Consider the following 144179-nt stretch of genomic DNA (forward strand, 5'->3'; position numbering starts at 1 on the left):
TCAGTGTCTTAGCCATTGAGTCTTTGAGTAGTCGAATACAGTATGAAGACTAATTTGCCTTTTGTTTTCAAAAGGGTTTTTTGTATTTTGTCCAAGATGGAATTGTGAAGCCCAAGCAAGAGGGTTGTCTTTGTTTTTTTTGACATCCTCCTCTTTCAGATCTACTTTCCTACTCCTGCTGCCTCCCCGGCCTCCCAGCCAGCAGAGTGTTACAGTTTTATAGTTCAGTTCAACTCAGTTGCTCAGTCGTGTCTGACTCTTTTCGACCCCATGAACTGCAGCACACCAGGCTTCCCTGTCCATCACCATCTCACAGAGCTTGCTCAAACTCATGCCCATTGAGGCAGTGATGCCATCCAACCATCTCACCCTCTGTTGTCCCTTACTACCTTGAATCTTTCCCAGCATCAGGGTCTTTTTCAGTGAATCAGTTCACATCAGGGGGCCAAAGGATTCAAGCTTCAGCTTCAGCATCAGTCCTTCCAATGAATATTCAGGGTTGATTCGCTTTTGGATTGAATGGTTTGATCTCCTTGCAGTGCAAGAGACTCTCAAGAGTCTTCAACACCACAGTTACCCTGCTAAAGTGTTAGCTCTTAACCAGAGATTCATGCCCTTCCTGTGTGTTCTCCCTGCCTGCAGACTGAGAGTCCTACTAATCCTTGTTAGCTGAGAACAGGTAGCTGGAGATGGTTCATAAGGGCTTAATTATGACCCTGGCCTGGAATATTTGCCCTTTAATGGAAAACATTTTTTGCTACGCCTTCATTCCAGAGGAGTGAATAAAGATTTAACATACCCATTCTACAATGTTGAACTAACCCAAATTGCTAAGCATTTTTGTGGGACTAGTTTTCTTTGTACTACTTTGAATTGCTCGTGAAATATTTAAGTTTCCCCATCTTGTTTTGAAAAATTGAGTGTGTTGAGTATTGAATTCAGAGGAGGGAGTGCCTTCTGACCACCGCTTGCCTTAGTTTATTCTGTGTGTGGTTCCATTGCCCCGCCAGGAGTGTCTCATTCATTCTACAAACATTCTTGGGTACACTTACTGTCAGGACCTTTGATGGGTGGGACAGAATTACTAGGTACTGTTCATCTGCTGGTGGTCCACACCGTTCCTACTTAAACTTTACATTTTTGTAGTCCTTTACAGTTTACAATTTATAAAAAATTTTCTCACTTATTTGATCTTATATATGCTCATTATAGCAATGCACAAGTATAAAGAAAATCTTCCCTATATGCCAGTGGTTAAGATAATATTAGTCCCAGTTTTCATAGGAAGCAAATAAAGCCAAGGGAAGTTAAGAGATTTGCCCTTACTAAAAAACCAGGCTCTCTGGGTGCAGTATCCTTTCCTCTAAACCACAGCTACCTATAAAGTTAGGACTTTTTCAATTCACGTGCCTACTTTTCTCTGGTATGAATGTTCTGTCACTAAGTTTATATATTCCATTTGCCCCAATTGAATTTCATATCCTTTTTTTTTTCTTGATAGAATATTATTCCCCTAACTTTTCCATAATCACTCCTAACTTAGAATCATCTACATTCAAATTTGATGACATATTCTAAGTTTCTGTATTTAGGTCCTTTGTCCATTTATGATCTTTGGGGATTTAATCTGACCTTTCAAAGTAACAGTTGTGATTCTATCCTGATGTTTTAAAAGATGGTAGCCCTGATGATTGGACTAAATCCAGTTTTCACATACAGTCTGTACCCATTCTAGTTCCAACCTCTGTTCTTCCAGTTGAAGTAGAACTTGCTCCAGCCAACTGTTGACATCACAGTAAAGAAAATACAAACAGTTTTATCTGCCTCTCAAGGGTAAAAAAAGTAAATTTGGTTGGTTTGTCTCTTTAGCATAGTGTATCTGCTGCTGCTGCTGCTAAGTCACTTCAGTCGTGTCCGACTCTGTGCGACCCTAGAGACGGCAGCCCACCAAGCTCCCCTGTCCCTGGGATTCTCCAGGCAAGAACACTGGAGTGGGTTGCCATTTCCTTCTCCAATGCATGAAAGTGAAAAGTGAAAGTGAAGTCACTCAGTCGTGTCTGACTCTTTTCGACCCCATGGATGGCAGCCAACCAGGCTCCTCCATCTAACTAAAGCACTTTAAAATATTTATTTAGCAAGTTGCACAGTCTTTAGCAGACTGATCTTATCTCTATTCCTAATGCTATTTATCTGTACTCACTTTTAGTATTTTGACTTAATTCTCTTTTTGTCTCTGGCTTTCTCATTTATTTTTAATATCCATAGTTTTTGGTATTTTGCTTTACTATCACTATCTTTGTAACTGGCAAAATCTTAAGCATGTAGGGCTAGTTTTTGACCACCCATAGTATTTCCTCTTTTAACTGGAGATTTTGTCATTTGATTCTCTTTCATTTAACACTTTATTAGTAAATCAGGTGTCAGATCAGATCAGTCGCTCAGTCGTGTCCAACTCTTTGCGACCCCATGAATCGCAGCACACCAGGCCTCCCTGTCCATCACCAACTCCCGGAGTTCACTGAGACTCACGTCCATCAAGTCAGTGATGCCATCCAGCCATCTCATCCTCTGTCACCCCCTTTTCCTCCTGCCCCCAATCCCTCCCAGCATCAGAGTCTTTTCCAATGAGTCAACTCTTCGCATGAGGTGGCCAAAGTACTGGAGTTTCAGCTTCAGCATCATTCCTTCCAAAGAAATCCCAGGGCTGATCTCCTTCAGAATGGACTGGTTGGATCTCCTTGCAGTCCAAGGGACTCTCAAGAGTCTTCTCCAACACCACAGTTCAAAAGCATCAATTTTTCAGCGCTCAACCTTCTTCACAGTCCAACTCTCACATCCATACATGACCACAGGAAAAACCACAGCCTTGACTAGACGGACCTTTGTTGGCAAAGTAATGTCTCTGCTTTTGAATATACTATCTAGGTTGGTCATAACTTTCCTTCCAAGGAGTAAGCGTCTTTTAATTTCATGGCTGCAGTCTGTCACCATCTGTAGTGATTTTGGAGCCCAGAAAAATAAAGTCTGACACTGTTTCCACTGTTTCCCCATCTATTTTCCATGAAGTGGTGGGACCGGATGCCATGATCTTCATTTTCTGAATGTTGAGCTTTAAGCCAACTTTTTCACTCTCCTCTTTCACTTTCATCAAGAGGCTTTTTAGTTCCTCTTCACTTTCTGCCGTAAGGGTGGTGTCATCTGCATATCTGAGGTTATTGATATTTCTCCCGGCAATCTTGATTCCAGCCTGTGTTTCTTCCAGTCCAGCATTTCTCATGATGTACTCTGCATATAAGTTAAATAAACAGCGTGACAATATACAGCCTTGACGAACTCCTTTTCCTATTTGGAACCAGTCTGTTGTTCCATGTCCAGTTCTAACTGTTGCTTCCTGACCTTTCTCAAGAGGCAGGTCAGGTGGTCTGGTGTTCCCATCTCTTTCAGAAGGTTCCACAGTTTATTGTGATCCACACCATCAAAGGCTTTGGTATAGTCAGTAAAGCAGAAATAGATGTTTTTCTGGAACTCTCTTGCTTTTTCCATGATCCAGCGGATGTTGGCCATTTGATCTCTGGTTCCTCTGCCTTTTCTAAAACCAGCTTGAACATCAGGAAGTTCACGGTTCACATACTGCTGAAGCCTGGCTTGGAGAATTTTGAGCATTACTTTACTAGCGTGTGAGATGAGTGCAGTTGTGCGGTAGGTTGAGCATTCTTTGGCATTGCCTTTCTTTGGGATTGGAATGAACACTGATGTATTACTCTATAATTGTTTCCTGTGCGTTAGTCTCTCTCTCTACTCCTTGGTGTGACTTTAATTAGTAGTTCTGGAGGGCGGTGATGAACAACATATCCTTTGTAAGGATCCCTTCAAGAAGAAATCTCCCTCCCCACAAATACACAGAATGTCTTAGAGTGTGTGCACTTACCCAGTTTTTCAGTCAATATTTATTTGAGTGATTGCTGTTTGTCACCCACTGTGCTAGGGATGCACAGTCAAGGGACAGATGCACAGGGCCAGCACACTAGCAGGAGGTTCAGACAAGCTAACCAGGTAATATAGTTCAGTGTAGAGCGGGGCTTGAGAGAAGAAGAGTGAGTCGTGTGTTCTCTCTCAGATATATATATATATATATATATGCTTCCCTTGTGGCTCAACTGGTAAAGAATCCGCCTGCAGTGTGGGAGACGTGCACACACACACACACACACACACACAAGTTGGGCAGATTTAGCAAGGGTCAGGAGGGGACTGAGATGGGATTGGGACAGGATTCTTATTTGAAAGAATAAAGCTCATCCCTAGCTAGAGGGTAAAAAGGTTCATTATGGCTGCAGCATGGAGTTCAGTGTAGAGGCTGTAGAAGTAACAGGGTTATGGGATGGGCTTACTAGGTGTTTGGGCTTTATCTGAGAACAAGGGATTTTTTTTTAAATCAGGGAGCAGCATGATCAAATTTTCAGTTGGAAAGGGTCCTCTGCTGTGCTACGGAGAATGGTTTGGCAGAGAAGAGCTGTAGGAAGACCGCTCAAGAGTTCATTGAAGTAATGACAGGTAGACATGATGGTGATCTGAACCAGGGTAGGTTAAGTGGAAGGATTCAAGAGACATTTAGCAGAGAGAGTCCTTGAGAGTTATTGATTACAAGGGAGGGGTACATTAAGAGAAAAAGATGGTGAAGGATGATGAGAAGTCCTTCAGTTCTGTGTTCCCTCCCATTCCTCCATCATTGACTTTAGGCAGTCATAGATTTTGAGCTGTAATATCCATGGCCATAAAATAAATACATTTAGACCCAATAGGACACTTTAAATTTTAATATTTTCTAAAATCTCTGTGGGATGACTTTTAGATTACAGAGTGTAGTTTTATGTCAGAGATATTCTATGTTCAAAGCTTAAATAGCATACTTAGGTATATAAAATAATTTGCAATAATGGAAAAGTCATCTTATTTAATATTTCAGGGAAATAAAGATGTAACTTTATTTTAAAAAATGTTATGCTGTTAAACATCTGTTCACTGATGATATATTTATTAGGCAAGAAAGGAATGTTAACTTTTCAGTACAGAATTGCCCATCTATGGCCCAGCCTTAACTGAAATAAAAATCTATACTTAAAAATATAAAGTAATGAAAACATTTCTTAGGTATACAGATAGCCCCAGGTAGTTCCAAGGGTTGTCAGGAGCCAAGTTATTTGTGGTTTCCTGGAAGAGTCTGGATCAGTGATCAAGTGAAACAAGTTAGCACTGTGTGATTTTTCTGCTTTGATGGGAAATCACCACTGACCAGTTCACTCCTAAGTACACTGTATTCATTATTTCCCTTCCTCCTTTCATTTATAAAGTTTCTTTATTTCTTTTTTTAAAAGTTAATTTTTTTTTTAACCTACTGCTGCTGCTAAGTTGCTTCAGTCGTATCCGACTCTGTGCGACCCCATAGACGGCAGCCCACCAGGCTCCCCCATCCCTGGGATTCTCCAGGCAAGAACACTGGAGTGGGTTGCCATTTCCTTCTCCAATGCATGAAAGTGAAAAGTGAAAGTGAAGTTGCTCAGTCATGTCCGACTCTTAGCGACCCCATGGACTGCAGCCCAACAGGCTCCTCCATCCATGGGATTTTCCAGGCAAGAGTACTGGAGTGGGATGCCACTGCAGTCGGACACAACTGAAGCGACTTAGCAGCAGCAGCAGCAGCAGTGTTGATAGCATCACCGACTCAATGCATATGAATCTGACAAACTCTGGGAGAGAGTGGAGGACATGGGAACCTGGTGTGCTGCCCATGGGATTGTAAAGAGTTGGACACGACCTAGTGACTGAACAACAACACACTGTTGATCACCAATCACACTTACACTCCCAGGACTTCATTAAGTGTTATTCTTTAAAAATACATTTAAAACAGCTTCAGATGCAAATTAGGAAGATAGCAAGTCATAGTGCATATGTTGTAGTATTCATTATATACAATAGTATCTTCTACTTCTATTTTTTTTTCTTTTTTCTTTTATTTTGTTTTAAAAATACACTAGAAATAGGATGACTTTTCACATATCCGTATATTTAATTAGTTTTCAGGATGAACTATCTGCAGAGTAGTCCAGCAGCTGTAAAGTCATCTTACAGGACGTATATTCATTGCTATTGCCAGGACTTACTGAAGTTGATCCCAGCTTGGAAATTGGCATGTATACTTTTCCAAAGTGGTTCTTCTGAGGCATATGAAAATGTGGTCACTGAAAACTGTTTCAGAAAATCTGTTGCTCTTGCTATATTAAAATGGTAATTTTTAAAGGTTACGTTCACGCTACCTTAGTTTAATTATAAATTGGATATTTTGTAAAAGCTGTCTTGTCACTTGGTGTATTTTTGACCTGAAATGCATCTTTGAACATTTGTATGCTGCTAGACGAGTGGTCATCGGGTTCATTGGTTTGCCACTAAGCCATCTCCACTCTGGTAGGTAGTAAGTCAGGTGACTCGATTGGAGGTAAAGGAGATACTCTGCATTATTTCCCCGCCCCCAGTACTGTCAACTTCTTAGCTATCAGTGCTTTCACTTCTCCAGAAGCAAAAACGATGTATATTATGGCAGTACCTTTTCCTCTTTCTAACACGCAAGATTGGAAGTTGCCTTTGACAGATACCCTTTGGGATGTTCTTTTGAACTTTTGTTTTACTGGTGGATACAACACTGATTTGCCTGCTATTTTAGGATTACTGGATTTCAGTCTTCTAAGCAAGGAAGAACCAAGTCTAATTTATGTTTAGCAAACTACTGGTTTTAGTAGAAATTTATAAGTTTGTGGAATGCAAAATATTAGGATTGAATGACTTTGAGAAATCCTTTAGAGTATGCTTTTGAATCAATTTTTTTTTGCAATGAATGGCCTCTTGTAGTTCTCAAGTCCACTAGAAGGAGAACTGGGTCTTTTTGTTTGGAACCTTGCAAACAAAACTCTTTACCTTTCCAGTTACATCCCCACCCCTAGGGTTCTGCCACTTGCTTACAGTTGTCAGTGATCCTGATCTACACCCACTCCATCCCAAGAACCAAGTTCCTTGCGTGCTAAGTCGCTTCAGCTGTGTCCCACTCTTTGCGACCCATGGACTGTAGCCCACCAGACTCCTCTAAATACTGAAATGGGTCGCCCTGCCCTCCTCCAGGGGATCCCTGACTCAGGGATCGAATCCACATCTCTCCTGTCTCCTGCATTGGCAGGCGGGTTCTTTACCACTAGCGCCACCTGAGAAGTCCACCAAGTTCCTTAGTGGTTCTTAAATAAGGTGCAAATCAATAGGTCTTGGTCCCCACCGTGGCCTGCTTGGGGCTGGTTTGGGAAAGACGCAGCTGAGTAGACAATTTCTCGCAGGGTGACTCATTCTCAACACTGACCATTGCTTGTAAACCCGCCAGGGAAAATATGCCAGACATTGTTATGATGAAAACAACTGGGAGGGGCTGTTGGTGAGGCGAAGAACAGATAGAATTTGCTCAAAGCTACCGGGAACCTGGGCGGGCGGGGCGGCCGTGGCACCTGCAAGGAGCGCGGGCCTGCGGGCGTGGCCTGCGGGGGCGTGGCGGGGGCGGGGCCGGCCGGCGGCGCCGGCGGTTGGAAGGGGGTGGAGTTGCCCTTGGAGGCGGCACCGGCCCTGGGCCCGGAGGCCCGCCGCGCCCTATCGGGCCCGAGCCGAGTGGCCCCGCGGAGCCGGCGCGCTCCCGCCTGCAGGGGGAGGGCGGACGGGGCGCGGGGACCGGCCAGGCCGCGGCGGGCGCTGTTTCTCTTTCACTTTCCCTCCCTCTGAGGCCGGCGCACTGGAGGCAAGGAGCGGCGGCGGCGGCCGCGGGGTAGGTACCCGGTTGGCTGGAGAGCGGTTGAGGGGCCGGAACTCCGGCCGCCCCCGCGCTGCACGCCCAAGTTTGCGCAGAGAGCTGGAGCGGCACCCCCAGGCACCTGCCGTGGCCGACCCCGCCTGGAGCCGGGGGAGCCCCTTGGGGGCGGGGGTGGGGGTGGCCAGCCCGAGTCTGGGAGCCTCCAGGTCGCGCGGTGCGCTCGGGGGGCGGAGAGGGCGGCAAGCGCCAGACCCGGACAGAGGTGGCGCGTCCTCCTCGGCGCAGCCCCGGCCCGGCCCGAGCGGCGCGTCCGCCGAGCCCGGGCCCGCGCACCTGCCAGGCGGGCGGGGCGACTCGTGCTCGGACCGCCCAGGGCAGTGGCTACCGGGTTCTGCCGAGGACGCGGAAAAGTTCCCTCCTGCGCCTGCCGAGTCCCTGCCCGCGCTGGCTTCCTTTAACCGCCGTGGTGACAGGGCTCTATGGCTTACAATCCTAAAAGCCTCCCTCGGTCGGGACTGTGCATGTCCTCTTTCAGAGGACTTTCTCAGACTTTGGAGCTTTGTGGCAAACCTGTGAGAAAGGCAGGGCCGTTAATCCCGATGTGTAGAGGAGGAAGCCGAGACCCAGGCACGGCTATTTAGTGCCTTACTGAAGATCATACACGGCTAAGGACCGGAACCCAGACCCCTTGAGCAGATACGATGATTACTTGCAGAACCTATTCTGTGCACACACTCAGTGGTACAGTGTCTGTCGATGGAAGGATGGAGCGATGCCTTCTACCTCTTCGGTTGCTTTATACTTAACCTGTGAGAAGTAGGAGAAGGTTTTTGTTTACAGAATTAACTTAGGAAATATCCACCTTTTTCTCATGTTATGTTTCATCTTCTCTAAGAGGACACGTTTGTTTTAAGAAACATTTAAAACTTTTTAAAGCAACCATGTGGACGAGCCATGCTGGACATTTCTGGAGGGGAAAAAAGTTTTTAAAAATGTTAATGACGTTCAGTTTTGATAGTATGCTAGCTGTATGTATATTGTCTCGTTTCATCGTCCCTACTGTAGGAGGCTGGCATTCTTTATTTCTTATGTATTTGACTGCACCAGGCCTTAGTTGCGTCATGCATGATCGTCAGTTGCAGGATGTGAACTCTTACTTGTGGTTTGTGGGGTCTTATTCTGGGACCAAGGATGGAAACCTGGGCCCCCCTGCATTGGGAGTGCAGAGTCTTAGCCACTGGACAATTAGGGAAGTCCCATAGGAGGCTGGCATTCTTGTTTTCATTTTACAGTTTAAAAGGCCCTAAGGCTTAGGTAAGTAACATTGCCCAGGTTGTACATTTACTAACTATGACTGGTATCTATTTAAGGTTTTGCAGTCTATAATAGAGGAGATTAAGAATGAAGATAATTGTAAATCACAGAAGAGTCAGACATGACTTAGTAACTAAACAACAGCAGCAACAGAGGAGCAGAAGGACTCATTGGGTAGAGGGCATGAAACTTGCAGAATGGACTATGAAGAGAGTCATCCTTTCAGTTTGCCCGACTGTTGAAGAGTGTGTTAAGATCAGCCTGTGGAGGGTCTTTTATGACAAGCTGAGAAATTTAAACATTTCTCTGTTACAGAGCAAAGAGGAGAGACCCTGACATTCTTTGATAAGGGGCTCCAAACGTAATAGAATAAAACTTGGTAGAATCTAAGTTGGACTGCAGGTGGAGAGATAATATTTGAGTAGCATTGCTGCAGGTGGAATGGAAAAGGGCACCCATTTGATTTGATTATGGCTTGATGTGGAGTACAAAATGGAAATAGGGATCATTTTGATAGGGAGGATAATGACTTCAATTTTGAATCTTCAGCTTGTGTTGGCAGGAACTCCTAATAGAGCAGTCAAGCAGACAGTTAAAATGCATTACTGGAGAGGTAAAGATATCAAAACCCGAGTTAATAGCCTCAGGTGTCATTTGTTTAGAGGTGATAGTTGAAGCCTCAGTATCAGATGAATTTGTCATTATTCTGAATTAATCATAGCAGGTTTACAAATTAATATTACAGTGAGGGAAATGTTCTGTTCACCTCTTCACCCAATTTGGAACATGTAATGCTTGCTGCTAATATACTGGTATTAATCCAATATGAAGAATTTGACACCTCTTTTTCTCATCTTTTTAAAATTATTTTGGAAGAAGATATGGGAAAGCAGAACCACCAAAAGGAGTGATGACCAGCGATCTCATGAGAAGTCTGGATGTTAGTTCTCATGCCTCGGGATACCCAGTTGGGAACTCCACACCAGCTCCTGGGATCAGACTTTCATCCACTTAATCCCCTTTTTTGCCTGAACTACTAGAGCCAGTCCTAGCTAACCACGAATGGCTACCCAAAGGAAACATTTGGTGAAAGATTTCAATCCTTACATCACCTGCTATATCTGTAAAGGGTATCTCATCAAGCCAACTACAGTGACGGAATGCCTTCATACCTGTAAGTATTCTTTTTTTGTTATCTACCTATTGGAAATTTTCGGTTACATTTGCTCTTTTAAAACCACCACATTTTGGGTTTTTTTGTTTTCTCTAGATTTTTTCTTTTAAAACAGTGAATATTCTAAGAATTAACTTTGAATTCATTTTCATAACTTTTCATTGGAATACCAGTGGTATGAATTTTTTCTTGTTTCTTTTTAAAATTGTAATAGTTGACTTTTTCTGACTTTAAAATGTCTTGAAAATCATAAGAAATAACTGGTTACAGTTTTTTTTTAATGAACTATTTTAGGTTTGTTTTTTTTTTTATTTTACTGAATTAATATGTTCTGATTTTTTTTTTTAAGGATATGTGTACTCTAATTCACTGTGGGTTTCTTTTAATCACTTTATTGAGGTATGGTTGACATAAAAAAGTTGTGAAGTGAAAGTCACTCAGTCATGTCCAACTCTGCAGTCACATGAACTGTACATTCCATGGAATTCTCCAGGCCAGAATGCTGGAGTGGGTAGCCTTTCCCTTCTCCAGGGGATCTTCTCAACTCAGGGATCGAACCCGGGTCTCCTGCATTGCAGTTGGATTCTTTACCAGCTGAGCCACAAGGGAAGCCCAAGAATACTGGAGGGGGTAGCCTATCCCTTCTCCAGCAGATTTTCCTGACCCAGTAATTGGACCAGGGTCTCCTGCATTGCAGGTGGGGGTTCTTTATCAACTGAGCTATCAGGGAAGCCCAGGAAGACCACCAGGGAAATCTAAAAAAAAAAGCTGTACATATTTAATGTGTATAACTTTGATGGGATTAGATATAAGTATGCACCCATGAAACCATTACTGCATCACTGCCACAAACCTTATCCATTACCTCCAGAAGTTCGCTCTCACCTTCTTGTTTATTATTATTATTGTGATAAGAATACAACATAAAATCTGCACTCCTAGCACATTTTTAAGTGTACAACATAGTATTGTTAACTGCAGGCATGATCCTGTCCAGTAGATCTCTAGGACTTACTCATCTTATATGATTTAAGCTTCGTACCCTTTGACTAATAATCAACCACCTCAATGCTACCTGGGAACTTGTTAGAAATGCAAATTATCAGGCCTCACCCCAAAATCACCAAAACAAAGTTATCTGTGTTTAACAAACTTCCAGGTAATTTTGAACCATGTGCAAGTTTGAGACCCACTGTTCTAATATGATCATATCTTTGGAACCCCTGCCAAATTTTTCACCAGTCCTTTCAGTAGAAGAAGAGGCATTTTAATAGCCACATAGGTCTGGGTTTCACCTGCTTTTTGTGTTTTTGCCGATCCAAGTTTATTTCCCTATTGCAATGAAAGTAATTCCAGTAAGTTCTGGTTCTGTTAATTCCAGTAAGTTCTTTGGTGCCTGTTATATACACTGAAGTAGATACTGTATGTGCATGATTTCGTTGTTCACCTTACAGTAACCTTGAAGCAGTTTGCAGGGGACATGGGGAGAGTGAGGGTATAGAAATTATCTTCATTTGTGGGCGTGGAAGCTTAAGAGCTAAGTCACCTGCCCAGTCTCACAGCCAGTAAGTAGTAGACCTGTATTCAGCTCTAAGGGCTCTCCTCTTACTGAGATAACCTGGGACATTTCTTTAATCCCCCTCTTCAGCTGTTCTTTCCTCTGCCTACTATTATGCCAGTAGTTTTCAACAGAGTTGCAGAATAGAATCACCTGTTAATCGTTAAAAAGACAAATTTTATGTTATAAACATTTTACCACAGTAAAAAAAAAAAACAAACATAAAATCACCTAGGAAGCTGTTTTAACATAGACTTTTTCAGAATGCCACCTGAAGAGATTTAGTGGGTGCTGTGATAAGGTCTCAGTTCACTTCAGTTCATTCGCTCAGTCTAACTCTTTGCAGCCCCATGGACTGCAGCACACCAGGCTTCCCCGACCATCACCAACTCCCGGAGCCTGCTCAAATTCATGTCCATCGAGTTAGTGATGCCATCCAACCATCTCATCCTCTCTCGTCCCCTTCTCCTCCTACCTTCGATCTTTCCCAGCATCAGAGTCTTTTCCAGTGAGTCAGTTCTTTGCATCAGGTGGCCAAAGTATTGGAGCTTCAGCATCAGTCCTTCCAGTGAATATTCAGAAGTGACTTCCTTTAGGATTGACTGGTTGACCCCTTGCAGTCCACGGGACTCTCAGGAGTCTTCTTCAGCACCACAGTTCAAAAGCATCAATTCTTCAGCACTCAGCTCTCTTTATGGTCCAACTCTCACATCCATACATGACCACTGGAAAAACCATAGCCTTGACTAGACGAACCTTTGTTGGCAAAGAAATGTCTCTGCTTTTTAATATGCTGTCTAGGTTTGTCATAGCTTTTCTTCCAAGGAGCAAGCATCTTTTAATTTCATGGCTGCAGTCACCATCTGCAGTGATTTGGAGCCCAAAAAAATAAAGTCTGTCCCTGTTTCCACTGTTTCCCCATCTATTTGCCATAAAGTGATGGGATCAGATGCCATGATCTTAGTTTTCTGAATGTTGAGTTTTAAGCTAGCTTTTCCCACTCCACTCTTTGACTAGGGTCTGGGCATGTGTATACTTTTGGTTGGTATTACTGGCCCATGCTATTCAATTACCAGTTAACTATAAACTGTCTTAAAATGTTCGCTTACTGTTGCCCTTATCATTATTTCATTTGAACAGTTAGTTATCAGTTAAACAGCTTCTTATTGAATACCTATTGTGTGCTAGGCACCATTCTAAGCACAGAGGATACAGCAGTGAACAAGGTAATCAAAAAATCTCTGCTCTCAAGAAAGGGGAAAACCAGTAATAAATATATGCCATGAACAAGAACAAAGAACTATAGGACTGTAGATAGCAGAGTTGGGGTTGTTTTATTTAGTGTTGTCATGATTTCTGTCTTTGATATGATGACATTTGAACAGAATTCCTGTAGTGATTGAGCTCTGTGGATATAGGGGAAGAACATTCCAGGCAGAGGGAAAAGCAAGTATATAGCCTTGGAGTGGGACTGCCCTTGGCAGTTCAAGGGACAACTGATGAGTAAGGAGGCTATCACTTCAGGTCAACTGAAAGATTATAAGGCCATCAGCTAGGGTAATGAGATGTGCGATGGAGGCAGGGGAGAGTGAGGGACTGTGGATGCATTTTGGAGGAGGAACCCCCTGGGTGTGGCTCCTTTAGAAAGGGGGCTTTGTCTCACAGTTTCCCACTATGCCAAGTATGGTACCTAGACACTGTCCACAGTCTGTTGTTTTGCTTCTTCTGACGCTATTAGACATTATGAGTACATTGTTTTTATATTTGCGTGTCTCCAGCAAAACCCTCCAGCTCTAGGAATAGATTTAGTGGATGTTGGGAGTGCTTAGTGTTTAGAGGAGAAAGCGCAGATTCTCCAGTCTCTACCTAAAGATTTTATATCTGTTCTTCTGAAAGAACATTTTCTTTGAGACATAATGAAATCCAGGTTTAAATATTCCTTTTTTGAAGGGAAAACAAAAGATTGTAGAAATTTAAACAGTAAGTTTATAAGCAAGGGTTATGTTTATGTTTACAGTAGCAATTTAAGGTTTAAAGGGATAGATGACCATTTAGCTGCTTATGTCCTTCTAGCCTGAAGTTGCTTGGCAGTCAGCGAATCCCTTTACTGAGAGAGAATGAACATGGAAGAATTGTGATTAAAGACTCAAGTGTGGCCTTTTTCATCCGCAGAAGCACAGAACAGTAAATGATGGAGGAGTCAGGCACTCAACTCAGTGTCTTAGGAGACCTCAGGATTCTACAGAGTGCTAAACTTTATGCACTTTCTGGTCCTTGGATTTCTGTGTATTTTTTTGTTTGTATTTATACTGGGGCTTTTAGGCAAAACCTTTCTTACTTGCAGAATACCCCCCTATTTGTACTGATAGAATAAGTAGCACCGCAAAGCAGTGTTCCTTACTCATTGGTTGGGTCTTGATGTTACCTGGTTTTCTTAGGTCTGAGGTGGAACAGGTGTAGTGGTATTGTGATTTGGAATCAGTATACAATAGAGAAGTAAGGTGGCCAGTGGGACAGGAGGGAAGTGAGAAGTCCACTGTGACACTGAAGTACCCCAGAACACTTTCCACCTTGACTGTGGTGCTTAAAAAAAACTTATTAAGGTAACTTTGTACATAGTCTACAGTTTTATGATACTGTAAGTTAAGAATGGGTAAACAGTAATTCTTATTATGAAAACTCATAGTAAAATGGAAGGATTTTGTTCTTACTATTCAAGTTTGAAATATGAAAATGAAGCTTTATTATTGGTGAGTGAAGTCACACTTTGGGCCCAGTCCCTTCAGAACTCTCTAGTCAAGTGAAGAAACAGGAATCAAATTAAGGAATGTATCAAATGAATGTGGATGCTGGTAGGTGCAATGACATTGTGAAACAGAATGATGTAATAGCAGATATGTGTCAGGACGTTGCAGCGGAATGGAAAGCCAGAGAGAGATCTAAAGAGTATTTTTTGAAAATCCTTGATACAGATAAATGCAGTTACTTTACTCTTTCAGATTACTCTACACGTGCATCTCCACTTTCTCTCCTGCTCAAATCAGATTATTGTCCCCCCACGCCCCCTCGCCATTCTCCCAGTAAGCAGTTCTAGAGCTAAGAGTGCCTGGCTTCCCTGTGGATGTAGACACAAGGATCAAGATGACAGCCGACTGACTGAGGCACCCCATGGTGTCCTTAGCACTCAGCTCTGTGGAGGACAGAGAAAAGGGGTGAGCCAGTCGGAAGGAAGGGGGAGAGGGAGGGATAGATGGCAGCACAGAATGTCCCGAGCTCCTGACAGGGAGTTGCAGTGGGGGAAAGAAAAAAGAGGCTTATGAAAGCCTCGCCTTTAAGTGGGCTCCTACGTCACCTAACACCCAGCTCCCTTTAGCAGGTCAGGGGCATGTGATAAAAAGGTATAAAATTTTACAACGAGGTAAAAAATTTAAATGCAGATGCATTTTCTCCTTAAATGTGATCACTTAATGCTAGTGAACTAAGTCCACATTAACTGTGGTTACATGTCTATGTCTATAGGGTAATTCTGGGGCTTCCCAGGTGGTTCAGTGGGTAAAGAATCTGCCTGCAGTGCAGGAGATGCACGTTCTGTCCCTGGGTCAGGAAGATCCACTGGAGTAGGGCATGGCAACCCACTCCAGTATTCTTGCCTGGAGAATCCCACGGACAGAGGAGCCTGGCAGGCTACAGTCCATGGGGTCACAATGAGTCGGCCATGACTGAGCAACTGAGCATGCACACATGAGGTGATTTTGACAACCCGAGAAACCTAAGGAAATAAACTTGTTCACACAAATAATTATTGAATTCGTTAAATAATCAGATGTCAGGCACTTGCTAACTGGTAAAGTGATGAATAAAATAAATTTGGAGCTTAAACTCTGTTAAGCAAAGCTCATAAGCTAAGAAGAAATTTCTTCAGGTGTGTTTGGATCTGTCTACTCCTTTTCTGTGGAAACTCACAGAAACTCCTCTGAGACTCAACTACCTATGCTGATGTCTTCCCAATCTTTATTTCGGGCATAGTCCTGAGCTTCAGAATCCCACTGGACGTCTACTTGGACGTCCTGAAGTGGCCTAGAACTTAACATACCTGAAAGTGAATGGATGGAATGCCAGCATTCAGTTGTCCAAGCAAGAAATATGCTCCATGCTTAACTCTCTTTACCCTCACCTAGTTCAGCTGGTGAAGAATCTGCCAGCAATGCAGGAGACCCCAGTTTGATTCCTGGATCAGGAACATCTGCTGGAGAAGGGATAGGCTACCCACTCCAGTATTCTTGGGCTTCCCTGGTGGCTCAGATGGTAAAGAATCTGCCTGCAATACAGGAGTCCTGGGTTCCATCCCTGGGTTGGGAAGATCCTCTGGAGGAGGGTATGGCAACCCAATCCAGTATTCTTGCCTGAAGTATCCCTATGGACCAAGGAGCCTGGTGGGCTGCAGTCCATTGGGTCGCAAAAAGTCGGACGACTGAACGACTAAGCACAGCACAGCAGTACGGGGCAGAGTTCTGTCTGGTCTCGCCCTGTAATCTCTCAAAGATCTGTCCCTTCAGTCTGATCCCCCACGACCTTTTTGCTCAGGCCATCATTCCTTCTCACTGGAGTCCCTGCAGCCTACTCCTAACCTGTGTTAGTGGTGATCATTTATAAGGACTTTGCTGTCTTCATCACTCACACTTCAGCCAACCCAAAATTTCCTTAAGGTACCCTACTGCCTTCAGGATAAATTAGATCTATTTAGCTGTGATTGATTTCTGCCGTCCCCCACCAGAACACACACCCATATGCATACATGTGGTTCAACTGCTTGCTCTGCTTGGAACATCTCCTGTATGCCTGGCTGGTAGTTCCTCATCCTTTAAAGCCCGTCTACTCCAAGATATGCCATCTCTCTCTCCCACAGGTAGGTTTAGATTCAGTGTATCCTTAGTACCTGGTACTTGAGTGCTCAAGAGGAGCTTAAATGAATAGGTAAATGGTCAATCAGTTGATTATTTTATTGTCTGCTTTTCCTTTCAAAGATTCAAATGCAGTGGTAGGTAGCTTGAAAGGCATGTAGAGAGTGGGGGTTAGGAATTACGGATTTTGAAAAGCTGTCTTCTACAATATAGGTGGGAGCTTTACAGGTCGTGGGTAGGGGTAGGGCATGGGAGAGGGAGAGAGGATTGTGGGGAGTCAAGACTGGCGGTTCTAAATTAAGAGACGCTCTGTCTTTTGCTCCAGGGTCCTGAGAAATTTTTTGAGGTTGCTGACAGTGTATTTGCTGCTGGTTGTATAGGTTGTTGACTTAAAATGAAAGACTTTTCTCTTAAACTAAGAACAAAGGAGCTTTGTTCCAGCAGCTAAAATGCACATAACACAATGCATTGGTTCTTAACTCCTTTGTGGTTCGAGGCCTCTTTAAGCATCTGACGATTCTTTTCCTCCGAAAAAAGGGAAGGTTTTAGACATAGAATTCTGTGGTACAGGAAAAGAAAGCTTTCTTCTTTCTGCCCTTTCAGAGATTATGGCAGTAATCCCTTAACTAAGATGAATTCTTTGGGAAAACGTTGTTGTACTTAGTTTTAACTTAAGTAAAGAAGGGTTAATTGATAATTAAATATAGATGTGACAGTTAAGGGACTTGGTAATTTTATATGGTAATGTGTAAGCATGAAATAATTTAATGATAAGATGGTAAACTTGAAGCGCTGCCATCATTTACTGTTTTCTGAACAAGTGTCATAAATACACAAGGATGAAAGTACCGAGAACTCGTGATATGTTAATACTCCATGTTTAAAAATCTTACGCCACGTATACTTGCTGTTCAAAATACAGTCGCCAACCAGCAGCATGATCACTGGGGAATTTGTTAGGAGTGCACGGTCTCGGGCACACCCATAGAGCTGCTGGGCTGAGTCTCTAGGGGAGAGGGCTGTAATAACAAGCCCTTCAGGTGATTCTGGGGTGCACTAAAGTCTGAAAAGCATACCTTGGACCAGACGTTAATAATATAAGCATCTCTAGAAGTAGGCATTTTGTACTTTTAATCATACAGTAATTGGAGTGAATGCTAATAAAATTAAAACAGTAGCTGTTATTTGTTGAATGTCATATTGAGGGTCATGGGGTTTTATATGCATTACCTTATGCAATCTTCCCAAGAACCCTTCTATTTAGGTGGTATTAAATCAGTCAGCAAATGTTTATTAGCACCTACATTGTGCCATTCATTACTCTGGACAGTGGAAAGACAGCAGTAAAGAAGACAGATACAGTCTGTCCTCTTAGAATTTATGTTTCAATAGAAGAGACGGACAAAAAGCAAGCGAATGATACAATTTTAGACTCCATGTATGACACATGCTGCAAAGAAAAGTAAGACAGTAAAGGCTTGCTTGGAAGTTACCGTTTGAGCAGAGATTGTAAATAATAGGAAGGAGTGAGCTATGAAGAGGTTTGAGGGAAGAGTATTTCAGATTCTTATGCCAGTGTTTTTCACAGAGACAAGACTCAGAAAGGTTAAGTAACACAGCTAGTAAGTGCTGGAGCTAGGTTCTGAGACCCAAATATCTGACTGCAGGTACGTCTTTATAATAAATTAGGATATTTGCTAATTTTCTTCTTCTTTCTGGTTGTTTACAGTTTCTATAATTTCTTTAAGCAGCATGTGAATTTTAAAAATGTATACAGGAAATCTCTTCTAACTGTATTTCCATGACTGTATACCTATCATTATGTACCCAATCAGGATCTGAATTTATTAATAATTCTGAATGATAGTCTTTAAAATGTGGAGATATAAATTGAACTTTCCAATACTGTATTCTCTGTAAAATTGGATTTTGAGTCAAGACTTGTTTATAGAGTAATAATCAAAGGCCTGAATAGAAGTTGCACTTAAAGTTTCAGTAAGTGCAAGTACAGTGGCCTAGGGTTGTAGTAGAGATGAAGTCACCAGTAGCATTGATGTTACATGTTTCAAACAGTATTTTGGCAGCAACTAGTCATTCATGAAGGTGATTATAGTGTTCATTTAGATGATTCTTTTTAAATAGGAAACAATAATTATAGGCCTTAAACAATTTAGGTGTCATCTATCATTAGTAATAATGTTAAGAATCATATCAGATGTATGGTTCTTTTTGCTGTTGAAACTATGTGTTAGATAGTAAAGAATGAACAGTAGAGCAGAGATTCATACTACTACTAACTACTACTACTACTAAGTCGCTTCAATCGTGTCCGACTCTGTGCAACCCCACAGACGGCAGCCCACCAGGCTCCCCCATCCCTGGGATTCTCCAGGCAGGAACACTGGAGTGGGGTGCCATTTCCTTCTCCAATGCATGAAAGTGAAGTCGCTCAGTCGTGTCTGACTTCCAGCGACCCCAGGGACTGCAGCCCACCAGGCTCCTCCGTCCATGGGATTTTCCAGGCAAGAGTACTGGAGTGGGCTCACAGTGGTCACTAAAAGACAAAACTAGGGGTTAACAAATAAGTGAAATTGTCTTCTGTATTGGTTTGTAAGAATAAATTATATATAGATTAGGATGAGTTGGAATTGATACCAGTGATGTATTGAGGAAAAAAATACGAAACCTAAAAGCCAGAAGTATTCAGACTTAGAAATTGTGGTCAGCGTGCAGGTGTGTTTAGGCATGTAGCACAAAGGTTGAATGTGAACACTGTGAACAGTAAAGTGCAGCCAGTGGAGAAGAGACCAAAGACCATTTCCATTTGGATACTCTGAAGATGTATCGTAACTACTGGTGTTTTACAGCATATTAGTTTTTACCAGACTAGTGTACTACTGTATATCAGAAATTCAAGAACCAGTGAACAAAGCTATATTCTCTCAGAATGCTCAACCACTGGCATATCTTACTCAGTTAATAGAAAATCATTTTATTTTAGAAAACTACTTAGCTTATATTGAGTTAGCACATTTACTTTAATGTTTTTAACTTATTTATTTTTGGCAGTATTGGGTCTTCGTTGCTGCACAGGCTTTTCTCTCCTTGTGGCGGGCAAGAGCTCCTGTCTAGTTTGCGCAGGCTTTTCTCTCCTTGTGGCGGGCAAGAGCTCCTGTCTAGTTTGCGCAGGCTTTTCTCTCCTTGTGGCGGGCAAGAGCTCCTGTCTAGTTTGCGCAGGCTTTTCTCTCCTTGTGGCGAGCAAGAGCTCCTGTCTAGTTGAGCCTCGTGAGCTTCTCATCGCAGTGGCGCCTCTTATTGTGAGCACGGGCTCTAGGCACTCGGGCTTCAGTAGTTGCGGCCCGTGGGCCCAGCAGCTGCAGCTCGTGGGCTCCAGAGCACAGGCTCGGTAGTTGTAGCACACTGGCTTAGTTGCTCTGCGGTATGTAGAATCTTCCCGGACCAGGGATCAAACCCCTGTCTCCTGCATTGGCAGGTAGATTCTTTGCCACTGAGCCACTAGGGAAGCCTTTAACTCATTTTAATTGTCAAAAAAATTAACTCGTGAACTCAGAATCTCTTCTCTTGCTTTAGTTGAAAATGTAGGCTTATTTCTGACTTGACTCTGTAGTACACTTGTAGGTACTAAGATCATGACTCCTTTTGCTGTTCCTAACTTTTGTGTCCTCAGTTGTTCCACAGATATTTGCTGAGTACCTCCTCCAGCTACTAGCCTGGGCACGTGAGACACATCAGGCAACATGGTAGGCAGTAAGTCAGAGTGCACATGAGCAGCTGATAAGTGACACAGAAATAGGGAAGTTCAAGCTGGGCACAGGTAACTAACTGGGTGGTCACTGGGACAGTGTGACCGCTTAAGTCTGCGAGGGGAGGCCTCATTAAAAAGATGGTAGTTGAACAGATTTAAGGAGGTAAAGGAGTTAGCCCATCAGATACTTGATCCCAGCCCACTGGGAGCTGGATACATGAATCTGGAGAGGATCAGAATTTAGATCCTATTTCATTAGTGAGAGTGCCAAGAGAGTGAGTATAGAGAAGGGAAGATGACCAAAGACTAAGCCCTGGAACCAAAAAAGAGGAGACAGCGAGGTAGGAGGAGAACAGAGTGTGGGGCCCTGAGAGGCAAAGCACATGCAGCGTCCAGAGTAGAGGGCGGCCAGGCTAGCCACCTGGGGCGGAGTGAAACAAGGAGGGGCAGCAGGCACTCGGATAAGCTCTCTGAGCAGTTTCAGTTCTGTCCTCAGGAGCAGAAGTCTGGGTGGGTGTGAGAGGATGGAGATGTTTGCATAATTGTACAACGATTATGTAAGTCTTTCACCTGAATGAAGGTAAAGAAAAGGTGGAGAAAGAATAGGAAAAGAGGAATTAGAGTATCGGTAGCTGTGAAATGGAGTGCTAGTTGACTCAGAAAGTAAGGTCAATAGAAATTTGATTTTTTTTTCAATAGATGGGGAAATAATGTGTATGAATGTTGGTGGGAATCTTCAGTGGATAGCAAAAGACTGCCACAGGTGAGAAGGAGAAGCAGTGGAGCGATCTTCTCAGATCATTGGAATAGGGTCACAGAGCAGAGGTTGGCACATTAAAGTTCTGAAAACAGGCAAAACCACAAAGGTTAGATGTTAGTGAGTGAGTAGGTGTGGTGATATAAATTCTACTGCCTTTTTTTTTTCTTCTTTCCTTTTGTTTTCAGTTGAACAGAAAGTGAGGTCATCAGTGTAGAGCAGTGATGGGGGAGTAAAAGTGGGGGTTCAAGGAGAGAGGAGAAAAGTGAAAGTGAAAGTCACTCAGTCATGTCTGACTCTTTGTGACCCCATGGACTGTATAGTCCATGGAATTCTCCACGCCAGAATACTGGTGTGGGTAGCCTTTCCCTTCTCCAGGGAATCTTCCCAACCCAGGGATCAAACCCAGGTCTCCCGCATTGCAGGCGGATTCTTTACCAGCTGAGCCACCAGGGAAGCCCAAGAATACTGAATTGGGTAGCCTATCCCTTCTCCGGGGGATCTTACCAACCCAGGAATCGAACCAGGGTCTCCTGCATTGCAGGCAGACTCTTTACCAACTGAGCTATAAATGTTGGTGAAGAGCATATGGAATTAGGGTGTTGGGTGTGACCACCTGGCAGATGAAGGACCCACTTTTGAGCATCATGGTTGTGAATTTAAGGTGAGAGACCAGTTGGCACGGTGCATGTTTTTCTCCCACAGTGTTCAGCTGTAATCTTGTACAGCAGAGTGTGTAGAGTTGGATCTAGCCCAGGTTGACAGTTTACCTGATTAAGTATGACAAAAGAAGGGTTGTAGTCAAGCGGAACTATCCAGAGTCTGTGTGTGAAAGTGATTATTCCGGTTGGCCATGGAATTCATACCGATGAGGGGAATGAGGGCATGGTGGTCTTCACCCTGGAGTCCCACTTGACTCCTTAAGTCTGTCTGTAGAAGGCCTTCCTGGACTTTGTGGTCTCCTGGTCTGCTTGGTCTGGGATTCTCCTACTGTGCTGAAGCCCCAAGATACTCCTAACCTTGCTCGGCAGGCTCTGCCTTGCTGTCTGTCCCTCTGTCCTGGCAAAGCAAGAATAAAGCAGTCTCCTCGATAGAAAGTAACGCTGTCCTTCGTGTTCTCTGTGAAATTGTAGCTCATGTAGGCCTTTAAAAGAACTGTGCCGTGTAAGAGAAATAAAGATGCTCATTAGTCCCTTTTATGAGTAAAGCAAAGCTAGGAGATCCTGTCTCATGGAAGCAAATTACAACTGTTCTGGAAATCTTTAAAAATCATGTCAGTTTCACATGTAAATATGTATCAAAAGCAGCAAGCTGATGCCTCTTCTCTTTGCCGATGACCGCAGTTTACTTACAAACTGTTAGCAGATAACAGACAAATTTTTCAAAGGCAAACTGTGTCAAATGAGTGTTATCAAGAAGGGCATATAAAGATAGTGATGTGCTTCAGGAAGTAAGAAAAAATATACTCCTATGTTGAGAGATGAAACCAACACATTCAGATGATTTTAACAAAGTCAGCATTTGATCACTTTTAATAAACAGAGGATTACTAATGAATGACATGACCAAGGACAGGAGAGAAAAGACTGTTACTGTTTTGTTATCCATGATATTAGAATTGGTGCTCAAAAAGAGAAATTGCTGTAGATCACTGCGTCATCAGGGCTTCCCTTGTGGCTCAGCTGGTAAAGAATCTGCCCACAAAGCGAGAGACCTGGGTTCCATCCCTGGGTGGGGAAGATCCCCTGGAGAAGGGAAAGGCTACCCACTCCAGTATCCCGGCCTGGAGAATTCCATGGACTGTATAGTCCGTGGGGTCACAAAGAGTCAGACACGACTGAGCCACTTTCACTTTCACTCTGTCATCAAAGCTAGAAAGATGTGGGTGGACCATACATGTGAGATAGCAACAACTAATGGGCCGTGTACCTGTTGTGACGAACCTGCCCCCCTCAAGAATTTGAAAATTAAAATGTGGAATAGCCTTTTAATAGTTGAACAATTGGAGTCAACTTAGAAATCGTGCTTCTGAGCAAGTATCTGGAAAGCGATCAGGAAGAGACACAACAAGGTTTCTCCTATACCCAGGAGGCTATGCTGGAATTGTATTAAACATATTAAGTTAAGGAAGGAGTGTAGAATGCAGAAGTGTTGATCAGTCTTGTGTCCTCAGCCCCAGAAAAAGAAGTGTCATATGTGCAAAGAGAGGCAGTTCCCATTTAGGTGACGCAGTGTGTCATCAATTTGATACTTGAGTTGCAACACTATCTCTAGGGTAAATATGGCTGCAGAGGGTAAATACCAGAACATGATCGACATTTCAAGTTCCATTAGCAGGATCATCAGTTCCTTAAGATAGATGTGTCAAACTAATCATGGTCTGATGCCGTTCAATATTCGATTGCTGATGTCTTTTCGTTAGGATTTTATGCTCATCTGGCAAGCTGATTTATAGTGATAGCTCACATTTTTATTAAATAGAAGTTACCAGTTCCTCATTTACACATTTTATGTATATTAGCTCATTTAACCCTCATAAGAGCCATGTGAGATAGATATCCTTGTTATCCCCCTGTACAGAGACACACAGAGTAATTTGCCTAATGGCAGACCCGGGATTCAGATTGAGCTGTCTGCCTCAAGATTGTCTTTTACCTGCTAGAACCATGTGCTGTACTATCTGGGCTTCTCATGTAAACCTGCCCTCTAGGGAAACAACACATTAATCCCATATTCCTGTGGTTATGTTTTGTCTTCTGTCAAAATGATTTCCTGATGGTGAATAACCAAGTGCCTTTTGGTTATGACGTGGCAGAGGACCAGCTCCTGGACTGGGCAGCCTCACTGAGGCATTCACAAGTATTTGGTGGCTAGGATTTCCTAGTTGTCTTCTGGCTGCCTCAGTAAGAGAGCTTTGCAGAGTTGGAGTCCTGGTGCCAATCCCACAGAGATTTTGATTTAATTGGCCTGGGATGAGGCCTCTGAATCTGTTCTTTAAAAAAAAAAAAACTCACTGGTGATTGTGGTGCCCATCAAAATTTGAAAATACTGCTTCAGATGACACATGACTCTGTCAATTTGTTTAACAACCACACTGGTGATTGTGGCGCCCATCAAAATTTGAAAATACTGCTTCAGATGACACATGACTCTGTCAATTTGTTTAACAACCTAGTTCAAATCTAAGGCACGGCAAAAGGAACAGTTTCACTTAGTACGCTTTGGCAGAAGTTTAATGATGGTTGTGATGAGCTAAATGTAAAGATCAGTTAAAAATATGAAGTCTTGGTGCCTGGGACCAAATGGTATTGGCTTTAAGATGTGTAGCGGAGTGGTTTGGATTTTAGGCCTTGAGCTGGACGTCCAGGCTGGGGGTAGATGCCCTGTCTGTTGCACAGCTGGGCACATGTGGGCAGCCTGTCAGGCTGTCCGGTACTGCATTCCTCCTTTGCCAGAGGGGGATGGTAGCTCCATACTGTAATCCATACAAAGCCCTGAGCCCAGAACCTTCTATTTGGTTAGTGTTCAGTAAACGCTAGCACTTGTTGCCATTTAGGTGTTTTTCCAACTGGGGATATCTTTGGTGAGCCTAACGCCCTTTCTGACCAGGTGTTTCTGCTTGCTCCAGCATGTCTCGTAGAGTGCTGCTGAGGGTCAAGACTTTATTTGGTCTCCACACACAGTCTTAACAACAGACTGGGACCTTCATAAACATTATTCTTGAACCACCTGAGTTAACCAGTATAGCAGTTGAGCAATTAGCTTAGTATTAAATCTTAAAGATATTTTTAAAATGTTTTTCAGCTAGTATAAATTAGGAATCAAAGATCAGTTTTATAGTGATTTTTTTAAAGCATCTGAGAGAAAGCAAATTCTCGTTTTACTTTTTTCAGTTTCACTGAACTTCTGGCCTGGATTTTCTCAGGTTCTAATTTGTGTAAGGTTGTGCTTTATTAACAGCTTTTAAAAGCATATGGGAGATGTATTTCTAGAGTTTCTTGGGATTTTCTTTTAAGGACTATATAAGATACTGAAGGAGTTCGAATTCTCCTTTTGGACATATTTAAGGCTCCCAAATTAAGGGATCAGGCTTTCTTTTTCTGTATACTTTAGACCTGTAGATATAAGATTAGAAGAAAATGTAGCATATAGGCATGCATTGAGTAAGAAAATGGGCTCTTGATTCAAGTCCTGGCTTTCACCACTTATGGACTCCATGATTTTTGGCAAATTTCTAAAGTTCTCTATTCAATTTCTTCACCTGTAAGAGGCCTGATAATATTACCTAATTAATGGGGTTGTAATGAATATTAAATTATGTCAACTATACGTTGAAGCACTTGAGAGTGTTGCCTGCTATTGCTCAATCCCTGAGGCGTGTCTATCTCTTTGCTACCCCAGGACTGTGTAGCGTGCCAGGCTCCTCTGTCCTCCTCTGTCTCCTGGAGTTTGCTCAAATTCATGTCCATTGAGTCAGTGATGGTATCTGACCATCTCATCCTCTGCCACCCCCTTCTCCTTTCACCTTCCATCTTTCCCAGCATTAGAGCCTTTTCCAGTGACTCAGCTCTTTGCATCAGGTGGCCAAAGTGTTGGAGCTTCAGCAGTCCTTCCAAGGAATATTCAGGGCTGATTTCCTTTAGGATTGACTGGTTTTCTTCTTGCAATCCAGGGGATTCTCAAGAGTCTTCTCTAGCACAATTCAAAAGCATCAGAAGGTGCCTGTTGCATAAATCTTTTAAGCATTGATGATTTTGATGAAAATGATGACATCCACCCAAATCATCTGAACAAAAAAGAAAACTAGAATAAAAATATTTTAGCATCTTAAATTTTTCTCGTAAACTATTTGGTAAAAAATTTTAATTAAAAATAATTATGGGCCTTAGCCTATGAAAAAAAATTTAATTCTTTTAATGTAATACTTTATGTAGTAAGGTTAATTCCTATGTCCTATGGGATGGCTTAATTCCATAACACAAGCTGGAATCAAGATTGCCGGGAGAAATATCAATAACCTCAGATATGCAGATGACACCACCCTTAGGCAGAAAGTGAAGAGGAACTAAAAAGCCTCTTGATGAAAGTGAAAGAGGAAGGAGAGTGAAAAAGTTGGCTTAAACCTCAACATTCAGAAAACGAAGATCATGACATCTGGTCCCATCACTTCATGGCAAATAGATGGGGAAACAGTGGAAACAGTGTCAGACTTTATTTTTTGGGGCTCCAAAATCACTGCAGATGATGATTACAGCCATGAAATTAAAAGACGCTTACTCCTTGGAAGGAAAGTTATGACCAGCCTAGATAGCATATTCAAAAGCAGAGACATTACTTTGCCAACAAAGGTCCGTCTAGTCAAGACTGTGGTTTTTCCAGTGGTCATGTATGGATGTGAGAGTTGGACTGTGAAGAAAGCTGAGCGCCGAAGAATTGATGCTTTTGAACTGTGGTGTTGGAGAAGACTCTTGAGAGTCCCTTGGACTGCAAGGAGATCCAACCAGTCCATCCTAAAGGAGATCAGTTCTGGGTGTTCTTTGGAAGGACTGATGTTAAAGCTGAAACTCCAGTACTTTGGCCACCTCATGTGAAGAGTTGATTCATTGGAAAGGACTCTGATGCTGGGAGGGATTGGGGGCAGGAGAAGGGGGATGACAGAGGATGAAATGGCTGGATGGCATCACCGACTTGATGGACGTGAGTTTGGGTGAACTCCGGGAGCTGGTGATGGACAGGGAGGCCTGGTGTGCTGCAATTCACGGGGTTGCAAAGAGTCGGACACGACTGAACTGCACTAATGGGATGGCTTATCTGTCGTGTTTACTTGGTAGTCGGATTTAGCAGAGAAGCTGAAGATATTTTTTCAGGGCGGGGGGTTGTATTTCTACATTACATTCTTTTCCTTTGTTAAGTTAAAAAAATGTTTTTAATCTGACAAAATTTGTGATCCCCTATCAGAAAACCTGGATTCAAGTCTCTGCGCTGCCATTCATCAGGGAAGGCAGGTTACCTGGCTTATAAGAACCTCTTCTCCTTTATCTGCAAAAGTAGAATAAGATACTGTATCTCACACATTTGTGTGAGAAATAAAGTTGCCTCTAATGGGGCTTTCTATTCCCTCTGTTCTGCACAGTAGAAATAAAATGTGAGCCACCTGTGTCATTTTAAGTTTTCTAGTAGCCACATTAAATAAAAGAAATGAAATTCGTTTTAATATATTTTATTTACTCTAGTATGTCTAAAATATTATCACTCCAACATGTAATTAATATAAAAATTATTAATAAGATTATTCTTTTCATTCTCAGTCTTTGAGATCTGGTGTGTAATTTATACTCACAGCACATCTCAACTTGAACTAGCAACATTTCAAGTGCTCAGGAGCCACATTCTGCTAGTGGCTATCAGTCCAGATCTGGAATACAGATTACTGGTCCCATCCCTGAGTACCTTGAGGCTGCCTTGGCCTCAAGCAGCTTTATTCTTGAAACTGTGTGCACCTCTGGACAAATGAGCCTGACATTTCTTTCTGCATCAACCTGGATTAGTATCTTTGTCCTGGGAAGACAGGCCCCTGCCCTTAGCCTTCTAGCTGACCCACATGAGGACTTGCTCTGGGTATGTCACGTGCCTCTCTGTTTGGCCAAGGGCCAGAGACAACCAGGAATTCCGAGAATGATAAACCTTTTGAACCACAAGGATCAGAGTTCCAGGGCAGGAGCTGAAGTTCAGGACAAGATTGGGCTTCCTAATGCCCTTCATTCTTGCCTCTTATCCATCCTATTTGCCTTCTTTCCCGCATTTTAGAGATTTATCTGGTGTCCTTGGGAAAACAGCAAATACCAGCAGTCTGCTAAGGAATTCAGCTTTTCTCGCCTCTGCCTCAGTATTGATTAGCAAGGTAGCCCTTCCTTCCCAAACATTAACTTTTAAAAAAGACATTCAGAATGTTTTGGAGGCCAGGAAATTTGGAGAACAGAAATATTCACATCTAAGCTTTTTTTTTTATTTTAGGGTTTTGTACTACTGTTTTTCATCCAAATTTGGGGAGAAATATAGTAAAGGAGTGTTACCCTAATAGCTGTATGTTATGGTAAAAAGATGTAGAGAATAGGGCACCCAGGTGTACTCATCCAGCAAAAGAAATCTGCTCAGATGTCACCTTCTTAGGAAGAAGTCCTACCCTGATCTCTCTGACCTAAAATAGCCCCCAGCCTGCAGCACTCTCTCTTGCTACCATTTTTGTCTGTCTTGTAGATATCACTTATTACTAACTAAAATTCTTTGACTTCCCAAATAGAATATAAGCTCCGTAAGAGTATGGACTTTGTTTTGTTTATCCCTGCATCCCCCAACTCCTAGTATAATGCTTGGCTGTTGCAAGTGAAAAGTGAAAGTGTTAGTCCTCTGCAACTCTTTGTGACCCCATGGACTGTAGCCCAACAGGCTCCTCCGTCCATGGCATTTTCTGGTGAGAATACTGCAGTAGGTTGCCATTTCCTTCTTCAGGGGATCTTCCCGACTCAGGGATCAAACCCAGGTCTCCTGCGTTACAGGCAGACTCTACCTTCTCAGCCACCAGGGAAGCTGGCTATTGAATCAATGAATAAATAAGTGAAAGGAAATACTGTATGTACTGATAATTTTAAAATTAGTTTCCTAGGAGAAGTCTACCCTGACCACTGTTTCTCTGACCAGTGTGTGTGATAAGTTTGAATTTTCAGATCTAATCTCAGTGGTAGGAATCCTGGTGTTTATTCTAGGTCAGTCGTATAGATAAACTTTCACTGCTTTTAGATAGTCCAGGGCTTGCAGAGGGGAGAAAAGTAGTTTGTATTGAAGTCGTAAAAGGGAGAGCTGATCTGTACAGGTGAAAATTTCAGATTACACAGGGTAATAAAATGGAAGAGGGGGCATTGGGATAGGGAAGTGGTTTGAAATTTTTTTACAGTTCAGCTGCTATTTATGTCTGAGGTTTTGGGGCAAGAAAGTTGATAAATAAGAAGCTTAGGGAAAAGGTGGGAGAGAGTCATAACCAGAAAGATTAGTATTATTTGGAGGAGAGGTTGGCTATATAGACTTGTGCCCCAAAAGCCACAAATCGTATTTCCATTGTCTTTGTTTATAATAAGCTTTATTTAACATCTTAATTAATTAATCCTCAGTGGTTCTTTTGGTTTACCTCTTGTGCATTTGCACCAGCTTGATGTTAATGGCCCTTGGAATTACGGTCCTGTGAGCACGGACTCATCATACTCTGCACGGGCCAGAAGTTCTATTGAAACTTCTGGTTTGTCCCAGGAGCACCCTGCCCATAAAAACTAATCCAGGCATGTTGAGAACTCTCAGATATTATTAAGTACCATTTATATTGCATTCAAGTAAATTTTTAGCAAAAGAAATAAATTCAGATTTACCAGCCTTTACTGTTCCTTGTTCTACTTCTTTAAATGAGAAAATCTATTGTTGTATGTAAATGTGTCAACTTTTTTACATACTGTGAATAAATTGTTTGGTTTGTAAATATATTTAAGAATAACAATAATCAAAATAGTTAATTTTTATATTGTGGCAGTAGGTTTTATTTCAGGTGTTTTTAAAATAGTGTTATCATTTTACGGTTTTATAAAGTTTGATTAAAGAATAGTATTTCAGGTGTAGTAGATAATTTATAGGGACTATGTCTAGTTATATTAAGTTCAAGTGATGCATTTTAATCTAACATCTTGTTTCTTCTCAGTCTGCAAGACTTGTATTGTCCAGCACTTTGAAGATAGCAATGATTGTCCAAGGTGTGGCAACCAGGTTCATGAGACAAACCCATTAGAAATGTTGAGGTATGTCAATATATTTTTAGTTCCTCTAACTTAAATAATTATATAAGCTCTTAATAATTTTTATTATGCATCATAATATTTGTTGGTGCCTTGACTCAGTTAATGTAGGCTTTGATTTTCATTTTAAAGCATTTTATTTCAATTTATTTTATTAAGAAATGAAAAATAAGGCTGTGCATATTAAATATTTAAGAAATATATTTCCAAATTAAAAATTACAACTTATCTCAGGATCTCAGGGTTACTTTAGTTGCAGTTATTTTTAGTATTTTATTATTCTACACAGTACTCTCTATTTGTTGAGCTACATGGTAGTGGGAAGAGGGCAGAATTAATAGGGATACTAATCTTGGGACTCTTAATTTTTCAATCAACTTTATTTTTTTTTTATTTTATTTTTAAACTTTACAATATTGTATTGGTTTTGCCAAATATTGAAATGAATCCATCACAGGTATACATGTGTTCCCCATCCTGAACCCTCCTCCCTCCTCCCTCCCCATACCATCCCTCTGGGTCATCCCAGTGCACCAGCCCCAAGCATCCCAAGTTCATCGCAGCACTGTTTATAATAGCCAGGACATGGAAGCAACCTAGATGTCCATCAGCAGATGAATGGATAAGAAAGCTGTGGTACATATACACAATGGAGTATTACTCAGCCATTAAAAAGAATACATTTGAATCAGTTCTAATGAGGTGGATGAAACTGGAGCCTATTATACAGAGTGAAGTAAGCCAGAAAGAAAAACACCAATACAGTATACTAACGCATATATATGGAATTTAGAAAGATAACCCTGTATACGAGAAAAACACCAATACAGTATACTAACACATATATATGAAATTTAGAAATAACCCTGTATACGAGACAGCAAAAGAGACACTGATGTATAGAACAGTCTTATAGACTCTGTGGGAGAGGGAGAGGGTGGGAAGATTAGGGAGAATGACATTGAAACATGTATAATATGATGTATGAAACGAGTCACCAGTCCAGGTTCAATGCAGGGACTCTTAATTTTTAAAAATTTATCATATATTCTAAAAGTGTATATTTATGTAAAACCAAAAAGAATTTTTAAAATGACTACCCTTTTCTTAATGGTATAATCATTATACCAAATAAATAGTAATAATATAAAGAAGTGTAGTCATATATTTTTAAAGTTAGAAGTGCTATATAAGATCCTAATCCAAACCAAACCTTATTTCAAGATTATAGATGGAACTTTATAGGAGTGACACTGCCTAAGGTCCACCAAACTCAAATGTCACTTCCAGCCACAAACCAACTGAACGCATTTTTCTTCCCACAGTTCATACCATAGTAAAGAGCCCTCATGAACGTTCATCTCTGTGTAGTGTTTGCCATCATTCTGTAAATCTGGATTTTCAGGTCTTATATCTTAGACTTTTTTCTATTTTAGTGTCTATAGTTGGAGTAATTTGTCTATAAGTAAATGTCTGCTCCATTGGTTTTCAAAGTTCGGTCCCTACACCATTACTATCTTAATAGAAATGACAGTTTTGGGGCCCCCACCTCAGACCTTCTGAATCAGCAACTCTAAGAAGTGCTGCAAGTGAGGGACATGGCAGGGGGAAGGGAGGCAGTGAACGGCGGACAGATGCTAGTTCTAAATAAAATGGTGAGGATAGGCCTCACTGAGAAGGTGGGATCTGAGCACAGGATCACTGTCCTTCTGAGGGAACAGCCACATGTAGATCTGGGGGGAGTATGCCTGTTCCAGGTCAGGAGGGCACCTGCAGCTTGTCTGAGGAACAGCATGGGCAGGGATCAGGAGCTCAGAGCAACTAGAGCATGAGACAAGGAAGACTAAGTAAGGAGAGAGCAGGTTTGGGGCTGGTAGATCTGGAATTTAGGCTTCCCTGGTGGCTCAGCTGGTAAAGAATCCCCTTGCAATGTGGGAGACCTGGGTTCAATCCCTGGATTGGGAAGATCCCCTGGAGAAGGGAAAGGCTACACATTCCAGCATTCTGGCCTGGAGAATTCCATGGACTGTATAGGACTGAGCAACTTTGACTTTCACAGATGGGGAGTTTGGATTTGGGCATGTTGAGTCTATTAATCATTTCAGAGAAGAGGGAAGTCGGCTGGTGAATATGCAAGTCTGTGACTTGAGAGAGGTCTCTCTGGGGTTAAAAATCTGGTGGTCTTCAGTGTGCAGATAGTATTTAAAACCGTGGGACAAGAGAGGAGCACGTAAGGGCATGAGTGGAGAGAGGTGTGGAGGACCGAGGATGGGTCCCTGGAACATTCTAAAGTTGACGGATCAGGAAGAGGGGGAGTAACCAGCAAAGGAAACTGAAAAGGCACAGTCAGTATAAGAGAGGGAAGCTTCCAGAGTGTGTGGCCTAGAAGCCAAGCAAAGGTGCGGGCGTGCTGGACTGTGATGTTGTAAGGTGAAGACCGAGAGTTGGCGGTTGGATTTAACAGTTGGAGGTCAGCAGCCTTGACAGAAGCACTTTCTGTGGAACTGTGAGGCGAAACCTAACTGGATTGTTACAAGAGAGAAGGGGAGGCACAAGAGTTAGAAACAGCGAGTATCGACAGCTTTTTTCAAGTTTTGCCACTTATGGGGGCAAAGATATGGGGTGGTCACTGTTCAAAGAAGTGCAGTCAAGAGGGCTTTTATTTTGTTGTGCTGTGGGAGCAGTACTGACATGTTTGAAAGGAATAATCCAAGAAAGAGCCAAGAGATAATAATAGGAGAGAGGGGGAGAGGGGACATTGCTGAAGCAGTGTTCTTGGGAGGGAAAAGGGTGTGGCGTGTAACAGTTGAAGAGATTGGCTTCATGGGGAAGCATCAGCAGACCCTCTGCAGCAGCAGGTGGGAGGGCAGAGTGCAGATGCCACGGGTCGATGCAGTGCTCAGATTCTGTAGACGTTTGTGTCTCACTGAGCAGATGTTTTATCAGCCAGGAGTAGGGTGGAAAAGGGATGTAGGGGTTGGAGGAGAGGGAAAATGTGTTGTGCAGGAAAGTAAGAGAATACATGAACTGGGGAAGTACAGTATGAGTCCTGGAAATCCCGAAGGCACATCTGGGTTGTAGTTGTGAATTTGAAGGGGTGTGGTTGTGTGTTTTTCCAGCCCAATGGCTACCAGCACAAGTTAACAGAGAGTGGGGTTTAACTAGTGTTGTGGTTGTACCAAATAATTTGAGCAGGTGAGGGGGGGACAAGGGAATCAAAGGTACACGCAAGGTGTGGCTTTAATGATGACTGACTGAGAAGTAAATTCTAAACTGGATGAGGAGGGCAGAGAGCACATGAAATTGGCCAGGGATGATGCATATTACAGGGACAGAAATGAAACTGGTTGATTCCTGATCTGTCTGTATATGAGTGAGTGAGTGAAAGTCACTCAGTCCTGTCTGACTCTCTGTGACCCCATGGACTATATAGCCCATGGAACTCTCTAGGCCAGACTGCTGGAGTGGGTAGCCATTCCCTTCTCCAGAGAATCTTTCCAACCCAGGGATCGAACCCAGGTCTCCTGCACTGCAGGCTGATTCTTTACCAGCTGAGCCACAGGGGAAGGCCAGGGATACTGAAGTGGGTAAGATCCAATCAGTCCATCCTAAAGGAAATCAGTCCTGAATGTTCATTGGAAGGACTGATGTTGAAGCTGAAACTCCAATACTTTGGCCACCTGCTGCAAAGAGCTGACTCATTTGAAAAGGCCCTTACGCTGGGAAAGATTGAAGGCAGGAGGAGAAGGGGACGACAGAGGAGGAGATGGTTGGATGGCATCATGGACTCAATGGACATGAGTTTGAGTAAACTCCGGTGATGGACACGGAGGCCTGGCATGCTGCAGTCCATGGGGTTGCAAAGAGTCAGACACAACAGAGCAATTGAACTGAACTGAACTGAGCCTATCCCTTCTCCAGAGGATCTTCCTGACCCAGGAATCAAGCCAGGGTCTCCTGCATTGCAGGAAGATTCTTTACCAACTGAGCTATCAGGGAAGCCCCTGTTTGTACATAGTAAGAAGAAATTATGTTAGAGAATTGGCAAATGGGTATGTAGAAATTGACGAAAAGTAAATAGTTACTATACTCCAGGGAAAGAAAAAAGTTGAACGAGGGGATATCTTTAATCAGAGTACACTTTAAATATTTATATAATCATAATCATGTAAACATTCATTGTTAAACACAAAAATGGCAGTAAGACTATCAGGAAGAGGAGAGTTAGGAGAATGTATGTTGGGAGGACAGGGGCATGGAGGGATATCAAGAGAGCTAAAACATTATCTCCCACAGAAGGAGGTGAGAAGAATCTAGACAGCAAAAAAGGAATGGCTTTGTTTTTTCTCTATCTATAATATATATAGAAATATGAAAGTAAATGCTAATAGAAACAGCTTGGATTTGAAAGTGGTTGTACCTGGGGTTGTAGGAATCAGGAATAGGAAGGATGGGGCAAGAAAATGTGATATTTTAATATAACATTTAAGGTTGGGGGAAGTTTGATTTGTAAATTATGTGTTAATATATGTATTACACTGATAAAACAAACATTAAGAGAAATAATACTTCTTTTAAATACCGCAGCTGTTAAATAGACTGGGAAAACTGTGAATGAGTTAGTATGTGTGTCCTGAAGAATCAGGTGACCTTGGTTCGACTGGAGAGTAGGACTGGAAAAGGGTATCTGAGCCAGGATGAAGAGCGTGAGGGAGAAAAGCAGGTTGGAAAAGGCAGGGCACCCTTAGGGATGACTGCCTAAGCCACTTGGCTCGAGAAGAGTGACAGGGGAGCAGCACCACTTGCAGTTTGTAGGTTGGACTCACGTTCTAAGAACACTCTAAGCCAGGTGTTGGGAAGAAATTAGTTCTTGAGCAGGCAAGTCACGATCAGATTAGTGCTTAAGGAAAATTCGTTATGAACATGTCAAGGTTAAAGAGAATGTCTCTGGGCTGTCCTCTAAGTAGGGTGCTAGTTGAGGGAACAGAAGGATGGGAAGTGTGAAGAGACTGGGTGGGAGAAATACCGAGAAGGGGGCTTGATGAGTCAACATGTGAAGCAAGAGACAGGTGGGTGACGATAATGCTTGCATTTTGAGCCTATTTGGGACTGATATGGTATCATTTCTGCATTTAACTTTAAGAAAGTAAGGCAGGTTTTCAGAGATATTCTGTTGAAGGAGAAGACATTATCTTGACATAGATGAACAAAAAGGAGGGGCTTGAGATACTCGGCATCTGTTGGAAATATGGAACTTGAGCTTCACAGAGAGATGGAGGGGTGTGTGTGTGTGATCAGCCTGTATGTTAGTTTTGAAGTCACAAAAGTGGATGAGATCCTCAGGAAGTATGTAGAAAAGGTCAGAGAGTACAGAGAGCAGAGCAAAGGAGAATCCTCGGAGGCAGCAGTAGTTGGAAAAAGAAAAATATCGAGAGAACAAAGAAAGTCAACAGGAAAAAAGAAAAGTCGAGAACAGAAGTTTTCAAAGAGGCATCGCCAGGCAGCACAGACTGCTGCAGAGCATGAGGAGAAAAATGACTTTAAAAGTAATTAAAAATTTTTAAATTTTAACTCTAAAATTTCTTTTAAAATCTATTCAGTAATGGAAGTTATTGATGATTTGGGAAGGTCTGTCAAGTAAGAGAAGCAAAAAATATGTGACAGAAATAATGTTGGTTATGCTTTCAGAGTTTTCCAGTTGGAAGAAGAGGTTGAGAATCTGCTAACAGCTTGAGAAGACGATAGGTTAAGCCAGGATGGGGGGGGGGGGGTTTAGATGTGAGAAAAGTGTCCATGTTTATTGTCAGAGAAGGGTACTGCAGTTGAGCAGGAGGAATATGAGAGGGAGGCGTGCTGTAGGAGCAAGAGGGCAAGATGAGGAAGTGAAGCCATGGAGAGGAGGAGTTATGCTCAGATCCAGGAGGGAAAAGAGACAAAAGCAATGGCAAGATAGTGGGGTTGTTTTTTTTTTTTTTGGCCATGCTGATGTTTGGCATTAAAAGACACTCCCTTGGAAGAAGAGTTATAACCAACCTAGATAGCATATTGAAAAGCAGAGACATTACTTTGCCAACAAAGGTCTGTCTAGTCGAGGCTGTGGTTTTTCGAGTGGTCATGTATGGATGTGAGCGTTGGACTGTGAAGAAGGCTGAGTGCCGAAGAATTGATGCTTTTGAACTGTGGTGTTGGAGAAGGCTCTTGAGAGTCCCTTGGACTGCAAGGAGATCCAACCAGTCCATTCTAAGGGAGATTAGTCCTGGGTGTTCATTGGAAGGACTGATGCTAAAGCTGAAACCTCAATACTTTGACCACCTGATGTGAAGAGTTGATTCATTGGAAAAGACTCTGATGCTGGGAGGGATTGGGAGCAGGAGGAGAAGGGGATGACAGAGGATGAGATGGCTGGATGGCATCACCGACTCAATGGACATGAGTTTGAGTGAACTCCGGGAGTTGGTGATGGACAGGGAGGCCTGGCGTGCTGTGATTCAAGGAGTCGATTCAAAGAGTCGGACACGACTGAGCGACTGAACTGAACTGATGTTTGGCATGCGGGATCTTACTTCCCCAACCAGGGATTGAACGTGCACCCCCTGCAGTGGAAGGGTGGAGTCCTAACCACTGGACCACAAGGGAAGTCCCCAGTATTAGGTTTTTTTATCCAGGAAAAAATGGTCTCAATTTCTCAGAATGGAGATTTTCTTTCTCTACCAGAGTTGTCGTAGAGATTTTGAAAGTGGCTGGATCAGCTATTGGTGTATAACAGACCACGCCTAAATTTCATGCTGAAAACAACACTAAAAGCATTTTTGATTCCTCACAGTTCTGTGTGGTTCACAGATCCAGGTGGGCCTGCTGGTCTTGGCTGGGCTCACTTAGGTGACTGCAGTCAGAGGCTGGTGGGTCACTGCTCTGCTGATCCTGGCTGGGTTCTGTCCTGTTGGGTTGGGCTGCCCATGAACTGGTCTGAGATGGCCTTACCAGGGCAGCTTGGCTCTGAAGGACATGGTGTCTCATCCTCCAGACTTGTTCTTATAGTGGCAGGGATCCAGGAAAGTGCATCAAAGCACATGAAATGCCTCAGGCTTGGGCTCAGAGCTCAGCAGTGTCTCTTGTGCCACATTCTCTGGCCTGAGTATGTTTCAAGGCTGGCCCATATTCTCAGGGTGGAGGAAAAGACTCCCTCCCTTAATCACAGTCCTGTTCAGAGTGGGTAGATTATAGAGAGAACTGGAGACGGGACCATTTTTCTAATCTGTCTGCTCCTGGGACAGGCTGGAAATAAATGTGTTCCACCTACAGAGTAGTTGGGTGTGGTGCTTGTGCTAAAACCATATGTTCTGTATTTTGTAATCAATGTGAGATGCAAATCTTAATTTACATACTGGATTTTAATGTCTTTATTGTTAGTATATTCTCTTTTTTCCTCTTTGGAAGGTTGGATAACACACTAGAGGAAATTATATTTAAGTTGGTTCCTGGACTACGAGAACGTAAGTTACTCTTGAATTCTTGCAGATTTTTTGTTTTGTAAAATCACCATTTCTGTTAAAGATTTCATGATTGTTTCTATTATTTTTATACTTTTTTTCTTTTAAATTAGAAGAACTTGAGCGTGAGTCTGAATTTTGGAAGAAAAATAAGCCTCAAGAAAATGGACAAGGTGACTTTTTTTTTTTTTTTTACTTCCATCTGTTGGAATTTCTTAGCTTTTTGTAGCTGTGGTGAACTCATCTCGCTCTCCAAGCTCAAATTTCTCCTGTACAATAATATTGTGTACCCCTTTATATTATGAACTTTTCTGTGATTATGAACTTTTAATATAGAATCATGAGATTTTGTGTAAATGCATGTAAAATCTGGATCAGTCCAATTGAAGGTAATTTGAAATAGAGGAAACTGGGAAGAGAAAAAGGAGATAAAACAGAAAAGTGACCACTAATTATAGCAGTATTAGCTAAAGAGCTACAGGAAACTGAAGAAATGGCCATAGCCTGCAACTGAACAGTGAGGGGTTTATGGTTGTATCTATTTTATTTTGTATATTTAATAGGAGAAGGGACTTGAATGTAGCTGAAAGCCAGAGTGGAGGATCTTGCTATGCTCTGATAACCTGGAATGAACTTTTCATAGATAGAGTTCCAATAATACAAATTTATGTATTCTGAGATTTGAAAAATATTTCTAGGTACTTCTGGGAACTTTCCCCATCACATATGTTAAGTGTTCAGATTTGCCTTTTAGGTCCCAGGAGACTGAGCAGTGAGTAATTTTTAATAATTAAGGAAACTGGCAGACATTACTGGGTAGAGAAAAGGCTTTGCTTTTAGTACGTATATAATCACATAAAAGGAAAGAAAATACAACATATATGAAATTATAAGGAAGAAGCGTCCTTTTGTTTTGTCATTTAATATGAGATTTGTTTCAGGATGGCCTGAACACCACTGAAGTTTGTCAAGGATCGTATGTGTTTTCTGGGCTCATTCTTCTAGAGAGCTCGGTCTTCCACCTCTGGTTTTCCCATAAGATTCGCAGGATTGTCGATTACATACATATCATTGAAATGGCTTTCTCTTTTCATATGAAAAATGGGCATCAGAGTTGGGTTTTTTTTTTTTTTTTAGTTCAGCTGAACTGTGCAGGACTAGCTTCCTAAAGTGGGGAAAGTTTGAGAATAATTTTAAATGGAATAAGGTAGCAAGGGATTATTTTTAATCTATAATTAAAACACTGAAATGGGCAAAGAAGCCAAGCCTGGCAAAAAAAAGACTTAATTAAAGGCTTATTTTACCCAGATGTAAACTGCAATTTATACAGTAGTGCCATAGTAAAAAAATATAGGTAAAATTGACTGAATGTTCCAGTTTTTAACTATGTTTTCAAGACAGCAGGAGCCAGGGCTTGTCATGAGAAGCTGTGTGGTCAGGTTAGTCCATCACTCTGCGGCTTACAGATGCACCAGTGAAGGACCGCAGCCTGAGCTGTGTTTCTCTCCTTTCCCCCCATATTTCTGTCTTTTAAAAATAGTTTTAGCATATTTGGTCTTTAGTTTGGGTGGAGGATTTGGACCTTTTCTTGGAGCTGGAGCTTGGTCTATAGAAGGCAGTTCCTAAAAAGGCAGAAGAGAACACCCCCCTCTCCTGTACAACATATCTGTGATGCTTTTACTACAGTCATTACAGAGGCGCTAACTCATCTTTCTTTTTTTAATCTAACTGGTCTGTGTTTTTTTCCCTGGGCTTTTCTATACTGTAATGCTTGACTGGCTCATTCTTTCAAGTTTCAGCTTACATTTTATCTGGAAATCTCCCCTGAATCTTTGCTTCACCGCAGAATTTGGGTTTATTACCACCTCTGTTATATGTGCCCACTTGGCCTATCTTACCTCTTACATCAGAGTCTATCGACTTCTCCGTCTGTTTTCCTTACTTGCCCGAACCTCCTTTTATACCCTGACACCGTAAGAGTGGGGATGACCTCATAGTTTCAATGTTGTTCCCTCAGGCTTAGTCTAACAGAATTAAAGGCACTCAATAAACAAATGAATCATTAAATATATGTGCATTATATGTAGCCTGCAGGCATTTCATAGGTTAAATACATTTGATTATAGTATGAAATATTCTCAGATTTCTTTGATGGTGTTTTAATATGTTAGTTACATACATGTTAAAAAAGCTAATTCATTCTACTCGTTATTTCACTAGCTAATTAATTTTGAACTTAAATATTTTAGTTTTACTAAATATTTAGTTTAGTTGGTTTTAAACTTTGAATAAATGTAGAATTTGGAAGCATTTTTTTCTTTGATCAAAAGCACTTTATTATGTATATACAAACTTGAAATTCTAATTACATATGTTAACTGAACTTTTTAAATGATGTAGTTTAAAAAAACATTTCATACATTTCTTTAAACAACATATGTTCAAAATTATTAATTTATCAAATATATATTGTTGTGTTGTTTAGTCACTAAGTTGTGTCTGACTCTTTGTGACCCCCTGGACTGTAGCCCACCAGGCTCCTCTGTCCATGGAACATCCTGTCAATTTCTAAGTGGTCTAATCACTAATGGCTGTCATTTTGTGACCAAATATAGTTAGTCCTAAATCTTTCATTTGGGTGTCCTAGTGAGTCCAGAATTTGTAAGCTCTGCTAATGAGTCACTTATTGGTTTTTTTAAAATATTTCCATTATTGAGTTGGTTGGAACATTTTAAAGGTACTAAAATTTTCGGTTATTCTTCATCAAGAACTGTTAAGAAATGTTTTTTAAATTTGATTTTTGTTCTCATGGTTAGTGTATTGTTGCTTAACTATAAAATCTGAGTTATATCTAACTTGGCTTTGTTTAAATTACACAGATGATATGTCAAAAGTTGACAAACCTAAAGTAGATGAAGAAGGTGATGAAAATCAAGATGATAAGGACTATCACAGAAGTGACCCACAAATCGCTATATGTCTGGATTGTTTACGGAATAACGGACAATCGGGGGACAACGTAGTAAAGGTGAGTGGACAACTACAGTGGTTTCTTTATAATCATTTTATAGTAAATCTTCTATAACTTGTTGATAGATTTTCCTAATGTTTCAGAATGTTTGCTTTCAAAGTTCTTATTAACATAAACAAATAGAACGTCACTTTCTAATACTCCCTTGCCTGCAAATTGCCAAGCAGTTGCTTGCTTCAGGCTCCTTCCTGATTTCTAACCCTCAAAACTGAACCGTCCTGGGTCAATGCCACCACCTAGTGGCCAATGTGGAGAATCACACCTCTATTTCTCCTTCCATCTCCTTTTATACCTTTGTTGGGAGTTCATATACATACACTGTTTTTCCCTTTTTAAGTGTGGTCACCAACTTAGACTCGGGTCATTTCGTGACACACAGCATCTTCAACCTTTTTATTCATCCTCTTTTAGTTTTCTCTTTTGTTTCTCTATTTTTATTTGCAACTCAAAAAGCTATCCACGTCATGGCTAATACGTTTTATGAACAATATAGTTGGTTTAGATGGATGTCATAAAGTACCTGTGAACTTTTCCTTAACTTCCTCTGTGTGATCTGTAAGCCAGTGAGCTGAATTCCTCAATGCTGATTAACTTTTCCCAGCATCTTACAAAAAGAAATACGTATTAGCGTAACGATTCAGTGAATATTACCGACTATATGGACATGAGCAAAGATGTAAATAGTAAGTTTTTTCACTCGGGGATCTTTGGTTAGGTCTTACTCATACAAACAGGTATAATAAAATAAGATAATAGATTTAATTAAGAGAGATTGGTTGGACAAGACATGTAAAAGAGCACAGCAGTGGTTGGAGAAGTGGCCTCCGTTCCCGTGCATCCTTCCGGGCCTGCCTGCCAGCATCTCATGCTCTGCTGCTGCACCCTTTCCTGTTGTCAGCCTTCTTTGCACATGAATTTTTAATGATCTTACATTTTTCTCTTATTCTCTGTCATTTCTGTAATCCCCTTTGGGGGAGGTTCTTAATGGAGATTATGAGCATCCTTTAGCTCTCTAATATATACAGTTATTATCTTGTAGTGAAAATTGAGTCAATCAAAAGGTGGAGTATCTCTTCATAAATAAATGAGGAGTCTACTTCTCTGCAGGATTTCTAGTATGAAAGTTACAAATCATTGAATTTCAGATTCATCTGAAAAATTAACTATCCCCTGCCTTGATACTGTTTGGCATCTTTGACACCTCACAATTCCAGTTGAGCTTTTATCTTTTCACTCTTTCCTTTATAGATTTTTCTCCATTCTTGTGCCTTCCTTCTTAAAACAACTTTTACAGCTTACCTGACTTGTACTGTGCTTTCCTGAGTCTCACCTTTTCCCTCCGGCCACTCCTCTACTGTCTCTACTGACGACTTCTTCCTGTCTTCTGCTTGGTATATGTGAGTGTAGGCTACTATCTAGCCCCCGCTCAGTTATTCTTTCTCTGTAGTCATCCTAGGAGGTCACTTGTACTTTTTGTGACTTCCAACTATGCAAAGAAATTTTTAAATCACCCTTTCCAAACCTGTCATCACTTCCAAGTATTATATCTCTAACTACTTTTAGTATCCTAACTAGGAGTTTCACTAATACATAAAACTTCACATATTAAAAGACAAATTCACTATACTGTACTTTCACCTAACTTTACTCCAAACATGCAGTTTCCCTTATCACTACCATCTTTTAACCAATCATAGAAATTCAAATTCTTATATTTTTGACCTTCTCTCGCTTCCCTTCAACCAGTCATAAGTCCTGCAAAATTTCCTCAGTCTAATAAGTGCGGCTGACATTATATCTAGATTTTTAAAAGTAGTCTGAAGTGTTTCCTGCATGCTTGATCTCTTTTATTATCCAGGGCTGGGGCTGCAGCCTTAGTGTGTGCAAGCAGTTATAGCCACTATCAGGGTCAAGTAGTAAGTATTTTAGCTTCTGTGGGCTATATGGGCTTTGTTGCAGCTACTCAGCTGAAAGCAGCCATGGATGGTAGTGAACAAACTGCCCTTGCTGTGTTCCAATTAAACTTCACTTATGAGAATAGGTGGACAGCCGAATTTGGCTTGAGGGCCATGGCCATGGTTCGCCACCTTCTAGAATCAAGTCTTGACTCCTTGTGTTAGCATTCAAGGTCTTTCATTAAAACCCCTGTGTTTGTAAGTTTATTTCCCATAATTCCTGGCAGAGAATCATCAAAATATGGTTCTTGTCGTTTATCTGTGAGCACCAACATAAAGTTTGGCTCCCATGTATCTGACAAAGAATTTGCATCCAGAGTGTATAAAGGCTTATATTAAGAATATTTAAATCTCCTAAGACTTTGAACAATCCTTCCATTTTGGCATGTTCTTCTCTCTTCTCACCACTGTCCAAGACTTCTGTCAAGATTCAAGAGACATACATATTTTGTGATTTTTTTTTTTCCCCACCTTGGTGAATCCCTTCTGAAATTGACTTGTATTTATCACCCAATTAGGGCTTACTTTGCTATTGATTAAATCAGTATTTGGTTCTAAAGGTACCAGGCACTAATGCTGTCTTTTATCTTTTTTGGCATGTGTCTTATCCTTGAGACTGGATTATATATTGCATAAAGGCAGAAAAATTATTCCTAGGTTCCTTTATAGCCTTCTCAACCATCTCATTCCTCTGCAGTAGGATGAGATTCTCAGTAATGTATTGTTTATATAGTACACCTACTGCAGTTCAAACGTCGAAGTCAGGAGTAAGAACGCAGTGAAACTATTAGAATAAGGACCTCCAAAAATTTGCTCCTGCATAAAATCAGTGAAAAAGCTGGCAAAAGTTTTCATAATCGACTTTTTCAGAAATCTGATAGTTAACCAAAGGCTAAAACCCTTGCAGAAACCAATGGAGAAAAAAATGTCTGACTCTTGGTAAGAATAATTTTAACTTGCCTTAGTCCCATCCTCTACTCTCAGCTCTGAAACATCCTGGTAAAAATCACAGCCCACTATGCTACTGCAGCTTCTCAAGCACCAAAGGACAGAAGGAGGTGGATCTTTTTCAAAGCCTAATTGCCAAATAATTATAATTTGTCTGATGGATCCTAGAATACTGTACTTAAAAGATTGTCTATATTAGACCTGACTGGACGCTTGCCTAATGGATAAAACCTTCTCCGTGGACTAGGGAGGAGCAGGAGGAGGAAACTAAATACAAATAAATGTTGTTGTAACTGCATGACTGCCTGAAGTATAAATAACATTTGGGGCAAAAAGTAGACTTAGCCAAAAAGCTTAAAAGGAAAAACTAGAGAATGAGAATGGCACCCCACTCCAGTACTCTTGCCTGGAAAACCTCATGGATGAAGAAGCCTGGTGGGCTGCAGTCCATGGGGTCGCTAAGAGTTGGACACGACTGAGCGGCTTCACTTTCACTTTTCACTTTCATGCATTGGAGAAGGAAATGGCAACCCACTCCAGTGTTCTTGCCTGGAGAATCTGGGGACGGCAGGGCCTAGTGGGCTGCCATCTATGGGGTCGCACAGAGTCGGACACGACTGAAGCGACTTAGCAGCAGCAGAGAATGAGATGTCTACAGATATCAAAATACATAGCAGCTTTGAGAAACTCAAAAATATTCATAGGAATCTAGAAGGACACGTATATACACAGGATTGTGTAGATGCTCAGAAAAGACGTTCAGTTCAGTCACTCAGTCGTGTCCGACTCTTTGCGACCCCCTGAATCGCAGCATGCCAGGCCTCCCTGTCCATCACCAACTCCTGGAGTTCACTCAGACTCACATCCATCGAGTCAGTGATGCCATCCAGCCATCTCATCCTCTGTCGTCCCCTTCTCCTCCTGCCCCCAGTCCCTCCCAGCATCAGAGTCTTTTCCAGTGAGTCAACTCTTCTCATGAGGTGGCCAAAGTACTGGAGTTTCATCTTTAGCATCATTCCTTCCAAAGAAATCCCAGGGCTGATCTCCTTCACAGGCCCTAAACGCTCACCTTTGGCTGACATCGAGGTTCTGCACAAGCCAGAAGTGAAGACCAAGGTAGAGTTGTCAACAGCTTGGTTAAGTGTTAGAGGTATGCCCCAAAACTCATACAGAGTCCTTCAGCAAAGACTGGAAAACTGACTGGTTGCAAGGAAATCTCTGTTCAGTTGTTAGCTGACCATACATGCTGTAAAGAATACAGACTTTGCAGAATTAGTTTTAAAAGGTCATTAAATAATGACAGGAATCCCTGAGGAACAGGCAGGAATTTAATTTCCAGTGTTACCACATTAAAATGTTCAGTTTTCAACAAAAAATTGTGAGATAAAATGGAAAGTATAGCCCATATATAGGAAAAGCAGCAAATGTGGTGTCAATATAACATTTCTATGGAGAGAATGCATAATTGTTACATTTTTATTTCCAAAGTACTTACACATCAAATATTAAATAATCCAAGCTGGAATTTTGTTAGCAATTGATGTCAGACCTTATTGGATTAAAAATTCCAAAAAACAAGCTTTTGCCTAGTTTTAAAACCTTTATCTTCTGAGGTCTCTATACTTACTAGTAATTTTGAAAAGATTATGAGTGATGCCACCAGGTCGTTTCTACAGGTTCTTTTATCATTAGACTTCCCCGCAGATGAAAATAACTTAAAGGGTCTTCTGGTACCCTCACATTATTCTCTGACTTAACTGGGACCTATGCAACACGCTAACAAGTCTGCACAGGCTGTTTAGAAACCTTGATGAGGCCGAGCTGACGTGAGCAGACAGCAGAACGTCCGTGTGCGTCGTCCGTCGCTCTGTTCTCGCGCTGTCTGGAACGTCGGTCTTCTCATTCGAAGCGGGCCAAGTGCCTCTTGCTTTGGATGTGACTTTCGACTTGTTTTCTTCTTAATGGATACTTAACCATCCGAATTGTGATCAGGAGTCATTTGTAAATAGATTAGTTTCTGTTGGTCTTTGCTGGGAAATATATTTTGCTAGGAATGTATTTCGGCTGGATACTTCCACTTTCTGACTTCATGAATTAAGGAACGTCTCCAAATTGCTGACCAAATTTCCTAAGCATAAGTAGCAGTAACACTTTATATCTTTTAAAGATTCAATTGCTTGGTTTTGTTTTTGTTTGAATATTGATAACTGTTAAGATTTGGGGATATAATTTTCTTTCACAAATTGGTTCAGGTTTACCATGTCTACAGCCTCATTTGTGGCGTTCATTCTAGATTGGTGCTTATATTTTATTGATGTTTAAGCTTAATGAGTGGATTAGTACTGCTAAGGAAATGAGAAAACCAAAGCATAATAAAATATTTTCATTAATAATCTTTATTTCCTTTAGGGTTTAATGAAGAAATTCATTCGGTGTTCTACACGTGTAACTGTGGGAACTATTAAAAAATTTCTAAGTTTAAAACTAAAACTTCCAAGTTCTTATGAGGTAAGTTAATAATCTAATCGTGATTATTTTGATAATTCTAATCTGAAGGAGAATTCTAACAAAAGAAAGTAAAAATTAAGAATACATTTAATTTTGTGGAAACTTTGGTTATTTTCATGTTAAAATTTTAATTTTTGGATGTACACACATTCTATTTGTATAATCTGTATTTTTGAATTTAATGTCCTGAGTAGAACATGATACTTACAAATTTAACAGTTTATAATTAGAGGAGATATTTACCAGTAAGTACTCTTGAAATAAATATCCCAGCTAAAACGGATAGTTTTTTTTCTAATGGCTGCGTGCTTTATGGTATGTTCATTTTTTCAGTCTGAGACCTTTCCAACCTATTTTAACATTCTTTAAAGACTTCTTTTTCAGAATGTAAAACATTGTTGTTTTATGAAAAGGGATTTTGCAATTGATATTCATTTAGTTCTGTAGTATGCAAAAGTGATACGTTGTTTAACCCTTGGTAACACCAGCTTACTGTGTCTACATAAATGTAGCATACTAGTTTCTGTACAGGAGAGGTCAGTTGCCCTGATGTTGAACACAGCACAGCCTGTAATGTGTGCCCTGTTTCAAGAATGTTTATCATCCTAAAGCTATAATGAGGGAACATGGCTACCATTTCTCACGTGCGCAAATACAGTCTTGCAACTTGTATTAATTTCCTCTTCCTCCCTTCTGAGTTCCACTGCTGCTGCTAAGTCACTTCAGTCGTGTCCGACTCTGTGTGACCCCATAGACCGCAGCCCACCGGGCTCCCCTGTCCCTGGGATTCTCCGGGCAAGAACACTCAGTGGGGTGCCATTGCCTTCTCCAATGCATGAAAGTGAAAAGTGAAAGTGAAGTCGCTCAGTCATGAACGACTCTTAGCGACCCCATGGACTGCAGCCCACCAGGCTCCTCCATCCATGGGATTTTCCAGGCAAGAGTACTGGAGTGGGGTGCCATCGCCTTCTCCGAGTTCCACTAGTAGCACCTAAAAAACCTTTAAGACCAAGGCTAGATTCCCATATAAGCAAAGGCACCAAAGGCAACATAGTTGTTTCAGGCTTATATACAATAGTATTCATACGAACAATCATGGCAGAAAGAAAGTAAGATTTAAACACAGGCATTACCAGGTATTAAGTCTGTATTTTGAGGAAACCTCTGAACCTGAACTTATTTTAAAGTGTCTTACAAATGACTAATTAATTTATGGATTAAGGATTAATTCTTATACGTTTGGTCCTACAAATGTAAAAAAAATTTCCAGAGATAGCAGCTTTTACATTGGGGAAAAATTGTGAACATTAATCAAAGCCATATGTACTTGATAAAAAGTAAAAGATAAAAACAACTTATAAATAGAACCACAGTGAAATAGAAAATGAAACTTTATAATTTGGTTTTGCTCTTGATTCTCTTCTTGCAGAATACCACTTGCAGTTTTATTTCCTTACTTTCAGGTGTGACTCACTGAGTTATTTTCTAGCTTTCAGGAAGTTATTAGAGCTGAGAGAACTGTTACTCTCTGCAGTCCTGCTGCTGGCCCTTGCTACACTTCTTTATAGAAAAGGATGGATGGGGAAGAGACTGACTCCACAGACAGCTTTTTTCCTATCCCAATGCTAAGAACTTTATGTATGATTTTAGTAGTATTTACTCTCCCCCCCCCCCCTTATCTTGCTGCCCTACAAGTACGCCAGTAATTTAATGAAATACCTAACAGCTGGAGCTTCTGTAACAGTATTGGTAATTCAGGCAGGATGGTTTGTTTGGTTTTTAAATGACAATAATAGAAACAGTATACCTGATTGTAATTGCATCCTAAGTAAACCCCTTTACCTCTTTGCTTATGGATTTTACAGTCAAGATAAAATAAAACTATCTGCTTTGTCTTTTAAAAATAAAGTGGTTTCTGGGAAACATTATGTGGGTCCGTTTATGCCACCGTAAGTCATCAAAAAAGCAATAAATTTAGCATCAACTACTACAATTGGAACTACACTCATTTTATACATAAAGTTCAAAACTCTAGTCTGTGTTTAAATAGTTCATTAAAACCCTTAAAAAGTTCCTTTGGGTTTTTCTGTAAGATGTAAGAAAAACCTGAGTGAACTTTGTAGCCAACCCAATATTATGCAAATCACCAACCAAGCAAAGCAGAAAGCGAGAGCCCTGGGAGATTCAGGCTTGTGGTCTGGGCCTTACTGTTCTGTCAACTTGAATGCCTCCTCAAAGGCCCCCAGATCACACATCCACAGCCATTCATTTACCCTCTGCAGATGCAAACGAATGAAAGCAGCTCCTTCAAATGAGAGACGAACCCATAAGGTAAACGTCCCAGGAGGAACTGTGAGGTCTCCACTTCCTTCTCATGCAGTAAGAGGCGGTCACAGAAATATGTCTAAAACCTCAGCGGCTGCACAGAGACGAAGGAAGTTCACACTGCGTTTCAGATTTATGTGCTGAGCTTGAGATAGAGGTGTGTGGGGCAGGACAGACAGTGGTTTGTGTTACTTACGTATGAATTGTTAATACCTACGAGGTGAGCCTTTGTTTTTAATAGAAAGATCCAGTGTTCTCCTCAAATAATGGATACTGCTTCTATTTTGATATAACTATTTGAATCTTATTTGAACTTTGAAAACAATGTGTAAAACTCATATGAATTGAGAGTTACTTATGTTAATGGATCTGTAACTATTCTTTTTAAAGTTGGATGTGCTGTGCAATGGTGAAATTATGGGGAAGGATCATACTATGGAGTTCATCTACATGACAAGATGGCGACTAAGAGGCGAAAACGTAAATTGCTTTTATATTTACCTATGTGTATAATTAGTTTTTTATCATTATGTTAATCAAATTTAATAGTTACTGAGACACTTTAAAAAAAAAACTAGGGAAAGAGAAGAAACGGGTTCCTCGGTGACTGCATGATAGCTGATCCCAAGTATAAGACCCAGGTCTGTGTTACATGTGGTTTTGTTATGTTTAAGGTGAGTTTAAAACACTGATCTCAATATGTTCAGAACTCGACTCAGAGTGGAGGAGATGGCACTTAAATTTTTTTTGAACCCCAATAAAATATGGAAACTTCTAAGTTCTGCCCTGACTAGTGTGTTTAATGGTTAAGATATTTTTGTGTGTGGTAGAGAGGACAGGTAGGGTAGAATCTAGATACTCTTTTTTTCAGGTACCTCCTTTACATTGAAAATATGAGATTGGACCGAAGGGTAAGTGAGTTTGCAGTGGTTTCTGATACCAGATTTAGATTATTGTACCTGAGGCCCCAGGAGATATGAGAGAAATGATTAAAAGAAGAAACCCAAGAACATTTTTTAAAACCCCAAAGGAGCTGGTATTTTGAACTATATCTTTGATCAGGGTTAATGTGAACGTTCTAGTGTATCTTACCTGAGTTATATGTAACATCGATACTAGGGACATCTGAAGGGGTAGGAATTGCAAGGCTAATTTGTAGCAATAAGAAATACAGTAGTAATTATAAAAACACAAAATTAAGAACTGTAGCCTCACACAATTTCAGTGGTTCAAAAATATACTTATATTGAAGGTAAACATTTGTGGAGCTGTTTTTTTCCCCAGAATAACTGTCTTGATATGACACAATAATAAATGAAGCATGTAACTTAAGTAGAACTTTTTTCAATTTGCATCCCACTGGGGTGATGATACCTTCCTTGTGAGGCTGAGTTCTCATGACCAGGAGGAATAAATTACGTTCTAGTCCTGCCACCAACTGGTTGTGTGCCTTGAGGAACTCATGAAACCTCTCTAGGGCTCCTTTTTATTTTTTTCCTAATTGTCTTTGTATTTGGTAAATTAATGCTTGCCTTTCTATGACATTTTATATATTTTTAAATGGTTGTACGTATATCACCCTCGTTAATTCTTTCCAACCAAAATGTTCCAGGGACCCAGTGCAGACTGTAAGGGTAGTCAGTTCTCACTTGACCAGCCCTCCTGGGGCTAAATGTTGTGATATTACACACAATAGTAATACCGTATAGGTATAATTTTAGCTTTCTTTGATCATGGGACACTTCAGTACGTGTCAGTGCTTGAAATCATCATTATAAATAGGTTTGCCTTCAGGTTAGAGAGATGTAACTAGTCATCCATGGCAGGACCTCTCCTGGCACTCACTCGTCCTTCTCGAGGTCCCTTCCCAAAGGTCACTCACACTGCCAGTTATTCTAATGGCAGAGCTTGAAAGAGCTAATTCATAGAAATTGTCATTAATAGAGTGTATTCAGTCTTTACTACAAGTATGTGTCTGATTACACATTTCTGAATAGTTTAAATCCCCTGCTTGTGTAAGGCATATTTTATTAAAAATTGGTTCCAAAAAATGGTTTTAGTATCCTAAGATTTTTATTCAGGTAAAAACTAAATCAACAAATAGGAAAAAAAATACCACACTTGATATTTGGTACAGCAGTAAGTAGCCCGTTTCATTTTTTTAGCATGACAACTCTGTTTTTTGTTTGTCCTCCTCTAAACCCGTCTCTCCCTCAGCTTCACAGTCTCAGCAACTCCAAGATGAGTAGTTCATTTTTCTGGTTTCTCAGACCAAAATCCCTGAAGTCTGTCCTGATTAGTTTCTCCATCCTTAGCAAATTCTTTGAACTCTGCCATCAAAATACAAATCCAGTTGCATCTTATCAGGTCCTCATTCTGGTCCAAGCCGCCATCACTCTTCTCCAGAATTTCTGTGAGAGTCTCTTGCCTGGGCTCCAGGCTTCTGCTCTGGCTGCCACCCGTGCCTCCTTCCATCCTCACCTCGCACAGCAGCAAATTAGAACATGTTTCCGTGCTCGAAAGTCTCCAGTAGCATCTAATGCCATTTAGATACAAGCTGCAGCCCTTCCAAGGACCTGTACAGGGCGGACCCCACGCAGGTTTTCCTCGTCTTTCACCTCGCCCTTTGCTCCTGCCCTCTGGCTTCAGCGGCCTCTGTGTTTTGTTTCCTCTGACGTGCCAGGCTTGCCCTTGCTTCCCCCCGTATCTGCCTCCCTTGTTCCCGTTACCCCTTCAGAGAGCTGTGCTTCTGCGTCACCCGTCTGACGCTCTTAATCCCCTTCCTTGCCTCCCCGTTTTCCGTAGTATGCCTCTTAGTATGTTTATTGTTTGCTCTCAGGGCAGCTGTAATCTGAGGGCAGGGTGATTATTTGTTCACTCTGAGTCTCCAGCACCTAAAGCAGTGCCTCGTAGAGATACTCAGTATTTGTTAGAAGAGTAAATTGAATGAACGTTGTGTCTCTTATAAGGTAATGGTTATGCAGATACAGCCTAAAGGTCATTTTGTTCTGTTTCCCATTCGTTTTCTGTTAAATTTTGCTCATGTTCCAATTAATTATGAGGTTTCATAATTGATAAACTCTGACAGTTGGGGTGAATGTACAAATTAGCAATAAAACAATTTTCTCTTGATTAAGCCCCTTCAAGCATATGTATTGCAGTCACGTTGCTTCCCATCTCTGCCCTTCACTGCCAGCAAGACACCAGCCTGAAAAGCTCACATTACTCTACCTACTGGCATTGCTAACTGGCTTTGTCTTGGGCTGGGATTGGTGTTATTTCCTAAACTAATGACCAATTTATGGTTCTTTCACTTCTTGTACTTTTTTCTATTAAACATTTTAATCTACCCAGGACTTGTTCATTTACACATACATCTACAGTGAGGCTAAGACTCTCAATTTATTCTAAGAAATTTTTTTGGCAGAAATACAATTTATTGAATGATTCACGATTTGCACCTCATTGTTTCGAGATGTCACCATTGTCTCTGCATATGTATCTAGACGTATGTGTACACGTGCAGATGTGATATCTGTTTATGTTTCTGGACATTGTTTTGTCCTTCTGAGCAGGACTTATCCTACACCAGCATTTCACATTATAGCTTTTATAAAAATCTGATCACATGACATCTCTACCTAAAACTCTTCAGTTATCCATTTTCTTTGGGATATACTTAAAGTTCAAATTAAGGAAACTAGTTGGGCCTTCTATGTTACTTTATGATGTCTACCAGTATTTGTTAGGTCAAAGCTCTTTATTATTATTTTCTTAATTGTATTGGCTGGTTTTCCCCATTTATGTAGGTGAGCTTGAGAATGGGATTGTGATTGGCAGTGAATTAAACTTCTGCATTGACTGGACTGGCATTTGCAGTCTTGTATTCAGTTTGGTGCTGTGGGGTGCTCTCTAAAGTTCTGCAGTCCTCTTCTGTCTGAGTCAAGTCTGTGGTTTTCTTCCCTTTTCATGTTGGACATCACCTCTGACCTTCTGGGCCTTTGGCAAGGTGACCCCATATTCACATCACCTCTTCCCCATGTCCTCTTGCTAGACTCCTGTGAGAATCTCTGGCAGTCGATTTGCCTCCACTCCTCAAGAGCAGGACATCTCTGCCTGTACCACGCAGCATCTGGGCCCCTCCCCACCTCTGTCCTGGGGCCGGTCCATTTCAGGCTCAGCCTGTTTACTGTCTTCTCTGCTCTTTCTGGATCCATGTCTTCATCATGTTGCGTTTTTGAAAGACTTTTATCTTTCGGAATTGCATATCTGGTCAGATTTAGCTAAGTCCTAGAAATTTTTTAGTTCATAACAATATTTGTGCCTCAAGATCAGTGTTCCTCTTCTGCTTATTAGTGGGAGAAAATGGACCTTTTCTTTAAAACTGTTGCTTCTCAAACTTGGAAGCAAATCACAAAACACCTGGGGATGTTGGTAAAATACAGATTCTGATTCAGTAGTTCTAGAGTGAAGACAAAAATTCTGCATTTCTAAAAGCTTCCAGGGGATGCCTGTGCATCTCATCTTTGGACCATCCTTTCAGAAGTGTGTCCCACTTCTGACACATCTTTTGGGCTTCCCTGGTGGCTCAGATGGTAAAGAATCTACCTGCGATGTGGGAGATCTGGGTAAGATCCCTGGGTTGGGAAGATCCCCTGGAGAAGGGACTGGCTACCCACTCCAGTAATTCTTGCCTGGAAAATTCCGTGGACAGAGGAGCCTGGTGGGCTATAGTCCATAGGGTCACACAAAGTCAGACACGACTGCGAGCAACCAACACTTGAGTAATAAGATTTTAGGACGTGATGTATGACCACGGGTTTACCCTGTGGTCTGCACATCTGTACTAACACATGTACTCTGCTTAAAATGTCCACGCAGTGTTTTCATCACATTTTTAAAAACGTAAATGGGATCATATATATTGTTTTGCAGCTTCTTTTTCTCATGTGCTGATACGCCATGTGGAGAATCAGTAAATTTTAAAGTAATTCTTTGAAACAAATGGTTAGTATTCCATTTGTGCAGCTATAGTATGATTTGATTAGTACTCATTTGGTGGACATTTTCCAAGTTGACATTACAGACATGCTGTATTCCAGTACAGACATCTTTTTGCACATGTGGAAGCATATTCATGGGATAAATTCCAGGTGTGAATTCACAGCAGAATGTGCAGGTTTTAAATTTTGATAGACACTGATAAATTGTTCTCTAAAAAGGATTTCCCAGTTTATACCACCACCAATAACGCGTGAGTTTTCTGACACCCGCGCCAGCACTGCATATTTCACTTTTGTGTTTCTTGTGTGAAGTTTCTTTCCAAATCCATTGCCCCTTTTCTTTGCCTTATGAAGTTTGTGTGTTTCTTACTGACTTCTAGGAGTTCCTTATGTATCTGGATATCTATCTTCGTTATGTTTGTCACAACTGTTTCCTCCCAGTTGTATTGTGCTGCATAGTTTGCCTCGGTTTTTTGATCCTTAAACTTGGAGTAATAATACCGATCTTAAAAAAAAATTTAGTAAGAACTAATGAAATATTATTTAATAAGGTACTTAGCAGGGTGCCTGACATAATAAATGTTGTATTATTAACAACTTACATATGTTTACTTTCATTATTATTATAATTCTATACTCCTACAGTTGGTCTCACGCCTGCGAGCCTACTCTTAATCTCTCTGTCTCTTCAGCCTCAGCTTTCCCCGTGAATTTCCTGCTTCCCTTTGCTTGGGTAGGTTGAGTACCTACTCTCAGGACTCCCCCTTTCCCAGATAACCCTGAAGCTTTTATGGCTTCCACAACCCCTGCCAGTCCTTACCTAAAGTTATTCCACCATGTTTGTCTTGCTGTGCTTTCTTTGCATTACCAAGCAATTTTTGGAGAAACAAACATCTAGCTTAACTGATACCAAATAGATTAACAGGGAAAAAATACCACTTAGTGAATCTTCCCTCTTTCCACCCAACTCCTCCCTTGTTAAATGCTGTCTGGGACTTGTTTGCATAGTTAGGCAAAGCCTGATGGGCCAGAGGAGGGGAGGAATGTTGTCAAGGAGAGCAGTGCAGGGCGTGCCTTAACTGTTGATGAGCCTTGTCCAGAAATTCAGAGAGTGACTTCTAGAGGAAATATTGTTATCTATATTTTCATTTTGAAGAGTCATGCAATGTTGAATTCATATATGTAAAATTTCAAAGTGTATGTTTTTATATTTCATAATTCCATTATAGTTCAAATATTTATGCTTAATAAATGTTCAACATAATTTTGAAAAATCAAGATTTGGCAATGACTTTTAAAATATGAATGGCTAGTTGCTCAGATGGTTAAAGCATCCACCTGCATTGCAGGAGACCCAGGTTCAATCCCTGGGTGGGGAAGATCCCCTGGAGGAGGAAATGGCAACCCACACTCCAGTATCCTTGCCTGGAAAATCCCATGGACAGAGGAGCCTGATGGGCTACAGTCCATGGGGTCACAAAGAGTCAGACACAACTGAGCGACTAACACACACACAAACTGCTAAAAGACAGTGCATTTAGAATTGAATCTATTCACTAGTTTAAAAACATATTCATTCATTGGTTTACTCATAAACCTTTTTTTGAGTGGCTGCTGTGTGCCAGTTCTGCCCCTTAGCTATTAAGATTGCAACTATGAATAAGATCAGACTCGGGGAGCTCACAGTCAAATGCTATTAAAATAGTTATGGAGACCAAGAGTCTAATGTGAGAACGTAAAGAACCTAATCCGAAGCAGAAAATGGGTCCCCTGTAGGCTGAAACAAGTTCCCTGCCCCCTTGCAGAGCTCTGAGACTCTTAAACAGTGCTTGAAGAAGAGATCTAGGAGAGATTAATCACAGGAAAAGAAGGAAGAAAGAAGGCGCCTCTCCTGGATTGAGACGGCAAGGGTTTTCTCATGAATTTAGTATTTGAAGAAGAGATGGATAAGATAGGTCACCATTTTGGTAAATATTTGCAGAATGTTAACAAAATTCATATTTAGAGACTAAAATTATTTCACGCTAAAATTTACCAGTCACTTAAGTTATTAAAGTCTTTTTCCAAAAACAACTGCCATATTTTGGAAAGTGTTTACTTAAAATTAATCATGTTGCCTCATGTTTGACATTAAAATATTTTAAATATGTATCCAGTTGTGGATGCCTCTTATCTGATGAGTTCATCTCCTCCGCAGTTTCGGTGTCTGAACTGCTCAGCTTCGCAAGTCTGCTCTCAGGATGGCCCTTTGTATCAGGTAAGAGGCACTCACGACTGTACATATGGCCCTAATGACGCCTGCCCGCCACAAAGGTGACTGCTTTCACCCAGACGCAAGGTCCCAAGACACGTCACTTGGCGAAACTCAGACCTATTTGAGCTACAAAACTTCATCTTTTCAACTTATGTCCCCAAAGTTTCCACTTATTTTACTTCTCTTGAATTACCTATTTAATTTTACCAAACTAAAAATTAAGTTATAAATGTTAAAGCCATTATTTATGCATCCATCAGTCTTAATAACTACCAGCTTCAGCCTGCAAGAAATCTCTGCTCCATATTGAATCTCTGCTCTGTACTTAACACTTATTTGTGTGTGGGTTTTTTTTTTTTTTCATTGTTTATTCCCCCACAAGTGAAGGGAAAAAAAAATGCCAGATTAGGTAAGGCTAAATAACAGCAATAGCTAAATGCAGATGTGAGCTTGCTTGCTGGACCTGCCCTAAGGACTGTACTGAGCTACCTCTTAGCACAGAATGACAGTGAGCGGATTTAGTAATGCACTGAGCAAGTGAACATGCCTCTGAGGAAAGTTTATCTAATAAAACTGCATCTTAAAAATTTGGAAAACAGAAGAGACAAAGTGTGTAATATAGTAAGGATTACTATTGAGTACAGAGATGATCTAGGATCAGCCTTAAACCATGTTTTTATATAGTATTTATTAAAAATATAGATTTTTAATTAGTCTTCATCATCATTTTCTTGGCGCCAAGAAGGGAGAATTATAATTATATACAACCTTAACTAGCAAATTTACCTCTGATGTTGCTATTTTAGGGTTAGGACAAATAAATATATGTTCAGTATTGAAAGAACCATTTCAAATCAAAAGTGTTAAATTAGCAATTTATCTAGAATTTCCCTCAGTCTCATTGTCAGTTCTGTGATAGTGCAAATCCCCACACTCATTAACGTGTGTGTTTCTTAATACACACTGGTTAAGTCCTGGGTGTATGTGTGCGTGGTAATGGAGTGAGCAAATTTAGCGATTATAAAGGCCAAGAGAAAATCATTTAGAGAAAAAAAGGCAATCATCCTTCTCCTTGTGTAATTGAGGGTGGGGGGTGAGTGAGTAACTGAACTGGACTGGTTAGTGTGTGTAGATGCTGTAGCTGCTTTTGACTTCACAGCTGACTTGGGGATGAATTGCGGTGTTCCTGGCCTTCCGTTATAATGCGTACATATATGGCTTTTTGCTTTTCGTCTTGGCACTGATGTCTGTCTGTTTCCTGAGAAATAAAGGTATTCTTAAACTCTGATCTAAAGTTTTAGGAAACTAGAGTAAGACCAAGTTTTCAAAAATCCACACACATTTGCTTTTTTTTTCTGCAGCACTTCATTATGGAGTATAGTCTGGTCAGAAAGTTGGACTTGTAATTAATAGGATGCATCTTTAGCCAAAAATCAACTAGAAAATTTCAAGGAAAAAATTATCACTTTTATTATAAGAAAATATTATATGTGTAGCTTTATATGACTAAATCTTTTAATTTTGTGAAAATTTGGTGAAATCATTTTGTAGGAAAAATTCTAGTGAAGCAGCATTCACCCAAGAAGAAAAAAAATGTAAATCACTAAGTAATGAAAGACATAGAACAATATTAAAGAATTACTTTTTAAGGGATACTTAAATATAAAACTACTTTGAATGGTCACATCCTTTCAGATTTTCAGGGAATAGATCATTCTAAGTTGTTAATTTAAAGTAATTGAAAAAGGTGGAATTTTACCAAATTCATTTTAAAGATGTAACATAATCATGAAGGCAAAAACTGATAGAGAACCTCCAATTAGAGCACAAATATCAAGTCTCATTTTGAACATAACAAAAATGATAAATAATATACTAAATGTCCTAAAATAATATGCTAGAAGAAGAATAAAGCAAGACCAAATAGTATTTTTATCAGAAATCAAAGAATAGCTTAATGCTGGGGGGAGGAATTATATATATTAAGTAAAATAAATGTCAGTAAATACTAAAAGGGCATTTGGTAAGATTCACATTTTTCCTACAAGCTTATTTTGAAATTTTTTCAAGACAAGTTGACATAACACAAAGAAATATCCTTAACTTTTAGATTTATCAGTTAACATTTTGCTACATTTTTTGACCCTTCTTTTCCTTTCTTCCTCTTTTTCCTCTGCTTATCTTATTAATCTTTTTATAAATATATCTCTTGTTTCTTTATGGAGCCATTTGAAATTAAATTGCATATATCATGACAGTTGACCACAAAGTACTTCAGCATATATGTTCCCTAAGATTAAAGACATTCTCGTATATAATCACAGTACATCATACACAACAAATTTAAATACAGTGGTCCATTCTTCCTATAACTATGAAGTGTAATATAGTTTCAAACACATTTTTTACCAGATTCTTGTTTAACTTGGCACAGTCGGTCATTCTTGAGTTCATCGGGAGTGTAATTTGGCACTTTCGGTCAGTCACATTTTTGTGAGCGATCACAGGGCATATGCACGGCCACATACTGAAATGTATTTTAAAGCTGAAATAATTAAGATCGGGTACTAACTGAAACATAGACACATGGGTAAAAAGCAGAGCTCAGGAACTCACTCTAGTATGTATGAATCTATAAAGAGTATTTCAGATTAATGGCAGGTACCAAGTTTCATTAACAAATATTTGCTGAGCACTTAATTATGCACTGGGCAATCTTGTAGGCCCTGGGAACACAATTTCCAGTGAAACTGAAAAAAATTTGTTTCTTTCATGGGGCCTATACTCTTAACAAATGGTAACAGATGAAAAACAAATGAGTAAAATTTATTGTGTTAGAAGAAAAATTGAAGTAGATAAATAGAATATTTTAGATGAGATAACTAAAAGACCACTTTGAGGCGGTGATTTTTGACCAAAAAGAAGTGATAGTAATAGCTGTGTGTCTCTCTGGGGTAGAGCTTTTCAGGCTGAGGATGGACAGACATCTAGAGGCAAGGTCATGTGTGGTGGTTTGAGGGCTGCAAGGTGGCCAAGGCGCCTGGAGCAGAGACAGTAGTTGACCCGGGAATTAGGAAACCTGGAGTGTTGATGTTGGGGAGGGGTGTGATCTTGTAGGGTTTGTTTTCAGTTAACTGTTCTGAGACTATTAGTGATGGGGGGATGGTGGGGAATTCAGTCCATACCTCACATTATATGTGTTTCTCATGGCTGAAATGGTGCACATTAAAAATGAGACCATCGAAGATCAAGAAGAAAACATAGCTAAATAACCAATCTCAGAGTAAAGATGAATTTTCTCCATGTGTTTACATGTAAAAGGAAAAAAAAAAACCAGACAAACCAAGTTGACTACTAATCCTGAAAAATACATGGCAGATGTCCCACACATTTTAAAAAGTACATGCAAAAATACCATAAATAAGGAATATTTGCATATATACAAACAAAAACCGAAAAAATTCCAACCACTGATGACCAAGCCATTTTACTTCCCTCTTTTCCTTCATCCTAGTAGAATTGGTAATGAATTCTTCGACGCATGATAATGGATTTTTGAATGAGTGACTTATTTGCAGAAAGTGTACAGATTTAACAGAGTCAGGAATGGAAAGCAAAGCTAAAAAAGGTTATTGTAATGAGAGACAAGCTGTGGGATGAGTTGGGTAGAATGGGAAGAAGTCAGGTCAGGGTAGTAAGATTCTAGGTGGCTAGTCTCTACATCTGGCTGAACTTCAGAAAACCCAGGGAGTTTTCTAAAATAGATTTAAGTGTCCACTCACAGATATTCTGATTCAGAGGGAACAGAATAAAGTGTAAAATAAAAACAAGCAGAATTTAACCAAAATAGATTTAGACCATAGAATGTCAGCCCACCCCTTTCATCTATAGGAAAGGAAACAGTTTTCTCACAGGATTTTTGCATTCACCCACAGGAGACAAGGGGGAAGCAAGCCAGTGGCCATCTCAGCCTTTCTTGGTTTCTTAAAAGTAGCTCCTGGACATTTCATTTTAAAAAGGGGAGTCTGCAGCTTTCAGAAAAGGAAAAACCATTGGTTCTTCAGACCCTTTCTGACTTTGTGATGTTTGGATTCTACATGATACGGCAAAGGGCGAAAAAGACACAAAGACAGTGGTGTGGCTTTTCCCACAGAAAGCTGTCTCCTCTCCGGGGCTGCGTGTTGGTTCTTTCCCTGTGCGGAGCAAGCTGAAGGATAGTCTGAACCACTCAAGTTCATGATAGTCCAGTCCAAATATGTAGTAGGATCAGTTGTTGAAAGGAGGCGGTAACCTAAATGTTTCCTCTAACAGTTAGTGACTTGTTTTTCAGCATTTTTTAAAGGACCATTAAATTTTAAATGCTAAAAATAAAAAAGTGTCAAACTTACTTAAAATGTGTGATTTGTAAACAGTACCCCAGCTTCCTAGATTCATGGCATGTGTGTATGTCAGTCGCTCAGTCATACCTGGCTCTTCGTGACCCCATGAACTGTAGCCCACCAGGCTCCTCTGTCCATGGGATTCTCCAGGCAAGGATACTGGAGTGGGTAGCCATTCCCTTTTCCAGGGGATCTTCCCGACCCAGGGATCAAACCCAGATCTCCTGCATTGCTGGCGGATTCTTTACCGTAATAGCAGAAGGTCTGTTATTTGTGATTCAGTGGACTCACACAGAGAACAGCTCTGATGGAGTCCAGCCTGTGGCTGGTCTTGTACAGCGCCACAGGTAAATGAGTGAATGCCCTGCAGCAGCGAGAGCGTTCTGTCCTCACAAACCCTGGCTTGCCCCAAGTACTAACAGTAGGACTGTTCACATATGCAACCACTGTGACAGCCGCAATCTTTCGAACTTGACCTTTGTTGCAAATTATGGAAAAGTTGACTGTCTCTAGAACATGAGTTTAAAAATATAATAATAATTAGTCTTAATTGTCATAATCGCTATTCCCAAGAACTATTGTAAACCATAACTGCACATTTTTTAAAGTCTTTTATGTATACTCTGCATTGTTTTTCTATCAACACAGTCTTACTCATCATCTGTTTTTATTTTATAGTCATACCCCATGGTATTGCAGTACCGACCAAGAATTGATTTCGGTTAGACCAAGGGGCCCAGACCCCGCCGAACGAGCCCTGCACTATGTCGACAGATTGCACAGTGAAAGGTGTGTGGACTAGAGGGACGCAGCCAGACTCTCACATGCGAACAAGGCCACTGTCTGTCTCTAAACTGTCAGTTGCATTTATGTTGTTTCTATTCAGAGCAAACCAAGTGCCATTCTGCTACCGAACCATCTGCATAAGGTGTCGTGCCGTCTCCCGGTGTACAATACAAGTCATGGTTGGAATCAGTAGGTGTGCGGCCATGACCTAGCCTTCTCAATATTTTGCTTGCCTGTTCCAAGATTGTTCTAATGTTTGATTACACTAGTAATATGGCTCAATCTTTGTGGTGTTGCAGTTTTCACATACTTACTATTTGATTAATTCTTGTTTAAATAGAGTACTGTACAAGGAACTAATAATTATTATATCTTGAAATTATTTTGTATGGGAAATATATTTAGAGAAATGGCCTTTGAGCCACTGTCCTGTTTGCGGTAAGCTTTTTGTGTGCAAAATAGTTCACTCTTGAGTGTGCAAGTCCTTTTGGGAAGAATCCCAATTGTTCTGTACATTAGAGCACATTATAACTGTAGGCATTTGGGGTCATCTGTCTGTGTAGTCTACAGTCGCACAAGGAGGCCTGTTCGCCTTCCAGAAAATGTACATGACTCCTTGGAGAGTGAAGTGAGATTCATAACCATTTGAAATGTTGGCAGCTGATCACATTCACTTCTAACAAAACCCATGTTTCAGTGAGGTTAATCTTTCATAATGCCTTATGATGAGCGGGTGCTGCTTCCTGAGACATCATTGCCGTTGTGTAGCCCACATTACTGTGTGTGTCATGATATCGTGGTTCTTAATCTAACAAGTACACTTTTCCCTTTTTCAGTTGGCCTTAGGTGTGTGTCAGTGTGGCATGCAGAAAGTTATGATGATTTTAAATACTAGGGGTTTAGAGCAGGTAACATTAGCTATTTTATGGATTTCAAAAATCTCAAAGCAATTGTAGATTAAAACTGTTAGTAACCTGTCACATTTCCAAACCATATGCATAAACTAGAACAAATACTGTGTCATAGATAAATATGCTAACCAGAATTAATGGTTTGAGGATATTTCACTTTAGATCCTGTAGTAATTAGGGGGAACTGGGATTATCGTTTTATAAATAAGTTCTTTAAGGTCAGAGCTATGATAATGTCCTTGGTTTTGCAGTTTTGTTAAGTCTTCCATTCCTTTTGAGATGAGTCTGCAAGTCAACAAAAGTCTTGTTACCTTAAATGATATGAAGAACTTCATTTTAAACCTCTTAAAATCTACACTGTTTCTCATAAGCTTTGGAAATTCAGTTTGACTAATTGCTTTGAAACAAAGTTAACTTCTGAAACTTAGGAAATAATCTTAAAAGTTAGGAAAAATACTTGTTTTAGAAATCTGACATGAGCACAATCTGTGTGTTACACACATAGCTTTTATACTGTATTTTCCAGTAAAATGTATCATAAGCTAATGCCTTCTAAATCTCAAAATGCTTCTTAGAAATAAAAGTATATGACTCTAAGAAACACAAAATACAGCTAAATCTTGATGCATTTCACAATATAAAAGGCTGAAACGTCATAATTATCTTTTCTGTATATCTTTGTTTCAAGTCAAAAAGTCTAAAGTTTTCTGTTGTTTTTGGCCTGACTTTTGTGGAAAAGGTCATGGCAATATTTTTTAAAATTTCATTTTGTTAAATTGTGTTTGTGCTTGGAAGGGCTCACAAACAGAATTTAAAAGGCAGATTTTTGTTAACTCTTAAAAAATGGTTGGAACAGACCATTACACTAAACCAAAAACTGAATTTACTCTCCAGCTACAGAAATTATTTTGCTGTGCTGTGAAATCCAGTTCCCTGACATCTCTAAGGCATTTTTAGATTTCTTAAAAATTTGTCGCATCTAGGTCAGTGATTACTTATGGAAGTTGATTTTTAATTAACTCAAATTGAGAGTGCATTTTAAAAACCACAAATGAGACCTGGATGTTTTCGGGTTCCCAGCCAAAACTTACAGCCTTAAATGAGTTTTATATACATGATCTCTTTAAATTTGGCCTGTTGCCTCATCTTATGTAATGTCTCTATTTTCCAAGGAAATGTATAGGAAGTAATTATGGAATTGAGAATAGTTTTATATAGAATTCCTTTATTTAATGTTACTGTATTAACGTTTTTATTGAAATGCAGTGGAATATGTGCCAAAACATGTGAAAACTCTTGCATAGAGAAGGGCATCTGTTATATGGGGAAAGGTACACATTTTATGATGGTCCTGAATAATGTGGTGTTACTGTTTGAACCACAGACTTCTTCATCTGTTCAACTATGGTTTTTAAGTATGGGACTACTTTCATGTCTAGTAATACACTAATCCCTAGTTACTTATCCCCTGAGTCAGGCTGTGAAATTTGTAAGAAACCAGATATAGAAAAAATACACAGGCAAAAATACATAGATGGTCAGTTTTACAAACTTGGGGTGCTAATAAAATTAACTCTTTATACAGATACCCTATATGAATAATCATCTGAATCTGCAAAATTGGAGAATAAAACTAAGTTTTTATTTTGTCTCTTGTTTCTTAAGCAACAAACTGAAAGAACTTTACTTCCACAAAAGATTTTGTAATCGGTTATCAGATTTTGTAATCGGTTATCTCTGCTTCAGATATCATAGATGTCCAAGGGTCAAGGGACCTTGGATATAAAGAAGGCCTGTGCGTTGGAAGACATCAGTTTAACTGAAGTAATCACATTAGTTAATAGAAAAATCCAAATATGGCCCTTTCTCCAGGTTAACAAAATGCTTTTAAGTATTTCTAAAAAAAAAAAAAGGTTCACTGATGAGGTGATACTAGATCATTCAGTCTGGGGTCCAGGTACCTTGGGTGATGCTTTTAGAAAAGTATGTTATTTCTTTATTCATTAAAAGTCTGTCCCATATTAATATGCTACATTTTATAAATGTAATGAGTTTGCTCAACTATATGTAACCTAAATTAAAATGATTCTTTAAGGGGGAAAAAAGTATGTTATATAATATTGTGAACTGTTTAGCTTTATTGAACTATTTAAGAGAAAGTGCCTCATCGCTAAAGTGCATTTCTGTTTTAGATTTACTGCATAAGTTTTGAGTTTTCTGTCCCTGTCTCTTATCAATGGTTTTATATCTAAATAGGCTCTTGTAAGTTAGAGTAATCTCTTTTTGAAAGATTTTCATAAGAAAATAGATATCACCAAAGACATTTTAGTGTTAATAACCATGTTAGCGAGAGACAGTTTTAACTGTTTGGAGGTTGGAAATTTTTAGACTGCAATTTACTTTTATATAATTAGGCAATAACCTTGAGTAGTTGCTAAAATATCACCAAAGAAAGACTTTAAACTTAATTTTCATGGTAAGATCAATCAAATGCAGGTTTTTCTTGCAATAATCAGAACATACTTCCTTTCAGCCATGTTTCTTATTTTTCCAGCACCATCTGGAATTTCTTAGGAAATTCTCAAAGGTGAAAAAGAGATTAACACAACCAGTAGCCTCCCTCTGGATGAAAAATGGGAGAAATACATAGTTTGGAGAGAAAATTGAAATTGAGATTTTAAATTCTAATTTGAGAAGATTTTTATCCCTTGGAGGTGATATGGACTAAAATTATGCTTATTTAGTTCCTGGGTTCTTAGTAATATGAGAAATTTTATTAAAGACAGACTTTGGTAAAAGTGCGGACATGCTTCCTTGTGTAGAAAACAGTACATTCTCTTGGACTCACATAAGTAAATGCTTTTTCTGTATCCGAAAACAAAAATTTTCCTAAAGGCCTGTGGGTTGTTTTTTTTTTTTTTTTTTAAGTAACTCTTTGTCTTGTTTCTCAGCAGTTATTTTGTTTTTAGAATTTAACCGTACAGCCAAATTCGGCAAGACGGGCCCCAGATGAAGAGCATGCACGTCAGGTTAAGCCCTGACCTCACACCGATATTTTGGGCAGCCCGTGCTGTGGGCCACCTCAAGTAAAGCCCACATGAATGAAGTCTTCCTGACAGGCCCCTAGGTAAACCTCCTGGGCTAGGGTAAAGATGGATGTACTCATTACATACTCTGGTGTACCATAGGAATTTTCCAGCAGGCTATATTTTATACCAGTGAGATGTAGATACTGGTTGTGGGCATTACAAAAAGAGAGTTTGCCATAGCTTTAATTTTGGAAACATAAAAATATGAAATGCTATCATTTTAAGATACACCTCTGTCCCTACAATAAGGAATATAACCTGTCTGACAGATCTGGTTTATAAAAATTGAAAAACATGCTAAAACTCAAACCCTCTAAAAGCACAAAATAACCAACTAATTCTGGATTTACTTGATACACTTAGTTCAGTAGTATTTTGTTGAAAAAAGTTCAGATTGAAAGTTCATTAAAAATACTTAAATATTACATCACAGGGTTTTCATAGTTTTTTCTTAAAGCTGTAGCATTTTCCCAATAATTTAAAAGTGATTCTCTTCCCACTGTAATATAGTTTTCACAAGCAGTGTTTATTTGCTATCCTGACTATATTTTCAAATACAGTTAAAATGCTTGAGCACTTCCTTTTTAGAAAGTTATGAAATTAAACAAAAATAATTTAAAATGTGTCTGCATACTTGCTATGCCCCTTTTTCTAGGATTCAGAACTTGAGACATTATTCAGAAATGCGTTTTAATTTTAGTTGTCTTTAGAATCAAGTGAAACATTAAATACTGGGTCCAGTTTTCTTCCATTTTTCAGAGCTTCGTGGAATAAGAAACGAATCTAGTGTAAACTGAAGATTAAATATTTCTGGGCAGTGCAGAAATAGTGAATAGATTATGTGTATGTGGACTTCACATCAGTCCAGCATAGCAGGCGTTCTGCACATTAGAAATGGAATGGGATCAGCCTACCATTGTTTGGGGGCGGTTTTCTTTTGCTGTATTTTTTTGAATGGGGATAGGGGCCCAAGTGTCCTTATGAAGCTGTGGTCGGCGACAAGAGCTTGTGCGGGGAGCACCAGTGTTCTGCGTTTCCTACTTCTGGCAGCTCAACAGCACGCACCAGTTCTTAACAGAGTAGCCCTCACGTTAAATTAAACCATCATAGACTATACTGTACAGTTCTGTTGCTAATTTTCCTTTGAAATATGAAATATTTTAAGCTTTCTTTTTGTCAAAAGTGGTAACATCTTAATACAAATAAAAACCTTTTTGTGGTTGTAAGATTTAGCTTATAAATCATTCAAATTGAAGTGAAAGATTACCAGGTCATTGTTAATGACTTAGTCTATTAAGAATATATGTATTTTTGTAAAGGGAAAGCACTTGTAGATATTTAATCAGTACTATATGTCTGTTTTGCAGAAATAAAATGCTGCTTAGAGATTCTCTTTAAATATTTTTTATTTTTGTGCTCAAATGTATTTTCTGTTGATCTATGGAATGTTCTGTACAAAGCTGTATGGTTGTACTGTTGGGCTAGATACTTTTGTTTTTTAAAATCTGGACGTAGCCAAGTATATTTGACCATGTTAAAAATAGTATCTTTGTTATTAAAAACTTGATTGCATAATTTTTTGTCTGTCATCCTTCATATCAGTAGCTGCAGATCATAACCTTCATTGAAAAGTTTCCATTAAGTATTATTGTAGCAAATTTTATGAACATTTGTTGAATATTTGAGATAAAAAATCTTTAGGAAATGTTTGTTTACTTTAGAGATGGCAGGCTGGCCCTCGAATAATACTGCAGTTTTCACACAACCGTAGTATGTGAATTCTATTCAAGTTCCCATAAACTACAGACCAGCAGACACGGGAACATATCCAGGGATGTAAAATAAGGGGCAAACCTTTCATGGTCTAAAGGCATTGAAATCACACAGGCCTGTTCTCATCAGTGTGGAATTCTGTTGGAAATCAATACCAAAGGATATTTGAAAACAGCCCACATATTGTCAAGTTGCAGTGTGACATTTGCCAAGAGATCTTTGACTCAGCCGTTGAAAGCCTCAGTAAAGTTAAAAGACTGAAAAAAACAGGGTGACTACAGAGAAGAAAAATTTAAATGAGAAGTTAATATCAAAGATACTTGAAAAACCCCGTGTATTTGGAAATTAAGTGTCCACTATAGGAGCCATACAAGGTATATTAGAAAGTATTTGTAAACAATAAAAATGAAAGAATTTATCAGAATTTGTTGCAGTTAAAGCTGCTCAAGGCACCTAAATACAATGTGGAATCTTGAATAAGGTATGAAAACAAATAATGGACGCTAGCATAAAGTTTTGTGAAATTTGAACAAAATGTGCAGTTAATGACATCACATGTTAATTTCCTGTCTTGTTTTTTTTTTTTTTTTACAACATAGTGCTTCTTTATATACTCAGAATTGGATTAGAAGTTTCAAGCCTCATTCAATATTTTTTTAATCACAAAGATAATAAGTTTTCTAGACTTTTAGCAGTAATACTAGATTACTAGTAACACTAGATTACTACTGTTTAGCAATAATACTAAAATAAATGGAACTATATTAAAGTTTTGAGTGAATATAAATTAGAAGTCTAGCATTCTCTGCATAGTCAAGTGTAATCAAAATGTCTAAATATTTTAGTTAGGCAAAAAATTCATAAATTTTTGAAAACATGTAATATACATACTATTTATATTAAAAAATGTTAGTCACTCAGTCGTGTCCCACTCTCTCCATCGTGTCCCACTCTTTGTAGCCCACCATGCTCCTCTGTCCAAGGAATTATCCAAACAAGAAACCTGGAGTGCGTAGCCATTTCCTCCTCCAGGGGATTTCCTGACCCAGGGATCAAACCCAGTCTCCCTCACTGCAGGCAGATTTTTAACCATCTGAGCCACCTATTTGTATTTATGTATACAAAAGCTTTTCTACTATACTTGATAAAGGCCTGAGAAAGAAAAGCAAAAAAGAGATGGAGAAATCAGAAAACAAACTAAATTAAATGAGAGCTCTAAGTATGAAATAGGAAAAAAGTGAAACCAGATACAAGATCATCACACAGTCCAGTTGTCTTTAAACAAAGCTGCTCACTAGACACATCTGGAGCTTTGGAGAAAAGTCCAACTGATTGCAACAGCAGACTGTTCTCTTCAGCTCATTAGATAAAGCCTTGTTTTATTATTAAAATACCTTGCCTGGGGAATTCTGGATGGGCTAAAGTAAGACATTAGTTAGAAGGTTGCAATGACTCATATCTTTGCCCCATATGTCTGCCCTTAGACAAAAGTGCCTGAAGCTTTGTCTGAGATTAGTGATACCATGGAGGTGTCAGGAGACCCCAGGCACGCAGTGGGGTAGAAAAGCAGCACCTTCTGAGCAAAACTTTGACTCTTTAGCATCACCCTCCTCGGAACTGGTGCAGAATAGGAAAGCATTTGTGAGGACTGTGTGTATGAAGTGCTCAAAATGTAGCCTCTAATACTTTTATCCCAGGTCAGGGGCTGGAACAGGGGAAGGCCTCAGGGAAGCGAAGGCCAAAAGACGTGCCCGAAGAAAAGAGGAAACCATTCTGTGACCTGCTAACCAGTCTGCCATGCCTCCACTTGGGAAAAGGGTCACTTTACCCCGTTTTTAGTGCTTTGTCAACACAGGCTCAGCTCTGATCTTTTCACCAGTTTAAAAAGGTATGGAGGAGTCTGCACCCCAGCTGGGCCTGAGAAGGTAGGGAGCCAGACCTGTTTGTCTGGAAACTGAGGAATTTGCAGACAATATTTTGCTGGAAGCCATGAATACTGCTTGACACTGAAGCCCCTGCTGTGCGATTTGGGTGCCAGGATTACCATCAAATGGAGAAGCATGCCCCAAAAGAAGAAATAGTGAATGATCACTCCACACCTTCCACCACCAAAGCCCTGCTCTTACCAAACCCAACTCAGATCTCAATTCCAGCAGGCTGAGCTGAACTTTCTCCTCCTTCTGTACCACTTAGCACTTTCATTGCAACCACAGAAATTATGTTTTATTGTCCTCCCATTACGTTGTGAGTATCAAGAAGGATGTCGACCATCATTGTGGTACATCCTCACCCGCACAACACATTTGCATAGTAACTGCCACCCATAAAACCCATGAAGTGAAACAGTTTCGGTTTCAGAAGGCAGAAGCAAAGCTGATAAGTCTCCAGCCATTCCCCAAAGGTCTCCTGGTATTTCTCTTCTCATAAAGAGAACAGTCATATTGGGTTAGGACACCACTCCTATGACCGCATCAACCTTAATCACCTCTTTGAAGACACCACATTCTAAGGTCCCTACCCCACAGAGGAGGCATCGCCACAATGCCAACGGAAACGACAAAGAAGCAAAAAAGCACAGCCATCTGCTGTCTCCCTCTGATCACCCGCGGATCACAGCCCAGGTGACCCAGTGTTCTCCCTGACTTGCCGGGAGCTAAGATGCCAACAAGTAACTCAAATCTGGCTTAGCTAGAGCCATTACAATCACATGGTCACTCATAAAACTTACTCCCACTGAATGTACTAATACATCAAGGATGCAGCAGAGGGTCTGCCACGTGGTAGGTACTTTACAAAGATCTCCCTTCTCTGACTCTCACCCATTTAACCATCAGAACAATCTGTGAGATAAAAGCAAAAACAAACACATGGGACCTCATCAAACTTACAAGCTTTTTCACCGCAAAGGAAATCAGAAACAAAATGAAAAGACAACCTACAGGTGGGGAGAAAGTATTTGCAAATGATGCCACCGATGAGGTCTTAATTTCCAAAATATGCAAACAGCTCATACAATAACAACAACAAATACCAACCCAGTTGAAAAGTGGGCAGAAGATCTAAACAGACATTTCTCCAAAGAAGATATGTAGATGGCCAGTAGGCGCATGCAAAGATGCTCAACATTGCTAATTATTAGCAAAATGTAAATCAAAACGACAGTGAGATATCACCTCACCAGTCAGAATGGCCATCCTTAAAGCCTACAAGTACTAAATGCTGGAGAGGATGTGGAGAAAATGGAACCTTCTTATTCTTTTTGGGGACTTCCCTGGTGGCTCAGAGGTAAAGCGTCTGTCTACAATGCAGGAGACCCGGGTTTGAGCCTTGGGTTGGGAAGATCCCCTGGAGAAGGAAATGGCAATCCACTCCAGTACTATTGCCTGGAAAATCCCATGGACAGAGGAGCCTGGTAGGCTACAGTCTAAGGGGTCGCAAAGAGTCGGACATGGCTGAGTGACTTCACTTTCACTTTCATACTTTTTGTAGGAATGTGAGTTTGTGCAGCCACTATGGAACACAGTATGGAGGTTCCTCAAACTAGACTTGCCATATGATCCAGCAATACCACTCCTGGTCATATACCCAGACAAAACTAGACTTCAAAGAGATATATACACTCTTATCTTCATAGCAGCAATATTTACAATAACCAGGACATGGTAACATCCTAAATGTCCATCAAAGGATGAATGGATAAAGAAGATGTGACACACACACTCGATGAACTATTACTCAGCCATAAAAAAGAATGAAATAAGGCATTTACAGCAACATGGATTGACCTAGAGATCATCATACTAAGAATACTTATATGGGGAATCTAGTAAGATGACACAAATCTTTGAAATTCCATGGGCTGTAACCTGCCAGGCTCCTCAGTCCATGGGATTCTCCAAGCAAGAACACTGGGGTAGGTGGCCTTTTCCTCCACCAGGAGACCTTCCCAATCCAGGGATTAAACCAGCATCTCTAATCGTCTCTTGCATTGGCAGGCAGATTCTTTACCACTAGCACCGCCTGGGAAGCCCCAATAAAATATGAGACAAATGAACAAAATAGAAACAGACTCAGAGAACAGACTTGCATTTGTCAAGGGGGAAGAGGGTCTGGGAGGGAAGGGTTGGGAGTTTGGGATTAGCAGACGCAAACTACTACTAATATATATGGGATGGCTAAACAACAAGGTCCTACTCTTAGGGGAACAACTGACCAAAACTGCCCATCCTGGCCAGGCAAGACAGTAGCTCCTTGCATGAGTTATCTTACCATGGAGGGCCTAGTAAAGAAGTAGGAACCAACAATCTACCACCAACGGGAAGGATTTGGGAAAGGTCAAAAGGGGAGAGGAGGCTCTAGTCCATATGTCCTACCAGCCTTCCAGAATCCTTCTCACTGTAATCTATCTTGACTGAGTAATGTACGTGCCACCAGGAAGGACCCTGAGTCAGAATGATTAGCCAGAGACAACCCAGAAATCCCATCACTATAAAACCCGAGACTTCAAGCAGAGTAGTTCTCCTGGGTTCCTGCCCCTGCTGTTCTCCCCGGGCGCCCTTCCCAATAAAGTCGCTTGCTTTGTGAGCACGTGTGTCGCCTCAGACAAGTCATTTCCAAGTGTTAGACAAGAGCCCACCCTTGGGCCCTGGAAGTGATTCCCCTTTCTGTAACACTGCTGTATAGCACAGGGAACTATATTTAATATCCTGTGATAAACCATAATGGAAAAGAATATAAAAATGAATATATGGGACTTCCCAGGTGGCTCAGTAGTAAAGAATCCGCCTGCAAAGCAGGAGACCTGGGTTTGATCTTTGGGTTGAGAAGATCTCCGGAGAAGGAAATGGCAACCTACTCCAGTAGGTTCTTGCCTGGGAAATCCCATGAACAGAGGAGCCTGGCGGGCTATAGTCCATGGGGGTCACAGAGTTGGACACAACTTAGCGACTAAACAACAACAACAATATTGACTAATACCTCAATATAAATAAATAATTTTAATGAATATATACATATAACTCAGTTTATATCTATATGTATTTATATGCATAATTTTGCTTTATGTAGAAATGAACACAACATTGTAAATCAAAAAAGTGAAAGGCAGGCAGTCATGTCCAACTGTCTGTGAACCCATGGACTGTAGCCCCCGCCAGGCTTCTCTGTCCATGGAATTTTCCAATCAACTGTAAGTCAATTAAAACAAAAAACAAAAAAACAGACCTGTGAGATAGGCATTATTAGTCCAATTTTAATGATGTGAAAGTGATCTAAATCACTCACAGTCACAAGAGATGTATTTGGGTCTCCACCATGGACCTATTTCCAAAGATGAGTCTATTCTCAGGGCCCCTGGCTCTGCACCTGAGAGCTGAGAGCTATAGAGCAGCCTACCCTCAGGCCCTCCTGGCCGCTCCAGGATGGATCACATAGCGGATAAATACTAGGCGGCCAGTATGTAACCTAAGATGATTGGCCGCTCCAGGATGGATCACATAGAGGATAAATACTCGGCGGCCAGTATGTAACCTAAGATGATTGTGGTCAACACATCATTTTGAGGACCCACTGTATACCAGGCACTGCCTGAGCCTCTGGGGATCCAAGTGGTGAGCCAAACAGCTAACTGAGCCGCCAGTGTGGGAAAGAGACACACATTAAACAAAGACGAGAAATACATGATAATAAGAGCAGTAAGTGGGCTGAAGAAAATAACCGCTGTGACAGAGCACGGAAGGTCCGACCTTTCTAAGAAAATGGCATTAAGTGGAGATGAGAGAGGAGCTGGGGTGGCAAGGAAAGAATATTCCTGAGAACACTAAAAAGGGAGAGCCCGTGCTGCCCGGCCACCTGCAGCCACCTGACAAGGTGGCAAGTGGCGGGAGAGAATTCTGCAGAAGGTGGTAAGGGACTGGGTCACACAGATACTTTTCCTGCTAAGTCGCTTCAGTCGTGTCCGACTCTGTGCGACCCCATAGACGGCAACCCACCAGGCCCCCCCATCCCTGGGATCCTCCAGGCAAGAGTACTGGAGTGGGTTGCCATTGCCTTCTCTGACAGATACTTTTAAGTCTTTTAAAAGCTTCTGTTTTAATTCTGAGCATGATGGGAAGGTTTTACACAGGCACTTGACATCATCTTGTTTACACGTTTAAATGACCACCATGGAAGCTCTGTGGAGAATAGCTGGTAAAGACGTAGGGGCTAGAAGAGACAAGGGAACAGGCTAAAATCCTAGCACAGTAGCTCAGGTGAAAAAGGCGGCAGGGTCCCAGACCAAAGAGACGGACCTCAAGATGGAGAGAAGTGGGTTTCTTCACATACATCACCCCGACCCCAGCTACAGTGAGACTACCTTTAATGAAACCTAAGTTTTTAGGATGAGTGAACTTCTAGATGGGGATGGGGAACTCAGACCAAGAGGGTGGGAAGACAAAACTGAGGAGCAGCCACACCTACACTCCCAGCACTGCCTTAGAAAACCCACAATGAAAACAGGAGGAGAGCAGGAGCAGGGAGGGGATGTTAGGATGGGAGAAAGGGCCCTGGAAACCTTTAAGCAGGGCTCCCACGGAGCCGGCTTCTGCTCTGCTGAGCACATGTCTTGCCTGGCTAGGCCTGCGCTCCCCACCAGAGGCCCAGCCCCAGCACCTGCTCAGGACATGGGATACTATCCTTTGGAAATGCTCTTCTCCCCGCACCCAGAGGTGGTCCTTGCTTGCTCCTTCCCCATTACCCTTCACACAGCCTTGTCCTGGCCTGGGCATAGCAATAACCCCTTGGACTCCAGGTAGGGCTCTCCCACTGATTAACTGAAAGTGTGAGTCCCTCAGTTGTGTCCGACTCTTTGCAGCCACATAAACTGTAGTCAGCCAGGCTCCTCTGTCCATGGGATTGTCCAGGAAAGAATACTGGAACAGGTTGCCATTTCCTACCCCAGGGGATCTTCTCAATCCAGGGATCAAACCAGCATCTTTTTCATCTCCTGCATTGGCAGGTGGACTCTGTACCACGGCCCCACTTGGGAAGCCAGAAAGTGAGTCACTCAGTCATGTCTGACTCTGCAACCCCTTGGACTACAGTCCATGGAATTCTCCAAGTCAGAATACTGGAGTGGGTAGCCTTTCCCTTTTCCAGGGAATCTTCCCAACCCAGGGACTGAACCCAGGCCTCCCACATTGCAGGCAGATTCTTTACCAGCTGAGCCACAAGGGAAGTCCAAGAATACTGGAGTGGGTAGTCTATCCCTTCTCCAGTGGATCTTCCCGACCCAGGAATTGAGCCAGGGTCTCCTGCATTGCAGGTGGATTCTTTACCAACTGAGCTATCAGGGAAGCAGCGAATGTGACGTTAAACCAACAGAACTCACGAGATGTAGTTAACACACCTGGATGAGAACATCAGCAACCCAGGACTTTCTCAGCACTCTCTAAATCACAAAGCACAGTCTCAATTCAGAACTCAGAAAGTCCAGTTCAGTATATTGATCAATAACTACTTATTGCAAGGTTATACTTCTTCCCTGCTCCTAACTAGGGCCCAGTAGAGGGTTACATACTTTCCAAAAATGGAGGATAATGGTCCTCCTGTCCTGATGTGTTCTCCCTGGTTTGGGTACGTGGTGGGGAAGGAGAAATCAAAGAACAGCAGAGCAGCTTGCACACCGGCTCCAAGCAATCTGGACCTGACTGATGTTTAAATCCCCCTTTCCCAGAACTCTTTCTGGGTTCTTCAGAGGGTCCCCTCTGAATCCTTCAACCATCACTCACCTCACCAGGAGCCATGCCTATTTCAGTGGGCTATTCCTGGTACCCCTGACCTTCTATGCCAGTGCTACAGCCCACAGCCTCTTACTACAAGAGATGTCTCTTCTGCTCCCGGCTGATGTTCCTACTGCAGATCCGTCACAGGGTCCCTGCAGGTCATGCAACAGTGATCCACAGTCAAAGACACATCTGTGATTCTTGTCAGCCCAGAAGCTCCTCTCCCCCTCTGCCTGTCCTGCTGCCTCCAGGCTGAGAGGCATAACCTTGGCCCTCTAGATTCTTCCGGTTGTGTCAACTACAGTTAAGTGTCATCATAGCCACAGTCTCTCGTGTCAAGCCTCCTGCTGAAGGCTGTTGGGGCTCCATCCCCATTAGACTCGGGTGGAAGGGTCAATACCCTGCACCTGTCCGCCTTGAGGAAGAGCGCGCACAGCTCAGCTCACGCCATAAATGCTCCTGCCTTAACTCCTGTAGTATTTCTTAGAAAATGTGAGAGGAGAGCTCACCAGGTGACCAGAAGCCTAGGCAGTTTATTATCACTGAGTCTGTGTGGACTCCTCTCTCTGCCTTCCCTCCCCTTGGCTCTCTCCCAGGTCACCAGAGGCAAGATGGCACTCACCCTTCAGCTACAACACAGCTCCTGACAATGCCAGGAAATGGAGACCTGCCTGCACCCTGCCTTGCAGCACCCAACCCAGACAGAGGGACTGAGGCCCTGGCACCAGCCCAGGCCAGGCTTCCGAGACAGCTGCCCTTGGGAGCTAGGCTGAAGGGAGGGCAAGCGAAGTCCTGTCTGAACCACCAGAGTCCAATTAAACCACTGATTCTCTGAGTAAGGACAGAGTGACCCAGCCAGGGCCGGGGAAGGAGTACGTGAAACAAGCATCAGACACTGTAGCTCCTACGATGCCTGGGGCTCAGCCACCCACCTATGCACTTGGTGCCCAGCTGTTCTGGGCTGGTCAGTTCAACCTCCCAGCAGCCTTTGCCTTGGTTCCTCATATTCCCCGCCAGGAAGCAGTTGGGTGACCAGCTGCTGGAGTGGGGGGGCAGGTGGGGGGAGTGTTCTGGGAAGTTTTCCCATTGGGGCTGGTCAAGAAGGGAGAGGGAAATGGCCCAAGGACAGTGTGTCTGATTGTTAGACATGTGCTCATGGAAGAGCATCTCGGAGGTTTCCATCTGAGGCAGCCCCAGAACTCCCTCCTGGTTACGTGGAGGATGACGGGAAAAAGAGCAGAGATCCAGAAGTCCGACCATGGAGCGCCTCACTCCCAGTTCAGCTACTCCCCAGCTGTGTGACCTTGGGCAAGCTGCTTCCTCTCTCTGGTCCTGCCTTGGCTACTTCACCCTGTACCTCCTCCTTCTTGCGACCCTCATCTCCACTGTGATTGTGTGTGTAGTATCTGTCTTCCCAGCCAGGCGGCAAGCTCCCTGAGCACACAAGCCAGTCTGTGTGGCTCAGCTCTATGTGGTCTGGCTCATGGTGGTGCTCAAGGAGAAAAGGGAAACCTCAGTGAATAATATGGGCAGTGAGCCTTCTGTCCTACGAACCCTCAGGTACAGACCTAGGTGGAGAAACGCCTGCAGGACCACCGCTACCACTAGACTTGTGCAAGAGGGGCCCCTGCCCTAGACCTGACTTAAGAAGCCGAGCTCCAAAACACAAGACATGTTCCCCCTTTTTTGGTTTTTTAAGAAACTTTTTGAAAAATTCAATACCCAATTGAGTGAACAAGAATTAGGAAAAAGGAACACACCATCTAATTGAGGCTCTCAGGCCTCAGGATGCTGGAAGGAGGGGCCATGGAGGGTCATGGTCTCTGTCCTGGAAAATTAGACAAGGGGGTGCTACCTGGTTAAAGTCACACACCCCAGATCATCACCAAGTGAGTGTCCAGGCAAACAGACAGCTATACCCCTTCCCTGGCCTCTGCTCGGGTGCAATGATTTAGGGGAGGCCCTGTCTCCCTAAGAATCCTGACAAGTCAGTCTCCATTCCAGGCTTAGGTATGTTCCAAGTGGGTTCAGATGATCTGGGATCCTGGACCTCATTTATTTCATTAATCCTCATAATGTATTATCTCCCTTATAATAAACTTATGAGGTCTGGCTACAGTCCTCATTTCATAGATGGGGCTCAGAGAGGTTAAGTAATTTGCTTGAAGTCACACAGCTAGTGACTATCAGAGCTGGGATTTGAACCCAGGTCTGTTAGATTCCAGAACCTATGCCTTTAATCACCACACCTTCTAATAAGCAATAATTGTGCATCTTCTATGTGCTTAGCACTGTTCTGGGTCATGCATGCAAAGGGGTCTTCCTGGTATTTGTCATTCTGAAAAGGAGAGCACTACGCTCCGTGCAGACTTCTCAGCTACTGAGAAATGTTGAGCAAATTCAACAGCAGTAGGGGTGTTTTTGTGACAAATTAAGAGCCCTTCTCACAAAAGGAAATATAGGATACCAAGGTGAGAGACTGGTTGGAGACTGCTCTAGAGAGAGGGGGGTAGGCCATCAGGACTGCTCAGTCTGGAAGAGTGAAGAAAGAGCAGAGCATGAGGCATGGATCTATAAAACAGTGACGGCCTAAGAGGAGGTGAACTGCAGCATATCCATCACTCTCTCTCCCACAGGACACAGATCAATCCAAACAGCTCATTCCATGCCCAACCTTTCTGTCCCCTTAGCAGAATTCAACAACGATGACCATCACTTCTTAAAAAAAAAATTCCCTGGCTTTCATGATGTGACTCCAGATTCACATCATTCCTCTCTGGCCAGCAGGGAAGGGACTAGGTAGAGGCAAGTGAAATGTTTAGGGTGCAAATTTAAGGAGGCATTTACAGTCAAGGTCATGCAAATGCCTCCCTCTTCTGCTGCATCTTTTACTGTGGACAGCCCTCCAGATTTGGCCCTGGGATCTCTCCTCTCCCCGCTCCATGTTCTTTCCTGGGAGATCTCACCTGGGCTTTAAAGACCACATCTGTTCTGAGGATCTTCAAAGACCACATCTATTCAGATTGATCTCTCCAAACCACACCACTCCTTTGAGCTCCTGAGCCAAATAGCCACTTGCACATTTGGAAGCCCTCCTTGGCTGCTTCAAAGACATCTCAAACTAAACATTCTCAAAGCAGAATTTAAGAACTCCCTCCCCAAACAGTCTTTCCCAGTGTTCCCAGCCTCAATGAGTGGTTCACCATCTATGCAGTTGTTCATATCTAAAAGCTAGGTTTCGTTCTGGACACAATCCTCTTCCTAATCTTTATCACCCTCCCTCCTAATATCTTTTCATGAACCCTACATTTAATCTACCACCACCCTAGTCTAATCTACTGGGTTCTCTTAACAGGAAACCTACAAAACCTTTTTATCTGGTTCCCAGCAAAGGCTTTCACCATACTCCCACCTCTATGTCTATACTCCATGCTGTTTTCAGAACAGTATTTTCAAATTGCAAATCTGATTATGTCACCACACCTTCTTGCCTTCCACAGCTTCCCTCCCTTGCTCAGAGCCTTTTAAAGGCTTCCTATTGTTCTTAGGAGAAATCCAAATCCGTAATATGATCTATGAGGAGTTTCACGTTCTGGGCTCTGTGGGCTCTCCAGCCTCACCTTGCCTGATGCTCGGTCATTAATAATTCTGCACCCGTTTGTAATGTGGGTGGTGTTCTCTGTGGCACCAGCTGGTTGTCCACCATTCAACTAAACTCTGATATGATCTATTTGGGGATAGTCGTCATCTGTGCTTCTGCCTGACTGGCTATAGATTGGAGGTTCCACAGTCCCCCTTTCGGGATTTGATTAACTTGCCAGAGTAACACATAAGACTCAGAGAAATATTTTACTCACTAGATAGCCAGTTTATTATAAAAAGATAAAACTCAGGAACAATCAGATAGAAGAGACGTATAGGGCAAAGTATAGGAGAAGGGCACCAACATGAAGCTCTCTGAACCCCATACTTTATAGTTTTTATGGAGGTTTCATCATAGAGGCATTGTTGATTAAACTGCTGCCCACTGGTGATCAATGCAACCTCTAGCCCTTCTCTTCTCCCTGGAGGTCAGAGCGAACTGAAAGTTCCAACCCCCTAATCACATGGTTGGTTCCCTGGTGACCCATTCCCATCCTTAGATGCTTTCCAAGTCACCTCATTAACATAAACTCAAGTGTGATTCAAGGGGGTTGTTATAAACAACAAAACACCTTTATCATATTTATCACTTAGGAAATTCCAAGGGTTTTAGGAGCTTTGTGGGGATAAAGGCCAAATACATGTTTCTTATTATAAATCACTATATCACAGTCATGATATGCAAATTCCATCCAGACCCACTTGGCTTTCTTCTGCCCCTTATCCTTGCTGGTTTCTGTCCATTACTGAGCCTTTGCTTAGGTCGCCTGGTAAGTAACTCCAAGAAACCCTTCACTCAACTTAGTCATCATTACCTAATGGACTAACCCTGCCCACTCAGGAGACCCTGGAGGGAAATCTTTCCTGGCCTCCATAACTGGGTTAGCCCTCCCATAAGAGGCCCGGCACAGTGCTTGACACACTGCAGGCACTCCAGGAACATTTATTGAATGATTGAATTCAACAAATCCCATGTAATGTATGGAAGAACTCAATACACGTTTGGTGGTTTGAATTTGACAGTGCCTATTGGGCGTCCATAAAACAGTGTGACTGAGAACCAAGCACCAAATGAGAACCATCTGATACTCACTTCATGGTGCTGAGATCAGATAAACTGGCCAACTGTGGGATTTATGGGGAATTCATGAGAGGGCTGACAAAGAGATTGGGTAGTTACATTCTGTGGTCAATTATACTCTCATCTTGTTCTGTTCACACTCTTCACCAAGAGTTACTTTTCTGCTATTTTGTTTTTATGACTCTTCACCAATCCTTCCTTTTTTCACTCCTATGTGACTTCCAAATGACTTCACTGTCAGAAAAATCAGTCTAATATGCAAGTGCTTTGCTCCAGAGAGCCCAGCTGAAGGAATTATGACACACAGAAATATTATCACTGCAAGTGGTATAATACAAAAGAATATTTGCTGTAGCATTTTTATAACGGTGAGAAAATAGAAACAATATAAATGATCACAAATAGAGAAATGGATTAATAAACCCATAGGCCTGACACTGAAAAGAGTGTAATAGAGCTACATCTTCTGATGAGAAGATTTGCATATCTTATTTTAAAAGGGGAAAAGTTGAAGCACAGTATGTACAGTATGATCCTTTTTCTACAACAAATATATGAGTATATGTTTGTACAGGTGTATGCATGCTAAGTCGCTTCAGTCGTGTCTGCCTCTTTGCGACTCTATGAACTGTAGCGCTCCAGGCTCCTCTGTCCATGGGATTCTCCAGGCAAGAATACTGGAGTGGGTTGCCATGCCCTCCTCCAGAGGATCTTCCCAACCCAGGGATCATACCCACATCTCTTATGTCTCTTGCATTGGCAGGTGAGTTCTTTCACACTAGCGCCACCTGGGAAGCCTGTATGTTTGTATAACCATGGTTAAAAAAAAAAACCCAAAACTGAAAGAATACACATTCAATTGTAATACTGGTAACTTGTGAGCGAAGAGTTGGCGGGACCTTCAGAAGGCAATCTCTTTTCTTGCTTTATACTCCTCTACACTCTCTAAACTTGTGGAAAAAGCATGTTATATTTCTAACTTTAAAACTCTAACAACATAGGTAACATATTTACTTGTTTGGTTACCATCTGTCCCCTTCACTAGGATGTGAATTTTACATGGTAAGGAACATATGGTTAGTCCATATGAGGATGTGAATTTTACATGGTAAGGAACTTAGTCCATATTTCCTTGCTGACAGATCCCCTGTGCCTAGAACAGTGGCCTGATACAGTAAGTACTCAATGTATATTTTTTTAATATTTTAATAATAAAAATATTTAATATTTTAATGAATCTATTTTTTTAAAGAAAGTGACATTTTAACAAAATTAACAAAAGAAGTATTCCACATCTCCTGCTGCTGTGTCCTTATCTTGGAAATAGGTTGGGTACTGGGGAATCTGAAATTTTCTGTATCCACGTCATTCTTGCCTGGAGAATCCCATGGACAGAGGAGCCAGGTGAGCCACAGGTCATAGGGTCCACAGAGTTGGACACAACTGAAGCGACTGAGCACACAGGCCCTGAATTAAAGTTGGCCTCTTCTCCACGTGGGACTTCCCAGGTGGCACAGTGCCAAAGCACACACCTGCCAATGCAGGAGACACAGGTTTGATCCCTGCGTTGGGAAGATCCCCTGGAGGAGGAAATGGCAACCCACTCCAGTATTCTTGCCTGAAAATTCCATGCACAGAGGAGCCTGGCAGGCTACAGAGTCCATGGGGTTGCAAAAAGTCAGACACGACTTAGCGACTGAGCGCACACACACACCACATCATTGGTTCTCATGGCAAATAAGTTGAAAACCCACAAAATCCCCTACTAATGAGAGTAGAAAAGCTTGGCAGGCTCAGTGTTCAAGTGCTGTACTGTGCTAAGTCACTTCAGTCATGTCTGACTCTTTGCGACCCTATGGACTGTAGCCTGCCAGGCTCCTCTGTCTATGCGGATTTTCCAGGCACGAATACTGGAGTTGGTTGCCATGGCCTTCTCCAGGAGATCTTCCCAACTCAGGGACTGAACCAGAGTTTCTTAGGTCTCATGCATTGGCAGGCAGGTTCTTTACCACCAGCACCACCTAGGAAGCCCTGTGTTCAAGTGATAAAGCTTCAAATGACAAAACTTGGTGATTTTCAGAGAAACCTTGAAAATGAAATAAAGTTCACTCATTCAAAAAATCAGAGCTAAAAAGGAACACAACGAATAACAGAAGGAAGAATGTGCTGTCACATCACATGTTGAGTAGTGGAAAGGTCACAGCTGTTTAACCACCAAATAGTTTAAACTGGTTAGGAAAATTAAAACCACAAAAGTAAAACAGATTATAGCTTAGGAAAAGATTTGCAAAAATACACACTGAAATATATTTTGTGATCCCTGTTTCTTTTTAACTTCCCTCTTGCTTTACTGCAGAACCAACACATACCAGTGAAAAGGAGATCCATGATCTCAAGGAAACGTGGGCTGTCTCTCCTTTTCATATCAATGCTCCTAAAATTGAGAAGCCATGGTACAGAGAGAGAAACTATTCAAGCCAAAGCCAAAGCCAAAGAATCCCAACCTTAGGGCTTTCTGCCTTTGGGCAATGGAGGAAGGGAAGAATGGAATATGTTTCTCCATTATCACCTGAACTTAATGGTTCTGGGAATGCTTATTTCTTGCACATTACCCTTATATAATCTATAAGTTTTGGGTTTTGATTTTTTCCTTCTTATATCAACAGGTTAGGACTCCTCTAATGATTAAGAATCTGTCAGTGCAGGAGACATAGGTTTGATCTTTGGTCCAGAAAGATTCAACATGCCAGAGGGCAACTAAGCCCATGTACCACAGTTTCTGAAAACTGTGTGCTCTAGAGTCTGTGCCCCACAACAAGAGCAGCCACCACAGTGAGAGGCCCAAGCACTGCAACTAGACAAAGCCTATGTACAGCAACAAGGACAGCACAGCCAAAAATAGGAAATCAATAAATAAAATTTAAAAATTGAAATAGGCTATTGAAGAGGTACATAGTCTGGCCATGGTCGACCAGAAAGATATTCAATGAATTCTTAGTGGGAGAATGTAGATACATTTGATCTCTACTGAGAGGTAGGGGGAGGGAATCATTTGCTAGAAAGGCAATGCCAAAGAATGCTCAAACTACCGCACAATTGCACACATCTCACACGCTAGTAAAGTAATGCTCAAAATTCTCCAAGCCAGGCTTCAGCAATACGTGAACCATGAATATCCAGATGTTCAAGCTGGTTTTAGAAAAGGCAGAGGAACCAGAGCTCAAATTGCCAACATCTGCTGGATCATCAAAAAAGCAAGAGAGTTCCAAAAAAAAATCTATTTCTGCTTTATTGACTATGCCAAAGCCTTTGACTGTGTGGATCACAATAAACTGTGGAAAATTCTGAAAGAGATGGGCATACCAGACCACCTGATCTGCCTCTTGAGAAACCTGTATGCAGGTCAGGAAGCAACAGTTAGAACTGGACATGGAACAACAGACTGATTCCAAATAGGAAAAGGAGTTCGTCAAGGCTGTATATTGTCACCCTGCTTATTTAACTTCTATGCAGAGTACATTATGAGAAACGCTGGGCTGGAAGAAGCACAAGCTGGAATCAAGATTGCCGGGAGAAATATAAATAACCTCAGATATGCAGATGATACCACCCTTATGGCAGAAAGTGAAGAGGAACTAAAAAGCCTCTTGATGAAAGTGAAAGAGGAGAGTGAAAAAGTTGACTTAAAGCTCAACATTCAGAAAACGAAGATCATGGCATCTGGTCCCATCACTTCATGGCAAATAGATGGGGAAACAGTGGCTGACTTTATTTCTCTGGGCTCCAAAATCACGGCAGATGGTGACTGCAGCCATGAAATTAAAAGACGCTTACTCCTTGGAAGGAAAGTTATGACCAATCTAGATAGCATATTAAAAAGCAGAGACATTACTTTGCCAACAAAGTTCTGTCTAGTCAAGGCTATGGTTTTTCCAGTAGTCATGTATGGATGTGAGAGTTGGACTGTGAAGAAAGCTGAGCGTGGAAGAATTGATGCTTTTGAACTGTGGTGTTGGAGAAGACTCTTGAGAGTCCCTTGGACTGCAAGGAGATCCAACCAGCCCATTCTAAAAGAGATCAGTCCTGGGTGTTCTCTGGAAGGAATGATGCTAAAGCTGAAACTCCAGTACTTTGGCCACCTCATGCGAAGAGTTGACTCATTGGAAAAGACTCTGATGATGGGAGGGATTGGGGGCAGGAGGAGAAGGGGACGACAGAGGATGAGATGGCTGGATGGCATCACCAACTTGATGGACATGAGTTTGAGTGATCTCCGGGAGTTGGTGATAGACAGGGAGGCCTGGCGTGCTGTGATTCATGGGGTCGCAAAGAGTCAGACACGACTGAGCGACTGAACTGAACTAATTGGAAATAAAGTGCTAATTGCCTAAAGAACTTCCAACTTAACATCTGATTATTTGGTACCTGTGATCTTTACTCAGGAAGTAGAAATCTGCTGCCTTTCCAGTGTCTTTTTCTGTGGCAGTAGCTTGAGATCACACTGGATGTGCTCTCATCCAATGTAGGTGAAAGTAAAATATTCTTTAGAAAAAAATAAGTTTATAAGAATACATCTTAGAAGTACAAAAAGATGTGATTAAATTTAAGGGGAATATTTACAGGATAATAAAATAAGGCTTATGATTTTAGGTGCAGAGAGAGAAATTTTTGCTTTTTTCTTCATTCTGTTCTGTATTGTTTGAATTTCTTTTAAGAATCAGGAAATACAAAAAGGGCTAAAAAGTGAATTCAGAAGAGATACAATCAATAGTTTTCTCCAAGTGCTGTGGCTAACATTACCTCACATGTCTCTTGAGATCTTTCTTAGGAAGTCATTTCCCTCCCCATGAGGGCTGATGGGCATTTGTGGCTTCTCTCCAATGGTTCTCCATGAAAATCAGCTCAAGATATGATGGCAGATTGAATCTGATCTCTCCTGGCAGACTGGGAAGTTTAAAGGGAACATTTGAACTTTATCAGAGAAGAAAATTCAAAATCACAGGAAAGAAACTGGAGAGGGGTAAATTATAGACTGTGGAAAATTATTGAAATGGAGAAAGATGTTTATAAAAATGTTGAGTGATCTATTTTGATAAGGTAGGAGATCATATGCAAAACAAATCCAGTATTTGTGGTTAAGAACACAGGCTTTGTGGTCACAGAGACTTGGGTACAAATCTTTCTCTGCCACATGCCATTTGGGCAACTCACCTGCTTCTCTAAGTCTCACTCTCCTTTCTTTTCTTTTTCTTTTTTTTAATCAGGTGGTTATAATGAAAAGACAATGTTACTCAGAGGAGTACATAAAAGTGCTCAGTAAAAGGTAGTAATTGGCCCAATCTACATATTCAATGCAATTTATATCAAAATTCCAGTGATATTTCTTTTTTTCTTTTATAGAAATAGAACAGACAATCCTGAAATTTTCATGGAAAAATGAAAGTTCCCTGATAGTCAAAACAATTTTAAGAACAAGGTTGGAGGCACCACACTTTCTGACTTCAAACTATATTACAAAGATATAGTCATCAAAACAGATGCATAGATCAACTGAACAGAATAGAAAGCACAGAAATAAACTCATGCTTCCATGTCAGTTAATTTAAGATAAAGAATATACAATGAATATGCAGTGTGGATTGTGTATTCAAGAATAGACAATTACAAGCCAAGGATGGTGAAGAGACAGTCTCTTCAATAAATGGGGGTGGGAAAATTAGACAACTACATGTAAAAGAATGAAGATGGACCACTATCTTACACCATACACAAACATTAGGTCAAAATGGGCGAAAATCTTGAAATGGATAAAAGACTTGAATGTAAGACCTGAAACCATAAAACTCATAGAAGAAAACACAGACAGTAAGCAACTTGCCATCAATCCTGGTGATGATTCTTTGGATTTGACAGCAAGAACAAAGGCAACAAGAGGAAAAACAAACAAGTGGGGCTACAGTAAGCTGAAAGCTTCTGCAGAGCAAAGAAAATCATGACTAGAATGCAAAGGCAGACGACTAAATGGGAGAAAATACTTGCAAACCAGTATCTGATAAGGGGTTAATATCTAAAATATACAAATAACTCATATAACTCAAGAGCAAAAAAAAAAAACAGCAATAATAATAATAATCCAATTTAAATAATTTTTTTAAAAGGCAGAAGATCTTAATAGCTGTTTTCCAAAAAAGACATATAGATGGCAAACAGGAAATGGGTATATGAAAAATACTTAGCATCACTGATTGGAAAAGGCAATGGCACCCCACTCCAGTACTCTTGCCTGGAAAATCCCATGGATGGAGGAGCCTGGTAGGCTGCAGTCCATGGGGTCGAGAAGAGTCAGACACAACTGAGCAACTTCACTTTCACTTTTCCCTTTCCTGCATTGGAGAAGGAAAGGGCAACCCACTCCAGTATTCTTGCCCGGAGAATCCCAGGGACAGAGGAGCCTGATGGGCTGCCGTCTATGGGGTTGCACAGGGTTGGACATGACTGAAGCGACTTAGCAGCAGCAGCAGCAGCAGCAGCAGCACCATCATTGATCATCAGGAAAATGCAAGTCAAATCCACAATGAGGTATCACCTCACACCTATTAGAATGGCTATTATCAAAATGACAAGAAATATCAAGTGTTGACTAGGATGTGGAAAAAAGGGAATCCTTGTACAATGTTGGTGAGGATTACAAATTGGTGCAGCCACTATGGAAAATAATATGCAGGCTTCTAAAAAGATTAAAAATAGAACTACCACATGATTCAAAATATACAACCTTCCAAAACACAATCAGGAGCAAACAGACAATCTGAAACTATTGAGCACTAGCAGTGAAATTGAATTTGTAGTTTAAAAAAAGTTTTCAGCAAACAAAAATCCAAAACCAGTTTTACAGAGAAATTCTACCAAACATGTAAAGAAGAGCTAATACCTATCCTTCTCAAACTATTCCAAAATTGAAGAGGTTGAAACACTCCCAAACTCATTCTACAAGGCTACCATTACCTTAATACCAAAACCAGACAAAGACACTACAAAAAAGAGAAAATTATAAGCCAATATCTCTGATGAATATAGGTGTAAAAATTCTCAATAAAATATTAGCAAACCAAATTCAATAATATATAAAAAGGATTAGACACAATGATCAAGTGGGATTTATTCCAGGGACACAAGGATGGTTTGATTTTTGCAAATCAATGCGATACACCACATTAACAAGAGGAAGGATAAAAATCAAAGTGTTAGTCACTCAGTCATGTCCGAATCTTTGCGGCCCCATGGGCTGTAACCCACCAGACTCTTCCATCCACGGGATTCTCCAGGCAAGAATACTGGAGTGGGTTGCCATTTCCTTCTCCAGGGGATGTCCCAACCCAGGGATCGAACCTGGGTCTCTAGCATTGCGGGTAGACTCTCAACCATCAGAGCCACCAGGGAAGCCATTAAAAAAAAAAAATCAAAAGATCATCTTAACAGATACAGGAAAAGCATTAGACAAAATTCAACACTCATTCATAATAAAAACTCTCATCAAAGTGGGTATAGAGGGAACATATCTCAACATAACAAAGGCCATTTATGACAAACCCAGAGCTAACATAAAGGGAAATGTTGAAGGCTTTTCCTGTAAGATCAGGAAGAAGACAAGAATGCCCATTCTTGCCACTTCTTTTAAAAATAGTATTGTAAGTCCTAGCCAATCAGACAAGAAGTAAAAGGCATCCATATTGAAAGGGAAGAAGTAAAATTGTCACTATTTGCAGATAATGAAAGTGAAAGTGAAGTTGCTCAGTCGTGTCCGACTCTTTGCGACCCCATGGACTGTATCCTACCAGGCTCCTCTGTCCATGGGATTTTCCAGGCAATAGTACTAGAGTGGATTCCCATTTCCTTCTCCAGGGGATCTTCCCAAACCAGGGCTTGAACCCAGATCTACCGCATTGTATACAGACACTTTACCGTCTGAGCCACCAGGGAAGTCTAATATTTAAGTAAATATTAGAAATATTTACCTCTTTAGTGAATATAAACTGAAAACTTACAACGATATTTTCATTTTACTACCAAAATATAAATGAAGCAATACCAAATGTTGTCTGGCTACAGACTGTACAGTCAAGTTACGGTCACTATTTCTCTCACTCTTTCACTAATAATAGTTTAAACATTTCAAAGAAATAACAGAGTTATACTGAATAGTATCATGTATAAACCAATTCTACAAAAAGTAAACAAATTAGCGCTCAAAACAATCTTTATGAAAAATACGTATTCAATCCTCAAATTGAAATTATAAACATTCATTTTAGCCTACTGTTTTAGAAAATAAAAGACAGAAGTCTGTATACATTCTCCAGATGGAAGGGTGATATTTTCCCTCCTTCCAACTACTGAGGATGCTAACAATCTTTTAATTTTAAAACCCGTGAGTTTCAGAAACATTTCAAAAAATTGTTTTGGTGACAGTTTCTCAACAAAAAGCTTCTCCGTTTATATTTCAAAAATTTTAGATAAGTGTCAATAAACTGGCTAGTACAAAAAAAAATGATATACACTGTATTTTTAAAGGCCTTTTGGATTTCGTTTAGTAGTAAGCAGGCTGCTGGTGTATCTTGGGAGAGGTCAAACGGCGCTAGGAAAGGGGGAAAGGAGCTCGCTTTCCATTCCTGTGTGCAGGCAACAAGCAGCAGAACGGCAAAGTTATTCCAGTTAGCTGGTACTCAGCTGTGCTTTCTGCCAGCAGAAGATCCATTTAGTGAATTCTGAAGATAATATGATACTATATATAGAAAATCCTAAAGTCTCCATCAAAAAAAAACAACCACACCTATTTGAGTTAATAAATTAATCCTATAAATTTGCAGGATAAAAGATTAATATACAGAAATCTGTTGCCTTTCTACACACTGACAATGAACTATCAGAAAGAGAAATTATGGAAACAACCCCATTTACAATTGCATCAAAAAGAATAAAATACCTATGAATAAACTTAATCAAGGAGGTGAAAGACATATCCTCCAAAATCAAAATCTATAAAACACTCATGAAGAAATCTGTAAATCGTACAAAGAAATGGGAAAATATTTTGTGTTCTTGGATTGGAAGAATCATTACTTTAAAAATGTCCATAGTACCCAAAGCAATCTATAGATTTTATACAATTCCTATTAAAAATACCCCCATTTTCCCCACAGAACTAGAACAAATAATCCTAAAATTTATATGGAACCACAAAAAAACTTGAATTTTCCAGGCAAGAAGACCAGAGCAGGGTGCCACTACCCCAGGGGATCTTCCCAACCCACGGATCAAACCCCCATGTCTTCCATCTCCCACATTGGCAGGTGGACTCTTTACCACTAATGCTACCTTGGAGGCCCACACAATGAAATAGTATTTACTTATAAAATGAAGGAGAGCTTGATATTTGCAACAGCTTACATTGACCTTGAGGACATTATGCTAATGAAATACACCAGACAGGGAAAACAAATCCTGTATGCTTTAACTTATATGTGGAAACTATAAAAACAAACAAAGCCAATAAAACCTGGAACTCATAGATGCAGAGAAGAGACTGGTTGTTGCCAGACATGGGGAGTTGGGAATGGGAAAAACATGTGAAAAGTGGTCAAAAGGTACAAACTTCCAGTTATAAAATTTAAAATTCCTGGGGAAGTAATGTTCAGCATGGTGACTAGTAAGGAATACTGTGCTGTATTTGAAAATTTGTAAATTTGTTGTATTGGAAACTTTCAAATCTTAGCAATTTGAAAATTGCTAGGAGTGTAGATCTTAAAAGTTCTCATTACTTTTCTCATCCCATCAAGTTTCATAACAAATTTTTTGTTATAAAAAAATGTGTAACAACATGTGGTGATGCATGTTAATCAGATTTATTATAGTGATCATTTCAGAATACACACAGATATGGAATCAGTATCTTGTACACTTGAAACTATTATATTCTATGTCAACTATATCTCACTCTTTTAAAAAAGATAGCCGTTCCTTTTCATTACTTTTTAGCCCTTATGAGAAGCACAAGCTGTTTCAGGTAATGAGAAATTACATAAAACATATATAAATGAAAACTGATGTTTCTTTGGCAAAAATTCTAGATTGCTATTATGTTATTTCAGGAATTTTAGAAAATGGAATTGGTGCTAGGCAAGCGTGAAATCTCACTCAGTGCATTGGCGGTGACCGAAACCATCCCCAAGAAAAAGAAACGCAACAGGGCGAAAAGGCTGTCCAAGGCGGCCTTACAGACAGCTGAGCAAAGAAGGGAGGTGAAAGGCAAAGGAGGAAGGAAAAAATATACCCATCTGAATGCAGAGCATTCAGAATAGCAAGGAGAGATAAGAAGTGAAGTGAACAATGCAAAGAAACAGAGGAAAATAATAGAATGGGAAAGATCAGAGATCTCTTCAAGAAAATGCGACATACCAAGGGAACGTTTCATGCAAAGATGGGCTCAATAAAGGACAGAAATGGGAAGGACCTAACAGAAGCAGAAGATATTAAGAAGAGGTGGCAAAAATACACAGAATTATACAAAAAAGATCTTAATAACCCAAATAACCATGATGGTGTGGTAACTAGAGCCAGACATCCTGGAGTGTGAAGCCAACTGGGCCTTAGGAAGCATTACTATGAACAAAGTTAGTGGAGGTGATGGAATTCCAGCTGAGCTGTTTCAAATACTAAAAGATGATGCTGTGAAAGTGCTGTGCTCAATATGCCAGCAAATTTAGAAAACTCAGCTGTGGCCACAGAGGTCAGTTTTCATTCCAATCCCAAGAAGGGCCAACAAGGTTGAAACTACCAGACAATTGCACTAGTTTCACATGCTAGCAAGGTAATTCTCAAAATCCTTCAAGCCAGGCTTCAACAGCATGTGAATTGAGAACGTCCAGATGTACAAGCTGGATTTAGAAAAGACAGAGGAACCAGAGATCAAATTGCGAACATCCATTGGATCATAGAAAAGGCAAGAGAATTCCAGAGAAACATCTACTACTGCTTCATTGACTATGCTAAAGCCTTTGACTGTGTGGATCTCAACTAACTGTGGACAATTCTTAAAGAGATGGGAATGCCAGACCATTCTTACCTGTCTCCTGAGAAGCCTGTATGTAGGTCAAGAAGCAACAGTTAGAACCGGATATGGAACAATGGACTGGTGCAAACTGGAAAAGTACTTCAAGGCTGTATATTGTCACCCTGCTTATTTAACTTATAGGCAGAGTACATCAGGTGAAATGCCAGGCTGGATGAAGCACAAGCTGGATTCAAGATTGCCAGGAGAAATATCAACAACCTCAGATATGCAGATGACACCACCCTTAAAGCAGAAAGCGAAGAGGAACTAAAGAACCTCTTGATAACGGTGAAAGAGGAGAGTGAAAAGCTGTCATTCGGTCCCATCACTTCATGGCAAATAGATGGGGAAGCAAGGGAAAGAGTGGCAGACTGTATTTTCTTGGGCTCCAAAATCCCTCCGGATGGTGACTGCAGAAATTAGAAGACGCTTGCTCCTTGGAAGAAAAACTATGACAAACCTAGACAGTATATTAAAAAGCAGAGACATCACTTTGCTGACAAAGGTCTGTCTAGTCAAAGCTATGGTTTTTCCAGTAGTCACAAACAGATGTGAGAGTTGGACTATAAAGAAAGCTGAGCGCTGAAGAATTGATTCTTTCAAACTGTGGTGCTGGAAAAGACTCTTGAAAGTCCCTTGGACTGCAAGGAGATCAAACCAGTCAATCCTAAAGGAAATCAGTCCTGAACATTCATTGGAAGGACTGATGCTGAAGCTCCAATACTTTGGCAACCTGATGTGAAAGAGCCAACTCGTTAGAAAAGACCCTGATGCTGGGAAAGATTGAAGTCAGGAAGAGAAGGGGACAACAGAGGATGAGATGGTTGGATGACATCACCAACTCAATGGACATGAGTTTGAGCAAGCTCTGGGAGATGATGAAGGACAGGAAAGCCTGGCGTGCTGCAGTCCATGGGGTCACAAAGAGTCAGACATGACTGTGCGACTGAGCAACATACCGTCTACACATTCCTAAATGTCTGTGAGAGCATCAGTGCCTCCCAAATGCCAGCAACTAGTAAGAGCTACTTATCTGCCCTTTCATCTCTCAGAGGTCTTCTAATCCTCCTGATCACACGAAGGAGAAAGTCCCCAGGAGAACAACCGCCCTGGATCACCCCCCAGTGCTGAGAGTAGGGAAATCAATTGTCCTAGTTTTCCCCATACTGTTCCCATTCCAGCCCTTCATGTCTTTTGGCCAAAGAAATCCTCAGTCCTCTCTGCTGAGATGGTTATCCAGTCTCCTGGGAGTCTGGCACCCAGATCAAGCCCTGTAGGATCTTCTCGTCTGCACAGTTTCACTTCAAAGCCAGTGGCATTTCTTTTTCTTAGTAGAGCGACTTCACTAACATCTCTGAGAGTCTTGTCAGATGTGATCAGACTTAAATTTGGGCAACACAAATGGAATGGATAGAGGGAAAAGAAATTATATTTTCCCCTGAGATAACTAGTTGAGAGTTGAGATGATTTAAGGGATTAAGAAGAGGTATGCATGCCTCTGGGCGCTTAGTGATTGATGTGCACCCATATATGAATGAGCATGTGTACGTGTAGGTCTGTGTCAGGAAGACACAGACCAGGCAAGGGATCTGACCTGGGCACTAGTCCCCGGAAGATGAGGGTCAGAGGTGGTTGTCAAGACCACAGTTCCCCATACTGGCCTCCAGGGGGTGCCATCATCCCGCAATAGTTCTGTTGCCTTTGGGGGAGGAGGGGGCAGGTTGGGAGGAAGTAGATGGACCTTTAGAGTGAAGATGATGCAACTCCCCACCTTTAGCGGTGGGGCGTGCAAGAATGAGGTGTTTACAGCTTACAGGAGCATTCCAAAATCCTTCTCATTAACTGCACCCAAGATAAGTAAGCATCTCCACCTTCTCCTTCCTGCTTTAACTCTGCCAGCCTTCTCTGCTTTGGAAAGGAGAACCCTCATCCTAGTGATCTCTCAGGGATCCGCATCCTCAGAAGGAAGAACTGACAGGCTGTTTACTGCAGGTAATCATGCAGCCAGGCCTCCCACTCAGCGTCCCTGTCCCACGGCTGCCTTCTCAGGGCACCAGGCGCCCCTGGGTCACCAGCTGGAATGAATAGGGAGCTGATTGCTGATCGCTACTCCACGCTGACTGATGCGTGTTTAGTCCATTTGAAATGTTCTGAGAAAAGAACAGTTACTCTAAAGAAGAGCTCCGTGTGAGCACAGTGAACACGAGGGCGACGATTCCAAAACTGCCAGGCGGGTCAGCTTCAGTGTGAGAGTGTGCTCGGAAAGCAGAGGCGGGGTGCCAAGCACACTCTGGGAACACCTGTGAGAAAGGACCTGCACAGGCTCCTTGTGTCAAGCCCGTCAGTTGGCACTGTTCACAAAATGGAGTCGCTTGTGCTAAGCCCCACATCAGACTGAGACTTCACTGCAGTTCTGGCTCTCCCAGAAATGGATTCTTAGACCAGTCAATCGGGACTTCACCAGATCAGCACTAGCTAGGTAACCTGTCTGACAGACCCCTGCCACCCACTAAAAGAAAGTAACCTTGAGATAACGACCCACTTTTTTTGCCTACTATAATTTCCTTGGTCCTGCTCCCTTCTGCATAGGAAATTCTATCATTTTGTAACAGCTCCTTGGAGCTCCTTTCTGTCTGCTAGATTGGATGTTACCTGATTCAAAGCGTTTGCTCAAATAAACTTAATTTTTTAATATGCCTCAGTTTCTCTTTTAACAGATTCAGAAAGTATAGAAACTGGCCCAGGGCTAGTTCTTGTTGCCTCTTGTGTGACCTCTTGGCAAGCCACATGAAATCTGTAAAATGATGGAGCTGGGCTGGAAGGTATCCAAAGCCCTTCCAGGTAGGCACTTCCTGCCTACAATTTCACTCACCACAGAGGTAGTACCAGTTCTCAAACTTCTTGCCCTCAGGACCCCACGACAACACTTAAAAGTATTGAGAACTCCAAGGTCTTTTGTTTATGTGGGTTGTATCTATCAATATTTATCATATTAGAAACTTAAATACAGAAAAATTTAGAACACGAGAATATACAAGTACCCATGATCTCATCACCCATGGGATATTCTCCAGAAAATTCCTCTGTAAAAAAATGGGACTGAAGTGTACTATCATCTTAGTCTTATTATGAAATAGCTTTGGTCTCATAGACTTCCTGAAGGGGTCTCTAAGACCCCAGGGATCCCCAGGCCATGCCACTGTGAGAACTATTGGAATGCTAAAGGCTTCTGGAGCCAGAATCTGCATTGGAATCTGGGTTTTGCTATTTGCTAAACAGGTGATCTGGGGCACATGCCTTAACTGGTTGGTGCTTTGATTTCCTGCAAAACTGGAATAATGAGAGTACCTAATTCTCAGGCTGTTAGAGCTAATTAATATATGAAAAGTACCTCAACAAATATAAGTGCTCCCTAAATGCAGGCTATTAATCAACAGGAGGCACATTTTCATCAAAAACGTATGTTTGGAAAATTAACCACAGGAAAAGAAGAAGAAAAAAAACCTTAACAAACAACAGCATTGCTACATTTTCAGACTGCATCTAGAAAACCCGGTTTCTGCAGGGGTTTCACAGGACGCCAGGCCAATACTTTGAGGTCTCTGCGCTCAGGCTGTCCCTGCTTCAGAAGAGTCTGAAAGGCACACCCTGGGCCTAGCCAGAGCTCCGTCTCCACTGCTGGTCAGTGGTAACTGCAGCCGACACAGGAGTTCCCCAGTTATGCCCAAGCATCTTCATCTGTAGCTTCTTCCACAGCTGTACATGCCCAGCATATTTTGGAAGCTGCCTAACTGAACAATTCCCTGGCTTTCAACACCTGAGCCCCCACAGAGCTGTGGGGGCTTCTTTTGCTATTTGAGAGTCAGTACTGATCACAAGAGGCTTCCCAGGAGGCTCAGTGGTGAAGAATCCACCTGCCAATGCAGGAGCCACAGAAGATGCGGGTCCGAGCCCTGGGTCAGGGACGATCCCCTGCAGGAGGAAATGGCAACCCATCCTAGCATTCTTGCCTGGAAAATCCATGGACAGAGGAGCCTGACAGGCTACAGTCCATGGAATGGCAAAGAGCTGGACACAACTGAGCATGCACAAACGCACACGCTGATTGTGTGGAATTTTGGTTTATACACCACGGGTCTAAGTCTTTCTCCAAGTCCTATTTCAACCCCTGACTTTTCCATCTGCTTTGGTTGATGTACCACAGTGGTGATGAGTGTTAGACACACACTGGCATCACCCAGAGGGCTGAAATGCAGTCTGGGACCCCCCTGCCCAGAGATTCTGATTTAACTGCCTCTGCTAGTGCTTCCAGGGGATTCCAACGTGAAGCCAGGCCTGAGAAGCTGCTCTAGGAACCCCGTATGCTCACAATGTGGTCCTGGTCCAGCCACAGCAGTGCCACCTGGAAACTTGCTAGAAGTGCACATTCCCAGGCCCAGGCCTACTGAGCTGGGGCCCAGGAATCTGTGTTTTACCAGACCCTCGAGGGGATTCGAAGGCATGATGGAGGCTCAAGTTAAGGACACCCAGTACTCTTGATGGGCTCATCTCCACGAGTCCCACTTCCACCATCACCACCCCCTCCATCCACCAGGTGAGCCCATAAAAAGAAGTGCCAGGTGCCTGTGGAAGGTTGAAGGTGCAGACACCTGTGTGGCTTGAGGTGGAAGAGCTTGGGTGACTCTGCCTTCAATTTCCCACCAAGTCTTTCTGCAGAGCTGCTGGGTTCTTGAGGGAACCAATGAACCAAGGATCATTAAACATCACACACACACACATTCAGTTCAGTAAACATTTATTGCACAAATGTTTACTGAGGCATCAGGCTATTGCTGAGCCCATTGGAAGGATAGATAAGCCTCAGCCCTGCCCTAAGGAGTGTGTGATCTAACAGACGCGGCACATACACAAACAAGTTGGCAGGATCCCGGGCCTTCAGAGAAACACAGGTTTATAGCAAAACTAAGATTACTTGATAGCGAATATCAATTGAGCGCTTTCTGTGTGCCTGGCCAGGTGCAGGCAATCTCAATCCTCTTACTCTTACTTGATTCTCATACGTAATCCTCAAAACAACTTCTGTTTTTATTCCCATTTTGAATATGAGGAAACAGGTTTAGCAGCAGTGAATTCATTGCTAGTGACAGCAGGTGCGGAGCCAGGACTTACAGCCACGTCTGTCTGACCCCCAGTCTTTGTAATGACATGCCTGCTGGGATACTTTAACATGCAAAGGGTGTACTGGAGATTTTGGGAAACATTTCCCAGCTAATTCTGAGACAAGCAACTGTTCTTAAATGTTAGGGCTTGTATAAGTAGGTTGAGATGATGGCAGACTTCAAACAGCTTCTAGTTAGATGAGGGAGAAATAGGAGGAGAAATCTGGGTCTTGAATATTCATACCCTCACCACCTGCACAGACCATGCCTCAGAAATGCTGGCTGAATGATTTCCCAGGACACTGTTTGCAGCCATTCTTCAGGGATCATGCATCACGTCCACTGTGTCCCCACTTTTGACACATAGGAGAGACTCTGATGCCTAGAAATCCTAAAAATCAAGCAATGCCAACAAGAAAATCTCAACCACATCCAGCCTGTGCTAGTCTCTCCAACAAAGTTGCTGGAAAGAAAGGAAAATATTTGCAAACATACAATGTTATTTGAATATTCAATAATTCTATATTTCTTAGTTCTTGATAGAAACTCCACTTGACTATGAAAACAATAGCCTAGTGGTTACTGTGAAGACGTATAGGACTGTCTGCCCAACACTCAACTATACTTGTTTTTCTAGAAATTGTCACCCATCTTACCTGTGTTTCTCATGGAATTGGATATATACATCTATCTTTGTTTCTTACATGACCCATGAGCCTAACCACAGTTAACTTGTCCCAGGGAGGGCTTATGGACTTCGTTGCTTGGGATTTTTAAAATTTCACACTGAGAGTCTCCCCCTGGTGACTAAAGCTGAACGTGCAGAGAACAAAGTGTAGGCCTGTTTCTGGCCTCCTTTTCTGTAAAGAAAGAGAAGAGAGCTGACAGCGTGTCAGCAGGGCGGCAGAGGAGAGGCAGAGGGTCCTCACGCTCTTTGGGAACCAGGTTATTCCTGAGACCCACTTGGGGCTCCCCAGGTGACTCCATGGTAAAGACTGCCTCCCAGTGTAGAAGATGCAGGTTCAATCCGTGGGTGGAGAAGATCCCCTGGAGAAGGAAACGGCAACCCACTCCAATATTCTTGCCTGGGAAATCCCAAGGACAGAGGAGCCTGGTGGGCTACATCAATGTCGCAGAGAGTCAGACACGACTAAGTGACTTGAACATTCACCCACACGTGAGACACATCTGCCTCCCTGCTCTTTCCCAGGCTTGGTTTTTCCAAAAAATATTTCCTTCAATTTTGTCATTCAACCCCATTCCTGATTGAGATGAACTACTTGGAATTCTGGTCTGTCACTTGTAACCACAGCCCTGACCAGAACAGGTGTTTGAACAGCTTTCGGGTGATTAAAGTGAATACACAAGAGAAATGAAGCAATTGCTCTAACTGCTCATTTTCTGGCGCCGTGTGCTTTTCTTAAACATGTCAATTTCAGTAGATATCCTCCAAGGCTCAGTTTTGTATTTTTTTTTATTTGAGCAAAACTTGGATTGAATTGTAACACACGTACAAATCCAAACACTAATAAATCATGACTTTCCAGAAAATATATACATGGGTATAACCAACACCCAGATCAAGAATGAGATATCTTTCAATATCCTGCGATAAACCATAATAGGAAATCATATGAAAAAGAACATATATGTGTATAACTATGAAAAATTAACACAACATTGTAAATCAACTGTCTTTCAATACAATTTAAAATTTAAAAAATAGAATGAGAACATTTCCCACAGCCGCTTCATGCTCCCTCTGCCAGGGGCACATCCCCCGCCTCAGGGAAGGCACTCTTCTGACTTCTGACATCAGACATTAGTTTTGCTTGGTTTTATACTTGAAGGCATCGTAGAGCACACTCTCTTTTGTGTCTGGCTTTTTTCCTCATTCAGGAGACATGTCCACACTACTGCATATGGCTGTGGTTCATTCTCATTGCAGAGGTGTATCCACAGCTTTGTATTTTAAATCTTACTTTCACTGAAGTAAAGCTAGGCTGGAACTCAGTACGAAGGACCCAGCAGAAGGAGCTGTCTGTTTTCCTGATCATCTATCGACCCTGATGGCGAAAGATACAATTCAGGCAAACTGCCTGGGCCTTTGCAGAAGAGAGAAATTCCTCCTCTGATGCTGGGAGTTTCACTGAGATTATTATACTGTTCAGCTCCAGGGAGGACACCCAGGCTGCTTCCTTCTTACGAAGGAGAAAAAACAACAGTTCCTTGTTCAGAACTGAGCTCTTGAAAGAAAAGCAGGACACAGCTCTTCTCAAAAGTGACCCTTCCAAAAATCCCAATCAGACAGCATATTGTTTACTTCAGCAGACAGCCTTCAGGGACTCAAAAGACAAATAACCCTGTACTTCAATTTGTATCATAATTTCTGGAAGACAACACCATCCTTTTAATTTTTACCAAGCAGGCAAACAGTAATTTATCCACAGGGCTCTTCTGTCAGACCTTTTCTCCCCACCCTGAGATACAGATTCTGAATATAATTTCCATCAACACCTGTAAGTTTCCTTCTTTAAGCTCCATGGGAATTAGTATGCAAATCATTACTAACTCCAGTTACCAACTGGTTTAACAAATAAGAAGAATTTCTTATTTTCCATCACAAGAAGAATGGAGCTCTATTAAACTGGTCCCATGACAGCAACATGGACCTAGGCTCTTTCTGTATCAGACTGTCCACAGGAGGGCACCCTACAGATACAAGGTGACTGAGGTCATTCCAAGAGACAAATGAACAAATAACAGCTTCCAGCTGCAAAAGAGGGCTTCCCTGGTGGCACAGACAGTGAAGAATCTGCCTGCAATGCAGGAGACCCAGGTTCGATCCCTGGGTCGGGAAGTTCCCCTGGAGAAGGGAATGGCAATCCACTCCAGTATTCTTGCTGGAAAAATCCCATGGACTGAGGAGCCTGGCAGGCTATACCCCTTGGGGTCGCAAAGAGTCAGACTTGACCGAGTGGCTTTCACATTCTCACGTTCGCGTTCACAGCTGCAAAAGAAACGCTTTCATGCTCTCTCTCAACTCCTCTCCCTTCCTCAGAACCTCACACTCCTCATCAGCCAGAATTAAACTCAGCCCATTGGTGAAGCCAACCAAGAGTGAAAGGAATGGGATTACCATACTTCACACATAACAACAGTGTTTATTCCTAAAATTAGAAATAGAAGCCCCTTGCCTGAGTCACCTTAAAACAAAACAACGACTCTTCTGGAGAGGAAGAGAAGAAGGATTGTGGGGCTCACGGCTGCCCAGCTGTCGTCATCCAAGGCCACCTCTTTTGCTTTCCCACATCCAAGCATGCCTCATGTTCCACTCATTGTTCAAAACATGCTCATACTTCCACAAAATGCACACAGAGCCCCTCCACAAGTGAAAACAACCCAAAGTCTCATCACGAAGAAGCAAGATGAATCCCACAAAACTCCCGCCCAGAAAAGTGACTGTCACCACTGGCGCCCAGTACACAGTGTTTCCCACAGGACAGGAACTGCATGAGCCGCTCCCACAGCCCAGCCAATCTAGGTCCCTGGGTTTGCTTTCTGGGAGGACCTCCCTTGCCTCCTGGTCCCCATGGTCACCTCTGGAGTACAAAGGGGAGTGTAACATTGAGGGTTTCTTTGTTCACTGAGATTTCCCACATTTATAAAACATGACAGGAAGTTCTGGTCATTATGAACAGTCCCAGCTAATTTTTGTTTTAAAAAGGATCTTGTCTTCATCAGTGTTCCACTAAGGCCAATCGAGTTTCCTCCACGATCCCTGGAAGAAAGATTCGTGCTGGTGCACCACTGAGCCTTCTGAACTTTGTACTGTTTATTCAAAGCCAACATTCCAGCCTGACAACCTGCCACACAGGCAGGCAAGACACACTGGATCCCGAGGGACTGGGCAGTCGTGGTGGTCCCAGCATCAACACAAGCATCCCAGGGCTCACCACGTGGTTCTGTGGTCTAATTCTCACATGCCTGGGTGTGACATGTTCTGATGTTATTTAAACTAAATTGAATTCCTTTGTAAAAATAAATACTCCTATTTGGTTTTGAGTTGAATGCTGATCAACTCCCTTTACACAAATTTGGCACATTTGACCAACATAGAACCACGGTTCCAAAAACAAGGTTGATGCTGTGTGTTATGTTCACCAATTCATCCCTGTGATTAGCATGTTTCTGGCACATGTTAGGTGCTCAGTAAACACTGAAAATGAAGGAATGAAAGGATACATGCTCACTCAGTAGCTTGAACAGCATTGACTTAGGACATTTCACTGGTCACATAGAGATGCTTGCAGTTTAACAACAAAGCAGAGAGGAAACAGACATGGAGAAGCCAGATTTTTCTTTATATGACATCATTTGTCATTTCATTTGGGCTTCCGAGGTGGTGCCAGTGGTAAAGAAATTCCCTGCCAATGCAGGAGACAGAAGAGACACAAGTTCAATCCCTGGCTTGGGAAGATCCCCTGAAGGGAGGCATGGCAGCTGGCTCCAGTATTCTTGCCTGGACCATCCCATAAGCAGAGGAGCCTGTTTCTCTTCAGGGCTACAGTCCATAGGGTCTCAATGACTAGACTTTGAATCTTACTTTTCTTGTCAAATAGTGTCTCTCAACATCTACTCCCTCCCAGGTAGAGCTCTGGCAGAAAGCCGAAAGTTAAAAATTCCAGAACAAATCTCTTATCTACATTTTTCTTCCTCCACCCCCAATACCTGATTCTGAGCCAGATGCCTATAAGGTCCAGCCCTGAATCTATGCGAATGATTGGTCCCAATGAGGCTCCTTAAACTCTGCCTCTCCTTCGTTCTTCCTCTGGCCTCAGAAATAACTGCTGCCTCTTAATTCCCATAACACTGTTCTTACCTCTAGTATAGTCATTACTATTGCAAGTTGCACACAAATGGCTGCAGAATCACTAAAAGTCTCCTTCTCACTTTGCCATATCATGAGTTCCATGAGGGCAGGGCCCCCTCTGCAGTCCTAGCTTCCAGTGTGGTACCAAGCACATAAGAAACATGTATCAAGGGAAGGAAGAATAAATGAATAAACAGCAGAGATCTTCTTCTCTGCGAACTGACAATTTAAAGGTAAAAAGGAAAAACTATATAAATTTTCTTTCTTTAGCATAAGACACAGAAAGGAAAGTAGAGAAAATTCAGTATTTGTTGTTCAGTCGCTAAGTCGTGTCTGACTCTTGGTGACCCCATGGACGCAGCATGCCAGGCTTCCCTGTCCTTCACCATCTCTTGGAGTTTGCTCAAACTCATGTCCATTGAGTCAGGGATGCCATCCAACCATCTCATCCTCTGTCGTCCCCTTCCCCTCCTGCCTTCAATATTTCCCAGCACTAGGGGCAATGGCACCCCACTCCAGTACTTTTGCCTGGAAAATCCCACGGACGGAGGAGCCTGGTGGGCTGCAGTCCATGGGGTCGCTAGGAGTCGGACACGACTGAGCGACTTCACTTTCACTTTTCACTTTCATGCATTGGAGAAGGAAATGGCAACCCACTCCAGTGTTCTTGCCTGGAGAATCCAAGGGACGGCGGAGCCTGGTAGGCTGCTGTCTATGGGGTCGCACAGAGTCAGACACGACTGGAGCAACTTAGCAGCAGCAGCAGCAGCAGGGTCTTTTCCAATGAGTCGGCTCTTCATATCAGGTAGTCAAAGTATTGGCGCTTCAGCTTCAGCATCAGACCTGCCAGTGAATATCCAGGGTTGATTTCCTTTAGGAGTCACTGGTTTGATCTCCATGCAATATAAGGAACTCTCAAGAGCCTTCTTCGGCACCACAGTTTGAAAGCATTAATTCTCGGCACTCAGCCTTCTTAATGGTACAACTCTCACATCCTTACACAACAACTAGAAAAACCATAACTTTGACTAACGGACCTTTGTCGGCAAAGTGACGTCTCTGCTTTTTAATACACTGTCTAGGTTTGTCATAGCTTTTCTTCCAAGAAGCAAGCATCTTTTAATTTCATGGCTGCAATCCCCATTGATTTTGGAGCCCAAGAAAATGAAATCTGACACTGTTTAATTTTTTCCCCATCTATATGCCATGAAGTGATAGGACCGGATGCATGACTTCAGTGTTTTGAATGTTGAGTTTTAAGCCAGCTTTTTCACTCTCCTCTTTTACCTTCATCAAAAGACTCTTTAGTTTCTCTTCATTTTCTGCCATTAAAGTGGTATCATCTGCCTGAGGTTGTTGATATTTCTCCCAGCAATCTTGATTCCAGCTTGTGAGTCATCCAGTCTGGCATTTGTATGATTTACTCTGCATATAAGTTAAATAAGCAGGATGATAATATACAGCCTTGACAGACTCCTTTCCCAATTTTGAATCAGTCCAGTGTTCCGTGTCTAGTTCCAACTATTGCTTCTTGTCCTGCATACAGGTTTCTCAGGAAACAGGTTAAGTAGTCTGGTATTCCTGTCTCTTTAAGAATTTTCCACAGTTTGTTGTGATACACACAGTCAAAGGCTTTAACGTAGACAATGAAGCAGTAGTGGATTATTTTCTAGAATTCCCTTGCTTTTTCTATGATCCAGCATATGTTGGCAATTTCATCTCTGGTTCCTCTGCCTTTTCTAAATCTCTTTGTACATCTCAAAGTTCTTGGTTCACATACTGCTGAAGCCTAGCTTGAAGGATCTTGAGCATAATCTTGCTAGCATGTGAAATAAGTGCAATTGTATGGTAGTTTGAACATTTTTTGGCATTGCCTTTCTTTGGGATTGGGATGAAAACTGACCTTTGCCAGTCCTGTGGCCACTGCTGAGTTTTCCAAATTTGCTGGCACTGAGTGCAGCACTTTAACAGCATCATCTTTTCAGATTTGAAAATCAGTGAAGGAGAACAGTAGTCTAATTCTCTTTGGGCTTGGTCATTCTGGAGAGTGTATATAGCAAATGAAAATTCCTTGACACTCTTCTCATTAAGGCATGTGGTCTGTGTCGCTTCCCCTTGAACCTGGGTCTCTCTGAGTGTCCTGACTATAAGCAACAGAATGCAGCAGAAATGACATGGTATACCTTCAGAGGCTAAGTCAGAGAAAGCCATGCTGCCTCCACCTGGTTCTCTTAGGAGGCTCGCTGTGGGAAGTCTGCACCTGCCTACACATAAGTCTACCTACCTGGGACACACAAAGGCTTCTGGTCGGTCCCAGCTGGGTTTTCAGCCAGCAGCCAGCATCAGCTTCCAGCCATGTGTGGGAGTCACCCTGGACATCCAGCCCAGTTGTGCTTTGGGCAATTTCAGCCCCAGCGGACACTTGACAACATCACATGAAAGACCTCAGTGAGGATCACTGGACCTGTTTCTAAATGACTCACAAACTCATGAGCAAAATGAAAAAGCTATTTCAAACTCCTAAATTTGGGGTATGACTTATTACACATTAATAAGAACTAGTTCAATTGCCTCTGTGGATTAATACTATAGAAAATCCTTGCATTTTTCTTCTATATTCCTGAAGGGGCCAGTTGAGACCTCTGCCCAGTTTCAGACCAAGCATACACAAGGACATATAAGCCCATCACTTCTCAGTGAGTGTGTCAGTCCATAAAGAAAAACACCCAGAGTTTACGCATGTAGAATCCAACAAAATGTAAATTAAAAATCACAAACGACTTCTGGAAAGGAAGCAGTCTCTAATTAATTAAGGTAAGAAAGGCAAAACCTCTCTAAAAGGACAGTCAGAAGGATAATGACTAGAGGCTTCTAGAAAGTGATGTTTCTTAGTTACTAAATGAAGACTCGGTTACTAGAAAGGCTCAGAAATCATTCTCCTCTAAAAGGAAATGAAGGGAAAAAACATCCACAGAAAATCTTGTGATGCCCCTGTATAGGGCCACCATGCTGACTTCACCCCATACAACATCCCCATGACTAATCTCCAACAATTAGTCCAAACTTACAAATACTCTCTCCAGCCAAGGCAACAGTAGGAAACCTTTCCATATGGCCACATTTTCCCCAGTCAGGAGGGCTTGCAGGATTTGTAAATTAGACCTTTCAGTTGCACAAAAGGAAAGAAGTGCACGTGACCCTTTGTTTTGCCTTGCTTTGCTTCCCTTCCTGACAGAAGCATGTCCCATCCACGTGCAGCTGAGGAGGAGGCTTCCTGAGTCCGTGCCCTTCCTTTCTGTCCTTTTCTGTTCATCTCCTCAGCACTTCCCTTGTTTGGGAAGGACTGGCCCAGCCTGGCCTGAGGGACAGTTCAAATAGAGCCGAGCTGTCATCATAGATCCATCTGCCAGTCTGGCAGGCCAGGACCAGGGCAGCCCAAGGCGAAGAGCACATGAGACCGGGATCCAGTTCCCAGGAATGACTCCTGCTCGGGGGCAGCTCCCGGTGTCTGTCCCTGGGACTGACAACTGAAAATGGTAACCCACTTTTTGGCAGCACCCCGGCTTGAGCAACCTTGTCACAGAGCTCTCTGAGCCATCCAGAGAGGCCATGCTGTGCAAACTGTGCTCTGAAAAGTCACCCCAAGAGGTTACCACAGAGAATGGAGCCATGTGGGGCAGGGGGTGAGGTGAGTGTAGCTCTCAGCCCCCCACACACATCACAACCAGAATGTCTCCTCTTTTTTCTGTTTCACATATTTGACCTCAAACACTTCATTAAAAAAAAAAAAAGTGTTGCCCCTAAAATTTTTTTTAGAAACCACTCTAGGGTAGAAAGAGAATTGAGAAGAGAATCAGAAGGCTGTGAGCTTAAAATCCAGCTCTGCTACCCCTTACTGGTACTCATTAAATGTCTCTGTTGCACTCATCTCACACCCTAGCAAGGTCATGCTCAAAATTCACCAAGGCAGGCTTCAACAGTACATGAACTGAGAACTCCTAGATGTTCAAGCTGGATTTAGAAAAGGCAGAGCAATCAGAGATCAAATTGCCAGCATCCATTGGATCATGGAAAATGCAAGAGAATTCCAGAAAAACATCTACTTCTGCTTCACTGCCTATGCTAAAGCCTTTGACTGTGTGGATCACAACAAACCATGGAAGATTCTTAAAGAGATGGGAGTACCAGATCACCTTTCCTGTCTCCTGAGAAGCCTGTATGCAGGTCAAGAAGCAGAGGTTAGTATTGGACATGTGACGACTGACTGGTTCAAAATTGGGAAAGGAGTATGTCAAGGCTGTATATTGTCACCCTGTTTATCTAATTTATATGCAGAGCACATCATGCAAAATGCCAGGCTGGATCAAGCTCAAGCTGGAATCAAGAAAAAGTCCTTGTTGGCCCTGGGTGATACTCAGTTCTCTCAAACTCACTGATAGATAAACGGCCCGGGGCCAGCAAGGACAGTGGTGCATGCTGCTCACTGCCCATTTGTGGGTAGCGTTCATTGCACATTTCGATTTGCTTCCTAACAGTAAATCCAGAAGTTTTCATTGGTCACAGCCAACAAATGCACTGAATTCTCAACATTTTATATGATAGGACAACACTGCTCCTGGCTTGAGAAACATGACTATCAAGGGCTGCAGTTGTACCATCGGTTTCCTCATCTAGCATACTCGCCCTAGGACTTGACAGAGCTCACACGCCTGCTGGGCCATCTGACACAAGCCCTGCCACGTATGTGGGATAATTTCACAGGGGTGCTTGTTAGTTATCATTAGTGATTATCAGTTGGCACATTTAACTTCTGTGGCCTTACAAAGACTTGCTCTCTGCTCTCTGACTCAGAACATTTTTATACACCCGCAGTTGTTGCCTGGAATTGACCTAGATAAAAAAGCTTTTACAATAACTTCTTAGCCTCTTTTAACACGAAGGCTAATCTTGGGAGACTACCAACAGCTCACCCTAAAGTCATAGTGTTCAATGTGTATATAGCCTATGGAGATGAAAATTTCAACTCATTGTGAAAATAAGCATTTCCCAGTACTTCTCTGAACACACTCAGTTCAATGGTATTAACACTAGTCTTGAGTTGCCAGAAATACTTGGAAATGGGGCAAAGATTGTTTATTTTGGTATCATTCCCTTTTACGTGCTCTTTCCAGTTTTCTGTCTGAGGAGTTTTGCCATATTTGGTTGTCAGAGATGGAGAAGGGGATGATCTGATTTGTGGGATACCAGGGAGAAGGAACAACTGCAAATTATTTGGTGAAAGAGTAAGACTTTAACAGAAATATGAGTGTTTCTGAGGGCAGAGGTTTAATGGATTTGATAACAGTTCTCTGTAACTGTAGAATTTCTCTGAAATTTTAAAAACTCCGTGGATTTGAACAAGAAGCCAAATACGGTGAAAGCAACAGTTGCCTCTGTTGAGTCTTTACTGGGTTAAGTGCCATGCAAAGTGCTAAGTACTTTACTTTGATTATTTCCTTTAATCCTCATCACATCTCTATGAAGTTAGTTCTATTATAATCCCTATTTAATAGAGGAGGAAACAAAAGAAATTAAGTAGCTCACCAAAAGCACATGCAGCTGAGAAGTTTCAGAGGTGTACTTGGATCCAAGCAGCCTGACTCCTGAGGTTGTGAGAATATGTAGGAAGAATTGTTCCTCTTGAAAAGATTCAAACAAATATAACTTCTGTCAATTTTTCTACAGAAATTCTATTTGGTTTCAACAGGAGTTGAGAAGTTTAACCAACAGTAGAACTCTATGGAAAACGTTCTTTCTTATCACTAGAAGTAAAGGTCTCCTAGATTTATAAAATAAATCTGATTAGAGACATATGTCAAGTAGCTCTGTGAAAGAAAATTGCTCCTGTCCAGGAATCATATAATGGGTTATGAATGACAGCAAAATAGTCTCTGTGCTGCTGTGCTGAAAATGACCTATCCCTGTGTTTCTTCCAAATTCTATGCTGTGAAGATACTTTACTAATATATAATCAGGGTTAGAGTAAACCCCTGACCTCAATTATTAATCCAAAATAACTAAGGAGTATGGAGATAACCCAATTCCTGATAGTCTTTATGCCAATTCAAATATAGGATCTGAAATTTTAAATGTAGAATAAAACTTTGAGTGAGTTCATATGAAAATAGAACTGAAGAATCCTCTTGAAAATTTTAAGATGAAAATTTTTAATGCATTTTTCCTAGGGCTGTTTATCTTCCAAAGGAAAGGGGATGCTGTGGTGAGAAAGCCAACTAGAATTGTTTCCAATTGTATTCATTTTCTGGTTAAGTCTTAAAGGCAACAATACATCTTTGAAAATCAAACAACAGGTCTATAATGATCATTATCCACAGGTTCAACTGGTCCACAGCTTTTGGTTCTCTGGATACAATGCTTTCTAAATGAGCCTCGAGTATTTTGAAATTGCCTTATTACTCCATCAGAAACAATTTTCCCACAAAAGGCTGGGGAATATGGGAGACTGGCATTGGAAACAATGGAGGAATTATTATATGGACAGCCAAACCCATGGCTTTGCCTCATGTCCTCTTACAACAGAAACAATCCTAGGGCTCAAAGAAACTAAGGGAAAATTCTCTCTGTTTGACCCAACTCGAATCAAACTTGGGCTATCCAAGAGCTACCTAAGGAGCTAATTCTATATACTATCCATCAATGCCAGTCATCACCATTACCATTTAAAACTCATTGAACTATTGAGCACAATGGTAGGGAGTGGGGGTGTAAAGATGAACACAAATGGCTCCTACAACAAGGAGCCTGTGGTAAAACTGAAAGACCGGCACACCTCTGTATCAAATGGATCATTTCAAACTAGCATTTGAGAATTGATATAAAACGGTCCAAAAATAAATACTTCAGTGAGTTAGATGAGCAAAATCCTGGGAACTGGGGAGGCATCCAGGTCTCTAAGGGGAAGTAAGGATTCTGGGAAAGGTGGAAGAAATAAAAGACTTTCAAAGTCTAGCTGCTCCATTTGAATCTGGTAAAAACATTAACATAGTTTTAATTCACATAAATTCAAAAATTCATTTGTGAAAATATAGAAAGTTATGACCAACCTAGATAGCATATTAAAAAGCAGAGACATTACTTTGCCAACAAAGATCCATCTAGTCAAGGCTATGGTTTTTCCAGTGGTCATGTATGGATGTGAGAGTTGGACTGTGAAGAAAGCTGAGTGCCGAAGAATTGATGCTTTTGAAGTGTGGTGTTGGAGAAGACTCTTGAGAGTCCCTTGGACTGCAAGGAGATCCAACAAGTCCATTCTAAAGGAGATCAGTCCTGGGTGTTCTTTGGAAGGACTGATGCTGAAGCTGAAACTCCAATACTTTGGCCACCTCATGCAAAGAGTTGACTCATTGGAAAAGACTCTGATGCTGGGAGGGATTGGGGGCAGGAGGAGAAGGGGACGACAGAGGATGAGATGGCTCATCTCATGGCATCACCAACTTGACGGACACGAGTTTGGGTGAACTCCGGAAGTTGGTGATGGACAGGGAGGCCTGGCAGGCTGCAATTCATGGAGTTGCAAAGAGTCAAACATGACTGAGCAACTAAACTCAACTGAACTGAGCTATAAACCAATAACTGGTATACTTTTCGCATATATTACTTTAATACAAACTTTAAATTAAAAAAAATTAGTTTTAATTTTAATTCTTTTTCAAAGGAATACATACTTGTAAGATAACTGAGTAGCACAGAAAATTTAAAAATAGAACTGAAAACTTCCCAGATAATTCTCTTTCTCTCTGGTTCACATTATTCCTCCTCTTCCCCATCACTGGAAACTCACCTGCACTCCAAATTGCAATCAGTGACTCTCTTACCTTCATCATGACTTCAACTAATAATTGAGACCTGCTCTAAGAACCTTACCAAAGGCCAGCAATATCACAGTGGGGAAGGCTTTCCTGTTTCTTGCAGTGCCAGAACTTGTATTGTTTATTGGGTAGTTTTGCAAGATTTAGCAAAACAAAAACCCAGAATTCTCAGCTATATTTGAATTATAGATAAATGAGTAATAATCATTTACTATAACTTTAACCCATTCAATATTTGAGATGTACTTTACTTAAAGTAGGATCTAGTTCCCTGACCAGGGATTGAACCCAGGCCCCCATGCACTGGGAGCATAGAGTCTTAGCCATTGGCCCAGCAGAGAAGTCCCATGCATTCTTATAATAACTTCATTCCTTGCCTCATTTTGTCCCTGATTGTTTTCCTTCCCTGTCTTAAGTGAAGGGTGTGTGTCCACACAGCCAATGTGGTAGTAGCAGTAGAAATTAACAAAGGGAAGGGGAACTTTTGGGGACTTTAATTATAAAGTTCAAAATTTCCTCCCCCTATAGAAGTTCTTCCTCCACTGTTTACCCTTAGAAAATTTGAGTTTGGTGTCAGCACCACTGTCTCCAACCAGGTCAACATCTCCCAAAACTCAGTTAGCAGAAGAGTGATTATACTGGAAATTAGTACTGGAAATTAAGGTTTATCTGCATGACACATTCCCATATTATGATAACAGGAGAAATGTGGAAATTGTATAGAGATCCACAGAAGGCTATTAACAACTTAAAGCCTGATAGTAACAGATTGAGTTTTGTTTGTTTTTATTGAGAAATCATTTAAAAAACCTATGTATATAGGAAGATCACATGAAGAGGCCTCTAGCCAAAAAAGCTGAGAATTTTGAAAAGCTACCCCATCCATGAATATGGGGTAGAAAAATCCCCACCCAGTAGTCTTGCCAATAGATCCTGAAAGTAATCAGAGGTCTGGGTGGAAAAAATGTACGTAACTCATGAAAAATCAAAGCTGTACAACATAAGGATATAAGGCTCAACATTTAGCTATCCTTATATTACAAGAAACCAACGTGATAAACTAATATTAACATTAGTGAAACTGCTACAATTGAGGGCTTCCTTGGTGGCTCAGACAGTAAAGAGTCGGCCTGTAGTGCAGGAGATCTGGGTTTGATCCCTGGGGAGAGAAGATGCCTTAGAATGGCAACCCACTCCAGTATTTTTGCCTGAAGAATTCAATGAACGTAGGAGCCTGGCAGGCTACAGTCCTTGGAGTCACAAAGAGTTAGGCATGACTCAACGACTAACACTTTCACTTTCTTCCACTAGGACTGAAGCAGAAGCAAACTCAAAATAGTTTTGTAAGAATACTTCTACAATTCAGAGCCCACAGCAATCACCACTTTGGGGGAAAAAAAGACACTGAGATAATGTCACAATGAAAACGTTGCACATTATACAAGGAAGTGATCTACTACGAGGGCGAACTGGCAGATGCAACCATCAGGAGAAGCAGCATTTTTAAGGACTGAAGAAAGAAGAGCCATTCATAAGACTACAACAGAAGAATGTTGGGGCTTCTCTAGTGGTCCAGTGGTTAAGACTCTGTCTTCAGAGGGCACGGGTTTGGTTTCTGGTCAGGGAACTAAGATCCCGCATGGAGCACAATGTGGCCAATTAAAAAGTATGTTGAAAATAATTACATAATAATGAAAGAACACGATAGGATGTGGGGAAAAAAAAAAAAACAGGCAGAGAGGGAGAGAGAGAAATTAGAACTTTTAGAAATGAAAACCTGTTTGTAAGATAGGCACTAAATAGAGAATTAGTGAACTGGTGTATAGATATTAGCCAATTATATGCAATGCAGCACAGAGGGATAAAGAGGGGGAAGGTATGAAATAGGAGTAGAAATATGGAGAAATGAATAAGCAGGTTAATCCTATATGTCTTTAATGTATCAAAGACAAAGTGAACCAGAAAATTAAGGAAACCATGTTAAATAGGCTATCACAATAGATGAGTGTTCATTGATGAGGCCTGTCTCTGTGAAAAAGAAGGGGACTTGGGATCCTACCGAGTCAAGTAAACAAGAGAATCATGGAGTCTTTCGGGAGCCGATAAGGAAGGAAAGAAATGGGTTTTATAGCAGAGGGTGCAAGGGCAGGTTGGTCCTCTGATGTCAGCTTTTCCAGAACACAAAAGAATTGAGAGGATTTATTAACCATTCCTGCTTTCTGGAAACACACAATCTCAACTAAAGTTCAACATTACCAAAGAGGAGTTCCAGAAAGACAAAGCAGAAGAACCGAGATACAAGAGGAATTTGAAAAAGATCAAATCTGATAAAGTTTTTCAGAGTTAAAGACGTAAGTCCTCAGAATTATGAAGTACAGTGTCCCAAATAAGGATCAGACCAGATCAGTCGCTCAGTCGCTCAGTGGTGTCCGACTCTTTGCGACCCCATGAATCGCAGCACGTCAGGCCTCCCTGTCCATCACCAACTCCCGGAGTTCACTCAGACTCACGTCCATTGAGTCAGTGATGCCATCCAGCCATCTCATCCTCTGTCGTCCCCTTCTCCTCCTGCCCCCAATCCCTCCCAGCATCAGGGTCTTTTCCAATGAATCAACTCTTTGCATGAGGTGGCCAAAGTACTGGAGCTTCAGCTTTAGCATCATTCCTTCCAAAGAAATCCCAGGGCTGATCTAAGGATAAATGAAGTCATACCTAGACACACGGTAGCAAATGGGAAGAAACACTGTTAATTAGGAATGCTTTTATAGCTCATTTTTTTCATCTTCCCACATTTCAAGTGTTGCTGGTTTTACTGAGTTAAAATTGTACCTTTTATTAATTGCTCTCTGAAACTGAGAACTTAGGTAAGAAACCTAAGAAGAGTTGGAACAACCCTAGACCGCACTGTCCTTCTCTGTCACAGGAACTCCTCCTCAGGACTGACCTTGCCGTCACCTTGGGTCTCTCCCCTCACTTTTGCCTTCTTTCACTGACCTGAGCCATTTGCCCCTGAGAAACCCCACACTTTCCTTCATTTATTTTGCAGAGAAATTCAGCCTTCTCGCTCTGTGTATCTCTGTTTCTCCCACCTTTCAGACCAAGCCCACTCCCAAAGTGACCTGCTATATATTTCCCTAAACAAAATACCTATTCCGACACAAATTATGCCACCATTCAGGTTGCTTTTTGTAATAAATAGCAATTCTTTTTTTCCAGCAATGGTTATCTTTTCCCCCTCTTAATTATCAAGTTCTACATATAGTAACTGTTACTGGCTATTAATTCGTCTTTGCCACCTAACTTTCCACTCTGGGCCAGGCTTAGAGTGGGACACAGGAATGGAATAAGGATTCTCATATATATGTTGCTTTAAATTTTTTTAGTCTAAAGGGTAAAGGCCCAACCAGTCCATCCTAAAGGAAATAAGTCCTGAATATTCATTGGAAGGACTGATGTTGAGGCTGAAACTCCAATACTTTGGCCACCTGCTGCAAAGAGCTGACTCATTGGAAAAGACCCTGATGCTGGGAAAGATTGAAGGCGAAAGAAGGGGACGACAGAGGATGAGATGGTTGGATGGCATCACTGACTCAATGGACATGAGTTTGAGTAAACTCTAGGAGTTGGTGATGGCCAGGGAGGCCTGGCGTGCTGCAATCCATGGGGTGGCAAAGAGTCAGACATGACGGAGTGACTGAATTGAACTGAAAGGGTAAAGGATTTGTTATTTTTAGGTCACATGAGAATGGCTAAGCCAAAGCAGCTACATTAAAACGATTTCACCAAAATATCACATACATGTACACACATCATAGTAGTACTCTTATTTTACAGAGTAGTAAACTGAAACCCTGAGCTTTCATTCATTTACTGCTCCAAGCTCACAGAGCTGGTGAGTGGTTGAGCTGGCCTTCAACCCACATCTTCTGATTCAAAATACCACCCTCTTCTAGTGACACATTGCAGGCCCGGGACACTTTCCTTCTCAATTTAATAAGTTTCATTTTGCTGCTGCTGCTGCTAAGTCGCTTCAGTCGTGTCCGACTCTGTGTGACCCCATAGACGGCAGCCCACCAGGCTCCCCCGTCCCTGGGATTCTCCAGGCAAGAACACTGGAGGGGGTTGCCATTTCCTTCTCCAATGCATGAAAGTGAAAAGTGAAAGTGAAGTCGCTTCAGTCGTGTCCGACTCTGTGCGACCCCATTGACTGCAGCCCACCAAGTTCCTCCATCCATGGGATTTTCCAGGGAAGAGTACTGGAGTGGGTTGCCATTGCCTTCTCCGAAGTTTCATTTTAGCCTAAGGGAAAACACTGAAGGTTATTGCAACTACATATACTTTATATTTCTAAGAATCACGTTTGAGTACAATGGAGAGTTCAATTCCTTTTCGCAATCAAAGTACCCAGAGGGTAAACAGGGAAAGAACGTTTGTAATTCTTCACACAGAGCTTTTCTTTCTTTTTCCTTGTAAATCAGCATGTAAAATCCCATAGCACTGTTGTGACTGTAATACCTCGTGAAATCAGACTGGCTTTCTCCACTACAAATAAAGCGGGGGAACTTCATGTCCTGTATTATTTCATGAATATGGAGTATCATTATTTCCAGCTCTGTTGTCAGCTGGAATGTTGTCAGCTAGTACAATGTCGTTAGAGCCAAAGAGTGTCTTTTTAAAAAGAATGCCCTAAAAGCTGCTACTATTGCTGCCGGACCCATCACCCTCCAAATCATCAGCCTTCTCTTGTGTCCTTCAGACTCTGGGCAAAGGGACAAACAAATACTGTCTTTTAGATCGCTGTTCATCTAGGAACCAGAAGTCGTATGGAGCCACCAAGTAGTCATTCATTTGTGTATTCATCCAACACATATTTGGACACCCACAAATTTTATTTTCCTGGGCTCCAAAATCACTGCAGATGGTGACTGCAACCATGAAATTAGAAAATGTTTACACCTTGGAAGGAAAGCTATGACAAATCTAGACAGCATATTAAAAAGCATAGACATCACTTTGCCAACAAAGTTCCATATAGTCAAAGCTATGGTTTTTCCAGTAGTAATGTACAGATGTGAGAGCTGGACCACAAAGAAGACTGAGCACCAAAGAACTGATGCTTTCCAACTGTGGTGCTGGAGAAGAGTCTTGACAATCCCTTGGACAGCAAGATCAAGCCAGTCAATCCTAAAGGATTTCAACCCTGAATATTCATGGGAAGGACTGTTGCTAAAGCTCCAATACTTTGGCCACCTGATGGGAACAGTCAACTCTTTGGAAAAAACCCTGATGCTGGGAAAGATTGAAGGCACGAGGAGAAGGGGGCAGGGGCAGAGGGTGAAATGATTAGATAGCATCATGGAATCAATGGACATGAATTTGAGCAAAATCTGGGAGACAATAAAGGACAGAAAAGCCTGGTGTGCTGCAGTCCATGGGACTGCAAAGAGTTGGACACAACTGAGTGATGGAATGCTGCTGCTACTGCTAAGTCGACTCAGTCGTGTCCGACTCTGTGCGACCCCATAGATGGCAGCCTACCAGGCTCCTCCGTCCATGGGATTCTCCAGGCAAGAGTACTGGAGTGGGGTGCCATCGCCTGGTCCAAGTGATGGAATAACAACAACATTATGTGCCAACATTGTGCCAGGGGCTGGGGACATGCTAACGAGAGGCACAATTCCTATCCTCATGCAGTTTGTGGATTAGGTGGGAAGATGGGGGGTAGGTATAGGTATTAAATAAATAGTGATTACACTAGTAACTTCAGTGTGGCTGATCCTGTGAGCTACCTTTCTGTTGTTCTCCTGCTAACCCTGATGCAAGACATAGCCTCTCTCTTCTCTCCAATAAATAGACACTCTGCCTTACACCAAAGCATCAATGAACATAGGTGCTGACTAACATTCTGCATGGGGGACAGAGGAAGGAGTTTGGTTTCACACACCTCAGTGAAATACTCCAAATTCTCTTAATAGGTATCTGATCTCCAGCCTGGATTTTTCCTCACCCTTTGCTGAAGCAGTTCTAGACCTGGCTGTCTTGTGTCTGTTCTTCCTGGATGTCCCCCTGGAACTTCTGTTTTAATCTCCCCCTCCTGTACCCCGGAACCCCATCATGGTGAGCAACTTAGCTCTGCTTCTGAGTCCCCCTCCAGTCTTGCTCACTGGCTGTATTTCAGCATCCAGCAAAGAACATGACTTCCTGATGGTTGGAACCCACTTCCTCAGAAGACAGCCTGTGTGTTGGGGTGGGATGGATGTAACATCAAAACCTGATCGTGTTACACTTAAATAGGTGGTGATGATAAGGGTGATCATTTGCTAAAGGGAGAAGTATCCATGTTGGAGACTGAGCAAGAGGCCAGTCTGGGGTGATGGCCATGAGCAGGTGTGCCACAGCAATCTTGCTGCGGCAGGTCCCCCACTCCCTGAGTCAACCTGTGGCTAATTAAGAGCCACCGCCATCACATCTGAATAATTCTCTGGGATAGGATTTCTTCCTGAATGACTCGATTCACACGGGATTAGAAACTGTCTCTCTCCACTAGGAAGTAGAATAAAACAACTGACTCACATTTCACGCTTTCGTTTTTGCCAAGCGTAGATGATAATGTCTGTTACTCAGAAGTGGGCTAGAGCTGAATCCTCTTTATATAACCGATTTGGCTGAGATGTCAAAATCCAGGTAGCACGAAGCCAAGGGAGGCATGCTGAGATCAGTTCCTGGGTCCTAGATGCCAATAAAGTTCTAGAATGTGTCCATTCCTTGGTCTTGTGATGGGGACACATGCTGGATGAGACCCGAGGTGATCCTATTTATTGAGAAGTTTCCTTCCACAGGGAGAATAAAACTTATTGTCCCTGGATGTCTCCTGGAGGAAGGGCAAATCCCAGATGACCTGAGAACACATCTGATATCCTAGAGTCAGCACCTGGAGCATGGGGCTTTTGGAGCCTACTGTGGCTACTAACAGGCACTAAGGAAGTCAGTGTTGAGAGCATATGGCAGAAACCAAGCTGGGAGCACACTTGACCACCACGGTCAAAAGCAAGAAAAGTGGCCAGATCTTGAGTGCTGGACACACACGAAGACTACAGGCCCAGGTCCACAGACTCCAGTGTACTGGGGGGTAGACGGGGTTTCTGACCCAAACTTATGTGCCTCCTAATTACTGATAGTGCTTATGGGACTCAGCCAGTCAGCCTGCTTTTCTTTTCTTAGCATTATTTCCTAAACATTTCCCCATGTCATGACATATTGGAGATGTGGTAGTTCTACCAACGATTGCAAGAAAAAGACCTGTGGTTTATACACACATGGTTATGCCATTGCAGGCTGCTCACCGTGTTCTGGTCGATGTCCACACGGTATATAACATCACGGTAAGTACGTGGTACTACACAGGGGTGACGGGTTTCCTTCATCTGTACCATCATCACTGCTCCAGAGTTTACAGACCCACCCCACCCAGGTGGTTGCAAGACAAGATCTTGTTGTTTTACAGACTAGCTTGCCAATTAAAAAGTGATCATTTTGACCCTTCCCCTGGATACTCACAAAACTAAGAATTGACAAAGTAAACTCCATAGTGGATGGACTTTGTAAACTTACTACTAGCTGACATTTACTGAGCTTGGCATACATTAATAAATCTGTGCAACAACCATGTGATATAAGCAGCTTAACAATCCCTATTGAATAGAAGGAAACAAAACCTTAAAAATCTTGAAGAACTTAAAGCCACTCAATAAACAAGTTACTGAAAGTCATTCCATAAACCAAGACTCAGATCAAAGTTGTGTTTGGTGCAAAGCCCGTGTGCTCTTTCCTGGGAATGCACGTCAGATGCCTTCATGAATCTTTTCCAAGGTCCCTTGGGTTCACAGTGCACTGTAGTGCCCCTTGGCTCTCCTCTCCTCCATAGAATGCTCAAAGCGTTAACCACTCTTCCCACAGTAGAGGGACTCTTCATCAGGCTCCAAAAGCCCCATGCTCCAGGTGCTGACTCTAGGATATCAGATGTGTTCTCAGGTCATCAGGATTTTTATCACGACCATGTCTTCCCTGACTCTTTTGGCCTTGAGTCAAGGTAAACTCGAGTCAAGCTAGTTTACCAAATATGGGTTCTGATTTTAAATTTCTCATTCCCAAGAAATGGAAAACTACCCACAAGTTTAGATAATCCTTTAGAAAAAAGTCTTCCTAAGGCTGGCCCAACCTGACCTTGTATTAGAAGGAAGTACAGATCAGTTAGCTTCCTGAGGCAGTGATCACTGAGTCATTTAGACATCCCTAGAACCCATCTGAAGTCTGTATCAGTAACTCAGGTTTCCCACGAGAGTCATAAATGCCCTTATGTGGAAAAAAGAGAAACATTTATCACCCAAGAAGCCCACCTATGTTGGCTGCTTCATGGTATTCTCTGGAACTTGAGCAACCATAGCTATGTCACCAGTGCTAAGACCTTTCATACCTATACGTGTAGGTCAGCCGAAAGTCTTACACTAAAGAATGGTTTATTTTATCATTTAAATTATAAACTCCTTGTATATACTCCAATAAGACATCTCTTCCTCCACTGGAATAATCACAAGATAAAAATGAAAATAACATAGAAAAGTGGGACATGTTTTGGTAACATGAAAGTCCAAAAAAAAAAAAAAAAAACTTTAAACATAATTTGAATAAGATTTTGCAATTGTAAGCACACTAATTTTCTCTATTTTTAGAGATAGTGAATGACTATGAATTGTAAGCAATGGAAAATAGTGACACTAAAGACCATTTTAAATAGCTGAGCCTATTTGAATATCATATTAGATCATGGAAATATCATATTAGACATGGAAGCCAGGTTTCTCAATGTCTGGAGAAGGGAGTTAAAAAATGGAAACAGGGAAGGCTAGAGTCAATGCTACAGTTTTTTTTGGTTGAGGTGGTAATCTCAAAGTCCTTGCCCACAAATCCCTTATTAATTACACAGCAGGGACACGGTAACTGCCCAGATGATTACCACTGCTGACCGTGGGACAAGGTGACCTTTGTGGGCCTGACGTGAGACAAAGAGAAGGACAACCATATCACACCTCTGGTAGTCCTGCTGAAAATGCATAGTCTGAATTAAATCATGAGGAAATGTGAGAAAAAGTAAAAGAAAAAAGAAATCCTAAAAGATACCTGGCCTGTGCATTTGTGCTTAGTCGCTCAGTTGTGTCCACCTCTTTGCGACCTCATGGACTGTGGCCCATCAGGCTCCTCTGTCTATGGAATATTTTAGGCAAGGATACACGAGTGGGTCGCCATGTCCTACTCCAGGAGATTTTCCTGACCCAGGCAGTGAACCTGTGTCTCCTGTGTCTCCTGCATTGACAGGTGGATTCTTTCTACTGAGCCACCTGGGAAGCCAGACTCCATGATTGTCAAGAACACGAAACACGAGGGAAGATGAACAAACCGTCCCAGGTCACAAGAAGCTAAAGAGACATGACATCTAAATGCCATGTATGCCCTAGACTGGATCCTAGACTAGGGGGAAATGACTATAAAAAGCATTGCTGGCACCTCTGGGGAAATTTAAATATGAATTTTAGGTTAAAGTATTACATCAAAAGTGAAGTCACTCAGTCGTGTCTGACTCTTCGTGACCCAATGGACTGGAGCCAACCAGCCTCCGTCTATGGGATTTTCCAGGCAAGAGTACTGGAGTGGGTTGCCATTTCCTTCTCCAGGGGATCTCCTGACCCAGGGATCGAACCCCAGTCTCCCACATTGCAGGCAGATGCTTTACCATCTGAGGCACCAGGGAAGCCCAACTTTGATTACGTCAAAGTTACAGCTTGTGATTTTGATCATTGTTGCATGATTACGTAAAAGAAGTCCCTGCTTTTAGGAAACACATGTTAGAGAATGGGGACCGGGTCATAATATCTGCAAGGTGCTTTCAAATGGTTAAAAAATAGAAAGTCAGGGAAAACAATAAAACAAATAGAGCAAAATATTAACAACTGCCGAATCCAGATAAAGGGAATACAGATGTTTCTTAGACTATTCTTTTGACTTTGGGGAAAGTTTGAAATTGTATTAAATAAAAACATTTAGGTATCATATTATATTTAGAGCATTTGATAAAATTTTTTAAAACATAGTGTATTACTTTCCTATAACTGCTATAACAAATTACCACAAATTTACCGACTTAACAACAACAACTTGTTATCTTCATGACTTTTCTAGTTTCTATAGGCTCCTGCATTTCTTAGCTCCTGATCCCCTCCTTGTATCACTCCAACCTCTGTTTCCATCATGACGTTTCCCTTCCTGACATTGACCCTCCTGACTTCTTACAAGGGCCTTTTGTGATTACATTGGACCCTTCCCTGAATAGACCAGGATAATCTCCCCATCTCTGGTCCTTAAGTTAATCACACCCGCAAAGACCCTTTTGTCACATGTCCCAGGGGTTAGGCTGTAAACATCTTTGGGGAGCCATCATCCTATTTACCACAATGAAATTTCAGTTGTCAGTATAAAGAGAGAAATTCTATCCCCCTTCCAAAATAATACTTCAACAATATTCAAAGAATTTTGGTTTGAAGGGCCGCCGTCAGCCCTAGGAAAGAAGAATGCTTTAATGGATGGAAATACAAGGCATTGTGTTTAAAGGTACTGTAATATTCTAGATCTTCAGTTGGGAAATACATATATTATTCTTATTTAAATTGTACTTATCTTACAATCTATGATTTAGTTCATAAACATTTCTAAAAACACATGGAATTACATATAATGACAGAACATTCTATGCTAATAAGGCTTACCTTTCTTGAGGCCCAGAGTATTTTAAAAATGATTCTATTTAAATGTTTTTGAGAAAAGTTAAATAGTTGATCTTCTCATTAGAATTAATTACATGGAAACATGATCTTAGTTAGCAGACCTAGCTACTAATGTCTTGAACCTGTTTATGACAGAGCATTCATTACTTTGTCAATCAATCAAACTGAACAAGTAGAAGATTATTACTATTTAAAATTATGCTGGAACAAGTGAGTTGTTATCAGGGGTCAGGGGTGGGAGGAAGAGTGCAAAATAAAGAGACAGCATGACAAAGTGTTTTATTTAATACAATTTCAAACTTTCCCCAAAGTCAAAAGAATAGTCTAAGAAACATCTGTATTCCCTTTATCTGGATTCAGTTGTTAATATTTTGCTCCATTTGTTTTATTATTTTCCCTGACTTTCTATTTTTTAACCATTTGAAAGCACCTTGCAGATATTATGACCCTGTCCCCATACATTCTCTAACATGTGTTTCCTAAAAGCAGGGACTTCTCTTACATACATGTTGCATACAATGATCAAAACCACAAGCTGTAACTTTGATGTAATCAAAGTTGGGCTTCCCTGGTGGTTCAGATGGTAAAGCATCTGCCTGCAATGTGAGATCTGTATCCTGACTGTAGTGGTGACTTCAAGAACCTAGATATGTATTAAAATTCATAGGACTCTACACCAAAATTAAGAAGTCTTTACTTTGTGATCATGCAAAAAGTTTATGATATTTCATATTCATTGGAAGGACTGATGCTGAAGCTGAAATTCCAATACTTTGGCCACCTGATGTGAAGAACTGACTCATTAGAAAATACCCTGATGCTGGGAAAGATTGAGGGCAGGAGGAGAAGGGGACGACAGAGGATGAGATGGTTGGATGGCATCACTGACTCAATGGACATGAGTTTGAGCAAGCTCAGGGAGTTGATGATGGAGAGGGAAGCCTGGTGTGCTACAGTCCATGGGGTCGCAAAGAGTCTGACAGGACTGAGCGATTGAACTGAACTGAAAAAGTTTATGATAATGCACAGAATAACTTTTTAAGTTATTTTCATCTATTTTGACTCAGCAGTTTTAAACCTGGGAATTTAGCCTGTGAAACATCCATGCATAAGCACACACATACAAACACTCAGATGTTCTCCCAAATAGTACATTCACTGAAGCAATAGCAAGAACCTGGACCTTATCCAAATGTTTACCTGGAGAGGAATAGTTAAATCACATTGTTTTCATATTCTGTAAGTCATTAAAACAAGTTTCAAGTAAACTGACTTCTACCAAGACTGTCTCAGAATTGACTGGAGATTGAGGAGATAAATAACCCACATTCTAAAGGGAGCCTACAGCACCTGGGGGCCAGGTGTCTCTCCAGGGCAGGTTAAGAAACAGCTGAATTGGCTCAGCTACCCAGCTATTAGTGTATAATTCCCTCCAAACTACACATGCATAGATTTAGGAAACAAAGTTCAAGGAGAATTTCAGTCTTGAGATGTCAGCTTAGTGGGGAGGCTTATGGTTTCCCTTTCTTTCCTCAGGAGAGAGACTCTCTCAAAAGAATTAAGTAAGAGGAAACATGCAAAGATTAGAAGTTCAGGTAAGAAGGGAGGTCTTCCTGCTCAGATACCTGCTTATTCAGTGGAACTGCTCAGGTGTCCTCTGACGTGTCTGCTTGAGCAGGGAATAAAAGGAAACAGACATCTGGGCAAAGATGACGTAGGGATGGAGTAGTCTGCCCACCCACGCTTGGGTGTGACAAGGCTATGCCGGCTTCCTGAGATTGAAATGACCTGGAACGTAGCCAGGCTCCAGACACCCTGCTGGGTCCCTCCCTGAGTGAATTGGTCACCAGGAGGGAGACTCCTTGCAAACAAGAGACTGTAAACTGTCCTGGGTGGCATCAAGAGGGAATGGGAAAAAGCACATTTACCATGCCAAAGAACTGCGTCCTGAGAACTTTCTGTGATCTCCCTTAAGAAGCCACACATGTATGCCCATGAACACGTGTCCCCCGAAAGGCAGCCTTTAGAGTACAATAAGCTCCATCACAACACCCCAACCACAGGGTTGGTTTTCCTGATTTTACATGGTTGTCTCTATGTGCATGGAGCTCTCGGTGTCGGTATATTTAAATTTTCTCTTCTTATAAGGACACCAGTCAGATTGGATATGGGCCACCCTAATGGCCTCATTCAACTTAATCACTTCTTTTTAAGGCCAAATACAGTCACATTCTGATGTATCAGGGGCTTGGGCTTCAACATATGAATTTGGGGGGATTCAAATTCAATCAAAATCTAACATGAATAGGACACACTTGTCTGTTATTCAATCAAAAACTAAGATGAATAGAGTACACTTCACACTGCAAGCATAGAAGAGAGAGAACAGAAAAGTGAAACAGTAACCCACTCCCTTCTTCATTCCAAATTGCTTGATGGAAGCCCGCGCCACGCTGGCAGGTTTGAGGGACAGAATTAATATTAAACTGGATATGAGATTTAGGTTTAAACAACTCTTGACAGGACAAGCCATTTTAATACTAAAATAAGTGACCAGAAAGCTATGTGTTTTGCCAAGACTAAGGGTCAGAATAACCACTAACCCAGATAACTGCAATGATGTGATCACTCACCTAGACCCAGGTATCCTGGGGTGTGACGTCAAGTGGGCCTTAAGAAGCATCACTACAAACAAAGCTAGTGGAGGTGATGGAATTCCATTTAAGCTATTTCAAATCCTAAAAGATGATGTTGTTAAAGTGCTGCAGTCAATATGCCAGCAAACTTGGAAAACTCAGCAGTGGCCACGGGACTGGGAAAGGTCAGCTTTCATTCCAATTCCAAAGAAAGACAATGCCAAAGAATGTTCAAACTACTGCACAATTGCACTCATCTCACATGCTAGCAAAGCAACGCTCAAAATTCTCCAAGTGAGGCTTCAACAGTACATGAACTGAGAACTTCCAGAATTCAAGCTGGATTTAGAAAAGGCACAACCAGAGACCAAATTGCCAACATTTGTTGGATCACAAAAAAAGCAAGAGCAGTCCAGAAAAACATTTGCCTCTGCTTTACTGACTGTGCCAAAGACTTTGTGTGGATTACTACAAACTATGGGAAATTCTAAGAAGATGGGAATACCAGACCACCTTACCTGCCTCCTGAGAAGCCTGTATGCAGGTCAAGAAGCAACAATTAGAACTGGACATGGAACAATAGACTGGTTCCAAATTGGGGAAGGAGTAAGACAAGGCTGTATGTTGCCACCCTGCTTATTTAACTTATATGCAGAGTCCATCATATGAAATGCTGGGCTGGATGAAGCACAAGCTAGGAGAAATATCAATAACCTCAGATGTGCAGATGACACCACCCTTATGGCAGAAAGTGAAGACGAACTAAAGAGCTTCTTGATGAAAGTGAAAGAGGAGAATGAAAAAGCTGCCTTAAACTCAGCATTCAAAAAACTGGGTTCATGGCATCCAGTCCCATCACTTCATGGCAAATAGATGGGAAACAATGGAAACAGTGACAGACTTTATTTTCTTGGGCTCCGAAATCTCTGAAGACAGTGACTGCAGCCATGAAATTAAAAGAGGCTTTCTCCTTAGAAGGAAAGCTATGACCAAACTAGACAGCATATTAAAAAGCAGAGACACTACTTTGCTGACAAAGGTCCATCTAGTCAAAGCTGTGGTTTTTCCAGTAGTCATGTATGGATGTGAGAGTTGGACCATAAGGAAGGCTGAATGCTGAGGAACTGATTTTTTCAAACTGTGGTGCTGGAGAAGACTCTTGAGAGTCCCTTGGACTGCAAGGAGATCCAACCAGTCAATGCTAAGGGAAATCAACCCTGAATATTCATTGGAAGGACTGATGTTGAAGCTGAAGCTCCAATACTTCTTGGCCACCTGATGTGAAGAACAGACTCATTGGAAAAGACCCTGATGCTGGGAAAGATTGAAGGTGGGAGAAGGGGACGACAGAAGATGAGATGGATGGATGGAATCACCAACTCAATGAACATGAGTTTGAGTAAGCTCCAGGAGTTGGTGATGGACAGGGACATCTGCATGCTGCAGTCAACGGGGTCACAAAGAGTTGGACACGACTGAGTGACTGAACTGAACTGAAGGGTCAGAAAGGGAGATTCTGTGGAGTATGATTAAAATAAATGATAGGAGAGAAAATGAAAAGTTTCACATTTCTGTTCAATTGAGTATGTATGGTCTAGTAAACTGATCATAATATATATATTGATATGGAAAGAAGTCCACAATATATAGTTTACTGATTAAAACAAATTGGAGAATAATATGCATCTTATGATCCTTCCTGGATTTTTTTTTAATTGATAGATGCCTTTTGTTCTTGGCTGCCCATCATCCTTTTCTCTGCTTTTTCTAGTAACAAACACTTTTTTCTAGCAACAGTTTGAGCACGTGACTCCAGCTGAGTTTATCCTAATACCTCATGCCCCTGGATAGAGTGATTGATCAGCAAATTAAACCAATCAGAAACATTCTCTGGGAATTTTCAAGCCAAAAGAATGATGCCCCTTTCCTCTCTGGTCACAAAGCTGTAAGGCTCAGAGCTGGGGGCTGCTGGTGGTCACATCTCCTGACTCATAGAGGACTCAATGTGGAAGGATGAAGCCCACTTGCAGAGACTGAGATGAGAGACAACAAGACTGATCCCTGATGACGCTCTAGTCCTGGTTTCAACCATCTCTAAGGTGAGTTCTACTCTTGTCCTTCCAAAATGTGGAGGTATATGAGTTATCTTTTTCATTTAGTGTTTTCTTTTCTTCAGTGTAATACTCAGAAGTGAAATACTGGATCACGGGGTAGTTCTATTTTTTAGGAACCTCCATACTGTTTTCTGTAGTGGTTGTACCAAGTTACACTTTCACCAATGGTACACAACGGTTCCCTTTCCCCTACATCCTTGCCAATATTTTTTACTTCCTGTCTTTTTGATAATTGCCATTTGATATCTCATTGTGGTTTTAATACAATATTGAAGGGTAAACCCCAACCCTCCAAACAGGTAAAGAGAGAATTAATTCTAAGATGTTTGAATAAGTTCAAGAACTAAACATTAAGGTCAACCACATGATACCTGCGGGATAGACTAATGTCATGGATGCAAATGTGGACAGGAAAAGAAAAAGAGAAGGAAAGGAAAGGAAAGCCATAGAAACCTTAGGATCTGCCCCTGTGGGCCACCTCTGCATTATAAGTCCTTTGTGAGCAGAGACTCCATCTTACTCATCTGCTGCCCAATTCAGCACCTGATACATTATTTAATACATTATTGATCTTTGTCTTAGTTTGTGAGAATGATAAATTGTCAAAAAACTTAGTAGCTTCGAAGAACAGTATTTAGTACCGTTTCTGTAGGGCAGGAATCTGGGAGTGGCTCAGCTGGGTGCATCTCGCTCAGTGTGACTCACGAGGTTACAATCAATGTATCGTCCAGGGCTGCAGGCAGCTCAACTGGGGGGAAGTGTCTTCCAAGTTCACTAACTTGGCTGCAGGCTGGCCTCAGTTGCTTGCTGCCTATTTACTGGAGGCCTTAGTTCCTTGCCACCTGGGCTACTCAGCACAAGGCAGTTTTATTTTCCTGAGTGAGAGAGAGAGAGGGAGACAGAGATAGAGACAGGTAAACTGCAAGTCCCAGTCAAGAAGAGAGTGAGTACCACTGGCATCTGGTTTGCAGAGATCAAGGATACTCATAAACATCCTAAAATGCACAGGACAATCCCCACAACAAAGTATTTGGCCAAAATATCAAAAATGCTAAGGTTGAGAAACCCTGACTTTGAGTACTAATGTTTGCCAAGTGTTTCACATTTTCTCAATCTCCATGCAACCCTATAAGGCAAGAGTTCTCTCTGCATTTTCTTGCTGAGGACACTGAGGCTTCAGCAAGTTTGATAATTTTCTTCAAGCCACATTGCAAACAACTGGGGAGGCTGGATTTGAATGCAGGCCAGTTTCACACCAATGACAGGCTCCTCCTAACTGCGGGAAAGGAGCCGAGAGAGAAGAAATGAAGAACGAGGTCTGGGAGAGGGGAGGGAGACATGCCTGCTTGCCAGGAAATGTTCCAGATGCCACTTTTGTTACCTTATTTGAAATCTGCAAGGAGGCAAGAACAGGAACCTGAGCAGACTCTGTTCTCTGGGAAAGACCAGCTTGGCCTGGCGCTGGTCTGCGTCAGAGCTGAGTTAGAGCTGAGGATCTCTGTGGTCCTGCAAACCCAGTGACTGCACCTGCTCCCTTCTGCCGGGAGCCCCAACTGTTCCTCCAGATGAATCACTGATGGCTGCTCGGGGAGCCAAGCCAAGGGCCCTGCCTTTGTGCTTTCAGTAAGGTAGGCCTGGCTTCTTTCACACTCAGGGACCCACCATGGACTAGATCACAGCATGAAACCATCCGATAGAGACATTTTCACATTCCTTGTCGTTGCTGCACCTCTGTGTTCCCCTTCCTACTCCCCTCTTCAGACGGGAGGACTCATTTCTTCCTAAACCCCTCAGTCAGAATTTGAACATTTCATTCTCCAAAGGATCACGTCATCTGAGAGGGACATTTTGGCTGAATAATACCTTCTCCAAGTGCCTTTGTGTCTGGAGAATCACCCCTTCGTTAATTGTGTTCCTCATTAGGATGTATGCTAGCATGGGATAAAAACATGCGAATTCATTCCACGATGGCTCTCAGAGAACAATGACAGGCCGTGAGTGCCACAGACTCGTAGAGGATTTGAACTTTAAATGTTCAGGTGTGTAGGCCTTATGAAGTTCTTCTTGAAAGTTTTATATAAAAAAATTGACAAGTGAGATCCTGTTTTCTCTGCCCCAGGGCTGCAAGGTTAGACAAGAATTTGTGTGTGTATGCCTGCTGGGATTTCAAAGGGCGGGCATTCATTGGCCGAATATGGCCCTGGCATATAGCCAGACTTGTCGGAGCCTTGGATGTCGCAGGTTGAATCTATGGTTTGGTGACTAACGTCACTTTACCTTGTTCTTACCACGACCTAAATGGCAGGGGCGATGCGTGCATTGGGAGGTGTGGGGGTGGGGCAGGGATGTTCATTTGGGCTGCAGCAGATCAAGCAAAGTTCCACACCTTCTCATCCTCTTACTGTCAGCTAATATACCAGCTGCAGCCAGAGACAAATTTGAGTCTAGAAATGGCAGTTACCAAGTAACACAAATGCACAGGGCCTTTTAAAAAATCAACAGAAAAACAGCAAGCTAAACCACCCAGCCAAGAAGAACAACTAATTGCGTGGCACCTCTAGCCTGTTCCCTCTGCCAGGTTACACAGCTAGTTTCTGACTGGTTGGCATAGTCAAGTTTTAGTTCTCTGATTCAAGTGACTAGTAACGGGGATTTTGGTTGGAAAGAAATTTTCATTGAGTTCTTATTTTCTCCCCTTGAGTCTTTTTGTTATTTATGTGTTATATGCGCAAATGCATTATGTAGGGGTTTTCAAGCTTTGGGACAATGAGCACAGTTAAGAAATTGCTTTTATCATTGTGACACAGCACACACATACACACAAACATGCAAAACTAAAAATTCGATAAGAAATAAATTCTCTCTTGCTATATGTGCTTCCCAGATGAGGCTAGTGGTAAAGAACCTGCCTGCCAATGCAGGAGACATAAAAGATGTGGGTTCGATTCCTAGGTTGGGAAGATCCCCTGGAGGAAGGCATGGCAACCACTCCAGTAGTCCATTCCAGTATCCTTGCCTGGAGAATCCCATGGACAAAGGAGCCTGGCAGGCTACATTTCATAGGACCACGAGAGAGTCAGACACCACTGAAGCAACCTACTATGTGTCACTGAGTGTGCGCATACTGTGTGTGATTCACTGTAACATATTTATTCTATTCCACTTCATTCTAAACTAGTCTAGACTACTCAAACTGCTTTTTGCTGCCCATGAAATCAATTTCATAACCCATTAAAGGGAAATGACCCACAATTCGGAAAATATCACATTGCTTAAACTATGGTTTGAAGAATGACAATTTAGAGCCTTCTGATGAAATATAAAGTGTAAGAGGAAAGTGAAATTAATTAGCATTTTCCAGGATATTTTTTCCTGTGAGATCAGTAATATTGCTCATCCAGTTCTTTGGTGGAAGTGTAATGTACCCATAATTTAACACTTTTCTCTTCCAAGTCTGATGATCAGTTGTGAAAATTGTTTAATTATATAAGACTTTTCTACATCCTCAGACAGACAGGTCTTTGGGAGCTCCTTGCAAAGTGTTTCACCCAAAAATCTGGCAGAGGTGAGGGATATGGTGCCACTTGGCTCTGGCCATGGTTTATGTAAACATGAAGAGTCCACACTGGAAATGGCATGCCAAGGAAGTGCCAGGGCTTCACCAGATCCTGCATCTAGAATCAGCATCAAAGAAAGGGAGGGAACCAGCGAAAGCCAAGTAAGATGAAAGCTGTAAAAGTCATGGACAGAGGGCAAAGGAGCTGGTATAGGACAATTCCCAAACTAAAATGTAAAAAATCATGTGGTCTCCTGATCCTGTTCTTGTGGCCTTCGTAAGAGTGTGCTTCAAATGCTGGAAGAGCAAACTCCAAAGCTGTTACCCAGAGAATAACATTAAAGTAAACTTTCAGATTCACTCATATTAATTAACTCCATGAGCAATTTTCCTTTAAGAATATGATACTAAGTCAAAGTTGTCCGGGTCTCTTCACCTATATTATCTAGTGGCAAATGCCAGAAATTTTATCATTTAATCCAAAGTAAGTCAGTATGTATATAAAAGCGGTTTCTAAAAACAGAAACAAAATTAAATCATCACACTTAAAAAATGTTAACAATGATTTTTTTATACCATTCAATATCCAGTTAGTATCCACATTTCCTCAACTGTCTTACAATTTTTGCTTGCTTTTGAGTTCAGTTCAGTTCAGTCGTGTCCAGCTCATTGCGACCCCATGGACTGCAGCACGCCAGGCCTCTGTGTCCATCACCAACTCCCAGAGTTTACTCATATTCATGTCCACTGAATCGGTGATGCCATCCAACCATCTCATCCTCTGTCGATCCCTTCTCCTCCTGCCCTCAATCCTTCCCAGCATCAGGGTCTTTTTGAAGGAGTCAGTTCTTCATATCAGGTGGCTAAAGTATTGGAGTTTCAGCTTCAACATCAGTCCTTCCAATGAACATCAGGACTGATTTCCTTTAGGATGGACTGGTTGGATCTCCTTGCAGTCCAAGGGACTCTCAAGAGTCTTCTTCAACACCACAGTTCAAAAGCATCAATTCTTTGGCACTCAGCTTTCCTTATAGTCCAACTCTCACATCCATACATGACTACAGAAAAAACCATATCCTTGACTAGACGTACCTTTGTTGGCAAAGTAATGTCTCTGCTTTTGAATATGTCTAGGTGGGTCATAACTAACCTTCCAAAGAGCAAGCGTCTTTTAATTTCATGGCTGCAATCACCATCTGCAGTGATTTTGGAGCCCATAAAAATAAAGTCAGCTACTGTTTCCCCATCTATTTGCCATGAAGTGATGGGACCGGAGGCCATGATCTTCGTTTTCTGAATGTTGAGCTTTAAGCCAACTTTTTCACTCTCCTCTTTCACTTTCATCAAGAGGCTCTTTAGTTCCTCTTCACTTTCTGCCATAAGGGTGGTGTCATCTGCATATCTGAGGTTATTGATATTTCTCCTGGCAGTCTTGATTCCAGCTTGTGCTTCCTCCAGCCCAGTGTTTCTCATGATGTACTCTGCACAGAAGTTAAATAAGCAGGGTGACAATATACAGCCTTGACGTACTCCTTTTCCTATTTGGAACCAGTCTATTGTTCCATGTCCAGTTCTAACTGTTGCTTCCTGACCTGCATATAGGTTTCTCAAGAGGCAGGTAAGGTGGTCTGGTATTCCTATCTCTTTCAGAATTTTCCACAGTTTATTATGATCCACATAGTCAATAAAGTCAATAAATAGTCAAAAATATTGGCTATTTGGCATAGTCAATAAAGCAGAAATAGATGTTTTCTGGAACTCTCTTGCTTTTTCGATGATCCAGCGGATGTTGGCAATTTGATCTCTGGTTCCTCTGCTTTTTCTAAAAACCAGCTTGAACATCTAGAAATTCATGGTTTGCACATTGCTGAAGCCTGGCTTGGAGAATTTTGAGCATTACTTTAAAGCATCTGCCTCCAATGCGGGAGAACTGGGTTTGATCCCTGGGTTGGGAAGATCCCCTGGAGAAGGAAATGGCAACCCACTCCAGTATTCTTGCCTGGAGAATCCCATGGACAGAGGAGCCTGGTAGGCCACAGTCCATGGGGTCGCAAAAAGTCGGACATGACTGAGCAACTTCACTTTCACTTTACAAGCATGTACGATGAGTGCAATTGTGTGGTAGTTTGAGCATTCTTTGTTATTGCCTTGCTTGCTTTTATAATTTGCTTTTTCTAACCAGGGTCCAAATAATTAGGGTCTATACATTTTAATTGATTGATTTGTCTCAACTCTTTTCGTTTGTAAGATCTCCTCCTTTATTTAGCGGTAACAAGATAAAATCTGAGACCTCTTTAAATAATTGGTTCTTTCCACCTAGAAATTAATCCATGTACCTATGGTTACATAATCTATGACAAAGGAGGCAAGAATATACGATGGAGAAAAGACAGTCTCTTCAGTAAGTGTCTTCAATTGACAGTCTCGTCAATATTCAAGAATATATAATGGAGAAAAGACTGCTGGAACAACTGGACAACTATATGTAAAAGAATGAAATTAGAAGACTGCCTAACACCACATACAAAAATAAACTCAAAATGGATTAAAGACCTAAATGTAAGGTCAGATAAAACTCTTAGAGGAAAACATAGGCAGAATACCCTAAATCACAGTAAGATCTGTTTTGATCCACCTCCTAGAGTAATGAAAATAAAAACAAAAATAAACAGATAGGACCTAATGAAAGTTAAAAGCTTTTGCAGGGCAAAAGAAACCATAAATGAGATGAAAAGACAACCCTCAGAATGGGAGAAAACATTTACAAATAAAGCAATTGACGAAAGATTTATCTCCTTTGTCAAAATAAACAAACAGCTCATGAAGCTCAACACACACACACACACAAAGCAACTCAATCAAAAAAATGGGATTTTGAAGAGTTAAATAGACATTTCTTCAAAGAAGACGTACAGATGGCCAAGAAACACAGGAAAAGATGCTTAACATCACTAATTATTAGAGAAATGCAAATCAAAACTACAGTGAGATATGACCTCATACTGGTCCAAATCCCCATCATCAAAAAATCTAGAAACAATAAATGCTGGAGAGGGTGTGGGAAAAAAGAACCCTCCTACACAGTTGGTGATAATGTAAATAGATACAGTCACTATGGAGAACAGTATGGAGAGTCCTTAAAAAGTTAAAATAGAACTGTCATATGACCAGCGATCCCACTCCTGGGCATATACTGGGAAAAATCAATAACTGCAAGAGATCCATGCACCCCAGTGGTCATTGTAGCAGTATTTACAATAGGCAGGACAAGAAAGAAACCTAAATATCCACCAACCAAGAACTGAATAAAGAAGATGTAGTACATGTATACAATGGAATATTACGCAGTCATAAAAAGGAATGAAATTGTGCCATTTGCAGAGATATGGATGGTCCTAGAGACTGTCATACAGAGTGAAGTAGGTCAAGAAGAAAAAACGAAATATTGTATATTAATGCATATATACAGAATCTAGAAAAATGCTATAGATGAACTTGTTTGCAAAGCAGAAATAGAGACACAGACAGAACAAACATTTGGACACCAAGGGGGAAATGGGGGAGAGGGATGAACTGGGAGATGGAGATTGGCATGTATATATACTATTATGTATACAAGAGGTAATTAGTGAGAACCTACTGTGTGGACAGGGAACTCTACTTAGTGCTCTGTGGTGACCTAAATTGGAAGGAAATCCAAAAAAGAGGGGATATTATGTATAGCTGATTACATATAGCTGATTCACTGTGCTGTACAGCAGAAATTAACACAACATTGTAAAGCAACTATACTCCAATAAAAAACTTTTTAAAGTAAAATCATGAAAGAAAACAACTGGGTCTTTCCAAGAAAATATAAATTGTTTATTTCAACTTGTCAGCTAAGGAAAATAGCTTTAGGCCACTTCTGTAGGAAATTAGGAAGGAAAAAAACTTGCTTGGGGTTACATGGTACCAAGGATGATGAAAACTGTGCTTACTCACTCTCCCCTGTCATTCCTGAGATCTCCTACATTAGACTCATTTCTTTATACTTCTACAAGCCTTCTTTTAAACACTACTGCATTAAATTCCCATGTATTTCATATTCTATAAACAGGAAACATTAATCTCTGATACCAATTTCTGAGCTCTTTGCCAGCACAATGTTTATAAATGTTGGGCCTGGGGATGACAGGCTTGGTGAGTCATCAAAGAGTCAACTCTCTTCAGCAGAATTTTAGTGTTGAATGCATTTAGATGTCTTCTAATTCTTAGAAAATCCACATATTTATTACTTTGTATGTGATGGCACATGCCAAAAAGAAATGCTAAGTTTCTATTTCCAGACTGAGTTTTCATACATTCACCTGAATAAATTTTCCCTTCACTATCCAGCATTTATTTTCTTACTTTCAAAAATTATAAAACATATTTTTAAGGTAACAAGCAAGCACTTAGAAACCATAAACTTTACTTTTTCTTTTCTCTTTTCCATTGCCACATTGCTATCCCTTTACCTCTGTCTGGATTTCTGGGTCATGTGGGTCTAAGAGTAGAAATGCCATGTGGCAGCAATCCATAATACGGTGACATGCCAATTTTAAGTCATTTAAGTCAAGTCACTGAGATATTTCTATAACATAAACTGCACCCATATTATACGATGTAAGTCAACATGATCTGATAAATGTATATATTTTTATAACTTCCATCCCAGTCAAGACAGTTACTGAATATGTTCATTGTCTCCCAAAGTTTCCTTTATGCCTTTTTGCAATCATTTACCCTTTATCCTGCCCCAGGCAATCAAGGACCTATTTTCTATCAATAGAGCTTAATTACGTTTGCTCTAGAATTTCATATAAATGGAATATACAGGATAGACTCTTGTTCCTGGCTTCTTTAGATCAGCTCAAGTTTTTGAGATTCATCTGTGGTTTTGTATGTATCAATGCTTGTTCTTTTTTTATTGCTGCAAAGAATTCTGTGATATGAATATATCATAATTTGTTTATCCATTCACTTTTGTATAAACATTTGGATTATTTCCTGTTTTTGGCTAGTTTGAATAAAGCTGCCCAAATGAACATATGCAAGTCTGGGTAGATATATGCTTTCAATTATCTTGGATAAATACTTAGGATAAAAATTGCCAGTAAGTGTATGAATAACTTAATAAAAGACTGCCAAAGTGTTTCCCAAAAAGATTGTGTCATTTTACACTCCCACCAGTAATATATGAAATTCCAGTTGCTCTTGATTCTCACCAACATTTGCTATTGTCAGTTTTATTAATAACAGTATCCTCGTGCATTTGTAAGAGGATCTTACTACAGTTATAACTTCCTTTTCCCTCACCATGGAAGACGCCGAGCATTTTTTCATGTGCTTATTGGCTTATTTAAATATCTTCTTTTGTGAAGTAGCCAAATCTTTTGCTTATTTTTACAGAGTTGCTTCTTATTATTGACCTGTGAGGAAAAAAAAATTGACTATTTCTAGCTCATTTGCATTTCCATATAAATTAGCTGTACACAATAAATTGCTTACCAGTCATAAAAAATGAAATATTGATACATGTAAGAATATAAGTAGCTGTAAGTAATTATACTGAGTGAAAGGAACCAAGCAAAAAAAGTATTAATACATACTACTTTAATTCATTTGTAGAAAATTCTAGAAAATGCAAAATATTCTATACTGATAGGAAGCAGAAAAGTGGTTTTCTGGGGATGGGTCATGGGAGAGGGGTTACAAAGAGAGACAGAAATAAGAAATTATTCAAGGGCATGAGGAAACTGCATATTGCAAACTGATATACCCAAATAGCTATATTCTTTATTGTGATAGTGTCATGAGTGTAAGAAGCAGTAACTCAAATTTCACAGTTTTGCAGCTCATTGCACAATCATACTTCAATAATATTGGTTTTTTAAAAAACAGACATTCGCACAATACAGAACTAAAGAAAGTGTCCAAAGAATATAGAATTAGAATGGTTTGGGGCTACTCAACATCAACACTGGAGACTGAAATACAATAGAGAAATACATCCAAAAGTCTTAAATGCAAATTATTTCCAACCTAAAATTCTATATCCTGCTAAGCAAGAAGATGAAATAAAAACTTTAGATATGTGCAATCTAAACAAAATTAATTTACTTATGATACATTCTTTCTCAGGAAGCTGCCACAAAGTCAAAACAACAAAATAAATGAAGAGGATTATACAAGATTTGAAATTTCCTAGGAACTAACACACAGGAGAGGTGAGAGAAAGACTCTGCTGCTGCTGCTAAGTCACTTCAGTCGTGTCCGACTCTGTGTGACCCCATAGACGGCAGCCCACCAGGCTCCCCCATCCCTGGGTTTCTCCAGGCAAGAACACTAGAGTGGGTTGCCGTTTCCTTCTCCAGTGCATGAAAGTGAAAAGTCAAAGTGAAATCCCTCAGTCATATCCGACTCTTAGCGACCCCATGGACTGCAGCCTACCAGGCTCCATCGTCCGTGGGATTTTCTAGGCAAGAGTACTGGAGTGGGGTGCCACTGCCTTCTCTGGAGAAATACTCTGGTTGATGGTAAAAGGAAAACCCCAAAATGGCATCAGTGAGTGAAACATTCTAAAGAGTGAGAGCTGCAAATCACAGATGCTCCAGAAGAGAGGTTCCTTTTAAAACAACAACAACAAAACCAACATGAGACTATCTCATATGTTTTATGATGTGTGAAATTGTACTAAGAAGCTGTTGGAGCAAGTGGGAAACACTAGCATTGATATAGAGAAAACTAAGCAGTTAAGACCTGATGGAGGGCATGGCAACCCACTCCAGTATTCTTGCCTGGAGAATCCTCATGGACACAAGAGCCTGATGGGCTACCGTCCATGGGGTCGCAAAGAGGCAGACACAAAGGAACAGCTAAGCACAGCACAAGCAGTTAAGAATCAGGTAATTAATGCCAGAGATAACCGGAAGTTGTAAAAGAAAAGAAATATAACCATAGTATACTACGAAGGGGGCTTCCCAGCTATCGCTAGTGGTAAAGAACCCGCCTGCCAATGCAGGAGACATAAGAGATGTGGGTTCGATCCCTGGGTTGGGGAGATCCCCTGGAGGAGGGCATGGCAACTCACTCCAGTATTCTTGCCTGGAGAACCCATTGGACAGAGGCGACTGGTGGGCTAGAGTCCATAGCATCACAAAGAATCAGACAAGACTGAAGCTACTTAACACACGCACACACATACTACGAAGACCTAAAGAACTTCTAAAACAAACACCAAAAAAAAGATGTCCTTCTCATCATAGGGGATTGGAAATCAAAAGTAGGACGTCAAGAGATAAGTGGAGTAACAGGCGAGTTTGGCCTTGGATTACAAAATGAAGCAGGGGAAAGGCTAACAGAGTTTTGCCAATAGAAGACCCTGGTCATAGCAAACACCCTCTTACAACAACACAAGAGATTACACATGGACATCACCAGATGGTCAATACTGAAGTCAGGTTGATTTTATTCTTCGAAGTTGAAGATGGAAAAGCTCTATACAGTCAGCAAAAACGAAACCAGGAGCTGACTGTGGCTCAGATCATCAGCTCCTTATTGCAAAATTCTGGCTTAAATTGAAGAAGATAGGGAATACCACTAGGCCATTCAAGTATGACCTAAATCAAATCCCTTATGATTATACAGTGGAGGTGATGAATAGATTCAAGGGATTAAATCTGATAGAGCACCTGAAGAACAATGGATAGAGGTTTGTAACACTGTACAGGAGGCAGTGATCCAAACAATCCCCAAGAAAAAGAAATGCAAAAAGGCAAAATGGTTGTCTGAGGAGGCCTTACAAAACTGAGAAAAGAAGAGAAGTGAAAGGTAAAGAAGAAAAGGAAAGATATAACCATCTGAATGCAGAGTTCCAAAGAATAGCAAGGAGAGATAAGAAAGCCTTCTTAAGTGAACAATGCAAAGAAATAGAGGAAAACAACAGAATGGGAAAGACTAGAGATCTCTTCAAGAAAATTAGGGATACCAAGGAAACATTTTATGCAAAGATGGGCTCAGTAAAGGACAGAAATGGCAAGGACCTAGAAGCAGCAGAAGAGATTAAAAAGAGGTGGCAAGAATACACAGAACTATACAAAAAAGTCTTAATGACCCAGACATCCTGGAGTGTGAAGACAAGTAGGCCATAGGAAGCATTTCTACAAACAAATCTAGAGGAGGTGACGGAATTCAGGCTGAGCTATTTCAAATTCTAACAGATGATGCTGTGAAAGTGCTGTACTCAGTATGCCAGCAAATTTGGAAAACTCAGCAGTGGCCACAGGACTGGAAAAGGTCAATTTTCATTCCAATTCCAAAGAAGAGCAATGCCCAAGAATGTTAAGTTCAGTTCAGTTCATTCGCTCAGTTATGTCCGACCCTTTCAGACCCCATAGGCTGTAGCACACCAGGCCTCCCTGTCCATCACCAATTCCTGGAGCTTACTCAAACTCATGTCCATTGAGTTGGTGGTGCCATCAAACCATCTCATCCTCTGTTGTCTCCTTCTCCTCCTGCCCTCAATCTTTCCCAGCATCAGGATCTTTTCAAATGAGTCAGTTCTTCACATCAGGTGGCCAAAGTATTGGAGTTTCAGCTTCAGCATAAGTCTTTCCAATGAATATTCAGGACTGATTTCCTTTAGGATGGACTGGTCAGATCTCCTTGCAGTCCAAGGGACTCTCAAGAGTCTTCTCCAACACCACAGTTTAAAAGCATCAATTCTTCAGTGCTCAGCTTTCTTTATAGCCCAACTCTCAACTACCACACAACTGCACTCATTTCACATGTTAGCAAGATAATGCTCAAAATCCTTCAATCTAGGCTTCAGCAGTATGTGAACTGAGAACTTCCAGGTGTACAACCTGGATTGAGAAAAGGCAGAGGAACCAGAGATGAAATTGCCAACGTCTGTTGGATCCATTGGGTCTGTTTTTAGAAAAAAGCAAAGGAATTCCAGAAAAACATCTACTTCTGCTTCATTGACTGTGCTAAAGCCTTTGTGTGGATCACAACAAACCATGGAAAATTCTTAAAGAGATGGGAATACCAGACTACCTTACCTGCTTCCTGAGAAATCTGTAAGCAATACTTAGAACCAGACATGGAGCAATGGACTGGTTCAAAATTGGGAAAGGAGCACATCAAGCCTGTATATTGTCATCCTGATTATTTAATTTATATGCACAGTATCTCATGACAAACGCTAGGCTGGATGAAGCACAAGCTGGAATCAAGACTGCTGGGAGAAACATCAACAACCTCAGATATGCAGATGCCACCACCTTAATGGCAGTAAGCAAAGAGAAACTAAAGAGTCTCTTGATGCAAAGAAAGGTCTATATAGTCAAAGCTATGGTTTTTCCAGTAGTCATGTATGGATGTGAGAGTTGTACTATAAAGAAAGCTGAGTGCCAAAGAACTGATGCTTTTAAACTGTGGTGCTGGAGAAGACTCTTGAGAGTCCCTTGGACTGCAAGGAAATCAAACCAGTCAATCCTAAGGGAAATCAATCCTGAATATTCATTGGAAGGACTGATACTGACGCTGAAAGTCCAATACTTTGGCCACCTGATGCGAAGAACTGACTCATTGGAAAAGACCCTGATGCTGGGAAAAATTGAGGGCAGGAGGAGAAGGGGATGGCAGAGGATGAGATGGTTGGATGGCATCATCACCTCAATGGACGTGAGCTTGAGCAAACTCTGGGATATAGTGAAGGACAGGGAAGCCTGGTGTGCTGAAATCCAGTGGTGTCACAAAGAGTCAGACACGACTGGGTGACTGAACAGCAACAAGCATGGACAAGGCCACCCTGAAGAAAAACAAAGCAGGAGGCATGACCCCCCAGACTTAATACTACAAAACCACAGTAATCAAAACAGTTTGGTATTGGCCCAAAAACAGACATATGGGTCAACGGAACAGAATAGAGAACCCAGAAATCAACCCACACAAATCTTCAACAAAGGAGGCAAGATTATACCATAGGAAAAAGATAGTCTCTTTAGCAAGTGTTGGGAAAGCTAGACAGCACATGAGAATCAATGAAGTTAGATCACCATACACAAAAATAAATTCAAAATGGCTTAAAGCTGTATACATAGGACATAACACAAAGGGACTTCCCTGGTGATCAAGTGGTTATGACTCCACACTTCCAATGCAGGGGGCACAGGTTCCATTTCTGGTCAGGGAACTAAAATCCCACACGCCACACAGGGTGTGGGGAAGGGGAGACATGAGACCATAAAACTCCTGCAAGAGATCATCGGCAAAACGCTCTCTGACATAAATCTTAGATCAGGCTCCCAAGGCAATAGAAGCAAAAACAAAGGTAAACAAATGTGACCTAATCAAACTTACAAACTTTTGCATAGCAAAGAAAACCATAAACAAAATGAAAAGATAACCTACAGACTGGGAGAAAATATTTGTAAATAATGCTAACTGACAAGGGCATCATTTCCACAATATGCAAAAACTCGACAACAGAAACAAACAGCTCAATGAAGAAATGGGCAAAAGACCACAATAGATATTTCTTCAAAGAAGAAACACAGATGGCCAACAAGCACATGAAAAAGTGCTCAACATTGCTCATTATTAGAGAAATGCACGTCAAAACTACAATGAGGTACCGCCTCACGTCAGTCAGAGTGGCCATCGTTAAAAGTCTACAAATAACAAATGTTAGAGACCGTGTGGAGAAAAGGAAAGCCGTTCACACTGTTGGTGGGAATGTAAAGTTGGTGCAGCTGCTATGGAAAACAGTATGGAGCTTCCTCTGGAAACTAAAAATAAAATTATTGTGTGATCCAGCGATCCCATTCCCAGGCATAGATCTGGACAAAACTATAATCTGAAAATAAACATGCATCCCTATGTTCATCGAAGCACTATTCACAATAGTCAAGACACAGAAATAACCTCAATGTCCATCAGCAGATGAATGGATTAAGGAGTGGTACCCATATACAATGGAATACCACTCAGCCATAAAAAAGAATGAAATAATGCCTTGTGCTACAACATGGATGCAACTAGAGATCATCATACTAAGTGGAGTCAGAAAGACAAACACCGTATCACTTATATGTGAAATCTAAAATATGATACAAATCAATCTATCAATGAAACAGAAGCAGGGACACAGAGAATAGGCAATCCTTGGTGGTTGCCAAGGGAGACGGAGTTGGGGGAGAGATGGAGCGAGAGGCTGGGGTTAGCAGATGTAAGCTTTATATACAGGATAGGTAAATATCCTGTATATATGGGTAAATACAGTATTCTATAGCATAGAACACTATATTCAGTACCATATAATAAGCCATAATGGAAAAGAATACATATATATAAATTTTGTTGTACAACACTAATTAATACAACATTGTAACTCAACAATACTTCAATAAAAAATTGGTAAAAGATAAAAATAAAACAAAAACCTTTAGCATGTACTTTTGTTGAAAAGCTAAGTAATTTTTAGGATGATTTCTGAAGGTTGTATGCAAATAAATTGACTTTTCTAGGACTCATCCAGTTACATATATTTTATGGAATGATTTTTTTCTATTTGCTACATTGTTCACTTGTCTCATGTTATCAGCATGAGTGCAGATTATAAGAGAATAGTTTTGCTGAGGTCTCCTAGAAAGCGTGTATGGAATGTGTTATATGAGCGTAGGAATTGGTAGATTCATCTGTGCTTTGGTCAGGATGTGAGCTTTTCAAAACCAACTGTTAGCTCTGATAATTTTCTTTATTACTTGTATTCTGTTTCATCGATTCCTATTTTTATCTTTATTATTTCCTTCTTCCTACTTAACTTGATTTTATTAGCTTCTTAATTTAAAAACAGATCTTGATTTTAACATTTTAATTTTCTAATATGGATATTTAAATCTCTGAATTTCCTTCTAAGTCTTGCATTGACTGAGTTTCAAAATTTTGATAAATTATGTTTTCAAGTTCAAAATATTTTCCAATTTTCCTTGTGATTTTTTTTTTCCACTGAGCCATGGATTGTTGATAGATGCATTATTCCCGTATACAAATATTTGGGGGGATTTTCTAGGTAACATATTGCAATTGATTTCTAACTTAATTTCACTGTTGTCGGAGAATACATATGATTTCAATCCTTTTAAATTTGAGATTTACTTTATGGCTGAGCAGATGGCTATTATAGTAAATGTTCCATGTGCACTTGAGTAGAAGGAATATCCTGTAGTTTTGGGGTGTAGTGTTTGGTAAATGATAAGTACATTTGATTAATAGTGTCATTAGGTTTTTATATCTTTACTGACTTTTTTGCACTTACTGTATCAAATTACTGAAAGAGGGATGCTATACTCACCAACTGTGAGTGTGGAGTTTTCCTTTTCCTTTTTCAGTTTTTAACTCATAATTTTTTTCTTTCATTTAGGTGCATATATATTAAGGTTATTGTGTCTTTTTGATGTCTCTTTATCTCTTCTAATACTTTTTGTCTTGAAATCTAATTTATCTGATAGTAATATAATAATGCCAGTTTTGCTATGTCCACTGTTGTATGGTATATTTCTTTCTGTTCTATGTATTTTCAGAGTGTGTTTCTTATAGATATCACTTACTGGCCTTGCTTTTTTATCCAAATATAAAATTCCTGCCTTTTAATTGGAGTTTAGTCCATTTACATTTATTGAATAATCCATAAAGTTGGATTTAAATTCACCTGCTTGCTGTTTGTTTTCCATCTGCCGATGGCTCAGCAAGTAAAAAGTCCACCTGCAATGCAGGAGACTGGGCAGATGTGGGCTCAGTCTCTCGGTTGGGAAGATCACCTGGAGAAGTAAATGGCAACTCACTCTGGTATGCTTGCCTAGAGAATCCCAAGGGCAGGGGAGCTTGGCAGGCTGCAATCCATGGGATCGCAAAGAGTCAGACACGACTGAGCAGCCAAGCATACGTGCATGCATTCTGTGTTTTGTCTGTTGCTCGTTTCCTGCCTTCTTTGGGGAAGGAAACAATACTGAATACGTTTATGTATTCTATTTTTTATTTTCCCATTGCCTTCTTAGTTATACTCCTTTTATTTTAAATTTTTAGTTGTTGCTCTCAGGCTAACGATATGCAGCCTTAACAAATTCTGTGTACAGTCATATGGTACTTCTTCAAACTTCACACTTCACATCTAACCTTTGCACTTCCTACCTTGTCCCTCCTACTTTACATCTGATGCTTTTCACTTGCCATTTTATAAGTGTAATAAGCTTACAATGATATAATTCCACTTACTTACTCACCCTTGTCCTCTGTGCTACGTTGTTATGTCTTTTGCTTCTGCAACTGTAAAATCCCCTTATAACCCTATTAATTTTGCTTTAGAAAGTCTGTTCACTTCTAAGAAAATTATGAAAAGAAAAAGATAACTGTCATTTAAATGCAATCTCTTATTTACCATTTCATTTTTCATATGTGACCCAGTCCTTAGCCAAGGCTTCAGGACAAACTCTCTCCTACTCTGTGCAGCTCCTCCTCTCTACTGTCCTATTTTGCAGATTTCAGCCACTTCAGAAATCCCAAACTCTGATCTGTGCTTTCAGCCCATCAGGACTACTGCTCCCTGCTCAGATTCCAGGTCTCCACACAATGGTTGGAAAAATACCCCAGGCAGAAAGCTGCAACCTTGTGGGGCTAATGACTTTCTCTCAGGGATCATCCTTTGCATTTAGTTTCCAATGTCTGACAATGGTTGTTTCACATGTTTTTCCAGTTTTATGATTGTCATAGGAGGAATAATCCAATACCAGTCATTCTATCACAGTCCTAAAGCAGAATCTAGCCAGCCTTTGAACAAAAAACCAAAAATGAAAACATTCTTGGAAGCTCTTGCATAGTCTATATCGAATTTTCCAATTCTTAAATATTCATAATTATGAAACATAAGAAGAATGTAAATGCTTTATTTCATGAAGGAGTTTAACGTATTAAACTTGTAAAACTAAGCCAATTAGAGGAACCTGGCCACTTGCAAGCACTGTACTGCTCCGAGATAGGCCATTGAGGCTGAACGATTAGCCAATAAGGCCTCCTCTACCGCCACGGCCCAAACAGTCCATCAGAACTGGGGACCTGCAGATTGGGTGGCTTACTAAGTCTGTTTTATAAGGTCTGTTTTCAACTTTGCATAATAGAGGAGTATGGATGGAAAGATGAAAAACATGTGAGTCTATAAGAGGCTACAGCTAGAGATGTACACCATCAAACAGCCTAATTCTCCTGCAGGGCAGGAGAGTTAATGATCTATCAAAATGTCAAGGAGAATAAACAAAAGGACAATACTGCCTCATATTTGAATAGTGAGTTTCTTCATTGGGACCTTCATTAACCCTCTGAAAAAGCGTTATCATCCCCGTTTTACAATGCAGAAACTCAGAATCAAACAAGCTAATTGATTTACCCAACATCACACAGGTAGATGATGACAGAACTCAAAAGGCAGAGTCGTTTTGACTAAATTTACCCATAATTCCTTACTACATGGACAGCTCAGGCCAGCCCTGGGAACAGACAGAACATATGACCAACTATGAGGTGCAATTTGAGAGATGCCAAATCATTCACATCCTAATTTATTAGAGGGCCTAAAATTTCAGCATTAGTCATTCATTTTAGCATGAGCCATCAGTGACTTATTAAATGGAAATCTAATTACCTTATATTTGTACAGTACTTCACATTTTCCAAACTGTTTTACATTACATAATAAACAATATTTATTATGAGTACTTCTATGTGGCAGGCACTATTTCAAGTGTTTTTGTATATATCGACTACTTTTATCTGTACAATAATTCTAACAGATCAGATCAGTCATTCAGTCGTGTCTGACTCTTCATGACCCCATGAATCGCAGCACGCCAGGCCTCCCTGTCCATCACCAACTCCCGGAGTTCACTCAGACTCACGTCCATCAAGTCAGTGATGCCATCCAGCCATCTCATCCTCTGTCGTCCCCTTCTCCTCCCACCCTCAATCCCTCCCAGCATCAGAGTCTTTTCCAAGGAGTCAACTCTTTGCATGAGGTGGCCAAAGTACTGGAGTTTCAGCTTTAGCATCATTCCTTCCAAAGAAATCCCAGGGCTGATCTCCTTCAGAATGGACTGGTTGCATCTCCTTGCAGTCCAAGGGACTCTCAAGAGTCTTCTCCAACACCACAGTTCAAAAGCATCAATTCTTTGGCGCTCAGCCTTCTTCACAGTCCAACTCTCACATCCATACATGACCACAGGAAAAACCACAGCCTTGACTAGACGAACCTTTGTTGGCAAAGTAATGTCTCTGCTTTTGAATATGCTATCTAGGTTGGTCATAACTTTCCTTCCAAGGAGTAAGCGTCTTAATTTTATGGCTGCAGTCACCATCTGTAGTGATTTTGGAGCCCAGAAAAATAAAGTCTGACACTGTTTCCACTGTTTCCCCATCTATTTCCCATGACGTGATGGGACCGGGTGCCATGATCTTCGTTTTCAGGGGTACTATAAATATTTCTATCTTACATGTGAAGAAACTGAAACATAAAGTGATTAAATATCTGGCCTGCATGTTAGTTGCTCAGTCATATCCAACTCTTTGTGACCCTATGGACTGTAGCCCACCAGGCTCCTCTGCCCATGGGATTCTCCAGCCAAGAAAAATATCTTACCTAAGGTCATACAATTAGCAAGTAAAAAGTTAGGATTTGAATCTAGATCCAGAAGTTCTTGCTTTTAACCATAAACTATTTGTTATGCTATTAGACCAATCCAATGTCTTGCAAGATAAAGGAATTATTAAATCATCTTTTATGGATGAACTAATAGAGATCCAGAAAATTTAAGTGACTTGTTCAAGGTTCTCCAACTAATGGCTGGAATAATTCTGGGAATCATGACTCTGAGTCAACTCTTTCTCATTACTAGGCCAAAAGGATTACTAGTTAAGTCATCATTAGCAAAAACACAGACTGGAGCAAAGGTAAGATATTCTGAGAAGCCAAAGAGCAATTTGAGAATTCTGAGCTTCTAACTGATGATAAGAAATATTAATTTCATTCTACAACCATTTATTGATTCCTGATGTTCCCAGGAATATATCTGTTCCCAATATATCTATGAACAAAACAAGCAAAAATCTCTGCTTCCATAGGATTCACATTCTGGTAGGACATAAGAAAATATTACTGTTGATATGGAAGAAGTCTGTTGAAAATAAACAGGAACAGTATGAAGTAGAACTGAAAGTGAATTCAGCTAGACATTTTTTTCAAATCTACTCCTGTAACAGTTCACTTATTTTCCATATACTTCTTCTAGGAAATAACCCACTGATGTGTCAAATGTAGGTAATTTGAGATTTTTGAAGAGTACAATATCAAACTTGTTGATGGTGTAAATTTCAGACTATCACAGGAAGAGATTAAGTTCCCTCAAATAAGAAGACGGGATCAGATGGAGCTGGACAGACACAGTTTCACAGCTTATTAGAACACATAAAGTCTTTGAGAAATTTTTCATGCCTTAAACAGCAGAGGGTCATAATGCATCAATAAAATGTTCTAAAATTCTTCCATTTTAAATCTTCCTTTAGGTTATCAAAGGTCCTTGCTACTAAAAGCTGGAAGGCTAGCATCTAGAAGAGGTGAGGACCACTGAGGGGAAGGAAGGCTGACCAGCCAACCCTAGTTCTATGCAAACTACCTTCACTGTCATCACTTTAACAGAGGTCTAGCTTCTCCAGTCTTCATTTGGACTCACTTGAACAAACTCATCAGAATTGACAAGGGATGAATTCTTGGTTCAGGGTAGGAAAACCTCTGCTTTGATTCTTGAGCCCGAGTTGCTAGGCAGCAGCTGTTCCCACGCTGAGGGAACCAGCTCTTGCTTTCATCAGCAGTTGTC

At 41.2% G+C, this 144179-nt stretch overlaps 1 protein-coding gene across 3 annotated transcripts; it reads left to right on the forward strand.

Annotated features, from left to right (window-relative positions):
* The first annotated feature begins 10182 nt into the window (after positions 1-10182).
* Positions 10183-66398, forward strand: PCGF5 (polycomb group ring finger 5). Of its 3 annotated transcripts, none has more exons than XM_019952810.2 (9): positions 10183-10328; positions 30051-30147; positions 37582-37637; positions 37748-37807; positions 40514-40662; positions 45978-46076; positions 48792-48881; positions 55602-55661; positions 60716-66398. In XM_019952810.2, exons 1-9 carry the CDS (start codon positions 10217-10219, stop codon positions 60761-60763), a joined length of 771 nt encoding a protein of 256 aa, XP_019808369.1. In that variant the 5' UTR covers positions 10183-10216; the 3' UTR covers positions 60764-66398. The 3 variants fall into 3 exon arrangements, with proteins under 3 accessions (XP_019808369.1, XP_019808371.1, XP_019808372.1); XM_019952812.2 differs by having other exon boundaries at positions 37751-37807; XM_019952813.2 differs by lacking the exon at positions 55602-55661.
* The last annotated feature ends 77781 nt before the right edge of the window (positions 66399-144179 follow it).

The sequence above is a fragment of the Bos indicus genome, chromosome 26 (genome assembly GCF_029378745.1).
Source record: "Bos indicus isolate NIAB-ARS_2022 breed Sahiwal x Tharparkar chromosome 26, NIAB-ARS_B.indTharparkar_mat_pri_1.0, whole genome shotgun sequence".
NCBI lineage: Eukaryota > Metazoa > Chordata > Mammalia > Artiodactyla > Bovidae > Bos > Bos indicus.

What these genes read in the sequence shown, in the direction of transcription:
- PCGF5 (XM_019952810.2), top strand. Translation starts at nt 10,217, where the DNA reads ATGGCTACCCAAAGGAAACATTTGGTGAAAGATTTCAATCCTTACATC. An exon ending in GACGGAATGCCTTCATACCT is followed by an intron (nt 10,329 to 30,050) that starts GTAAGTATTCTT and finishes GTTTCTTCTCAG; the next exon opens with TCTGCAAGACTTGTATTGTC. An exon ending in GGCGACTAAGAGGCGAAAAC is followed by an intron (nt 48,882 to 55,601) that starts GTAAATTGCTTT and finishes TCTCCTCCGCAG; the next exon opens with TTTCGGTGTCTGAACTGCTC.